At 43.6% G+C, this 144,179-nt stretch overlaps 2 protein-coding genes, 1 long non-coding RNA gene and 1 pseudogene across 5 annotated transcripts; 2 read left to right on the plus strand and 2 right to left on the minus strand.

Moving 5' to 3' along the window:
• The first annotated feature begins 561 nt into the window (after window positions 1–561).
• On the plus strand, window positions 562–78,193 carry LOC140716482 (complement C1q tumor necrosis factor-related protein 3-like). Of its 3 annotated transcripts, none has more exons than XM_073029252.1 (4): window positions 562–644; window positions 731–796; window positions 4,047–4,140; window positions 16,034–17,139. In XM_073029252.1, the coding sequence occupies exons 1-4, from the start codon at window positions 627–629 to the stop codon at window positions 16,432–16,434; spliced, it is 579 nt and encodes a 192-aa protein (XP_072885353.1). In that variant the 5' UTR covers window positions 562–626; the 3' UTR covers window positions 16,435–17,139. The 3 variants fall into 3 exon arrangements, with proteins under 3 accessions (XP_072885353.1, XP_072885372.1, XP_072885363.1); XM_073029271.1 differs by lacking the exons at window positions 731–796; window positions 4,047–4,140; window positions 16,034–17,139 and adding exons at window positions 69,131–69,196; window positions 71,895–71,988; window positions 77,081–78,193 and having other exon boundaries at window positions 586–644; XM_073029262.1 differs by lacking the exons at window positions 562–644; window positions 731–796; window positions 4,047–4,140; window positions 16,034–17,139 and adding exons at window positions 68,978–69,044; window positions 69,131–69,196; window positions 71,895–71,988; window positions 77,081–78,193.
• LOC140716502 (uncharacterized) lies at window positions 35,068–39,502 on the minus strand. The gene is made up of 3 exons (XR_012096306.1): window positions 39,449–39,502; window positions 39,297–39,362; window positions 35,068–35,115 (listed from the first exon to the last, which is right to left on the minus strand). It is a non-coding gene; the product is annotated as an uncharacterized lncRNA (long non-coding RNA).
• A 34,752-nt stretch (window positions 78,194–112,945) lies between the features above and the next one.
• On the plus strand, window positions 112,946–113,944 carry LOC140720924 (sin3 histone deacetylase corepressor complex component SDS3 pseudogene; annotated as a pseudogene).
• A 16,734-nt stretch (window positions 113,945–130,678) lies between these two features.
• On the minus strand, window positions 130,679–142,980 carry LOC140737736 (complement C1q tumor necrosis factor-related protein 3-like). Its single transcript, XM_073064330.1, has 4 exons — window positions 142,920–142,980; window positions 142,768–142,833; window positions 137,760–137,853; window positions 130,679–131,877 (listed from the first exon to the last, which is right to left on the minus strand). The coding sequence occupies exons 1-4, from the start codon at window positions 142,935–142,937 to the stop codon at window positions 131,486–131,488; spliced, it is 570 nt and encodes a 189-aa protein (XP_072920431.1). The 5' UTR covers window positions 142,938–142,980; the 3' UTR covers window positions 130,679–131,485.
• Window positions 142,981–144,179: the final 1,199 nt, after the last annotated feature.

A 144,179-nucleotide genomic window follows, 5' to 3' on the forward strand; every position in this document is an offset into this window, starting at 1 on the left:
CTCCCTCTTCCTGATCTCAGCAAAGACCACAGATGATGCACATTATCAATCCCTAGGCTCTGTATCAGCCAGGAAGGAATCCCAAAGGAATGTTTGGGTCAGCCTTTCTCCTGAGTTACCTCTCTCCTACACTCTGATTGTGAGCTGTTCAGGGTTTGGCGACAGGGATTGGAGAGTCATTGTGGGGTTGAGGTTGGGAGGCACTGGCCTAGTTCTGTGTGGAAAAGCCAGGAACGTCCTGGGGCTACCAGCAAGTAGTTAGACCATAAGATTTTGTAGCAGAATTAGGTCATTCAGCCCATTGAGACTGCTCCACCGTGATATCATGGTTGATTTTTTATCCCTTTCAACCTCATGCTCCCACTTCATCTCCATAAAATTGTTTCTGTCCAAGAGTGGGGTCCCATAGTTTCCTAGTGGCCAGCTGGGTACTGGGGGTACTTCCCTGACCTTCCAGTATTGGCTCAAATTCTTTCTATTCTCTCTGCCCAGGATGTGGTTCTGCTTTCATCATAACAGAGAGATACTTAACTGAAGGAGGGGGCAGGACTGGTGCGATCAGATGCTTATAAAGGCCTTCAGCAGTTTGGCAGCAAGTTAGACCGAAACTGGGGGCAAGAGAGAGCATGGCGTCCACAAAACTGGTACAGCTGAGCTGAGCTCACCAAAGTGATGCTTTAATCACTCGGTTCTTTCTGCCTGTCTAACATCTTGTTGATTTATTTTACAGAGATATCTGATGTGTTTAATCCTCCTTCACACATGGACATCGGAAAGTCTTGGAGAAGATTTCCAGGTGAGGACAAAACCTTCCTCTCTCCATCTTGTTCCCAGCCTTCCCTTGTGTCAACTCCTCTCCCATTTCCTCTCTCTGACTCCTGCCTCTGTTTCTCTATTTGTGGAGTTGGGTTATGATATGGGGACAAACAGAAAGCCATTCACGACGGTGGGAAAATGGAAAAAGAAACATTTTAGGCGATGATGTTAATGGGAGCTGGGAGGCTTTGGACACCAATCAGTGAAAGCTAACACACACATCCAGTGAGCAATTAGCAAGACAAGTAGCATTTCACTGCCAGAGGATCTGAGAACAAGAGGGGAGACATTTTGCTCCAATTACTTTGGACCCTTGGAGACTTACTTGGAAATTATTGATTTACTTATTGAGCTATAGCATGGACTAAGCTCTTCCGGCCCTTTGAACTGCCCCTGATTTAACCCCAGCCTAATCATAGGACAATTTACAGTGACCAATTAACCTACCAACCAGTACATCCTTGGATGGTGGGAGGAAACTGGAGCCCCCGGAGGAAACCTGTGCAGTCACAGAGAGAACGTAGAAACTCCTTACAGACAGCATGAGCTGAACCCGGGTCCCAGACACAGTAAAGCACTGTGCACTACACCTGTCTGCTCTCCTTTATTAAGGAACAAGTTTGCGGGAATACAGGGAAAGTTAACCAGTTCGATTCCTGGGGTTGAAGATTGGTTTTGTGAGGAGGAATTAAATGAATAGCTCTCAGGTGTAGAAGAACCTTTGGGGTTTGGACACAGAAGACGTGGGGAATAATTCTTACCCCAATGGCAAATCAGAATCAGAATCAAGTTTTTATTATCACCGACATATGCCATGAAATTTATTGTTTTGTGGCAGCAGGACTGTGCAAGGCATAAAACGTTACTATAAGTTACAATTAGGAATTTGTTAAACATAAATAAATATTGGAAAAAGAGAGCAAAATAGTGAGGTAGTGTCATGGGTTTATGGACCATTCAGAAATCTGATGGCAGAAGGGAAGAACTGTTTCAAAAACTTTGAGTGTGCATCTTCAGTCTCCTGTACTCCTCCACGATGGGAGTAATGAGATGAAGGAATGTCCCGAGTGTTGGGGGTTCTGATTGATGGATGTTGCCTTCCTGTCCGTATCCAGTCTACACTCCAAACAAAGTGCTGTCTATCCGGGAGAGAGGTGAAGGAACTTTCTTAACCCCAGAGGGTATGACTCTCTGGAGTTCTCTACCTCAGGGAGATACAGAGGATCAGTGACTGGGTGTATTTCCAAACAGAAATCAAGCGATTTTGAGATTGTTGGAGGCTAAATGGAGACCCAATAGAAGTTTTTAAGCTAATGAGAAGCAAAGGGTGGAATTGCCAAATATGAGAGAGCATGCATGCATGAAAGGTAATGGGGAGGGAGTTTATGGGGGATGTGCAGGGCAGGTTTTGGCACTGACGGTGATGGAGGACAGGAATGTGCTGCCAGGGTTGGTGGTGGAGCAGATACGAGAGTGACATTTAAAAAGAATCCGGACAGACACACACATTCACAACAAATGATTGGTCTGGATTACGTTCAGACTGAAGAAATTTAGCTAGCACAGATGATGGGCTGAAGGGCCTTTCCTGGGCTCTCCTACATTCTGCCAAGGTGGTGGAGGGGTATGGGGGTTGGTGCAGAAGGGTGTGATGATGTGTCTGATCAGCTGTGGTGACCCTGACTGGCTGATCATGTTGTGAGATGCTCAGGGGTACAGCCTCCCCGCTGTGGATAATCGTCTCCCCGTCTGCCCCCACTCACTCTCTTTTTGAACCTGCTGTCATGACCACTCTCCACGAGGAATGAGTCCTTGACCCCTGGCGATCCACTGGGCAGTCCCTCAACTCCATCTCTTGTCCACTGTGGAGCATCCTTCCAAACCTGTGCCTGCCTTCGATGGGAATTTGTTTAGAATCCGCCCGGCAGCTTCCTGCCCTCCAAACTCTTGTGGGACATCTCAGAGGCACAGATCAGGACCTGAGGAAAGGGTGACCACTTCTCTGTGGAGCCTGTAGCAGATGAGACCACTGTCCATCCCACACTCCCTCAGCTGGGGCGACTGCCTTCACCTGATCCTCCCCTCCCCCCACAACCACCCCCCACCCCAGCTCTCTACCTCACCCTGTAGCAGCATTGTTTCCCCTGGTGTTGTCCAGGTACCTGTTCCTGCCCTCTCCCCTGCCACACCTTCCCCCAGGCCCAGCTCAGTTGCCCATCCGTGCTCGTTGTACACACACCCCCACCCCTCTCCTGGAGCCCTGTGCTCTCTCTGAATTATCACCTGGGTCTGACATCCGGCACAGGGAGGCAGCCATTTCCACAGATCAGCTATCGTTCAGCCGCTCAACACCATTCCCTGGACATGCTTTCAGTATACAAGCTCTCTGGTCCTTCCTTCCAGTTTGTCCTGAACCATCCCCCTGACCAGGCTTTGGCCACATCCGGGCATTTCATCCTGTGTCGTTAGTTGTTCCAGACAGAGGGTATGGGCTACATGCTGGGCTACCAATTAATGCTGAAAGGTTGCCACCGGTCAGCACGAAGCGGTTGAAACGAATGGCCTGTTTCCATGTGGTACGTTTCTGTGTTCACTCAGACAACCCATGTCCACTCTGACACAGGGCTTTCCGTAGTCCATCACCATCACTCCCTTAGTTACCAGCTCATGGTTTCTGTGTCAGCCTCTCTTCCTGTCCTCTCTCCCCATCTCCCCCTTTCCCCCTCTCCCCCTCTCAGAAACCCCATCACCTGGGCCCCACCCAGTGAAACCCCACACCAGGAACCCCCACAATGTCCTTTCATCCCTGGAACCCCACTCCAGACCCATCACCACAGAATCTTCACCCCCAGAGCCCCACTCCAGGCCTGTCATCCAGATCCTTCACCTTCAGACACATCACACCCTGATCCCCCACTCTCAGACCCTTCAACCCCACCTCCAGACCCTTCACTCTGACCCTCACCATCAGACCCTCCAGGACCATCACAGCCCAGAACCCCCAAGCTCAGACCCTTTACCCCAGACCACCACCCCCAGGCACACTGTGGGAGGGGCAGTGTACATCGGGTGAATGAGGTTTGAACTCCCTCTCCATTTGACATTCTTTACTCTGCTACATCCTCAAGTGGACAATTGACAGTGATTCCCGAAGCCGACACACCATCCTGAGCAGAACGAAGATCAGAAATGCTGCTGATGTAAATTGTATGAACGTGTTTTTGTTTTAGATGTCTGACTTCGAAACACCTGGACAACAGAATGTTTTGGAGTTTCTCCAGCAGGCAGTGAACAAACTGAGACCCGGGTCCAGTCTGAGGCCAAGTAAGTTGACTCACACAATAAGGTTTAACTGTAATAAATGAAGAAAATGCCAGTTTGCAGTGTCAGTAATGGGGGGAACAGAGTTAATGTTCCAGGTTAAAGATCTTACATCACAGCTAGGAAAAGTTCAAATAAAGCAAGTTAGAATAATCCTGACAAATGATCCCGGGCTGAGATATTTGTACAATGGTTAATCACCAGTGACGTGCTAGCTGACCGGAGGATAGTGAAAGTAATGGTTTTATTTCAGAAGAGTGACAACCAAAGACCAGGGAAATATAGGCCAGTAAGTCTGACATCTGTGCAGTAGTTAGTAAGTTACTGGAGAAGATTCTGAGGGATAAGATACACAGACATTTGGAAAGGCAGGAGTTGATTAGGTGTAGTCAGCATGGCTTTGTGCATAGACAATCATGTCTTACAGACTTAATCAAGCTTTTTAACCAAGAAAGTTGATGAGGGTATGGCAGTAAATAAGACCATAATAAGACCATAAGACATAGGAGCAGAATTAGGCCATCTGGCCCATCGAGTCTGCTCTGCCATTCAATCATGGCTGATCCTTTTTTTTTCTCCTTTGCAACCCAGCTCCCGGCCTCTTCCCTGTAATCTTTGATGCCAAGTCCAGTCATGAACCTATCAATCTCTGCCTTAAATACACCCAACAACCTGGCCTCCACAGCTGCATGTGGCAACAAATTCCACAAATTCACCATCCTTTGGCTAAAGAAATTTCTCTTCATCTCTGCTTTGAAAGGGTGCCCCTCTATCGGGAAGCTGTGCCCTCTAGTCCTAGACTCTCCCACCATGCAAAACATCCTTACCACATCTACTCTGCCTATGCCTTTCAACATTCAAAAGGTTACAATGAGATACCCCCCCTCGTCCTTCTAAATTCCAGCGAGTACAGACCCGTAGCCATCAAACGTTCCTCGTATGATAACCCTTTCATTTCTGGAATCATCCTTGTGAACCTCCTCTGGACCCTCTCCATTGCCAGCATATCTTTTCTAAGATGAGGAGCACAAAACTGTTCACAATACTCAAGGTGAGGCCTCACCCGTGCCTCAGCATCACAACCTTGCTCTTGTATGAATGAATGCTAGCATGGCATTTGTCTTCTCACCACCGACTCTACCTGCAAGTTAACCTTTAGGGTGTTCTGCACAAGGACTTCCAAGTCCCTTTGCATCTCAGATTATTGGATCTTTTCCCCATTTAGAAAATAGTCTGCACAACTGAGTTTCGTTACAGTTGCACCAACCAAGAATAGTGTAGAAATATAGCAAAATAAAACCAGAAGTAATTAAATAATAATAAGTTAATCATGCCAAGTGGAAATAAATCCAGGACCAGCCTATTGGCTCAGAGTGTCTGACACTCTGAGGGAGGAGTTGTAAAGTTTGATGGCCACAGGTAGGAATGACTTCCTGTGACACTCAGTGTTACATCTCAGTGGAATGAGTCTCTGGCTGAATGTACTCCTGTGCCTAACCAGTACATTATGGAGTGGATGGGAGACATTGTCCAAGATGGCATAAAACTTGGACAGCATCCTCTTTTCAGACACCACCGTCAGAGAGTCCAGTTCCACCCCCACAACATCACTGGCCTTACGAATGAGTTTGTTAATTCTGTTGGTGTCCGCTACCCTCAGCCTGCTGCCCCAGCACACAACAGTAAACATGATAGCACTAGCCACACAGACTCGTAGAACATCCTCAGCATCATCCGGCAGATGTTAAAGGACCTCAGTCTCCTCAGGAAATAGAGACGGCTCTGACCCTTCTTGTAGACAGCCTCAGTGTTCTTTGACCAGTCCAGTTTATTATCAATTCGTATCCCTAGATACTTTTAATCCTCCACCATGTCCACACTGACCCTTTGGATGGAAACAGGGGTCACCGGTGCCGTGACCCTCCTCAGGTCCACCACTAGCTCCTTAGTCTTTTTCACATTAAGCTGCAGATGATTCTGCTCACATCATGTGACAAAGTTTCCCACCGTAGCCCTGTACTCAGCCTCATCTCCCTTGCTGATGCATCCAACTATGGCAGAGTCATCAGAAAACTTCTGAAGATGGCAAGACACTATGTTGTAGTTGAAGTCCGAGGTGTAGATGGTAAAGAGAAAGGGAGACAGGACAGTCCCCTGTGGAGCCCCAGTGCTGCTGACCACTCTGTCTGACACACAGTGTTGCAAGTGCACATACTGTGGTCTGCCAGTCAGGTAATCAATAATCCATGACACCAGGGAAGCATCCACCTGCATCACTGTCAGCTTCTCACCCAGCAGAACGGGGCAGATGGTGTTGAACGCACTGGAGAAGTCAAAAAACATGACCCTCACAGTGCTCGCCGGCTTGTCCAGGTGGGTGTATACACGGTTCAGTAGGTAGACAATGGCATCCTCAACTCCTAGTCGGGGCTGTTAGGCGAACTGGAGGGGGTCTAAGTGTGGCCTAACCATAGGCCGGAGCTGCTCTAGAACAAATCTCTTCAGGATCTTCATGATGTGGGAGGGCAATGCCACCGGTCTGTCTCTGGCACAGGGACAAGGCAGGACGTCTTCCACAGCACAGGAACCCTCTGGAGACTCAGGCTCAGGATGAATACATGAAGTACCCCACATAGCTGGGAGCATAGGCTTTGAGCACCCTGGGGCTGACACCATCCGGGCCTGCAGCCTGCAGCCTTACATTAAGCTAATCAAGTCAATATGTCAATATGTCCAATGAAGAATTAAATTAGCAAATATCTGATTAACAAAGCTAAGCAATATATCAATAATAAGAAGAAAAAATAAAGAGTTAAGAATATTTTTTGAGAGAAAAAAAAGAAAGAAAGAAAAAAGAACCCCTACTAACTAAAAAAAAACCGAAACAACCCCATTGGGAGCACAATCCCGGAGCTATATATATAGCTATATAAGCTATACAAGCTTCCACAGAGGAAAAACATCAATCCGCCAACTCAAATCCATTTAAACAAAAATCGGAAGGAAACCATATTAATTAACTCAAATCAGATGATAGTAGCGGACAAATGCACCCCACCTTTTCTCAAAATCAAATTGAGGATCAAAAGTTCGACTTCTGATTTTCTTGACACTAAGACATAACATCACCTGAGAAAACCTTTGTATCAAAGTAGGAGCAGAAGCATCTTTCCATTTCAACAGAATAGCCCTTCTGGCTAATAATTGAATGAATGCAGTTACATGTTGGTGTGGTGGAGAAATACCATGAATATATTGAGGGATTATACCAAACAAAACTGTCAATTTATTAGGTTGTAAATCAATTTTTAAATCTTTAGAAATTGTAGAGAAAATAGATTTCCAAAAATGTTTCAATACAGAACACGACCAAAACATATGTGTCAATGTAGCTGTCTCGGTTTTACATCTATCACACTGATTATCAATATTAGGAAACATTTTAGACAGTCACTCCTTTGTCAAATAGTAACGATGTACAATTTTAAATTGAATTAAAGAGTGACTGGCAAAGGCTGAAGAAGAGTTAACCAACTTCAAAATCCATAACCAAACCTCTGTTATTAAGGTCATGTTACGCTCTCTCTCCCAATCTTGCTTAATCTTAAGTGAAGGGTAATTGTGCTGTTGTAACAATAAATTATAAATTTTCCCAGTAAAACCTTTCACTAAAGGGCTCTTTTTAAAAATAATATCTAACAGGTCAGAATCTTCTATATATGGAAAATTACTTAAATATTCTTGCAAGAAGTGTCTGACCTGAAGATATTGCAGGAAATGTGAATACGAGAGAGAGTATTTAGTTACTAATTTCTCAAAAGACATCAATCGGCCATCTTGGAATGGATCCATGAAGGAATAACACAAGGAAGTCCTGACGAAGGGTCTCGGCCCGAAACGTCGACAGTGCTTCTCCCTATAGATGCTGCCTGGACTGCAGTGTTCCACCAGCATTTTGTGCATGAAGGAATAAACTCCTTTATTCCTCCAAAGAAGAAAGGTAGGATCACTTAATGAAGGTTTAAATAAATAATTTCTATAAATGAAACTAAAAAGTTTAAATTTTTTGAGATTAAACAAAACTACAAAACTGGAATCAAATTCGTAACAACTGCTTAATCACAGGATGTAAATTTAAGTTAGTAATTTTGGCCAGTTGTACAGCTAGAGAAGCTCCTAATTAACGAGGTTAAGTGAAACTGTTTCAAAGCTTTCAATTCCAAATCAGCCCAATGTGGTTGTTCATTTTTATCAGCCCAATATAACCAAAAACACATATAACGTATATTAACAGCCCAATAATACATTCTTAAATTAGGCAGAGCAAGACCTCCATCCTTTTTAAATTTTTGTAAATGATATTTACCAATTCTTGGTCTTTTATTATTCCAAACAAAATATGAAATAATAGAGTCAACCTGATCAAAAAACTTCTTAGTTAAAAAATAGGGATATTTTGAAATACATATAAAAATTTTCATAAAATCATTATTTTAACTGCATGAATTCGGCTGGCTAACGAAAGTGTAATTGAATTCCATCTACAAAATAATTGCTTCATAAAATCCACTAAAGGAACCAAATTAGCTTTATAAAGGTCTTTATGATTTTTAGTGATAATAATATCTAAATATTTAAAAGAGTCCATAACTCTAAAAGGAATGCCATGATATATAGAAGCAGGATCATTTTGGGATATAGTTCACTTTTATGAAGGTTTAGTTTATATCTCAAAAACTTTCCAAATTCGTTTAATAGTTTCAATAAACTAGGAATGGATTCTTCAGGATTCGAAATATAAACTAAGAGATTGTCAGCATAAAGGGAGATCTTATGAAAAGATTTATGAAAATTCCATGGATATCTTTAACTTCATGAAGTGTAATAGCCAAGGGTTCCAGAACCAAACTAAATAACAAGGGACTTAACGGACATCCTTGTCTCATACCGCGCGAAAGCCAAAAAAAGGAGATCTGCAATTATTGGGAATAACAGTAGCAATAGGGCTTTTATATATCATTCTGATCCACTTATTAAGATTAATACCAAAGCCGAATTTCTCTAAAACATTAAATGAGTATTTCCATTCAACTCTGTCAAATGCCTTTTCAGCATCGAGAGAGACAACGCATTGGGGAGTCTTAAAAAAGGATGAATATATAACACTTAATAGTCTCCAAACATTAGAGAAGGAATAACAGCCCTTTACAAAACCTGTCTGGTCCTGAGAAATAATTTTAGCTAGGGAGTCTCCAGCCAATTAGCTATTATTTTTGAAAGAATTTTAGCATCCACATTTAATAATGAACTAGGTCTATATGGAGCACAGTCAGTAGGGTCTTTATCTTTCTTAAGAATTAAAGAAATAGAAGCTTCATAAAATGTGGGAGGTAACACTCCTATCAAAAAAGAATCTTTAAGCATCTCCAACATATATGGAGAAAGCAATTTTTCAAATTTTTTATAAAATCCTACAGAATAATCATCCAGTCCAGGAGCTTTACCAGATTGCATTGAAAAAATAGATTTCTGAATTTCATTTCCAGTAATAGGAGAATCAAGAGTTTGTTGATTTTCAACAGAAATTCAAGGAAAATCGATCTTTTGTAAAAAGTCATTCATTTTAGAAGAATCCACTGGAAACTGAGATTTATAAAATTTAATGTAAAAGTCTTGAAAAATTTTATTAATGTCTTCATAATTACATGCTAAACTACTGTCTCTCTTATGAATTTTTAAAATTTGTCTTTTGGCTCTAGCTGCTTTTAATTGAGATGCTAATAGCTTCTTATTTTTATCTCCAAACAATAGGATAAGTTAATAATAAATTATATTATGATTGAAGTTCAATCCTTTCTTTGAATAAATCAATGTTAGGCAAGATTACATAAATATTGTCCAAGTTTTTAATTTGTTTTGAAATCTTATCTAACTCTATTTTTGTCTGTTTCTTAAGCTTAGCTAAATAGGAGATCATCTGACCACGCAAATATGCTTTAAATGTATCCCATATAATCAATTTTGACACATCTCCTGAATTATTAAAAAGAAAAAATCTTTTATTTGAGTCTCAATAAATTTGACAAGGTCCAAACTTTGTAATAAATTTTCTGGAAAACACCAAGGCAGATTTGCAATAACGACTTCCTTCAATTCAAAAGCTAAGCATAAAGGCGCATGATCCGAGAGAATGATAACATCATATTCACATTTCTGGACTTTGGACAGAAATTGGAGATCAGCTATAAAATAATTGATCTCAAATTTTTTTGTGAACATCTGAAAAAAAAGAGTAACCTCTATCATTGGGATGTAGATGTCTCCAAATTTTCACCAGGCCAGAATCAATTAAAAATGAGTTAATAAGTGATGCAGAACAACTTGGAAGCTGCTGATAGGTTGAACTCTTGTCAATCAAAGGATTTAAACAACAGTTAGTCACCACCCATTAACAACATATATTCATTTAAATCCGGCAATAAAGCAAATACATTTTTAAAAAAAGAAGGATCATCTACATTAGGTCCATATAGATTAACCAGGACAATTTTTCTATTACAAATTGTTCCTTTAACAATTAAAAATCTACCATTAAATTCTAACACAATGTTCTCTTGGATAAATAAAATATTAGATTTAATAAAAATAGATACTCCCTTTGTTTTATTTTGACAAGTAGCATGAAATTGAAGGCCCTTCCACATTTAAAAAAATTTATTTTGATCGCCCGTTTTGATATGTGTTTCTTGAGAAAAATTATATCGGGTTGGGATCTATTAATGATTTTAAAAGTCTTCTTTCACTTAATAGGATGATTCGACACACATATGTTCCAACTGGTAATGTTTATCTGTTTAGCTACCATAAACAAATTATTTTATTTAAATACCAACATGAGCTAATCAAAACTGGCAGTGATAAGTATAACCATATACAAAACACGCAAGCTCTGGAACTCCGTAATGGGAAAAGAATACATAAAGAAAACTAAAATTAATCCTACAATTGATCTTATAACTCAAAACTAACCCCAGTCCTCCCACCACCCCAAAAAGCCTGAAATTTGCATTTCCATGAGCTGCCTATTTTTTAATGGTGATTTTAAAAGCTTTCCTTAATTCCTCTCCCCAAGTTACAAAAAAAAACCCCACAGCCCTAAAATAGGAAAGCCCTGCAGAGAAAACAAAAGTTTATACTTAATCCTTAAAAATAAGCTGGGGAATGTAGAAACAATCTCCAAAAATGCCAAAACAATGAAATTAAACAAAGAGAAGAATGCCTATGTAATCTCTAATGAAGAAAAATCAGCACCATTTTCCATTTTACACGCCCAATGAAAAACTATTCTTAGAAAAAACACTAAGTATCTATCTACTAAGCACTCCCAACTATATAAGAAAAAGTCTTTATGAACTATGAAAGCTATCACTTAATTAATGGAAAAAAAGGAGGATAGAAGCAAATAATCAAACTGGTTAACAATCTGCCCGCTGTGTTAATTCACACAGTAAACCAAACAGATTTCGGAAAACTCAGTCATCAGTCACATCATAAAGTTCACATCTTCTTTAAATGGTCAATCAATCAAAGAACATCTTAAGCAAATCAGAAATCTTCAAAGCTTGTTTTCTTTCCAAAATAACAATTATTCAGCAGACTTAAAACCATTCAAACCTCGGCTGCAACCGAAATAGAGTTAACATAGTCCAATGCCGCTTTGGGGTCCAGAAAAATACGTGATGTCGACTCTTTGGGAAATAATTTTAATTGGGCTGGATAGTGAAGTGATGGGAATAATCCCTTATCATAGGCTATCTTCATGGTTGCAGCAAATTTAGACTGCAGGTCCATAACTTCCCATGGATAACCTTCATAAAAATGAACCCTTGAATTTAAAAACTCTGTGTTTCCTTGCATATTTTATAATTTGGTCTTTAACTTTGAAATGAAGAAAGCAGACCATAACTGACCTTCGTTTATTCAGATCCTGAGATTTTGAAGTGAACATTCTATACGTTCTTTCAATATTGGGAGGTTGAGGCAAAATATCTGGAAACAGAGAATGAAACAAGTTAGCAAAATAGTTCAATAAATCCCCACTCTCAGATCCTTCCTACAGTCCAGCAATTCGAATATTATTCCGACGGGATCTTGCTTCCAAATTGATAATCTTATGTTGAGATTTTTCCAAGCGGGCTGAAATATCCGCTATCAGATGCTTCCTCTCTTTAACTTCAAAATTCAAGGAAAGAATATTTTCCTGCACAAATTGAAAACTCTGTCATAATGACTTCATCCCAGAAGAGGTAGCATCAAGCTTTACCGTGTTGTTGTCTATTTTCCTGTCGGGAACCATCAGTGAATGCTCTAAACGCTCAGCCCAAACAAGCATATCCTCTGATTTTTCTTTCGAAGTTTTCCCCTTTCCATTGCTGGATTCAGGAAGCTGCTTTACACTTCTTAAAGATTGTGACACAATAACAACTATTCCCCTCTAAGATCCGATAAATAAAAGTTAAAAATTTGAAATTTAAACTGGGGAAAAGGAAAACTTAATCGCAGCCACACAAAATGTGTGTCATCCATTGGGCAGTAGGCGGAGACCTGGAATATTATATTTCATTTGTCACTTCCTTGCCCATTTTCCTAATCTTTCTAAGTCCTTCTGCATCCTACCTGTTTCCTTAACATTACCTGCCCCTCCACCATTCTCTACATCATCTGCAAACTTGGCAACAAAGCCATCTATTTCATCTTCTAAATCATCGATATATAGCATAAAAAGAAGTGGTCCCAACACCGATCCCTGCGGAACAGCACTGGTCACTGGTGAATGTAATTTCTATGGAATTAGTAAGGCTGCTTTGGAAGGTTAGGTTGCATAAATCCAGGGGGAATTGACTAAATGTGTACGTAATTGGCTTGATGGTATACAGCGGAGAGTGAGGCCAGAAGATTGATTGTTGAACTGGAGCCCCATGTCTAGTGGTGTGCCTCAGAGGTTGGGCTGTGCTCATTGTTGTTTGTCATCTATATCAACGATTGGGTAAAGTATGTTCAAGTCACGATTAGTAAGTTTGCAGATTACTCCAATGCAGGAGATTTCTGGTCAATGAAGGAAAAGATGAAAGAGGAACATGAGGGAAACTTTTTCACACAAGGGGTAGTATCCATGTGCGGTGAGCTGTCAGAGGAAGTAAATGAGGCAGGTACAATGTCAACTTTTAAAAGAGTTGGACAGATACATGGATTGGGATGTTAGAGGTTCATGCACCCATCCATTGTCATGCAGGACTAGCTTGGATGAGCACCTTGGTCAGCATAGACCAATTTCCATGGTGTTTCCGCATTGTATGACAATAATTCCAAGAGCAGGGAAGTCAAATATGGAAAAGACATACAGAGCAAGTGGTAGAGCAGAAGGGAATGTTGATAGACGTGGTGGGCAAGGGGTCCAAGACTGTGCTTCCCTCAAAGCATTAGCATAGGTAGGTAGGCTGGTGTAGAAGGTGTGTGACATGCTTGCCTTCAAAGATTGGGCATAGAATATAAACTTGGGACATTATGTTGCAACTTTACAAATCCGTGGTTAGCCTACTCAGATTATTGAGCGTAGTTCTGGTCACCCCTGTGAAAGATATGATTCTGTCAAAAATTCACAGAATCATAGAAAAGTACAACATAGAACAGACCCTTCATCCCATCTCATCTGTGTCAAAACATTTAAGCTGCCTAGTCCCATCAATTTGCTCCTGGACCATAGCCCTCAATACTGCTGCCATTCATGTACCTATCCAATCTTCTGAAACATTGTAGTTGAGCTCACATGAGCCACTTGTACTGGCAGCTCATTCCACACTTTCACCATCCTCTGAGTGAAGATGAAAACAGGAGATGAGATGTTATGTTGAAGTTATCTAAGACATTGGTGAGGCCTAATTTGGAGTATTGTGTTCTCCTGAAACATTTCACCTTCCACCCTTAAACCATGACCCACCCAACCATAGTAGAAAAGTCTGCTTGCATTTACCCTGTCTGAACCCCTCATAAAATTCTGTATACCTCTATCAAATTTCCCCTCAGTCTTCTACATTCCAAGGAATATAAGTCCTAACCTAATCTATCTTTCCTTGTAACTCGGGTCCTCCAGACCTTGCAATATCCTTGTAAATTTTCTCTGTACATTTTCAACCTTATTTATATCTTTCCTGTAAGTAAATGACCAAAATTGCACACGGAACTCCAAATTAGGCCTCGCCAATGTCTTCGACAACTTCCACATAATGTCCCATCTACCGTTCTCAATACTTTGATTTATGAAAAACTCTCTTGAAAACCCTCTCTATCTGTGTCGCAACCTTCAGTGAGTTATGGACCTGTACTTCCAGATCATTTTCTCGAACACTTCCTCAGAGCCCTACCGTTCTCTATGTGAGACCTACCCTGGTTGGTCCTACTGAAGTGCAACACCTCACACTTGGCTGCATTAAACTCTGGGGAGGTTGCAGAGGAGATTCTCCAGGTGATTGGTGATTTGTCAATTATTGTCAGAGAAACATAAGGATAGCTAAGTGCCGGATCTCACAGAAGATTAGTGTGGCCATCTATGTGTGAAGCCACAGGAGATGGGAAAGTTTTTTAATATTTACCATTAGCTTTTACTGTGCAGAATATGCTGGATACTAAATAAATGTTGGAAATGAGGGACATTGTACATCCAACCAGGGAGGAGGTATTGGCAGCCTTACAGATCGTTAAGGATAAATCCCAGGGCTTGACCAAGTACATCTTGGACCTTCTGGGAAGATGGAGAAGAATTAGCCCTTTTCAGTTCCATTGTGGAGATATATTTGTATCATCTTTAGCCACTGGTGAAGGTCTCAAAGACAGGAGGGTGGCTAATGTAACTTTATTTAAGAAGGGCAGCAAAGACAAGCCAAGAAACTATAGACCAGTAAGTCTTGTCATCAGCGTTGGATAAGTTACTGGAGGAAATTCTGAGCGACGGGATATTGTTTTGATATCCAAATGAGTTTGGATAGACAATGTGCAGTCGGCCCAGTTTTGTGTGCAGGAAATCATATCTGACAAATGTCTTGTGATTTGAAGACATAACCAGCATGCCTGATGAGAATGGGGCACTGGATGTCGTCTATATGGACCCTAGCAAGGCTTTGACATGATCTCTCATGACAAGCTGGTTGGAAAGGATAGATCATGTGGGATCCAGGAGGAGATAGCAGATTGGATTAATAATTAGCTCAGAGGAAGTAAGCAGAGGGTGATGTTTCTCAGAGTGGAGGCCTGTGGCTAGTGGTGTATCAGAGGGGTCAGTGCTTGGACCTTTCTGGCTTGGTTAGTGAGTCTGCAGATGATACTACAATAGGTGATGTCATAGTCTCTGAAACAGATTATGGAAAGTTACAGGAGGATCTTAATAGCTGAGTATGTGGGTTGAAGATTGAAAATCCAGATAGATGAGAGGTATTGCATTTTGGGGTATCAAACCAGGGTAGGACTTATATAGTGAACAGTGGGGCATTGAGAAGTGTTTTAGAGCAGAGAGACCGAGGAAATGGGCCTGGGGTAAAGTGATAGAGAAAGATATTAGAATATAGGATAGAGAAAGGTAACATGAAAGGTGATAGATTAAAGGGAAATGAGTGTGTGGGGGCATAGGAATGCCCTGAGAGCTAGCATTGACTCAAAGGGCCAAACAACCTTATAGAGGTAGACAGACCATACTTGTCCAGTACTCTCTGAGTCGCTGTCTCCACCACTGATGTCACAAGCTGATATGATCATCTGATATGGTCCCTTGCTTTCACCCACCATTGTTGGAACTGCTTCTGAGATTGTAAAGCTTCAAGGTCATCTCCATCATGCTGTCTTTCAGGTGCTGAAATTGCCTTTGATGTCCAGCTCCAAGGAAAAGGGCATATTGTGAAACCAACAAATCCCATCATCTACGACATAGTCAATGTGAACAAGGGTAATGGCTACAATCCCACAACTGGGAAGTTCATCACCCCGAGATGTGGTCTGTATTTCTTCAGCTACTCGTCACTCCCGGGCAGAGGGAAACAAACCGATGTTAAGCTCATGAGGAATAACAATGTAGTTAGTTTGATCCACAGTGTCCTGCCCAACAATAGTTCCCAGCTGTCCATGAGAAACATAATCCTTGAACTCCACAAAGGGGATGAGGTGTGGGTGCAACTGGCCACTGGTATGCTGTGGAGTGATACAGGTTCCCTCAGCTTCCAGGGCTTCCTACTAGGGCGGTTGGATGACTAAGCATGCTTTGCCTCTGTAAAACCTTCGTGCACTGCAGCTGAGAATGCTTGACCCAGGCAGGTCTGTTATTGAATAAACAAGAAAAGCTCACTGGGAATAAGATTAGCTAATGGATTAAGTGAGACAGGGAGACACACAAGCATTGGCCAGCAATAGATGAGAACTGGAAAGTTGTCTTTGTTAAAGCATCTGAAGGAACAAAACTGGAAATACGCCTCCCGGGAGTAGGAGACGATCTCTCAGACCATCCAGCTTGACCTGTGGGTTGTGCTGAGACCAACCTCAGAAAACGTGGTCCCAGACCTTCACCATTATACTCTGTAAGGATATTGTACCCTTTTGTCAGCTTTGAACACTGACAAATTACCACCTGTTAATAAAAAAGCTCTTTTGGGTTTTTGTCTCCCGAAGTGATTTCCCACATTATATTCCAACCACCAAGCTGTTACTGTTCCCAGTCTGTTTTCTTCACCCTGAAGTCTCCCTGCATCCTCCTCATAGCTCCCACTGATATCTGACGTATTCAGAACGTGACCATATCCTGTGGTGAGCATCCACACCTCTCTTCTAACACACCACCATCCATGTGTAATCCATGAATTACGTACAGATGATGATCCCGCAAAGGTTACTCTAATGACTGTAATTTCACTGGCTGATGTAGCTGACTGCTGAATTTGTGAATGCAAAATTAAATGCTTTTTTTTGGATCAAATATTCTGTTGTGTTCTTTGACTTTCATTATTTTCACAATTTACTGTTAATTTGATCACATATGTAAATCTGATCTATGACTTGCTGAAAACCTCACTTAATCTCCCAATTCAGTGTAAACACGAGGAAATCTGTAGATGCTGGAAGTTCAAGCAACACACACAAAATACTGGTGGAATGCAGCAGGCCAGGCAGCATCTATAGGAAGAAGGATAGTCGACGTTTCAGGTCAGGACTAACTGAAAGAAAAAATAGTAAGAGATTTGAAAGTGGGAGGGGGTGGGAAAATGTGAAATGATAGAAGACCAGAGTGGATGGGTTGAAGCTAAGAGCTGGAAAGGTGATTGGCAAAAGGGATACAGAGCTGGAGAAGGGAAAGGATCATGGGACGGGAGGTCTAGGGAGAAAGAAAGGGGGAGGGGAGCACCAGAGTAAGATGGAGAATAGGCAAAGAGTAATGGGCAGAGAGAGAAAAAAAGGAGGGGGGAAATAAATAAATCAAGGATGGGGTAAGAATGGGAGGAGGGGTATTAACAGAAGCTAGAGAAATCAATGTTCATGCCATCAGGTTGGAGGGTACCCAGACAGAATAGAAGGTGTTGTTCCTCCAACCTGAGTGTGCCTTCATATTGACAGTAGAGGGGGCCATGGATAGACATATCAGAATGGGAATGGGACGTGGAATTAAAATGTGTGGCCACTGGGAGATCCTGCTTTCTCTGGAGGACAGAGCGTAGGTGTTCAGCGAAACGGTCTCCTAGTCTGCGTCAGGTCTCACCAATATATAAAAGGCCACAGCGGGAGCACCGGACGCAGTATACCACACCAGCCGACTCACAGGTGAAGTGTCGCCTCACCTGGAAGGACTGGTTTAGTCCTTCCCACCCAATTCAGTGACTGAGTTATCAGACTTTGGCCTGGATCTCCCACTGGTTTGTCAGCTGCCTGAGGTTGTCACTCTCCTGTCCTTAAACAACACCACCTGTTCTGTGGCAAAATCTCCCTCTGGAAGACCATCTTACTGCAGCTACTGGGGGAGGGACCTTACAGGGTTCCATTAATATTTTTTTCCTTTCTCTTCTCCATGGAAAACCCTGCAAATATCCCCATGTTAACAGGTTTAACAGAGGAGCTAGTGTTGGATAATGGGAAGAAAGCTGTAAAATCCGAAACCATAAGGGATAAAGAGTCTGAAAAATTCACAGAGCTGAACACTAAATCACCCGAACGGAATGGTCTGCACCCTATAGGTGTGAACGGACAGGGCTGCAGAGACACTGGAGACATTGGTTGAATTCTTTCAGAACTCACTAAATTCTGCAAAGCTTCCACAAGCAGGAAAACAGCCAGTGTGACCACCTTGTTCCCTGATGTGGGAGCGCCGAGATACAGGTGTCACTGTGGAATGGTCAGGGGCCACTATGAGGAAGAGGGAAGTTATACTTTTCCTGGTGTACAGAGTGTTTCAGAACACTTTCTCTCAGAGATGGTGGGAACAGTTTCTCTCCAGAGTGAGCCTGCAACTTCAAGGTCCAGTATCTGAGCTGTAGAGTCCTGTTCTAATCTGCATCTTTATACATTAATTCTATTTAAACCATAAGACATAGGAACAGAATTAGGCCATTCAGCCTATTAAGTCCGCTCTACCATTTCATCATGGCTGATCTCGGATCCCATTCAATCCCATACAACTACCTTCTCACCATATTCCTTGATGCCCCAACCAATCAGGAATCTGTCAACTTTCTCTTTAAGTGTATCCATGGATTTGGCCTTCACCACTGTCTCTTACAGAGAATTCTACAGATTCATTTCTCTCTGACTAAAAAAAAAATCCTCCTTACTTTTGTTCAGAAGGGTTGCCCCTCAGTTTTGAAACTGTGCCCTCTAGTTATGGATACCCCTAACAGAGGAAGCATCCTCCCCACATCCACTCTATCCAGCCCTTTCAACATGTGGCAGGTTTCAATGAGGTCCCCATGCATGGTTCTAAATTCCAGTGACTACAGGCCCAAAGCAGCCAAATGTTCCCCATGTGTTAGCCCCATTCCCAAAATCATCTTCGTGAACCTCCCCTGTACTCTCTCCAATGACAATACACCTTTCCTGAGGTAAGAGGCCCAAAACTGTTGACTGTACTCCAAGTATGGCCTGACTAGCACCTTATAAAGCTTCAGCATTATCCCCTTGTTTTCGTATTCTATTCTATTCCCCTTGAAATAAACATGAACATTGTATTTGCGTTCTTTACCACAGACTCAACCTGTGAATTAATCTTCTGGGAGTCTTGCACGAGGACCGTTTGCTCCTCTGATGTTCGAATTTTATCTCCATTTAGATAAAAGTCTTCAATGTTGTTCCTTTTACCAGTGAGGCATTGTCCTGCATTTCCCAACACTGTATTCCATCTGCCAACTTTTTTGCCCATTCTTCCAACTTGTCTAAGTCCTGCTGCCATCATATTGCTTCCTCAGCACTACCTATCCCTCCACCTATCTTTATATCATCTGCAAACTTTGCCACAAAGCCATCAATTCTACTATCTAAATCATTGACAATGTGAAAAGTAGTGGGCCCATTACTGACTCCTGAGGAACACCACTAGTCACTGGCAACCAACCAGAAAAGGCCCCCTTTATTCCCACTCACTGCCTCCTGCCTGTCAGCCATTCCACTATCCACACCAGTATCTTTCCTGTAACACCGTGGGATTTTTTCTTGCTAAGTAGCCTCATGTGAGGCACCTTATCAAACACCTTCAGAAAATCCAAGTAAATGACATCCACTGTCTCTCCTTTGTCCACCCTGCTTGTCACTTCCTCAAAGAATTCTAAAATATTTGTTTAGCAAGATCTCCCTTCACAGAAACCATACTGACTTTGACTTATTTTACCATTAGTCTCCAAGTACTTCAGAACCTTGTCCTTAATAAACTTTCCCAGCTACTGAGTTTGGGTAACTGGCTGATAAGTTCCTCTCTTTTGTCTTCCTCCCTTCTTAAAGAGTGGAGTGAGACTTGCAATTAAATAATAAATTAAATTTGCAATTATTTCTCCTTCTCATCCTCCTCCACTCCCCATCTCCACCTTCCTCCCCAACACCCCCTGCACATTTCCACATCGCTTTGCACCACTGATGTCCTTTCTCTGCTCCGTGCTCCCAGTCAAAAGCACAGAGGTACCCGCAGTACACCATCCATCCTTCTGCACCTCAACTATATTTCCAGTACGTCTCAGTTCAACACACTCATTGCTCCTACATCACCACTGCATTTCCACCCCTCCCCAACCTCAGCCCCACTGTCCCACTCTAGACCACTCGCATTTCTCCTCTACACCCTACAGTACTCCACCCTCCTTCTCCATAGCATCTCCACACTCTCTCTGCACACACACTCCCTGCTGACGTCACTTCCCACTTTTCTTTTCCAATATTTTTATTAATTAATTTGCATGTAATAATGCAGAGTCGACGGAAAAAAAATATATATCAATACATTATACTAAATCGCATATAAAGACTGTTCAGCCTATATTCATACAGGTTAATTAATTTGTAGGATTGCAATGTAGTAATTTTATTATATAACAAAAATCTAACCAAGACTAAAGCTGATTAGTAAAGAAAAAAAGGAAAAAAGCATGTTAGTCATCATCTGTGCTTTAACAACAAATCAAATGTTTTGAAAATAATTCAGAAAGGGTCCCCACAATGTTTGAAAGACTTGACCAGATTCAGAGATTGAACATCGACTCTTCTCCAAATTTAAACATGATGTCACATCATGTAACCATGGGGTGTGAATAGGAGGGATCGCATCTTTCCATTTAAGCAAGAGTGTCCTTCTGGCCATAAGAGAAATAAAAGCCAAAGTGTGCAAGTCAAATCACTCCAAAATAATATCCTTTCCTCCAACAATACCAAATAAATTGGTCAAAAGATTAAACTTAAAGTTTACTTTAAAAAGTATCAAGAAAGTTTGAAATACTTCTTTCCAATATTTTCCAAGAAACGGACATGCCGAAAACATATGAATGAGTGAAGTTTCTCCATTATTACATTTATCACAATACGGAGATATATCTGAATAAAAACGAGACAACTTGTCCTTGGTCATCTGGGCCCTATGGACCACTTCAAATTGTAGGAGAGAGTGGCGGACACATAACGATGAAGTGCTAACCAATTTAAAAATGTGATTCCAAGTTCCCTTAGAAATTGCTCCTACATCACCACTGTCATTCCCCCCTCCTCAATCTCAGCCCCACTGTCCCACTCTAGACCACCCCCATTTCTCCTCTACACCCTACAGTACTGCACCCTCCTTCTCCATAGCAACTCCACACTCTCTCTGCACACACACTCCCTGATTATTGACCCGCCCGGTCTCCGACATCTCTGAGTGTGCCAGTACAACGCAGACTGAGCACACCTCTGAGATTCTGCTTCTGATTCTGCCAGATTTGCCTGACGACTGAAGGGGGCTGGTGAGGAGTAACTGTTCCAGTTAACAGATGAAAGGGTGAAGGGAGGGTCAGTGTCCCACTCGTTTAACTTCACCAGAGAGTTAAACCCATTGTGTGTGTGTGTGTGTGTGTGTGTGTGTGTGTGTGTGTGTGTGTGTGTGTGTGTGTGTGTGTGTGTGTGTGTGTGTGTGTGTGACTAACAAGGGAGAAATAGTGACTGTTGTATTTACTGTTAATGCCCACAAGAGAATGAATGTCAGGATAGTATATGCTGATGTTTATGTGCTTTGAAAATAAAATTACTATGAACTTTGAACAAGAGGCTTGATCCATCCACAGAATTGAACATAACGTGACTGGTTTTGGTCGGACAGAGTGTTACTGGTCTGGGATAACCCCCCACGAACTGGGCAGCTGAATAAACAGCAGCTGGCTGCTCCCTCAGACCAGCGGTGTCTCCCTAGAATGGCTGGACAGTAAAAAGTGGGGAGTGGGATTTGCCTGCTGGCTGCTGATGGAGTGACAGCTCTCTGCTAGGGCTCCTAACTTACTTTCTTTTCTTTCCAAACTTTTGAAATACTACTGTTAGACGGAATATTATGTTACTATGACTACCAAAGCAGGTTTGGAAGTTATTACAGGCTCAATTCAAAAGCTTAGTGAGGAGTTTCAACAGTTCAGAAAAGAAATTAGCGCTGAAATTAAACAAATAGGAACAAAACTAGAAGGTATTCAAGCAATTCTAACCGAGAGTGATAAGAAGATATAGGAACATGAAGATGTTATTACTTTACTGGATGAAAGAATGGATGATTTGCAAAAGCTGTAAGAAAAGCAATCCAAATCCAATGAAATAATGAGACAGAAGATTATTGATCTGGACACTGTAATGAACAATTTTTTAGATCAACTAAACATTCCTACTATTTCTGCCAACAGCAGAAAGTTGTTGGAGCAACCCATTTCTTTTGAGGAAATTGTTGAGGCTGTGCGTTCATTACGTTTGAGGAAAGCTCCGGGTCCAGATGGATTTTCTGGATAATTTTACAAGACCTTTTCCTCACTGCTTATACCTCATTCATGTTCAGTTTCAGATTCATTTAAGTTGGGCAGACTGCCTCAGTTTTTTTTATCAGGCTTCCATTTCGCTTAACCTTAAAAAGAATAAGGTTCCAACTGAATGCTCTTCTTATAGACCAATTCCTTTACTTAATGTTGATACTAAGATCCTAGCTAAAGTTTTGGCCCATAGGATTGAAAATATTTTACCATCTGTCATTTCTGATAATTAAACTGGATTTATCAAAAATCAATATTCTCACTTTAATATCCATCGGATATTAAATGTTATTTATTCTCCTTCTAACTTGGTATCGGAATGTGTGGTATCCCTAGATGCTGAGAAAACTTTTGACAGAGTTGAATAGAATTATTTATTTTGGACCCGTTTTGATTCAATGGGTTAAATTACTTTATTTAGCTCCTTCCGCTAGGATTATCACTAATTCTCATAATTCCAAACCATTTAAGCTCCAACATGGCACTAGACAAGGCTGTCTGTTGAGCCTTTTGCTTTTTGATTTGGCCTTAGAACCCTTAGCCACCGCCTTTCAAGAATCTAATGTTATCATCGGTAGTTTAAGGAGAGACACTTTTCATAAAGTCTCACTGTACACTGATGATCTGCTGCTATTTATTTCTAATGTTGAGCCTTCATTACCCCATGTGCTTTCTTTACTTTCCTGTTTTAGCCAGTTCTCAGGTTATAAATTAAACCTACATGAAAGTGAACTTTTCCCTTTGAACAATTTGATACCGACAAATTTTAACATTCCTTTTAAAATTGTAAGAAACCACTTTACTTACTTATGTATAACAATCACTAAAAACCATACATGTCTATTTAAAGAAAATTTTCTTACCCTAATGAATCATGTAAAATGGATACTATTAAATTGATCACCTCTTTCGTTATCGCTGATTGGTCAAATTAAATCTATCAAAATGAATATATTACCTAAATTTACCTATCTTTTTCAGGCATTGCCAGTTTTTATTCCTAAATCTTTTTTTGTTTCTCTTGACTCTATTATATCTTCTTATATATGGAAGAATAAACATTCTAGATTAAATAAAATTCATCTTCAGAAAGATGAAAAGAATGGAGGATTAGCCTTACCAAACTTTAGATATTATTATTGGGCAGTTAATATAAGAAATCTTACATTCTGATTACATTACATAAATCGTGATGATTGCCTGATGTGGTTTTTTCAGAAGCCAATTCTGTTAATAAATTTTCTATTATTTCTCTTCTTGGATCCTCACTCCTTTTGTCTTTGAGTAAGTTAACTGATAATCTGGTAGTTAAACACACTATGAGAATTTGGATACAATTTCGAATATACTTTGGCTTACTGAGATTTTCTCTTTCGAGTCCCATTTTTTGTAATTATTTTATTAAACACTCTATGATTGATTTGGCTTTTAAAGAATGGGATAGATTAGGTATTAAATGCTTTCAGGACCAGTTTGTAGAGGGAAGTCTCTTTCCGTTTGAACAACTGTCAACTAAATATAGTTTACCCAAAACTCATTTTTTCGATACCTACAAATAAGAGAGTTTTTACGGTCTCAAGTAAGTACATTTCCTAAAAGTCTTGATAAGAATCTGCTAGATGCAACTTTTAATTTGAAACCTTTCTATAAGGGATCTATATCTAATATTTATAATATGCTTCTGGAAATGAGAAGTGTTCCTTTAGATAAAGTTAAAAATCTTTGGGAACAAGATTTACAGACTTCAATTTCCAAGGAAACTTGGAATCACATTTTTAAATTGGTTAGCACTTCATCGTTATGTGTCCGCCACTCTCTCCTACAATTTGAAGTGGTCCATAGGGCCCATATGACCAAGGACAAGTTGTCTCGTTTTTATTCAGATATATCTCCGTATTGTGATAAATGTAATAATGGAGAAACTTCACTCATTCATATGTTTTCGGCATGTCCGTTTCTTGGAAAATATTGGAAAGAAGTATTTCAAACTTTCTTGATACTTTTTAAAGTAAACTTTAAGTTTAATCTTTTGACCAATTTGTTTGGTATTGTTGGAGGAAAGGATATTATTTTGGAGTGATTTGACTTGCACACTTTGGCTTTTATTTCTCTTATGGCCAGAAGGACACTCTTGCTTAAATGTAAAGATGCGATCCCTCCTATTCACACCCCATGGTTACATGATGTGACATCATGTTTAAATTTGGAGAAGAGTCGATGTTCAATCTCTGAATCTAGTCAAGACTTTCAAACATTGTGGGGACCCTTTCTGAATTATTTTCAAAACCTTTGATTTGTTGTTAAAGCACAGATGATGACTAACACGTTTTTTTCCTTTTTTTCTTTACTAATCAGCTTTAGTCTTGGTTAGATTTTTGTTATATAATAAAATTACTACATTGCAATCCTACAAATTAATTAACCTGTATGAATATAGGCTAAAGAGTCTTTATATGCGATTTAGTATAATGTATTGATATATATTTTTTTCCCGTCTACTCTGCATTATTATATTCAAATTAATTAATAAAAATATTGGAAAAGAAAAGTGGGAAGTGACGTCAGCAGGGAGTGTGTGTGCAGAGAGAGTGTGGAGTTGCTATGGAGAAGGAGGGTGGAGTACTGTAGGGTGTAGAGGAGAAATGGGGGTGGTCTAGAGTGGGAGAGTGGGGCTGAGGTTGGGGAGGGGGGAATGACAGTGGTGATGTAGGAGCAATGAGTGTGTTGAACTGAGACGTACTGGAAATATAGTTGAGGTGCAGAAGGATGGATGGTGTACTGCGGGTGCCTCTGTGCTTTTGACTGGGAGCACGGAGCAGAGAAAGGACATCAGTGGTGCAGAAGGATGTGGAAATGTGCTGGGGGCGATGGGGAGGAAGGTGGAAATGGGGAGTGGAGGAGGATGAGAAGGAGAAATAATTGCAAATTTAATTTATTATTTAATTGCAAGTGTCACTCCACTCTTTAAGAAGGGAGGAAGACAAAAGAGAGGAACTTATCAGACAGTTAGCCTAATCTCAGTAGCTGGGAAAGTTTATTAAGGACGAGGTTTTGAAGTACTTGGAGACTAATGGTAAAATAAGTCAAAGTCGGCATGGTCTCTGTGAAGGGAAATGTTGCCTTGACAAATATTTCAGAATTCTTTGAGGAAGTGACAAGCAGGGTGGACAAAGGAGAGACAGTGGATGTCATTTACTTGGATTTTCTGAAGGTGTTTGATAAGGTGCCTCACATGAGGCTGCTTAACAAAAAAAAAATCCCACGGTGTTACAGGAAAGATACTGGCCTGGATAGTGGAATGGCTGACAGGCAGGAGGCAGTGAGTGGGAATAAAGGGGGCCTTTTCTTGTTGGTTGCCAGTGACTAGTGGTGTTCCTCAGGAGTCAGTAATGGGCCCACTACTTTTCACATTGTCAATGATTTAGATAGTAGAATTGATGGCTTTGTGGCAAAGTTTGAAGATGATACAAAGCTAGGTGGAGGGATAGGTAGTGCTGAGGAAGCAATATGATGGCAGCAGGACTTAGACAAGTTGGAAGAATGGGCAAAAAAGTGGCAGAAGGAATACAGTGTTGGGAAATTCAGGATAATGCCTCACTGGTAAAAGGAACAACAGTGCAGACTTTCATCTAAATGGAGATAAAAGTCGAACATCAGAGGTGCAAAGGGTCCTCGTGGAAGACTCCCCGAAGATTAGTTCACAGGTTGAGTCTGTGGTAAAGAAGGCAAATGCAATGTTGGTATTTATTTCAAGGGAAAGAGAATAGAATATAAATACAAGAGGATATTGCTGAAGACTTATCAGGCGCTAGTCAGGCCACACTTGGAGTACAGTCAACAGTTTTGGGCCTCTTACCTCAGGAAAGGTGTATTGTCATTGGAGAGAGTACAGAGGAGGGTCACGAGGATGATTTTGGGAATGGGGTTAACATGTGGGGAGCATTTGGCTGCTTTGGGCCTGCAGTCACTGGAATTTAGAACCATGCATGGGGACCTCATTGAAACCTGCCAAATGTTGAAAGGGTTGGATAGGGTGTATGTGGAGAGGATGTTTCCTCTGGTAGGGGTATCCATAACTAGAGGGCACAGTCTCAAAACTGAGGGGCAACAATTTAGAGCAAAAGTAAGGAGGAATTTTTTTTAGACAGAGAATAATGAATCTGTGGAATTCCCTGCTACAGATGGTTGTGGAGACCAAATCTGTGGATACATTTAAACCGGAAGTTGATAGATTCCTGATTGGTTGGGGCATCAAGGAATATGGTAAGAAGGTAGTTGTATGGGATTGAATGGGATCCAAGATCAGCCATGATGAAATGGTAGAGTGGACTTGATGGGCTGAATGGCCTAATTCTGTTCCTACGTCTTATGGTCTAAATAGAATTAATGCATAAAGATGCAGATTAGAACAGGACTCTACAGCTCAGATACTGGACCTTGAAGTTGCAGGCTCACTCTGGAGAGAAACTGTTCCCACCATCTCTGAGAGAAAGTGTTCTGAAACACTCTGTACACCAGGAAAAGTATAACTTCCCTCTTCCTCATAGTGGCCCCTGACCATTCCACAGTGACACCTGTATCTCGGCGCTCCCACATGAGGGAACAAGGTGGTCACACTGGCTGTTTTCCTGCTTGTGGAAGCTTTGCAGAATTTAGTGAGTTCTGAAAGAATTCAACCAATGTCTCCAGTGTCTCTGCAGCCCTGTCCGTTCACACCTATAGGGTGCAGACCATTTGCTCGGGTGATTTAGTGTTCAGCTCTGTGAATTTTTCACACTCTTTATCCCTTATGGTTTGGGATTTTACAACTTTCTTCCCATTTTCTGAACTAGCTCCTCCATTAAACCTGTTAACATGGGGATATTTGCAGGGTTTTCCATAGAGAAGAGAAAGGAAAAAAATATTAATGGAACCCTCTAAGGTCCCTCCCCCAGTAGCTGCAGTAAGATGGTCTTCCAGAGGGAGATTTTGCCACAGAACAGGTGGTATTGTTTAAGGACAGGAGAGTGACAACCTCAGGCAGCTGACAAACCAATGGGAGATCCAGGCCAACGTCTGACAACTCAATCACTGAATTGGGAGATTGAGTAAGGTTTCCAGTCAATCATAGATCAGAGACTAATATTTACATATGTGATCAAATTAACAGCAAATTGTGAAAATAATGAAAGTCAAAGAACACAACAGAATATTTGATCCAAAAAAGCATTTAATTTTGCATTCACAAATTCAGCAGTCAGCTACATCAGCTAGTGAAATTACAGTCATTAGAGTAACCTCTGCAGGATCATCATCGAAACATAATTCAAAGACATGGATGGTGGTGTGTTAGAAGGGAGATGTGGATACTGGACGTGGATCACCACAGGATATGGTCACATTCTGAATACGTCAGATATCAGTGGGAGCCATGAGGAGGATGCAGAGAGACTTCAGGGTGAAGAAAACAGACTGGGAACAGTAACAGCATGGTGGTTGGAATATAATGTGGGAAATCACTTCAGGAGACAAAAACCCCAAAGAGCTTTTTTATTAACAGGTGGTAATTTGTCAGTGTTAACAGCGACCTTGTCACCTTACACAACGATCATGAAGATTGATGTACAGGGACAGTCTGTGCGGATATTGTGTACAGTTTGGTTGCTCAGCATAAGAAGGGATGGGCCTGGAGTACGTGAATGCAGCATAGGCTCACAACACTGATAGCTTGGATGGGGCAGGGGTTGTGTTGTGTGAGGAGACATTAGCTCATTGAGCCTGTGTTTGGGAGGAGGAAAGCTGACAAAAGGATACAATATCCTTACGGAGTGTAATGGTGAAGGTCTGGGACCATGTTTTCTGAGGTTGGGCTCAGCACAACCCACAGGTCAGGGTGGATGGCCTGAGTGATCGTCTCCTACTCCAGGGAAGCATATTTCCAGTTTTGTGCCTTCAGATGCTTTAACAAAGACAATGTTCCAGTTCTCATCTCATGCTGGCCAATGCTTGTGTGTCTCCCTGTCTCACTTCATGCATTAGCTAAACTTATTCCCAGTGAGCTTTTCTTGTTTATTCAATAACATTTCTGCCTGGGTGAAGCATTTTCAACTGCAGTGCATGAAGGCTTTACAGAGGCAAAGCATGCTGGGACATCCTACTGCCCTAGTAGGAAGTCCTGGAAGCTGAGGGAGCCTGTTTCACTCCACAGGGTGCCAGTGATCAGTTGCACCCACACCTCATCCCCTTTGTGGAGTTCAAGGATTATGTTTCTCATGGACAGCTGGGAACTATTGTTGGGCAGGACACTGTGGATCACACTAACTGCATTGTTATTCTTCATGAGCTGAATATCAGTTGTTGTCCCTCTGCCCGGGAGTGACGAGTAGCTGAAGAAATACAGACCACAACTCGGGGCGATGAACTTCCCAGTTGTGTGATTGTAGCCATTACCCTTGTTCACATTGACTATGTCGTAGATGATGGGATTTGCTGGTTTCACAATATGCCCTTTTCCTTGGAGCTGGACATCAAAGACAATTTCAGCTCTTGAAAGACAGCATGATGGAGATTACTTTGAAGGTTTGCAATCCCAGAAGCAGCTCCAACAATGGTGGATGAAAGCAAGGGACCATATCAAATGACCATATCAGTTTGTGACATCAGTGGTGGAGGCAGTGACTCTCAGAGTATTGGACAAGTAAGGTCTGTCTACCTCTATAAGGTTGTTTGGCCCATTGAGTCAATGCTAGCTCCCAGGGCATTCTTATGCCCCTACACATTAATTCCGCTTTAATCGATTACCATTCATGTTACCTTTCTCTATCCTATATTCTAATATCTTTCTCTATCACTTTGCCCCAGGCCCATTTCCTCTACCACTCACACACACTGGGGTAGTTTGCACTGGCCGGGTAATCCATCTTCTGGAATGTCGACAGAAGACCTGGTTCATGCTAAACAAAATTCCAAACCAGGCCAGTTCTAATTCATGAGGTCTGTTGCAGTTGCATTTTGTAAATGTTGAGACCACATTTGGAGTGCTGTATGCATTCTGCCCACTGCATTACAGGAAGGTGGACACTTTGAAGATGGAGAAGAGGTTTACCTGGCTGTAGTAAGGAAACTGGAGGGAATGAGACACAATGCCATGGTCACAGAGAGGATGTGCACGACACCAGATTTGGGATCGAACCTGGCACTATGCCACCGCGAGGCACTGGCATTCTCACTGCTGTGGCACTGTGCCACACTTGGCAAATGTGTCTAATGTGCCTAACTCAAGCACTCTTTCTGGCAGCTTAGTGACAATGTACAGCACTCTTGTGTGAAGAAGCTGCCCCTGAGTCCCTTATAAATGTCTCAGCTCTGATCTTAAGCCTCTGTCCTCCTGTTCAGAACACACACTCTCCCTGCGAAAACAGCTGTGTAATTCCACCCTGTCCATCCCCTTCCTGATGTCATCTACCTATGTCAGGTCACCCCTCAAACTCGTATATTTCTGGCAATTATTTCCCCGCACCCTCTCCTTGTAACTCAGCACCCACCCCCAATCCCGGCAGCACCCTGATAAAGCTTTTGTTGCACTCTTTGCAGTTTAGTTACGTATTTCCTGTAACAGGGTGACCTAAACTGTACACAGGTGCGGCTTCACCAACAGCATCATAACTGCCCAATGTCCTGCCTGATGAGTGGTAGCTGACCGAATGCCTTCTTCATCACCAAATCTACTTGTGACGCTGCTTTCAGTGAACCTGGCATTTCTATTCCTCAGACTCTCTGCTCCACAACACTTCTCAATGCCCCACTGTTCACTATGTAAGTCCTACCCTGGTTTGATGCCCCAAAATGCAATTCCTTTCATCTCTCTGGATTTTCAATCTTCAAACCACTTACTCAGCTATTAAGATCCTCCTGTAACTTTCCATAAGCTGTTTCAGAGTCTATGACATCACCTATTGTAGTATCATCTGCAAACTCACTCACCAAGCCAGAAAGGTCCAAGCACTGACCCCTGTGATACACCACTAGCCACAGGCCTCCACTCTGAGAAACATCACCCTCTGCTACTACCTCCGAGCTAATTATTAATCCAATCAACTATCTCCTCCTGGATCCCATGTGATCTATCCTTTCCAACCAGCCTGTCATGAGAGATGCTGTCTAGCCTGATGAGTTCTGCCAACATTTTGTGTTTTTATTTATTTGCAGAATCTGCAGATTCACTCATGTTACATTTGTGAGACATGATTTCCTGCACATAAAACTGGGCTGACTGCACATGATTAGACCTTGTCTATCCAAACTCATTTGGATATCAAAACAAGATCCCGTCATTCAGAATCCCCTCCAGTAACTTATCCAACGCTGATGACAAGACTTACTGGTCTATAGTTTCTTGGCTTGTCTTTGCTGCTCTTCTTAAATAAAGTTACATTAGCCACCCTCCTGTCTTTGAGATCTACACCTGTGGCTAAAGATGATACAAATATATCTCCACAAGGGAACTGCAAAGGACTAATTCTTCTCCATCTTTGCACAAGGTCCAGGATGTACTTGGTCAGGTCCTGGGATTTATTCTCCTTTACGATCTGTAAGGCTGCCAATACCTCCTCCCTAGTTGGTTGTACACGGTCCCGGACAACGTCACTCATTTCCAACATTTATTTAGTATCCAGCATTTTTTGCACAGTAAAAGCTAATGGTAAACATTGAAAACCATGGCCAGCTGCTGTGTCTCCACACATCAATGGCCACACTAATCAATTGTGGGATCTAGCACTTAGCCACCCTTACGTTTCTCTGACAATAATTAACTATTCACCAATCACCTGGAGAATCTCCTCTGCAACCTCCCCAGAGTTTAATGCAGCAAAGTGTGAGGTGTTGCACTTCAGTAGGACCAACCAGGGTAGGTCTCACATAGAGAACGGTAGGGCTCTGAGGAATGTGGTCGAGAAAGTGTTCTGGAAGTACAGTACATAACTCACTGAAGGTGGTGGCACAGGTAGAGAGGGTTGTAAAGAGAGTTCTTCATAAATCAAATTATTGAGAACAGGAGATGGGACGTTATGTTGAAGTTGTCTAAGGCATTGGTGAGGCCTAATTTGGAGTATCGTGTGCAATTTTGGTCATTTACCTGCAGGAAAGATATAAATACGGTTGAAAGAGAACAGAGAAAATTTACAAGGATATTGCAAGGTCTGGAGGACCCGAGTTACAAGGAAAGATAGATTAGGTTAGGACTTTATTCCTTGGAATGTAGAAGACTGAGGGGAAATTTGATAGAGGTATACAGAATTTTATGAGGGGTTCAGACAGGGTAAATGCAAGCAGACTTTTTCTACTAAGGTTGGGTGGGTCATGGGTTAAGGGTGGAAGGTGAAATGTTTAAAGAGAACACAATACTCCAAATTAGGCCTCACCAATGTCTTAGATAACTTCAACATAACATCTCATCTCCTGTTTTCAACCTCACTCAGAGGATGGTGGAAGTGTGGAATGAGCTGCAAGTGGCTCATGTGAGCTCAATTTCAATGTTTGAAAAGTTCGGATAGGTACTTGGATGGTAGAGATATTGAGGGCTACGGTCCAGAGGCAGGTTGATGGGATTAGCAGTGTAAATGGTTTGGCACAGATGAGATGGGACCAACTTCTGTGCTGTACTTTTTTATGACTCTATGACTCTTTGACACAATCATTATCTTTCCCGGGGTTAACCTGAACTACACTCAATAATCTGGGTAGGCTAACAACATTCCCTTCTGCCCTACCACTTGCTCTGTATTTCTTTTCCATATTTGACTTCCCTGCACTTGGAATCATTGTCATGCAATGCGGAAACACCATGGAAATTGGTCTATGCTGACCAAGGTGCCCGTCCAAGCTAGTCCCGCATGCCAGTGGATGGGTGCATGAAACTCTAACCTCCCCAATCCATGTACCTGTTCAACTCTTTTAAAATTTGTCATTGTACCTGCCTCGTCTACTTCCTCTGACAGCTCACCGCACATTGATACTATTCCTTGTGTGAAAGAGGTGTCCCTTATGTTCCTCTGTCATCTTTTCCGCTTTGCTATATCCTCTATTTCTTGATTCTCCAACTCTGGGAAAAGCTTCAATATATTCACCCTATCTATGTCTCTCTTGAAATTCTTCATCTCTACTTGATCATCTTTCAGTCTCCTAGTGTCTAAAGAATAAAGTCAGTCTGTCCTTTTAACTCAGTCCCTCAGGTCCTGGCACCATCCTAGTGGATTGTTTCTGCACTCTTTCCACCTTAATAACATCTTTCCTAGAGCAGGATGACCAAAACTGAACATGATACTCCAAGTGCAGCCTGATCTGTGTCTTGTACGACTGCTCCTTGACCTCCCTACTCCCTCCTTACTTACTGCTCTGCTTTATGAAGGTCAGCATGCTAAAACCATGTTATTCTGTGAACTATACACTTTCCTTCCAAGGTCTTTCTGTTCCATAACATCACCCAGGGCTCTGCCTTTCACCGTGAATATTCTACCTGAATTTGACTTTCCAAAATACAAATCTTGCCCTCACTGAATTAATTTCCATTTGCCAATCCTTGGTCTGCTTACTCAGCTGACAGCCCCGCCCCATAATTCTTGATAACCTTCATTGTCCATGAATCTCCTATGTTAGAGTAATCTGCAAAATTACTCATTGCGCCTTGACCATTCTCTTCCCAGTCGTGCACAGACCAACCTCTGAGGCACACCACTAGACATGGGGCTCCAGTTCCACAACTAATATTCTGGCATGACCCTGTGCTTTATACCACCAATCCAATTAGGTGTACGTTGAGTCAATTCTCCCTGGATTTATGCAACCTAACCTTCCAAATCAGCCTTACTAAGTCCATAAAAATTACATTCACCAGTGACTAGTGCTGTTCCGTAGGGGTGAGTGTTGGGGCCACTTCTTTTTATGCTGTATATAAATGATTTAGATGATGGACTAGATTTCTTGCCAAGTTTGCAGATGATACAAAGATTGGTGGTGGGGCAGGTACTTTTGAGGGAATGGTAGGATGCAGAAGGACTTGGAAAGATTAGGAAAATGGGCACGAAAGTGGTAAATGAAATACAATGTTGTAAAATGCTTGCTCCTGGATTTTAGTAGTAGAAATAAATGTGCGGACTATTTTCTAAATGGGGAGAAAATCCCGAAATCTGAGATGCAAAGGGACTTGGGAGTCCTTGAGCAGAACACCCTAAAGGTTAACTTGCAGGTTGAGTCAATAGTGACGAAGACAAATGCCAAATTAGCATTCATTTCAAGTGGTCTAGAATACAAGAGCTGAGGCTTTATAAGGCACTGGTGAGGCCTCACCTTGAGTATTGTGAACAGTTTTGGGCTCCTCATCTTAGAAAGGATGTGCAGGGATTGGCGAGGGTCCAGAGGAGGTTCAGAAAGATAATTCCAGAAATGAAAGGGTTAACATATGAGGAATCTTTGATGGCGATGATCTGTATTCGCTTGGATTTAGAAGGACGAGGGTGTTATCTCATTGAAAGCTTTTGAATGTTGAAAGACATAGATACAGTCAATGTGGTAAGAATGTTTCCCATGGAGGGAGAGTCTAGGACGAGAGGGCTGAGCTTCAGGATAGAGGGGCGCCCTTTCAAAGCAGAGAAGCGGAGAAATTTCTTTAGCCAAAGGATGGTGAATTTGTGGAATTTGCTGCCACAGGCAGCTGTGGAGGCCAGGTTGTTGGGTGTATTTAAGGCAGAGATTGATAGGTTCTTGATTGGACATTGCATCAAAGTTTATGGGGAAAGGCCGGGAAATGGGGATGAGGAGGAGAAAAAAAAGGATCAGCAATGATTGAATGGTGGAGCAGACTCGATGGGCCAGATGGGATTCTGTTCCTACGTCTTATGGTCTTATTATGGTCTTATTTACTGTCCTACCCTCATCAGCTTTCTTGGTCAAAAAGCTTGATTAAGTCTGAAAGACATGATTGTCTATGCACAAAGCCATACTGACTACACCTAATCAACTCCTGCCTTTCCAAATGTCTGTGTATCTTATCCCTCAGAATCTTCTCCAGTAACTTACTAGCTACTGCACAGATGTCAGACTTACTGGCCTATATTTCCCCGGTCTTTGGTTGTCACCATTCTGAAGTAAAATCATTACTTGCACTATCCTCCAGTCAGCTAGCATGTCACTGGTGATTAACCATTGTACAAATATCTCAGCCCGGGATCTTTTGTCAGGATTATTCTAACTTGCTTTATTTGAACTTTTCCTAGCTGTGATGTAAGATCTTTAACCTGGAACATTAACTCCGTTCCCCCCATTACTGACACCGCAAACTGGCATTTTCTTCGTTTATTACAGTTAAACCTTATTGTGTAAGTCAACTTACTTGGACTCAGACTGGACCCGGGTCTCAGAGAAACTCCAAAACATTCTGTTGTCCAGGTGTTTCGAAGTCAGACATCTAAAACAAAAACACGTTCATACAATTTACATCTGCAGCATTTCTGATCTTCGTCCTGCTCAGGATGGTGAGTCAGCTTCGGGAATCACTGTCAATTTTCCACTTGAGGTTGTAGCAGAGTAAAGAATATCAAATGTTCAAACCTCATTCACCCGATGTACACTGCCCCTCCCACAGTGTGCCTGGGGGTGGTGGTCTGGGGTAAAGGGTCTGAGCTTGGGGGTTCTGGGCTGTGATGGTCCTGGAGGGTCTGGATGGTGAGGGTCAGAGTGAAGGGTCTTCGGGTGGTGAAGGGTCTGAGAGTGGGGGATCAGGGTGTGATGTGTCTGAAGGTGAAGAATCTGGATGACAGGTCTTGAGTGAGGCTCTGGGGGTGAAGATATTTATGGTGATGGTTTGGGGTGAAGGGTCTCGAGCTGATTGGGGTTTTCTGGGGTGGGGATGCTCAGGGTGGGGCACAGGTGATGGGGTATCTGGGATGGGGGTTATCGTGGTGGGGTCTAATCCATGGACCTGTCAAAATGCCTTGTCAACACCTCGACTGTATCTGCCTCCACCACCATTCCCGGCACCCACTCGCTCTGCGTGGGAAACCTGTCCCTCCCATCTCCTTTAAACTCCCTCAACTGAAAAACATGCCCTCTGGTGTTAGACATTTCAACCCCGGGAAAAAAGAGTCTGCCTGTCTGCTGTCTATTCTCTCAGAAGTCTCTTCTGCACCCTCTCCAAATCCTCAACGTCCTTCCTGAAATACAGCACCCAGAATCAAACTGGATTTTATAAAACTGCAGTGTAATCTTTTGGCTCTTCATCTCCGCCTCGACTGGTAAAGTCAAGCACGCTGTACTCCTTCAGCACCCGAGGCAGGACCCTTCATATTCACCTTCCCTGTCAGCAGAGACCACAGTATCCCTACGACACCGTAACCCAGGAGCTGTTCACTCCCCCCGCTGTCCACGTCACATCACAGCCCGAATCCTTCACCTCCCACATCCTCAGCCAACTCCCAGGTGTACCCCTCATCCAGGATCGATTGAGGAGGGGTTGGTGAAGGAGTAGAGAGAGAGGGAGGAGGAGAGAGGCAAACAAAGACAAATACTAAGACAGAGGGAGAGAGGCAGAGAGGGGAGAGAGTGAGTGTGTGTGAGAGAGGTAGATGGAACAGAGTGGATGAGAGGGTCAGGGGTAAAGAGAGACTGGGCAACAGAGTTGTGTGTGAGTGAATGAGTATCTGTGTGTTGGGGGGAGAGAGAGAGAGAGAGAGAGAGAGAGAGAGAGAGAGAGAGAGAGAGAGAGAGAGAGAGAGAGAGAGAGAGAGAGAGAGAGAGAGAGAGAGAGAGAGAGAGAGAGAGAGAGAGAACAGGAAGAGAGACTGAGACAGAAACCATGGACTGGTAACCATATAACCATATAACAATTACAGCACGGAAACAAGCCACCTCGGTCCTTCTAGTCCGTGTCGAACGCTTGCTCTCACCTAGTCTCACCGACCGCACTCAGCCCGTAACCCTCCATTCCTTTCCTGTCCGTACATCTATCCAAATTTTTTTAAATGACAATATCGAACCTGCCTCGACCACTTCTACTGGAAGCTCGTTGCACACAGCTACCACTCTCTGAGTAAAGAAGTTCCCCCTCGTGTTACCCCTAAACTTTTGCCCCTTAACTCTCAACTCAAAACTAAGTGGTAACTAAGGGAGTGATGGTGATGGACTACGGAAAGCCCTGTGTCAGAGTGGACATGGGTTGTCTGAGTGAACACAGAAACGTACCACATGGAAACAGGCCATTCGTTTCAACCGCTTCGTGCTGACCGGTGGCAACCTTTCAGCATTAATTGGTAGCCCAGCACGTAGCCCATACCCTCTGTCTGGAACGACTGACGACACAGGATGAAATGCCCGGCTATGGCCAAAGCCCGGTCAGGGGGATGGTTCAGGACAAGCTGGAAGGAAGGACCAGAGAGCTTGTATACTGAAAGCCTGTCCAGGGAATAGTGTTGAGCGGCTGAACGATCGCGGATTCTAAACAAATTCCCATCGAAGGCAGGCACAGGTTTGGAAGGATGCTCCACAGTGAACAAGAGATGGAGTTGAGGGACTGCCCAGTGGATCATCAGGAGTCAAGGACTGGTTCCTCGAGGAGAGTGGTAATGACAGCAGGTTCAAAAAGAGAGTGAGTGGGGGCAGACGGGGAGACGATTATCCACAGTGGGGAGGCTGTACCCCTGAGCATCTCACAACATGATCAGCCAGTCAGGGTCACCACAGCTGATCAGACACCTCATCACACCCTTCTGTACCAACCCCCATACCCCTCCACCGCCTTGGCAGAATGTAGGAGAGCCTGGGTAAAGGCCCTTCAGCCCATCATCTGTGCTAGCTAAATCTCTTCAGTCTGAATATGATCCACACCCTCCATTTGTTGTGAATGTGTGTGTCTGTCCGGATTCTTTTTAAACGTTACTCTCGTATCTGCTCCACCACCAACCCTGGCAGCACATTCCTGTCCTCCACCACCGTCAGTGCCAAAACCTGCCCTGCACATCCCCCATAAACTCCCTCCCCATTACCTTTCATGCATGCATGCTCTCTCATATTTGGCAATTCCACCCTTTGCTTCCCATTAGCTTAAAAACTTCTATTGGGTCTCCATTTAGCCTCCAACAATCTCAAAATCGCTTCATTTCTGTTTGGAAATACACCCAGTGACTGATCCTCTGTATCTCCCTGAGGTAGAGAACTCCAGAGAGTCATACCCTCTGGGGTTAAGAAAGTTCCTTCACCTCTCTCCCGGATGGACAGCACTTTGTTTGGAGGGGAGACTGGATACGGACAGGAAGGCAACATCCATCAATCAGGACCCCCAACACTCGGGACATTCCTTCGTCTCATTACTCCCATCGTGGAGGAGTACAGGAGACTGAAGATGCACACTCAAAGTTTTTGAAACTGTTCTTCCCTTCTGCCATCAGATTTCTGAATGGTCCATAAACCCATGACACTACCTCACTATTTTGCTCTCTTTTTCCACTATTTATTTATGTTTAACATATTCCTAATTGTAACTTATAATTATGTTTTATGCCTTGCACAGTCCTGCTGCCTCAAAACAATAAATTTCATAGCATATGTTGATGATAATGAAAGCTTGATTCTGATTCTGATTTGTCATTGGGGTAAGAGTTATTCCCCACGTCTTCTGTGTCCAAACCCCGAAGGTCCTTCTACACCTGAGAACTATTTTTTTAATTCCTCCTCACAAAACCAATCTTCGACCCCAGGAATCAAACTGGTGAACTTTCCTTGTATTCCCCCAAACTTGTTCCTTAATAAAGGAGAGCAGACAGGTGTGGTGCACAGTGCTTTACTGTGTCAGGGACCCGGGTTCAGCTTCTGCTGTCTGTAAGGAGTTTCTACATTCTCTCTGTGACCGCACGGGTTTCCTCCGGGGGCTCCAGTTTCCTCCCACAATCCAAGGATGTACTGGTTGGTAGGTTAATTGGTCACTGTAAATTGTCCCATGATTAGGCTGAGTTAAATCAGGGGCAGTTCAAAGGGCTGGAAGAGCTTAGTCTGTGCTATATCTCATAAATAAATCAATAATTTCCATGTAAGTCTCCCAAGGGCACTAAGTAATTGGAGCAAAATGACTCCCCTCTTGTTCTCAGATCCTCTGGCAGTGAAATGCTACTTGTCTTGCTAATTGCTCACTGGACGTGTGTGTTAGCTTTCACTGATTGGTGTCCAAAGCCTCCCAGCTCCCATGAACATCATTGCCTAAAATGTTTCTTTTTCCATTTTCCCACCGTCGTGAATGGCTCTGTGTTTGTCTCATATCATAATCGAACTCCACACCCTTACACATTCAATTAAATGGTTGATATCTCTTTATATTCTCCACCTGTGTCTCTGCATTCTTGCAGCGAGTGTGAATGAGAGTGAGAGACCAGAGAGCAGGAAGTGAATGAAACAACAAGACTGCAGAGGAGTGATGTGTGAAAAATTGTTGTAGTGAGAGGGGCAGACACTCAGAATGGGCTAATCAGCAGAGTCTAAAATCTACCTAGAAACGCCAAGACATTGAGAAACAGAGGCAGGAGTCAGAGAGAGGAAATGGCAGAGTTGTCGACACAAAGGAAGGCTGGGAACAAGATGGAGAGAGGGGGATTTTGTTCTCACCTGGAAATCTTCTCCATGACTTTCCAATGTCCATGAGTGAAGGAGGATTAAACACACCAGATATCTCTGTAAAATAAATCAACAAGATGTTAGACAGGCAGAAAGAACCAAGTGATTAAAGCATCACTTTGGTGAGCTCAGCTCAGCTGTACCAGTTTTGTGGACGCCATGCTCTCTCTTGCCCCCAGTCTTGGTCTAACTTGCTGCAGAACTGCTGAAGGTATTTATAAGCATCTGATTGCACCAGTCCTGCCCCCTCCTTCAGTTAAGCAGCTCTCTGTTATCATGAAAGCAGAACCACATCCTGGGCCACAGCAGGTGTGAACATAGAGAATTTGAGTCCATACTGGAAGGTCAACACTGGGAAGCACCATCTCTTGAATGAATGGAGAAACCTGTGAATATCAGGTGAATTTTTCAATACCATATTCGAACACCTGACAGTTTCTCTGTTACCTGATGGAAACTTTGATGTTCTGCATCAACCAGGGTTCCCCCAACTTGCCTTCTCTTCCTCTGACCATGACAGGGACGGGCTGGCACTGTCCTATGGTGTAGTCAGGTGGCATGGCAAAAACACCAGGCACCCATGTGATCACAGAGCGTTGGGAGCCAAAGGGGATTTCCCACACACAAAACCATGCTGGTTATCTCTAGTCCTTGCCTTTCAAATGCACAGCAACCCTGTCTCTCAGAATCCCCAGCAATATCTTTCCAGCTCCTGGTATTCGGTTCACAGGCTGTAATACCCCAGCTTGTCATTACAGCCCTTGTTTAATAGCAGCCCAGTATGAGCCATCCTCCCACCTTCCAGCACCTCTCCAAAGGCTGAGGAAGGTAGAAATTGTCTGTCAGAGCCTCAGCATTCTCCTCCCTTGCTGCCCACAGCATCTTCAGATAGAACTAGTCAGGGCCCAGTGGCATATCCATCCAATCTAATCTGCTTCAGGACCTCCAACACTTCATACTTTGTAACGCTGGGATGTTTTAAAAATTTATCATATATTACATTGTACTGCTGCTGCAAATATAACAAATATTAAACCTGGCAACACACACAAAATGCTGGTGGAACGCAGCAGGCCAGGCAGCATCTATAAGAAGAAATACAGTTGACTGTGCTTCTTCCTATAGAGTCGACTGTACTTCTCCCTATAGATGCTGCCTGGCCTGCTGCGTTCCACCAGCATTTTGTGTGTGTTGCTTGAATTTCCAGCATCTGCAGATTTCCTCGTGTTTGCGAAATATTAAACCTAATTCTTATTCCACGATATCCTTGTACTCTCCCCTGAATCCTGAACCTTCTCTGATCCTCACTGCGATAAATACCAATGAGAAATGTCATCCAGTTTAAGATGGTTCTGCTGAAGGTGTGTGACGGCCTACTGGTGGTTTTCAAAGCATTAAATTTGACTAAATACTCTATTAATAGCACTTTTTATATGCAGAATTGTGGTAAATGATCACTGCAATGGAGAGGTGAATGAAGGGGAGGCTGATCTGAGGGTTGATACGTGTGCGTGCGGGATGGAGTCAGCAGTGATCACTGCAATGGAGAGGTGAAGGAAGGGGAGGCTGATCTGAGGGTTGATACGTGTGCGTGCGGGATGGAGTCAGCAGTGATCACTGCAATGGAGAGGTGAAGGAAGGGGAGGCTGATCTGAGGGTTGATACGTGTGCGTGCAGGATGGAGTCAGCAGTGAGGTCGAGGAATATTCCAGGAGAAGTTGGAGGGAAGTGGAGAAGTTGGAGTGAGCGGAGTGGAGAGAAGTTGAAGAGGAGTCTGTCCACCTAAACCCGGAGTGATCTTTGATCCATCTAAGGGTCACAGTGATTTGGAAATGTTGAGTAAGGGCTGGAAGTGATCCAGAGAGTATCGCTGTGGTGGGGCCCAGGTCCGAGTGCAGGGGATGAGCTGGTACTTGTACAATTTAAATGCCAGGACTTGTTGAGCCCAGTCTCTGTTCCTATCGATCCACGGGGTCTGAGAGGAGCTGCATCTGGACACACTCCCTGCAGACACAGTCACCAGAGACACTGGACTGTTCACGGATCTCCCACATCTCACCAGAGGGGTATACAACTCTGCTGACTGCCATTTCTACCTCTGCAGTTAGCACTGGGTTATGATAAAGAAAAGGAAACACCACACCTGGACAGACTGCACCTGCTCACCTCTCAGCCACCTCACCAAAGCTTCACCTGTCAAAGCGTCTGCATATCGACCTCAAAACAGCCACTCTCAAAATGAGCCCTGCACAATGGCCATTCCTCCTGGAACTTAATGTGCTTGAACCCTGCTTGGTCTGCTGGTGGAGACAAATGCACAGCAATCCCATCAAAGGCATCATCTCCCTTACTACCTCACATGTCCCCTCCTAAAGTCTCACTGGATGAAACCCCCCAACACCCCCACTCCCTGGGAGATCCTCTTGAAGTACAACTGAAATGTCCCAGATCAGAAAGAGTCCCCTCTCTGACCACCCCACCCTCATCAAGCTCGTAGAATTCTGTACCCTGGAACCTTGAGCTACCCATCTTGACTCTCACTCAGCCATCTGTCCATCCAAATATCTCATATATATTCTTCACCACATTATTGACCTGTGCTGGCACCTTCAGGAACTTGTGCACCAAGATCCCTTTGTTGCTCAATACACCCCTGGGTGACCCTGTTCCTGCTGTCTGTCCCACTCTTACTGGACCTTCCCAGTATGAAGTATCGCTTCACACTTACGAGGATTAAATCGTACCTGCCGTTACTCTGTCCAGTGCACCTGTTCATTCAGGTGGCCTTGTGGTTAGTATAACACTATTGTAGTGCAATGATCTGGTTTTGAATTCTGCTCTGTGTAAACCTTCATTGGCTCTAATCCCCTTCAAAATTCCCTGTTCTCTCCTTAAACCGACTCACTCCCTCTTGTTTTAATAGCAGACCATGGAGAAAGATTCTGACCTTTGACCCTATCTGTGGAATACATATCAAATCAAGGTGAGTATATTGTCGTGTGCACACGTGTGATGAGGAACAGTTACAATGAAATACATCCACCAATATCACAGGTATGTGGGTTCAGACAACACGTGGAACATAAACTATACATAATTACATAGATACATTTTTCCAAGAGTACCACACCTTATCGTTGGGTTTGGAGGCTTGTGTACCTCAATGACCCAGAGATCTATGTTAGCTGGAAGTAGGGCTCTATGTTTTGGCTCTCGGTAGGGTCACACATGCCAAACAGGTCAAAGGTAGAGGGCAGACTAAGAGTGGTCCACTGGTCCTCCAAGTTCGGGGGTTCAGCTCACGGCTAACAAACCTGACCAGTAAAACAATATTGTTACAGAAACAGCAATGAAGAATCATTCTACATCTGAGTGAGACGATATTCCTGAATCTCTCTCCAGCTAGGACTTGCGTGACTGACAGTAGTGTAAACTGAGAGGAAGTTGTTGAAGTGATGAAGGAAGCCCTGAACACTCCAGAGATAGAGGATCTTCATTGCTGCCCTCAATGCCAGCAGCCCAACAGGCAGTAAGTTTGGACAAAGTGGCTCCGCTAAACTATTCAAGCCAAACGGTGCTCTTGGATTTCACTGGGTATTTTCTATTGTTGCTTTTCAATGGTATCACTAGATTTTTCCAGTTCACTGAAAAGTTTAAACTACAACGGCAAATGCATTTTCACACCAAGGTGCTGGGATCGAACATAGGTTGTAAATACAGGAGAGACAGGTGAACAGGAATGAGCGCTTTGAATGCTCTCAATATTATGGAAAGAAGAATAAGTCATTGTGCTGCAATAGTAAAGTCTAGATCCGTGAACACTACCGATGGCTAGAGACAGGGATAAACAGTTACTGTTTTTACTGAGATTAAATCAAAACAGAGGTGTTTTTCCTGATAACGTGATATGTGGTCAGAAGTTTATTTTGAAATGTGACAATATTCAAACTAGTTCACCTCTGACACTTGCCAAGGAGATACTATAGATGGCGTCTATGGCCATACAATTAAATTTGAGATGGGGGCAATAGATTCAGGTTTTTATTGTCAAGTACACCAGGGTGCAATGAAATTCACCTTATACATGGTAATTACAAAAGCAATAAATAGTGACAAGCAGAGATCAACAATTGTAGTACAGAAAGAAATAGTTGTAGTTACACTGGAAGGAATCATTAAAGAAGATGTTTCTGCTTATCCATTACTGAAAACTGGATAAGCCGTTTAGGCCATGGACAGGTAAAAAGAGGAAGGTGTGATTGAGTTTTATGCTTTGAGTGCACACTCAGAAATTGATGCTGCATGTTCAATTGATGAGGAACATTAAATAAAGCATTTTATTAATGTTCAACATGGAAGAGTCGAAAAGACCACAAAGAATGTTGTTAGGACAAGAGAGTCTATGTTGTATTGGGAAGTTGGTCAGTCTAGTGTTTATTCCTTGGAATGTAAGTGAATGAGAGCTGACCTTAAAAAGTATTTAAAATGATGACAGACATACATCACTCCACTTCGCCTGCTCCACTGCTGTTCATGCTGCTGACTTACAACTGCACTGCCAGGTTTAGTTCAAACTGCATCATCATGTCCACTGATGGTACCACAGTGGTTGGACTCATCAGCAACAATGCCGAGTCAGTATGCTGAGAGATTGTACAGAGGCTTGTCAGATGGTACGAGAACAACAGCCTGAGTCTCAGTGTGGATAAGAGGAAAGAGATGATTGTGGACTTCAGGAAGGAACACATCAGCCACTCTCCATTGCACATCAATGGGTCCACCATGAAGAGAGAAAAGAGCATAAAGTTTCTTGGTGTGTACATAACAAGCAATCTAACCTGGATCACAACTACTTAAGAATGTTGTTAGGACAAGAGGGTCTATGTTGTATTGGGAACTTAGTAAGGCTAGTGTTTATTCCTTGGAATGTAAGTGAATGAGAGCTGACCTTAAAAAGTATTTAAAATGATGACGGACATACATCACTCGACTTCGCCTGCCCCGGTATTGATCACACTGCTGACTCATGACTACACTGGCAGATTCAACACAAACTGCGTCAAGTTCAGGAAGGAGGTATGGAATCACCAGGACTGGGCTGCCAGACTGGGTAACAGCTTCTTCCCTCAGTTTGGGGGTCTAATAAATACCCTGCCACCATTGTGGTCTTGTCACTAGAAGAGCGAGCTGTTTACTGTACTGTTTACTGTTTACCTGTGCTGTGCTTAATTTGGAATTGTATTTTATTAACTGACTGTATAATATTTTGATACATGTGCTGTGTGTGATTTACGTTGTGGGGATCAATTGGAATCAGAATTGCTTTATTCTTGTCACCTGTACTGAGCTCGTCTTGCACACTGTTCACACAGATCAAATCGTTACACCGTGCATTGAAGTAGAACAATGACAGAATGCAGAATAAAGTGCAACAGCTACAGAGGAAGTACAGTGTAGGTAAATAAAAGTTGCAAGATCACAATGTGATAGATAGTGAGGCAGATACAATAGCATCATTTAAGAAGAACTTGTATATGGGCCGAACACAGGATATTCAATCCAGCTGTCTGGTTACAGTGGTCGACATGGACTTTTTGGGCAGAAGGGCCTGTATCTATGCTGTACAGCTCAATAGCTCTAGGAGCATGTCAGAGTGGCTTCAATGCATGCATGATTTTGGAATTCTTAGATAGAGGGATGAGGCAGGAAAGGTACATTTTTGGATCTCAAGAACAAAATGGTGTAGGTTTAAGATCAAAGATATGAGATTTAAAATCACATGAGGTCAATTCCTTCGTGTTTAAGGTGGTGCATATTTGGAGTGAGAAGTAGTGGTAGAGGTGGGCACATCAGGAACAGTTAAAAGCCATCTGGATGAGTACATGGATAGAAGAGGTGTGGGAGACCGGGAGTCAAACAAGGACAGATGGGACTAGCTCACTAAGGAACAAAGTGGAAGGGCCTGCTTCCACGCTACAACCCAAGAATTGCACCCACTTCTGACACCAGACATCAGGAAGGACATTGGGGTCACACAGACAATTGATTACAATGTTTCTAGATCTGAAGGAATTCTGCCTTAAGGTTAAAATTGAAAAGTGTAGTGATCTTGGAGAAAGAACACTGACAGGAGGAGAGCAAGATGGTGATTTATTTCAATAAGGTGAGAAAAGTAAAGCTGTTTCCAACTACCACAGTAATGCACAAATTTAAAACTTGGACAAATAAGAGAGAAGGTGGATGTGAGGAACAAGTCTTTTTGAAGGAATGCATGATTTGAAAACATTTTCATGCAGTGCAGCTATGAAGACCAATTCTTTATATAACCAGGTATGATTTGCGGAGGGCTATTTCATGGGTGAAGAGACAATTTCAAACAAGGTTGGAGGCGACATCGGATGCATGGCAACTCTGGCAGGGTTTACAACACATTACCCCCTACAAAGCAAAACTCAATAGCATGAATGGCAGTGATGCTTCACTACCAGATCAACTCAACACCTTCTATGCCTGCTTTGAGAGGGAGAACACAACTACAGCTGTGAAGATCCCTGCTGCATCTGATGATCCTGTGATCTCTGTCTCAGAGGCTGATGTTAGGCTGTCTTTAAAGATATTGTACTGTTGAAGGGCAGAAGGTCCTGATGGAGTACCTGGTAAGTCTCTGAAAACCTGTGCTAACCAACTAGCAGGAGTATTCAAGGACATTTTCAACCTCTCACTGCTATAGATGGAAGTTCTCACTTGCTTCAAAAAGGCAACAATTATACCAGTGACTGAGAAGAATAATGTGAGTGGCCTTAATGACTGTCTTCCGGTAGCACTCACATCGACAGTGATGAAATGCTTTGAGAGGCTGGTCATGATGAGACTGAACTCCTGCCTCAGCAAGGACCTGGACAATTGCCACAATAGATCAATGGCAGACTCAGTCTCAATGGCTCTCCACATGGCTGTAGACCACCTGGACAACACAGCAATCTCAAGGACTCCGGTCAGATTGTGTTGATACAGTGTTGAGGCTGATTTCGCCAACTCAGGCCTATCGCATAACAGGTATAGGAGTTAAAACCATGGCATGAAAATTTTAATTCATAAAACTTGCACTCAGCATTGTCATTCATTAAGTGAGGGAAAGTATCTGCTCAGTGACTACATACACATTGCACAGGTACAAATGAGATCAGATCACGGCAGTCATTCATGACTTATGACAGCTTGTAATATATTTATGTTCAACTCAAATTATAACAGATATTGCCTTTCTCAAACCCAAATCAGATTGCTGTACACACAAGTCAGATCAGATAATTAAATCTGGGATAAGACCAATTATACATTTGCAGCATTGAAGCAAGCACCTGTAACAGATTCTGCTCCATTGATACATATTCTTTCCACATTTTCCTGGTGTCACACTAAATGAATTTGTTTGCAATTCTGATGTCTCTGCAGCTTAAGCTAAGTTTTGAACTCCAGATCAGTTAAATCACATTTTATAAATTGCTCTTCTTCTGTCCAGAGGGATCTCCACTACTGGAGTACCCCGAGGATCAGTGAGATCTTGGGGTTCATGTCTAGAAGACACTCAAAGCTGCTGCGCAAGCTGACAGTGCTGTTAAGGAGGTGTATGGTGTGTTGGCATTCATCAACCATGGGGTTAAGTTCAAGAGCTGTGAAGTAACATTACAGCTATGTAAGACCTCGGTCAGACCCCACATGGAGTACTGTATTCAGTTCTGGTCAACTTACTACAGGAAGGATGTGGATACTATAGAGAGAGTGCAGAGGAGAATTACAAGGATGCTGTTCGGATTGGAGAGCATACCTTATGAGAATTGGTTAGAAACATAGAAAACCTACAGTACAATACAGGCCCTTCAAAGTTGTGCTGAACATGTCCTTACCTTAGGCTTACCTATAGCCCTCTATTTTACGAAGCTCCATGTACCTATCTAAAAGCCTCTTAAAAGACCCTATCATATCTGCCTCCACCACTGTTGCCAGCAGCCCATTCCATGCACTCACCACTCTCTGAGTAAAAAACTTACCCTGACATCTCCTCTGTAGCTACTCCCCAGCACCTTAAACCTGTGTCCTCTTGTGGCAACCATTTCAGCCCGCAGAAAAAGCCTCTGACCATCCACATGATGAATGCCTCTCATCATCTTGTACACCTCTATCAGGTCACCCCTCATCCTTCGTCGTTCCAAGGAGAAAAGGCCAAGTTCACTCAACCTATTCTCATAAGGCATGCTCCCCAATCCAGGCAACATCCTTGTAAATCTCCTCTGCACCCTTTCTATGGCTTCCACATCATTCCTATAGTGAGGCAACCAGAACGGAGCACAGTGCACCCAGTGGGGTCTGACCAGGGTCCTATATAGCTGCAACGTTACGACTCAGCTCTTAAATTCAATTCTACGATTGATGAATGCCAATGCACCATATGCCCTCTTAACCACAGAGTCAACCAGCACGGCTGCTTTGAGCGTCCTATGGACTCGGACCCCATGATCACTCTGGTCCTCCACACTGCTAAGAGTCTTACCATCAATACTATATTCTGTCATCATATTTGATCTACCAAAATGAACCACTTCACACTTATCTGGGTTGAACTCCATCTACCACTTCTCACCCCAGTTTTGCAACCTATCAATGTCCTGCTGTAACCCCTGACAGCCCTCCACACTATCCACAACACCTACAACCTTTGTGTCATCAGCAAACTTACTAACCCATCCCTCCACTTCCTCATCCAGGTCATTTATAAAAATCATGAAGAGTAAGGGTCCCAGAACAGATCCCTGAGGCACTCTCTGAATGACTGACCTCAATGCAGAATATGACCCTTCTACAACCAATTTTTGCCTTCTGTGGGCAAGCCAGTTCTGGATCCACAAAGCAATGTCCCCTTGGATCCCATGCCCCCTTACTTTCTCAGTAAGCGTTGCATGGGGTACCTTATCAAATGCCTTGCTGAAATCCATATACACTACATCTACTGCTCTTCCTTCATCAATGTGTTTAGTCACATCCTCAGAAAATTCAATCAGGCTTGTAAGGCACAACTTGCCCATTACAAAGCCATGCTGACCACTCCTAATCATATCAAATGTTCATAAATCCTGCCTCTCAGGATCTTCTCCATCAACTTACCATTCACTAAGGTAAGACTCACTGGCCTATTATTTCCTGGGCTATCTCTGCTCCCTTTCTTGAATAAAGGAACAACATCTCCAACCCTCCAATCCTCTGGAACTTCTCCCATTCCCACTGATGATGCAAAGATCATTGCCAGAGGCTCTGCAGTCTCTTCCCTCACCTCCCACAGTAGCCTGGGGTACATCTCATCTGGTCCCGGCGACTTATCCAACTTGATGCTTTCCAAAAGTCCAGCACATCCTCTTTCTTAATATCTACATGCTCAAGCTTTTCAAGCTTTTGGTTGAGTGAACTTGGCCTTTTCTCCTTGGAGTGATGGAGGATGAGAGGTGACCTGATGGAGGTGTATAAGATGATGAGGGGCATGATCGTGTCGATACTCAGAGGATTTTCCCAGGGCTGAAATGGCTAACAAGAGGGGCATAGTTTTAAGGTGCTTGGAAGTAAGTGCAAGGAGGATGTCAGAGTTAAGTTTTTCTCCCAGAGAGCAATGGATGCACGGAATGCAGAGCCAGCAATGGTGGTAGAGGCAGATACAATGGGGTTTTTTAAGAGACTCTTAGATAGGTACATGGAGCTTAGAAAAATAGTAGACTGTACTATGGAAATCCTTGGCAGTTTCTAGAGTGGGGTACATGGTTGACACAACATAGTGGTCCGAAGGGCCTGTAATGTGCTGTAGATTTCTATGTTCTATGTTCTTTTGCTGCTCTGTTGTCATCACTGCCAGCATCTCCTTCTAAATTACTTTGGCCAACTCTCTCATACCACTGTAATTTCCTTTACTCCACTGAAATACCACTACATCAGACTTTACTTTCTCCCTATCAAATTTCAAGTTTGAACTCAATCATATTGTGATCACTGCTTTTTAAGGTTTTTCTTTACCTTAAGCTTCCATATCACCTCCGGTTCATTACGTAACACCCAATCCAGTATAGCCGATCCCCTCGTAGGCTCAACGACAAACTGCTCTAAAAAGCCATCTCATAGGCATTCAACAAACTCACTCTCTTGAGATCCATTACCAACCTGATTTGCCCAATCTACCAGCATGTTGAAATCTCCCATGATTATCACAACATTGCCCTTTTGACACACCTTTTCTATTTCCTGTTGAAATCTGTGGTCCACATCCCGGCTACTGTTGGGAGGCCTGTATATAACTGCCATCAGTGTTCTTTTACCCACAAGGATTCAACATCTTCCTGTCCCATGTCACATCTTTCTACTGATCTGATGCCATTTTTTCCCAACAGAGCCATGCTACCCCTTCTGCCTACCTTCCTCTCCTTCAGATACAACATATAATCTTCACCTTTCAGCTCCCAACTACAACCGTCCTTCAGCCACGATTCAGTGATGGCTACAACATCACACCTGACAATCTGTAAAAGTTCCACAACATCATTCACCTTACTTCTTATGCTCCGTGCATTGAGATATAACACTTTGAGTACTGCTTTTGCTCTCTCTTCGATTCTGCATTGCAAATGCACTGATACTCACTCTGCAAGTGGCAATATTGTCCTATCATCTGTCTGTCGTTCCTGACAGTCTGACTGCATGCTATCTTTGCTTGTTTACCATCTGTCCTATCCTGAGTCCCTTCACTCTGGTTCCCACTCCCTGCCAAATTAGTTTAAACCCTCCCCAACAGCTCTAACAAACCTGGCCATAAGAATATTGGTCCCCCTTGGGTTCAGGTGCAACCTGTCACTCCTGAACAGTTCATAACTCCCCCAGAAGAGATCCCAACGATCGAAGAACGTGAAGCCCTGGCCCCTGCACCAGCTTCTCAGTCATGCATTAACATGCCAAATTATCCTGTTTTTACCCTCACTGGCATGTGGCACAGGTAACAATCCAGAAATTACTACCCTGGGGGTCCTGCCTCTCAGCTTTCTGCCTAGCTCTCTAAATTCTCTCTTTAGGATCTCTTTGCTTTTCCTTCCTGTGTCATTGGTACCAACCTGCGAGAAGACATCTGGCTGCTCTTCCTTCCCCTCCAAAGTGCTGTGGACTGGATCTGAGATGGCCCTGACCCAGGTGTGGTCCCACTGTACACAGCAGACCGTGTGGTCTATCTGTACACAATATTCCAAGTGTGGTCCAACCATATACAGTACACCAAGTGTGGTCTAACTGTACACTGTGTCCCAAGTGTGGTCTAACTGTACACAATATTCCAAGTGTGGTCTAACTGTACACATTTGTCCCTATTGTCTAACTGCACATGTTTTTCCATGAGTGGTCTAACTGTACACAGTACTCCAAGCATGGCGTAACTATAGACAGAACACCAAGGTTTGTCTAATATTCCAAGTGTGATTTAACCGTAGACAATATTCCAAGTGTGGCCCAACTCTACACATCATTCAAAAAGTTGTCTAACCATAGACAATACTCCATGTGTAGTCAATCTGTACATGATATTCCACGTGTTGTCTGACTGTAAACAGTATTCCAAGTGTGGTCTAACTCTGTTTTGTAAAGATGCAAGATAACAAACCAACTTTTATATTCTTGAACACCATATACCTTCTTCACCACCCTATCCACCGGCGTTGCCACTTTCACGTAGATGTGACCTTAAAGTGCAAGGTCACTCTGTCCATCTGTATTCTCTAGTGCCATACCATTTATTGTACATGTCTGACACAGACACAGTAACTCTGTGACCACCTTTGCACCAAAATAGACCTTTGTGGTTTTTAGTTATTTCCTGTAAACATTCGTTATAATTTGTATTATCAATGCAGCTAGAAAGAAGGCAAGACAGCACCTGTATTTCAGTGGGAGTTTTAAAAGATTTGGTTTGTCTCCTGAAACACTGAAAGCCTTCTATAGATGTGCCATGGAGAGAATTCTGATAGGCTGCATCATTGTCTGACTGGGGGGACTACTGCATAGGACTGAAAGAAGCTACAGAAAGTTGTAAGCAAATCACAAACAAGAGAAAATCTTCAGATGCTGGAAATCCAAAACAACACACACAAAATGCTGGAGGAACTCAGCAGGCCAGGCAGCATCTATGGAAAAAGGTACAGAAAACATTTCGGGCCTAAATCCTCCAGCAGGACTTGTAAAATTAGGAAGTTGTAAAATTATTCAGCTTCATCTTGGGTTCTAGCCTCCATAGTATCGAAGACATCTTCAAGGAGCAAGGCAGCGTCCATTATTAATGACTCCCATCATCCAGGACATGCCCTCTTCACATTGTGAATTGAACTGAATTGACTTTATTTCTTACACCCTTCACATACATAAGGAGTAAACATTTTGAAATTACATCTCCGTCTAAATGTGCAATTTGCAATCATAGTAATTTATAATAAGTAATTCAGTCAATCTAACATAGAGCACACTCAAATCAGCGTGAGTTAATCAGTCCAGTGGCCTGTCTCCATTCTTCCTCTAATCCACAACCAGCTCCTTTGTTTTGTGACATTGAGGGAGAGGTTGTTTTCTTTACACCACTGTGTCAGAGAGATGACTTCTTCCCTGTAGGACATCTCGTTATTTTTTGAGATAGGTCAATGAATGTAGTGTTGTCGGCAGATTTAATTAGTAGGTTAGAGCTGTGGATGGTGACACAGTCATGGGTATACAGGGAGTAAAGGAGGGGACTCAGTACACAGCCCTGAGGGGCTCCTGTATTGAGAGTCAGAGGGTTGGAGGTGAGGGAGCCCACTCTTACAACCTGCTGGCGATCTACAGAAAGTCCAGGATCCAACTGCACAAGGCAGGGTCAAGACCAAGGTCTCTGAGCTTCTTGTCAAGCCTGGATGGAACTATGGTGTTGAATGCTGAACTGTAGTCCAAGAACAGCATTCTCACATAAGCATCTTTCTTCTCCAGATGTGTAAGGACAGTATGTAGAGCAGTGGCTATTGTGTTACCGCCAGGTAGGAGGTACAGAAGACTGAAAGCAAACACTCTGCGATTCAGGGACAGCTTTTTCCCCTCTGCCGTAAATGGACATTGAACCATGAAGACAATCTCACTGTTTTTTATATTATTTATTTTTTATAATCTAACCATTCAATTGATATATATATTTGTACTGTAATTGATTTAATTATTTTTATTTCTATACTTATCATTTATTGCATTGTACTGCTGCTGCTAAGTTAACCAATTTCACAATATTTGCTGGTGATAATAAAACTGATTATGATTCTAAATTAAGCTTAACATATTGTCTTTTCTCGTGAATGCTTCTTATCTGATGCCACCATCCCAGGCGACATGCTAGTGAATCTACAAAGCACTCTCTCCACGCTAACCACTTCCTTCCTGTAGTATGGTAACCAGAACTGCACACAGTACTCCAAGCGTGCTCTAATGCTATAAAATATCATATCAACTTTTATATTCTTGCTCTAACCTATGGCTGGAATGCCGTATGCTTTCTCCACCACCCTAATGACCTGCATTGCAAGCTTTCATGGAGCAATGTCCATAAACCCCAAGGACTCTCTGTTCATCAACGTACTTTAGTGCCTGACCATTTACTGTACCTGTCTCACATGTACACAGCAGCACCGTGACCACCTTTGCTCCAAATTGGACTTATTTTGTTTTTAGTTTGTCATTTCTTGTAAAAAAGTCATTATAATTTATGCCTAATTTAAGGTCCTGTCTCGTGGACGCAGCTTATCTGATGCTACGTATGTGCCCATGATACTGCTGCAAGAAAGCTTTTCATTGTACCTGTGCAGTACTGTGCAAAAGTTTGAGGTACATATATACAGGCAGGGCCCAGGTCTTCTGCACAGTACTGGAGTAATTTTATGTACCGCACTGTATGCAGTTCAAAAAAATACAGATCTAATGACATACTGTATGTGAGTGATGATAAACCTCATTCTGATGTGGGTCTCGAGTGTGGATTGAGTGGTAACAGGGCAGGGAGAGAGGAATCGTAACACCATAAAATATAGGAGCAGATTTGGCTGCTCCAGTTTTTCTTTCAGCCCTAAACTCCTGCCTTCTCCCTGTATCCCTTCATGCCCTGACCAATCAAAACTCTATCAACCTCTGCCTTAAGTATATATAAAGACTTGGCCTTCACAGCTGACTATGGCAAAGAATTGCACAGATTCTCCATCATCTGGCTAAAGAAATTCCTCCTCATCTCCGTTCTAAAAGGACGCCTCTCTGTTTTAAGACTGTGTCCACTGGTTTTAGATTCTCCCACGAGGGCCATTACCATTCAATTGGTTTCAATGAGATCACCCTCATTCTTCTGAATTCCAGTGAATACAGGCCCAGAGTCATCAAACGCTCTTCATATGACAAGCCGTTCAATCCTGAAATCACTTTTGTGAATCTCTTTCGAACCTTCTCCTGTTTCAGCACAGCCTTTCTAAAATAAGGGGCCCAAAACTGCTCACAATGCTCCAAAGAGGCCTCTACAGTGCTTTACAAAGTCTCAACATTACATTCTTGCTTTAATATTTTAGTCCTCTTGAAATGAATGATAACCTTCTTCACCACAGGCTCAACCTACAAATTAACCTTTAGGGAATCCTGCACAATGACTCCCAAGTCCCTTTGCACCTCAGTTTTTTGTATTTTCTCTCTATTTAGAGATTAATCAATCCTTTAATTTCTTCTACCGAAGTGCATGATCATACACTTCAGAAACTGTATTCCAACTGCCATTTCTTTGCCCATTCTCCTAATCTGTCTAAGTCCTTCTGTAACTTCTCTATTTCCTCATAACTACCTGTCCCTCCACCTATCTTCATATTATCTGCAAACTTTGCAACAAAGCCATCAATTCGATCATCCAAATCATTGACATATCACATAAAAAGAATCGGTCCCAACATAGTCCCCTGTGGAACACCAGTAGTCACCAGCAGCCAACCAGAAAAGGCACCCTTGTTCCCACTCTTTGCCTCCTACCAATCAGCTACTGTTTTATCCATGTTAGTATCTATCCTGTAATACCATGGGCTTGTAGCTTGTTAAACAGCCTCGTGTATGACACCTTGTCAATGGCCTTCTGAAAATCCAAGTACACAAAATCAACGGATTCTCCTTTGTTTATCCTGCTTGTTATTTCTTCAAAGAATTCCAACAAATTTGTCAGGCAAGATTTTCCCTTGAGGAAACCATGCTGACTACAGCCTATTTTATCATGTGCCTCCAAGTACCCTAAAACTTGATCCTTAATAATCAAATACAACATCTTCCCAACTACTGAGGTCAGACTAACTGGCCTATAGTTTCCTTTCTTTTTCTTTCTTTTTCAATCTTTTTATTAGTATTAATAATATTATGAACAAAATACAATTAATATATTAATAAAGGGATTACAAACATACAAATTCCCATTACACATGAAGGAATACATAAGCAATGAATACAGTATAAGCAAGTTTTCCCAAAACATGAACCATATAGTATATATATGAACAAGGTAAATCTAGATATTTCATAATATATAATATAAAAAAAGAAAAAAAATATATGCAAAGTTGACTAACCTACTAATCTAATATCTAAGGGAAAAAAAAGGAAGCAAAAAAAGAAAAAAAAACTAAAAAAAAAGAGAAAAAAAAGGGCTGTTTATAGTATCTCACAAGAATACATAAACATCAACGTCGTCAACTCCGATCCTCTCAACATACATACGATTAAAGCTGAAAAAACCAATAAGCTTGGCACAGGGCCATATTACATCATATGAAAATATTGAATAAATGGTCTCCATATCTTTTCAAATTTAATAGAAGTATCAAATACAGCACTTCTAATTTTTTCTAAATTTAGACATAACATAGTTTGAGAAAGCCAATGAAATACCGTGGGAGGATTAATTTCCTTCCAATTCAACAAAATAGATCTTCTAGCCATCAAAGTGAGAAAAGCAATCATTCAACAGGCGGAAGGAGATAAATGGAGTGAGTCCATCATCGGTAAACCAAAAATTGCGGTAATAGGATGGGGTTGTAAATCGATGTTCAATACCTCAGAGATAATATCAAAAATATCTTTCCAATATTTTTTCAAAAGCGGACATGACCAAAACATATGAGTTAAAGACACGATTTCTAATTGACATCTGTCACAAATAGGGTTTATATAAGAATAAAAATGAGCTAATTTATCTTTGGACATATGGGCCCTATGTACAACTTTGAATTGTATTAATGAATGTTTGGCACATATAGATGATGTATTAACTAATTGAAGAATTCTATCCCAATTCTCAATAGGAATAATAAGATTGAGCTCTCTTTCCCAATCATTTTTGGTCTTATCAAAGGGCACCGAACATATCTTCATAATTATATTATAAAGTTTTGATATAATCCCTTTTTGAGAAGGGTTTAATTCAAACAAACTCTCCAAAATATCTGAAGACACAAAATTTGGAAACGTAGGAAGTACCATACTTAAAAAATGCCTAACCTGTAAGTATCTAAAAAAATGAAATCTAGGCAAATTATATTTATTAGATAATTGCTCAAAAGACATAAAACAGTTGTCCGAAAATAAATCAGAAAATCTTAATAAACCCTTAGTTTTCCAAGCCAAAAAAGCTTGATCTATAATTGAGGGGTGGAAAAAACAATTAGATACAATAGGACTATTTAAAACGAATTGAGTCAACCCGAAAAATTTCCGAAATTGAAACCATATACATAAGGTATATTTAACTATCGGGTTGTCAATTCGTTTCGGCAATTTAGAAAGAGCAAAAGGGAGAGATGTCCCTAAAATAGACCCCAGAGCATAACCTGGTATCGATTTAGTTTCCAAACTCACCCAATGAGGGCAAAAAGGACCATCCCATTCTTTCAACCAACATAACAAATATCTAATATTAACTACCCAATAATAAAATCTGAAATTGGGTAATGCCAACCCACCTTCCTTCTTTGTCTTCTGTAAGTATGTTTTACCTAATCTGGGATTTTTATTCTGCCATATATATGAGGAAATTTTTGAATCAACATTAGTAAAAAAAGATTTCAGAATAAAAATTGGTACCGCTTGAAAAATATATAGAAATTTAGGTAAAATAACCATCTTAATAGCATTAATCCTACCTATCAGAGATAAAGATAATGGTGACCACTTAGTAAACAAGCATTTAATCTGATCAATTAAGGGTAGAAAATTAAACCCAAATAATTCTTTATGGTTTTTTGTGATTTTAATCCCTAAGTAAGTAAAAGAGTCATTAACTAATTTAAAAGGTAAAATACCATAGCTTGGGACCTGTCTATTCAAAGGAAACAATTCACTCTTATTAAGATTTAACTTATACCCAGAAAACTCACTAAATTGAGCCAACAATGATAAGACTGCTGGAATAGATTTCTCAGGGTTAGAGATGAATAATAATAAATCATCTGCACACAAAGATACCTTATGAATATCTGTTCCACGATTAATACCCAAAATATCCTGTGATTCTCTGATGGCAATTGCCAAAGGTTCTAAAGCAATGTTAAATAGTAATGGACTAAGAGGACAACCTTGTCTAGTGCCCCGAAATAAATGAAAAAATGGAGATCTTTGATTATTAGTAAACACCGAGGCTACTGGAGTTTGATAAATCAGTTTAATCCAAGAAATAAAGGTCGGACTGAAATTAAACTTCTCCAGCACATAAAATAAGTAAGGCCATTCAACTCTATCAAATGCTTTCTCCGCATCTAATGAAATAACACATTCTGAAGTGGTTTTTTTAAGGCAGGTAGATTTAGAACTGAAACCATTGTTGATTGCAGAACACTTTATGTTTCATTAGCAGAATCAAATGGAAGGGAATTCCATTTCAGCTTCCCTGGCTGAATTGAAAAAATCTGTCTGAGCATTGTCAGTTCAGCAATGGGCTTAACGATGCACTAAGGGACCATGTAGATTGTGGGATCTTACAAGAATATAGAATATAGAATAGTACAGCACATTACAGGCCCTTCAGCCCACAATGCTGTGCTGACCTTCAAACCCTGCGTCACATATAACCCCCTACCTTAAATTCCTCCATAAACCTGTCTAGTAGTCTCTTAAACTTCTCTAGTGTATCTGCCTCCACCACTGACTCAGGCAGTGCATTCCATGCACCAACCACTCCACCCTTTGAGTGAAAAACCTTCCTCTAATATCCCCCTTGAACTTCCCTCCCCTTACCTTAAAGCCATGTTCTCTTGTACTGAGCAGTGGTGTCCTGGGGAAGAGGCACTGGCTATCCATTCTGTCTATTCCTCTTAATATCTTGTACACCTCTATCACTTCTCCTCTCATCCTCCTTTTCTCCAAAGAGTAAAGCCCTAGCTCCCTTAATCTCTGATCATAATCCATACTCTCTAAACCAGGCAGCATCCTGGTAAATCTCCTTTGTACCCTTTCCAATGCTTCCACATCCTTCCTATAGTGAGGTGACCAGAACTGGACACAGTACTCCAAGTGTGGCCTAACTGGAGTTTTATAGAGCTACATCATTACATCGCGTCTCTTAAACTCTATCCTTCGACTTATGAAAGCTAACACCTCATAAGCTTTCTTAACTACCCTATCTACCTGTGAGGCAACTTTCAGGGATCTGTGGACATGTACCCCCAGATCCCTCTGCTCCTCCACACTACTAAGTATCCTGCCATTTACTTTGTACTCTGCCTTGGAGTTTGTCCTTCCAAAGTGTACCACCTCACACTTCTCCAGGTTGAACTCCATCTGCCACTGCTCAGCCCACTTCTACATCCTATCAATGTCTCTCTGCAGTCTTCGACAATCCTCTACACTATCTACAACACCACCAACCTTTGTGTCATCTGAAAACTTGCCAACCCACCCTTTCACTCCCACGTCCAGGTCGTTAATAAAAATCATGAAAAGTAGAGGTCCCAGAACAGATCCTTGTGGGACACCACTAGTCACAACCCTCCAAACTGAATGTACTCCCTCCACCACAACCCTCTGCCTTCTGCAGGCAAGCCGATTCTGAATCCACCTGGCCAAACTTCCCTGGATCCCATGCTTTCTGACTTTCTGAATAAGCCTACCATGTTGAACCTTGTCAAATGCCTTACTAAAATCCATGTAGATCACATCCACTGCACTACCCTCCTCTATATACCTGGTCACCTTCTCAAAGAACTCTATCAGGCTTGTTAGGCATGATCTGCCCTTCACAAAGCTATTCACAAGAAAAAATTTGAAAATGTCTCCTAACTAACGAAGCAGTTGAAATTGCTGTATCAATGGAAACATCAGTCAGAGATGTGATTGAGTTACAGTCAGGGGTGAAAATGAACATCAGGCAGACAAAATCAATGGACTGCACAGGGAAGAGAAAAAGATAGAAAGTCAAGTTGCAGTTTCATAAAAAAGCTCTAATCTGCATGCTGTTGAAGAAAAATCTGATAATGATGAGAGTGACACAGGACTGAGTAGCTTTGAGATTTGCAAAGCTAACAAGAGACAAGCAATCTAGCTTACACCAGATGTGAACAGCAAATTAATTAACATGCAATTGGACACTGACTCAGCTGTTTCAATCATTTCACAAAATAAATTTGAACAGCATTTCAAAGACACAGAACTGAAGCCTGCAGATATCCTACTTAGAAATTACACTGGAGAAAAGATAACTCCTGTGGGAATGACATGCCCCGGTTTAAGATGGCGTCAGTAAAACACAGTGATAACTTGCTGGCAACAAACAAAACTAATACTAACTACTCTATTAATAGCACTTCTGTTAAATCATCACCGCAATCAATAGCCTGCAACTTCCCTTTTGGAGCTGTGCTTTTGAACTGCCTGTATGACAGTGGAGTCTATGGACAACACCAGTGGCCCCAGTACCCAAGAAGGATGGGTCTGTCAGGATGTGTGGTGATTTAAAAGTTACCATCAACCTAATACAGAAAATAGATCAATGCTCTCTGCCCAGGATAGAGGATTGTAATGCATGGTAAGGTTTCACTGCTAATGTAATGGTTTTTTTGCAATGTTCACTGCTGCAGTAATGGTTTCTCTGTAGCAGCAATGTTTGGGTTATGGCTGGAGATAACAGGACTGTGGCTTCATGTTAGCCAATCAGGATATTGTTGCTCTGTCTTGTGATTCTGGAAACAGTTGGTTTTGCGGGCTTTTGCCAGAGGGAGAGAAAGAGATAAAGAGAGAAGACGCGAATGGAGAGATTTGGTAGACCGCTGGACAGGGTGGACTTGGAGCGGGGTCTGATGGTCAGCGATGCTCGGAGGAGACTGATAGTGGAAGAAGGACGACTGAGTGAGCTCCAACTTTGTGCACAGAATGGTTATTATTAAATCCCCTTTTCTTTATAGTTTGTTTCTCTACTAGCCATATAGTCAAAGTAAGAGTTATAAAGCTTAATCATTTAATTACATATTGTGTACTGTTTGTTATTTCGAGGTACTGATTTGTAACAGGGGACACATCACGCAGCATCCACCCAAACGAGATGTCTTAGGTTTGGTCGAGCAGGGGGTTATCACCCCCTATATTAAGCCGCTAGGCAAAGCGAGTGACCCAGGATGTTTTTGCAAACCCTTCTGGAGGAAAACACTTTGACAAAGTGGATTTAGCGGAGGCCTACTTACTGATGGAAATGGAAGACAACTCCAAAGTGTTTCTCACCATGAGCACTCAAAAAGGACTTTATCACTTTAATCTGATTTTTTGGAATAGCATCTGCACCTGCACTCTGGCAGAAAGCCATGGACCAGGTGCTGCAAGGTTGTCCAGGTTCTCAGTGTCACCTGGATGACATCATTGTTACCTGTGAGGACGACAAGGAACAGCTCCAAAATCTCAAGGCAGTGCTAAAAAGATTCAAAGATTATGGGCTCGGAGCACACCAAGACAAGGGTGAATTCTTGAAACCAACCATCCCATTATTGACACACAAAACTCAAGCTGTAGTGGGTGCCCCAAGGCTAAAGGATATGTCACAGTTGTGCTTTTTAAAGGAATTTTCAATTACTTTAACAAGTTCCTTCCAGTCCCTTTCTACCTTCATCCATGACACTTCAAATGCTCCTGATCTTTTCAATAAATTCAAGTTCTTTGGCTCAGTTCACCTTACTTTCACCATACAAAAATTCAACTCCAGATGCTGTGGATCAAAGAATATGTACACAATGCTGGAAGAACTCAGCAGGTCAGGCAGCATCTGTGAGAAAAGAGTAGCCAATGTTTCGGGCCGAGACCCTTCATCAGGAATGGGGGGGAAGAGAGGGCCGAAGCCCAGTAATAGAGATAGGGGAGGGGGAAGGGCTAGAGGTGCCAGGTGGAGAACCAATCAGAGGAAGGATAAAGAGGGGAGGGTATAAGCATGAAAGAACTGTAGAGATAAAGGAGCAGAAAGTTGAAAGGGGAGAGAGGCAGAGAGGGACCTGGGATAGGGGAAGGGGGAGGGGAGGGAATTACCGGAAATTAGAGAATTCAATGTTCATACCACCAGGCTGGAGGCTACCCAGACGGTAGATGAGGTGTTGCTCCTCCAACCTGAGTTTGTTGGAGTAGAGGAGGCCATGTATGGACATATCTAGATGGGAATGAGAGGCAGAGTTGAAGTGGGTGGCAACGGGAGGTCCTGTCTATTGTGACGGACGGAGCGGAGGTGCTCGACGAAGCGGTCCCCCAATCTGCGTCGGGTCTCGCTGATGTAGAGGAGGCCGCACTGGGAGCACTGGATGCAATAGACAACTCCAGCAGACTCGCAGGTGAAGTGTTGCCTCACCTGGAAGGACTGTCTGGGGCCCGGAATGGTGGTAAGGGGGGAGGTGTGGGGACAGGTGTAGCATTTGCGCTTGCAGGGATAAGTGCTGGGTGGGAGTTCTGTGGGGAGGGACGTGTGGACCAGGTAGTCACGTAGGGAACGATCCCTGAGAAAAGCTGAGAGGGGTAGGGAGGGAAAGATGTGCTTAGGGGTGGGATCCTGTTGAAGGTGGTGGAAGTAAGGGTACTCAGGTTGGAGGAGCAACACCTCATCTACCGTCTGGTTAGCCTCCAGCCTGGTGGTATGAACATTGAATTCTCCAATTTCCGGTAATTCCCTCCCCCTCCCCCTTCCCCTATCCCAGGTCCCTCTCTGCCTCTCTCCCCTTTCAACTTTCTGCTTCTTTATCTCGACAGTTCTTTCATGCTTATCCCCTCCCCCTCCCCCCTTTATCTTTCCTCGGATTGGTTCTCCACCTGGCACCTCTAGGCCCTACCCTCTCCCCTATCTCTATTACTGGGCTTCGGCCCTCTCTTCCCCCTCCATTCCTGATGAAGGGTCTCGGCCCGAAACATTGGCTACTCTTTTCTCACGGATCCTGCCTGACCTGCTGAGTTCTTCCAGCGTTGTGTATGTATTACTTTCATCATGGATGTCCAGTCTCCAGACACCATCAGGAAAGTCTCAGAGCTCTCTGCTTCTTTCTGGATCCCAGACTCAACCAGTTCCCTCCACCACCACTCTCCTCCATCTAACAGAAATTGTCCTCACTCTCAGTAGTGTCACCTTTGGTTCCTCCCACTTCCTTCAAACAAGAGGTGCAGTCATGGGTATTCACATTGGTCCCAGTTGTGCCCACTTTTTTCTCAGCGATGTGGAGCAGTCTATGTTCCAAGCCGACAGTCGTGTCCAATTCCCACTTTTCCTTTGCTTCATCAATGACTGCGTTGGTGCTGCTTCCTGCACCCATGCCGAGCTCGTTGACTTCATTAATTTTGCCTCCAACTTCCACCCTGCCCTCAAATTTACCCAGTCCATTTCTGACACCTCCCTCCCCTTTCTTGATCTCTCTGTCTCTGTCTCTGGAGACAGCTTATCCACTGACGTATATTATAAACCTACTGATTCTCACAGCTACCTGGACTATACCTCTTCCTACCCTGTTACTTGTAAAAATGCCATCTCCATCTCTCAATACCTCCGTCTGCACTGCATCTGCTCTCTCCACTGCATCTATTCATACCAGAATGAAGGAGATGTCCTCTTTTCTCACGGATGCTGCCTGACCTGCTGAGTTCTTCCAGCGTTGTGTATGTATTACTTTCATCATGGATGTCCAGTCTCCAGACACCATCAGGAAAGTCTCAAAGCTCTCTGCTTCTTTCTGGATCCCAGACTCAACCAGTTCCCCTGCACCACCACTCTCCTCCGTCTAGCAGACATTGGGGAGAAAGAGAAGTGAGGAGGAAAGTCAGGTAGAAGAAATCGATGGAAGATGGGAACAAGAGTGAGAGACTGAAAGATGGAAAAGAATGAGAGAGAGAGAACTGAGAGAGAGAGAGTGGCGGAGGAGAAGAGGAATGGTGCGAGGATATAGCTGAAGGGGGAGTAAGAAGCGTGAGAGAGATAGCGCAAGCGAGGGAGAGAAAAAAGTTGGACAGAGAAGGAAAGGGACAGAGGGACAGTCTAACAAAACTTCCATTAATGCCCCCCACTTCTCTGTTCCCCATCCCCTTTTTCCTCTCTCATCTTATCACCTTCCCTGCCCATTGACTCCCTCTGGTGCTCCTCCCCCTTTTTCTTTCTTCAATGGCTTTCTGTTCTCTGTTATTAGATTTCCTCTTTAGCCATCCCTGTATCTCTTTCACCAATTTCCCAATTCTTCACCCCTCTCCCCCCTGACCACATTCCCCCCTCCCGGTTTCATCTCTCACCTTGTGTTTCTCCCTCCCTCCCCAACCCTCTAATTCTGACTCCTCACCTTTTGTTCTCCAGTCCTGCTGAAGGGTCTCGGCCCGAAACATCGACTGTGCTCTACTCCATAGATGCTGCCTGGTCTGCTGAGTTCCTCCAGCATTTGTGTGTGTTTCGTGCCAAACCTGGCTACTGTACTTTGCCGCTTGAACTTATTACTACAGATTGGGAAGAAACGGCAATGGGCAAAGCAGTGTGAGGTGTCTTTCCACCGTACCCTCAGACACTGTACTCACACATTATGATCCACAGTGAAGGTTGCCTGAGACGCCTCATGTTTTAGTATATGGTGCAGTCATATCACACGTCATGAGTGATGGAAATGAGTGCCCATAGTCTTTGCAACATGTTCCCTTACCAACACAGGTAAATATTACACACAGATTGACAGAGAGGAGTAAATACCTGAAAAATCTACAAAAGAGAACACTATCACAGCAGCGTTCAGTCAGGACAGACTGGAGAACTCATCTGCTGAGGTGTTATGGGTGTAAGTGAGTAATAAGAAAGGTCTGACCATGTTATTGGGGCTTTATTACAGACCACCGAACAGTGCGAGAGATTTAGAGGAAATTGGATTAGACAATTTCTTTGTGGAAGAGGCTAGAGAGTGATAGGAGATGTTTGCCTCTCTGACTGCAGGCCTGTGACTAGCAGAGTGCCTCAGGGATCTGTACTGGGTCTGCTGTTGTTTGTCATCAATATCAATATCTTGATAATAATGTGGTTAACTGCATCTCTAAGTGTGTGAATGACACCAAGATTGGGGGTGTAGTGGACAGATATTTGAATCAGATATCTGAATGGTTGACAAACCCATGAGCAGAACCTTGCTATCCTTCTTTTCTGATACTATCTACTTCTGTAACTTACAGTAATTCTTAATGTTGTGCACTGGACTGCAAACTTCATGACTTGTGTCAGTGATAATAAGTTTGATTCTGATTTCAATTTTGTCATAAAGACTGGTATAGAAGGATCTACAGATCCTCAGTATGGCTGTGTGTGAGGACGCTACTAAACCTGCTCCCCCACCCCTCACCACCACGCTCTGACCCCACCCAGCACAACTGCACGGACAGTCGTCTGTGGCTTTCACACCTCACTCTGTGAGCCTACAGCAGAAAGTGCGAAAATTCACAGCTTCTTCACTAACACACTGATGCACGCACTCCTCCCACTGAAGCATTAAAATAGATCAGGGCCTTCTGTTAGTGATATAGGGTCACTGAGCAATACAGCACAGCACAGACCCTTCAGCCCATCCAGTCCATGCTGTCTATGGTGCTCAATCAGTTAGTCCCAAGTTCCTGCATCCGGCCCATACCTAATGTACCTGCACCTTAAGTGCATACGCTCATTCTTTTTTTTAAACTTTTTTTTATTGTTTTCAAATAGTTACAGAATAAATGTGTATGAGAAAAAAAAATGTTACCCAGCCCCCCTCCCCTTAACCCCTCCCCCCTAACATCCCTATTAAAAAAAAAGAAAGAGAAAAAAAAAGGAATGCCTGGATATTGGAGGGTCCCCACACGCTCCACGGAGTTCGTAATAACTTTAGTGTATGCATTTATTTCTTTCCCCAAGTAACCAATTATTTCATCTTCGGAGCACCTATATATTTAATCCTGTCTTTTGTAAATAAGGGCGCCAAATTTTCAAAAATGTTTCATATTTATCTCTTAAATTGTAAGTGATTTTTTCAAGTGGAATACAGCCATAAATTTCGTTCTTCCAACGATCTATACTTAGATATGTATCCGATTTCCAAGTCACTGCAATAGCTTTTTTGGCTACTGCCAATGCAATTTTTATAAATTCTTTCTGATATTTATTCAATCTGGATATCGGTTTTATCCCTTCAATATTACCTAGTAAAAGTAATATTGGGTTGTGTGGAAGTTGTATTCCAATGATTTGTTCCAGTAAAACTCTTAAATTTGTCCAAAAAGGTTGAATTTTAGAGCAAGACCAAGTAGAATGTAAAAAAGTACCAATTTCTTGGTTACATCGAAAACACTGATCAGATAGATTTGGGTTTAATTTGTTTATTTTTTGTGGTGTAATATATAGTTGATGTAAAAAATTGTATTGCACTAATCTTAATCGAACGTTTATTGTATTTGTCATACTCTCAAGACATAGTCTTGACCAGTTTTTTTCTTCAATTTTGATATTCAAATCACTTTCCCATTTTTGTCTTGACTTATGGACTCCTTGTTTAATTCATACGCTCATTCTTGATCTATAAGCTAATCTTATGTAAACACGTCCTCAGTCAGTCAGTTAGTTATTTCAATATTGTGTTTTATAGGGTTGCATTTCTTAATTTTTTTGGTCTCTTTATTGTGTTTAAAGTTCAAAGTAAATTTATTGTAAAATACATGTGCAACTCTGTCACTGTATACAACACTGAGCTTCATTTTCTTGTGTCAATACTCAATAAATCCAATAACCACAGAGATTCATTGAAAACCCCACCAAAGGGGTGGACAACCAGTGTGCTAAAGACAACAAGTAATAATAATAATAATAATAATAATAATAATAAAAATAAATAAATATCATGAAAGAACATGAGATGAAGAGTCTATGAAGTGAATCTTTGGGTTATGGGAACAGTTCAGTGATGGGGTGAGTGAATTTATCACCTTTGGTTCAAGAGCCTGGTGGGTGAGGGGCAGTAACTATTCCTGAATCTGAGTCCCGAGGCTCATGGACCTTCTTCCTGCTGGCAACAGTGAGAAGAAAGCATAAGCTGGGTGGTGGGTGTCGTCGATGATGGATGCTGCTTTCCTGTAACAATGCTCCATGTAGATGTGCACAACAGTGGGGAGGCTTTACCCGTGATGGACTGGGTCGTTATCACTACTTTTTGTCGGATTTTCCATTCAAGAGCATCGATGCTTCCTACAGGCATGAAGCTGCACACATCTCCGCCAGACATTTTATCGATTTGTAGCTGTCGTGCGGAACCTTCACACATTTCCATGGAAGTAGAGGTGCTGCCATGCTTTCTTTGTCATTGTACTTGCGTGCCGGGCCCAGGACAGCTCCTCCAGAATGATAACACAGATGAACCTCTCCACGTCGGATGCCCCAATGAGGACTGGCTCATGGACCTCTGGTTTCCTCTTCCTGAAGTCTATTTTCAGTTCTTTGGTCTTGTTGACATTGATTAAGATGTTGTTGTTGTGATTCAGCCAAATTTTCATTCTCCCTCCTATATGCTGATTTGTCATCACCTTTGATTTGGCCTATGACAGTGGTGTCATCAGCAAACTTGAATATGGCATTGGAGCTGTGCTTAGCCTCACAGTCATAAGTATAAAGTGAGTAGAGCAGGGAGATAAGCACACATCCCCATGGTGTACCTGTACTGATGCAGATTGTGGAGGAGATGTTGTTGCCAATCCACACTAACTGGGGTCTGCAAGTGAGAAAATCGTTGATCCAATTGCTGTGCTGCATCTGATGAGAGTAACAAGCAAGACCACGAAGTTGAATTGTGACTTCAGGAGGCAGAAGTCAGGAGAACACACACCTGTCCTCATTGAGGGCTCGGTGGTGAAAAGGTAAGCAGTTTCACGTTCCAGGGTGTCCAATGATCTCTCTTGGGCTCAATACAGATAAGACACAGGAAGCTCTACTTCATTGAACGTTAGAGGAGATTTGATGAAGACTCTTGCAAATTTTCTACCGATGTTCGGTAATGAGGATTCTGACTAGTTTACAGAGGCTCCACTGTGCATGATTGATAAAGGCTGCATAGTGTTATAGAGTCAGTCAGCTCCATCACAGCTACAACCGTTCAAACCATCAAGGACACCATCAAGACATGGCACCTCAAGAAAGTGGCATCCGTCATTAAGGGCCCTCACCTTCCAGGACATGACCTCCTCTGTTAATCTCCATTTACTAGAGCTCCACTCAGCTCTGTCTTATTTTTTAATGTAACTTATGTTTATACTTTCTTATTTCTCTTCTATTATATGTATATCTGCGCACCAGTAATGCTACTGTGACACTGTAATTTCCTTTGGGACCAACATTTTTTCATTAGTGCATCAGGGAGGAATACATGAACCTGAAGACTCACATTCAACACTTTAAACAGCTTCTTCCCATCCGCCATCAGATTTCTGAACGATCGATGAAGCCGTGAACACAACTGTGTTATTGCTCTTTCCACTGTTTATCTATCTCTCTATCCACTCAGTAACAGTAACTTTGTTTATGTCTTCACCTGTACCACTGCCACAAAACAACAAACTTCACGACATTTCTCTGTGATAGTAAACCTGATTTCATTCTGAATATTTTACCCTCTTTACCCACTTCGTTCATCAGCCCATTCCATATTCTCACTACCGTCTGTGTGAAAATTTGCCTCTCAGATCTCTTTTAAATCTTTCCCTTCTCTCCTTAAACCTATCCCCCCCTAGCTCTGGACTCTAGCCTGGGGAGATGACTTTTACCATCTCTGCTCTGTATGCCTGTCAGATTTTTAAGCTAGTTTATCAGATTGCCCCTTATCTCCCAACATTCAAAGTTGTAAAGACCTGGCCTGGCCAATTTGTGTAGAGATAAGTGCAGGCCCATATCAAATTATTGTCAGATCGTGAATACAACTTGGATAGGAACTATTCAGCAATTTCCTGCTTGTTTGACTTTAAAAAATGCATCACTTCACTCTTATTTACATTGAAGTTCATTTGCTGCTCTTTGCCCCATTTCAGTTTCTAACCAATATTCCTCTGTAACCTACAATAATCTTCACTATCAAAAACAGTTCCTAATTTGTATTGCCTGCCGCTAGATGGTTGTATGTTTGAAGCAGCTGTTCATGAACATAATGGTGTGACACTTCAGGCTTCTGCATTAACTGCAGATGGGAGCTGTGAGAAGAAGGCTTGGTCCATATGCTGGGGATCTCTGATAATAGAATCAGAATCAGCATCAGGTTTATTTTCATGGTCAAGAGGTTCAGTTGTTGCTCAGACCAAACATCAAAGTGGGGATGAAATGTGATCTAAATGGCTTTGAGCATGGAATACTCATTGGTGCCAGACAGGGTGGATTGAGTATCTCAGAAACTGCTGATCTCCTGGGATTTTCAGTCTTTAGAGTGCACAAAGAATTGTGTAATAAACACAATAATCCTGTGAAAGGCAGTTCTGTGGACAAAAACACCTTGCTAATATGAGAGGCTGGTGGAGAACAGCCAGACTGAGTGAAGCTGACAAGAGGTTTAATTAATCTTTGGAGAAATAATGCTTGTGGAGAATCAAAACAGACCAAAACTAACCAATGTTTTTAACAAAGGACCCTGCTGGGGTAGGGCCGTTCAAACAGACCGTGAGGCGGAAGGACATCTTAATAAACCAGTGATGGAAACATAATTGTTTCTCAGTCACTCCACAATGCAGCAAAGGCACAACAGCACTGACAGCAGGGTGTGACGATGCGTTCAATCCCGTCCCCTGGAAAGAGCAGCCAGCAGAATGTTGTCTTTCACTGGACTGATAAAATCAAACCTTATCACCCTCGCAAACCCTTGGGCTAATGATTGGATACAAAGAGGGAAGATGGTGCTGGAAGTGGGAGGAACACAGAATCCAAGGACAACCGATGGAGCAAACAACATTTTGCCTCCCATAGTTTCCTGGTGGCCACCCTGTGGACTGGGGGTACTTCCCTGACATTCTCTCTGTTCTCTCTGCCCAGGATGTGGTTCTGCTTTCATCATAACAGAGAGCTGCTTAACTGAAGGAGGGGGCAGGACTGGTGCGATCAGATGCTTATAAAGGCCTTCAGCAGTTCTGCAGCAAGGTAGACCAAGACTCAAGGCAAGAGAGAGCATGGCGTCCACCAAACTGGTACAGCTGAGCTGAGCTCACCAAAGTGATGCTTTAATCACTTGGTTCTTTCTGCCTGTCTAACATCTTGTTGATTTATTTTACAGAGATATCTGGTGTGTTTAATCCTCCTTCACACATGGACATCGGAAAGTCTTGGAGAAGATTTCCAGGTGAGAACAAAATCCCCCTCTCTCCATCTTGTTCCCAGCCTTCCTTTGTATCCACTCCTCTCTCATTTCCTCTCTCTGATTCCTGCCTCTGTTTCTCTATTTGTGGGGTTGGATTATGATATGGGGACAAACACAAAGCCATTCATGACAGTGGGAAAATAGAAAAAGAAATGTTTTAAGTGATGATGTTCATGGGGAGCTGGGAGGCTTTGGACACCAATCAGTGAAAGCTAACACACACGTCCAGTGAGCAATTAGCAAGACAAGTAGCATTTCACTGCCAGAGGATCTGAGAACAAGAGGAGAGACATTTTGCTCCAATTACTTAATGCCCTTGGGAGACTGACATGGAAACTATTGATTTATTTATGAGATATAGCACAGACTAAGCTCTTCCGGCTCTTCGAACTGCCCCTGATTTAACCCCAGCCTAATCATGGGACAATTTACAGTTACCAATTAACCTACCAACCAGTACATCCTTGGATTGTGGGAGGAAACTGGAGCCCCCGGAGGAAACCCGTGCGGTCACAGAGAGAACGTAGAAACTCCTTACAGACAGCAGGAGCTGAACCCGGGTCCCTGACACAGTAAAGCACTGTGCACCACACCTGTCTGCTCTCCTTTATTAAGGAGCAAGTTTGCAGGAATACAGGGAAAGTTCACTAGTTCGACTCCTGGGGTCGAAAGTCGGTTTTGTGAGGAGGAATTAAACGAATAGCTCTCAGCTGTAGAAGATCCTTCGGAGTTTGGACACAGAAGACGTGGGGAATAGTTCTTACCCCAGTGGCACATCAGAATCAGAATCAAGTTTTTATTATCACCAGCATATGCCATGAAATTTATTGTTTTGTGGCAGCAGGACTGTGCAAGGCATAAAACGTTACCATAAGTTACAATTAGGAATATGTTAAACATAAATAAATAGTGGAAAAAGAGAGCAAAATAGTGAGGTAGTGTCATGGGTTTATGGACCATTCAGAAATCTGATGGCAGAAGGGAAGAACAGTTTCAAAAACTTTGAGTGTGCATCTTCAGGCTCCTGTACTCCTCCACGATGGGAGTAATGAGATGAAGGAATGTCCTGGAGGCAGATACGAAAGTGACATTTAAAAAGAATCCGGACAGATACACATTCACAACAAATGGAGGGTGTGGATCATATTCAGACTGAAGAGATTTAGCTAGCACAGATGATGGGCTGAAGGGCCTTTCCCTGGGCTCTCCTACATTCTGCCAAGGCGGTGGAGGGGTATGGGGGTTGGTGCAGAAGGGTGCGATGATGTATCTGATCAGCTGTGGTGACCCTGACTGGCTGATCGTGTTGTGAGACGCTCAGGGTTACAGCCTCCCCACTGTGGATAATCGTCTCCCCGTCTGCCCCCACTCACTCTCTTTTTGAACCTGTTGTCATGGCCACTCTCCTCGAGGAACCAGTCCTTGACCCCTGACGATCCACTGGGCAGTCCCTCAACTCCATCTCTTGTCCACTGTGGAGCATCCTTCCAAACCTGTGCCTGCCTTCGATGGGAATTTGTTTAGAATCCGCCCGGCAGCTTCCTGCCCTCCAAAACCTTGTGGGACATCTCAGAGGCCCAGATCAGGACCTGAGGAAAGGGTGACCACTTCTCTGTGGAGTCTGTAGCAGATGAGACCACTGTCCATTCCACACACCCTCAGCTGGGGCAACTGCCTTCACCTGATCCCTCCCTCCCCCCACAACGACCCCCCACCCCAGCTCTCTACCTCACCCTGTAGCAGCATTGTTTCCTCTGGTGTTCTCCAGGTACCTGTTCCTACCCTCTCCCCTGCCACACCTTCCCCCAGGCCCAGCTCAGGTACCCATCCGTGCTCACTGTACACACACCCCCACCCCTCTCCTGGAGCCCTGTGCTCTCTCTGAATTAACACCTGGGTCTGACACCCGGCACAGGGAGGCAGCCATTTCCACAGATCAGCTATCGTTCAGCTGCTCAACACCATTCCCTGGACATGCTTTCAGTATACAAGCTCTCTGGTCCTTCCTTCCAGTTTGTCCTGAACCATCCCCCTGACCGGGCTTTGGCCACAGCCGGGCATTTCAACCTGTGTCGTCAGTCGTTCCAGACAGAGGGTATGGGCTATGTGCTGGGCTACCAATTAATGCTGAAAGGTTGCCACTGGTCAGCACGAAGCGGTTGAAACGAATGGCCTGTTTCCATGTGGTACGTTTCTGTGTTCACTCAGACAACCCATGTCCACTCTGACACAGGGCTTTCCGTAGTCCATCACCATCACTCCCTTAGTTAGCAGCTCATGGTTTCTGCTCTGCCTCTCTTCCTGTCCTCTCTCTCTCTCTCTCTCTCTCTCTCTTTCAGAAACCCCATCACCTGGGCCCCACCCTGAGACACCCCACCCCAGGTACCCCAAGAAGACTTTTCATCTCCAGACACCAACCTTCAGGTCCTTCACGCCAGACTCTTCACCCCCAGACCCCCACTGCAAACCCTTCACCCCCAGACCCATCACCCCAGAAGCTTCACCTCCAGACCCCTCACTCCAAGACACTTCACCCTCAGACTCCCACTCCAGACCTGTCATCCAGATTCTTCACTTTCAGACACACCCTGAAGATTCCCGAAGCCGACACATCATCCTGAGCAGGACGAAGATCAGAAATGCTGCTGATGTAAACTGTATGAACGTGTTTTTGTTTTAGATGTCTGACTTTGAAACACCTGGACAACAGAATGTTTTGGAGTTTCTCCAGCAGGCAGTGAACAAACTGAGACCCGGGTCCAGTCTGTGTCCAAGTAAGTTGACTTACACAATAAGGTTTAACTGTAATAAAAGCAGAAAATGTCAGTTTGCAGTGTCAGTAATGAGGGGAACAGAGTTAATGTCCCAGGTTAAAGATCTTACATCACAGCTAGGAAAAGTTCAAATAAAGCAAGACTGAGATATTTGTACAATGGTTAATCACCAGTGACGTGCTAGCTGACCGGAGGATAGTGAAAGTAATGATTTTATTTCAGAATGGTGACAACCAAAGACCGGGGAAATATAGGCCAGTAAGTCTGACATCTGTGCAGTAGCTAGTAAGTTACTGGAGAAGATTCTGAGGGATAAGATACACAGACATTTGGAAAGGCAGGAGTTGATTAGGTGTAGTCAGCATGGCTTTGTGCATAGACAATCATGTCTTACAGACTTAATTGAGCTTTTTCACCAAGAAAGTTGATGAGGGTAGGGCAGTAAATAAGACCATAATAAGACCATAAGACATAGGAGCAGTATTAGGCCATCGGTCCCATCGAGTCTGCTCCACCATTCAATCATGGCTGATCCTTTTTTCTCTCTTGTGCAACCCCATTTCCCGGTCTTCTCCCGGTAACCTTTGATGCCATCTTCAGTCATGAACCTATCAATCTCTGCCTTAAATACACCCAACAACCTGACCTCCACAGCTGCCTCAGGCAACAAATTCTACAAATTCACCGCCATTAGGCTAAAGAAATTTCTCCGCATCTCTGCTTTGAAAGGGCACCCCTCTATTCTGAGGCTGTGCCCTCTAGTCCTAGACACTGCCACCATCTACTCTGTCTATGCCTTTCAACATTCAAAAGCTTTCAATGAGATACCCCCCTCGTCCTTCTAAATTCCAGTGAGTACAGACCCATCGGCATCAAACATTCCCCATTTGATAACACTTTCATTTCTGGAATCATCCTTGTGATCCTTCTCTGGACCCTCTCTGATGCCAGTACAACTTTTCTAAGATGACGAGCCCAAATCTGTTCACAATACTCAAGGTGAGGCCTCATCAGAGTCTTATAAAGCCTCCGCATCACAACCTTGCTCTTGTATTCTAGACCTCTTGAAATGAATGGTAGCATGGCATTTGTTCTTCCTCACCACTGACTCTACCTGCAAGTTAACCTTTAGGGTGTTCTGCTCAAGGACTCCCAAGTCCCTTTGCATCTCAGATTTTTGGATTTTCTCCCCATTTAGAAAATAGTCTGCATATTTATTTCTACTACTAAAATCCATGACCATGCATTTTCCAACATTGTATTTCATTTGCCACTTTCCTGCCCATTCTCCTAATCTTTCTAAGTCCTTCAGCATCCTACCTGTTTCCTCAACACTACCGTCCCCTTCACCATTCTTTGCATCATCTGCAAACTTGGAAACAAAGCCATCTATTCCATCATTGATATATAGCATTAAAAGAAGTGGTCCCAACACCAGCCCCTGCGGAACAACGCTAGTCACTGGCGAATGTAATTTCTATTGACTTAGTAAGGCTGATTTGGAAAGTTAGGTTGGATAAATCCAGGGAGAATTGACTAAATGTGTATGTAATTGGCTTGATGGTATAAAGCAGGGAGTGATCCCAGAAGATTTATTGTTGAACTGGAGCCCCATGTCTAGTGGTGTGCTTCAGGGGTTGGGCTGTGCTCATTGTTGTTTGTCATCTGTATCCAACGATTGGGAAAAGAATGGTCAACACGCGATGAGTAAGTTTGCAGATTACTCTAACAAAGGAGATTCATGGACAATGAAGGTTGTCAAAAATTGCAGGGTTGGGGATCAGCTGAGTAAGTACACCAAGGAATGGCAAATTGAGATTAATTCAGTGAGGGCAATATTTGTATTTTGGAAAGTCAAATTCAGGTAGAAAATTCACAGTGAAAGGTAGAGCCCTGGGTGATGTTATGGAACAGGAGGACCATGGAAGGAATGTGTATAGTTCAGAGAATAATATGGTTTTAGCATGCTGACCTTCATAACGCAGAGCAGTAAGTAAGGAGGGAGTAGGGAGGTCAAGGTGCAGTTGTGAAGACACAGATCAGGCCACACTTGGAGTATTATGTTCTGTTTTGGTCATCCTGCTCTAGGAAAGATGTTATTAAGGTGGAAAGAGTGCAGAAACAATCCACTAGGATGGTGCCAGGACCTGAGGGACTGAGTTAAAAGGAAAGACTAAGACTTTATTCTTTAGACGCTAGGAGACTGAAAGATGGTCTAATAGACCGTGAAGAATTTCAAGAGAGGCATAGATAGGGTGAATATATTGAAGCTTTTCCAGGAGTTGGAGAATGAAGAACTAGCAATAAGGTAAAAGAGAAAAGGTGAAAGAGGAACATGAGGGACAACTTTTTCACACAAGGGGTAGTATCCATGTGCGGTGAGCTGTCAGAGGCAGTAAATGTGGCAGTATGATGTCAACTTTTAAAAGAGTTGGACCGGTACATGGATTGGGATGTTAGAGGTTCATGTACCCATCCACTGTCATGCAGGACTAGCTTGGACGGGCACCTTGGTCAGCATAGACCAATTTCCATAGTGTTCCCGCATTGCATGACAATGATTCCAAGTGCAGGGAAGTCAAATATGGAAAAGAAATACAGAGCAAGTGGTAGAGCAGAAGGGAATGTTGATAGACGTGGTGGGCAAGGGGTCAAAGACTGTGGTTCCTTCAAAGCATTAGCATAGGTAGGTAGGCTGGTGTAGAAGGTGTGTGACATGCTTGCCTTCAAAGATTGGGCATAGAATATAAACTTGGGACATTATGTTGCAACTTTACAAAGCCGTGGTTAGCCTACTCAGATTATTGAATGCAGTCTGATCACCTGCGGGGAAGATATGATTCTGTCAAAAAGTCATAGAATCATAGAAAAGTACAACATAGAACAGACCCTTTGGCCCATCTCATCTGTGCCAAACCATTTAAGCTGCCTAGTCACATCAATTTGCTCCTGGACCATAGCCCTCAATACCGCTGCCATTCATATACCTATCCAATCTTCGGAAACATTGAAATTGAGCTCACATAAGCCACTTGTACTGGCAGCTCATTCCACACTTTTACCATCCGTTGAGTGAAAATGAAAACAGGAGATGAGATGTTATGTTGAAGTTATCTAAGACATTGGTGAGGCCTAATTTGGAGTATTGTGTTCTCCTGAAACATTTCACCTTCCACCCTTAACCCATGATCCACCCAACCATAGTAGAAAAAGTCTGCTTGCATTTACCCTGTCTGAACCCCTCATAAAATTCTGTATACCTCTATCAAATTTCCCCTCAGTCTTCTACATTCCAAGGAATAAAGTCCTAACCTAATCTATCTTTCCTTGTAACTCGGGTCCTCCAGACCTTGCAATATCCTTGTAAATTTTCTCTGTACATTTTCAACCGTATTTATATCTTTCCTGCAGGTAAATGACCAAAATTGCACACGATACTCCAAATTAGGCCTCACCAATGTCTTCGACAACTTCCACATAATGTCCCATCTACCGTTCTCAATACTTTGATTTATGAAAAACTCTCTTGAAAACCCTCTCTATCTGTGTCACAACCTTCAGTGAGTTATGGACGTGTACTTCCAGATCATTTTCTCGAACACTTCCTCAGAGCCCTACCGTCCTCTATGTGAGACCTACCCTGGTTGGTCCTACTGAAGTGCAACACCTCACACTTGGCTGCATTAAACTCTGGGGAGGTTGCAGAGGAGATTCTCCAGGTGATTGGTGAATAGTTAATTATTGTCAGAGAAACATAAGGATAGCTAAGTGCCGGATCTCACAGAAGATTAGTGTGGCCATCTATGCGTGAAGCCACAGGAGATGGGAAAGTTTTTTAATATTTACCATTAGCTTTTACTGTGCAGAATATGCTGGATACTAAATAAATGTTGGAAATGAGGGACATTGTACATCCAACCAGGGAGGAGGTATTGGCAGCCTTACAGATCATTAAGGATAAATCCCAGGGCTTGACCAAGTACATCTTGGACCTTGTGGGAAGATGGAGAAGAATTAGCCCTTTTCAGTTCCCTTGTGGAGATATATTTGTATCATCTTTAGCCACTGGTGAAGGTCTCAAAGACGGGAGGGTGGCTAATGTAACTTTATTTAAGAAGGGCAGCAAAGACAAGCCAAGAAACTATAGACCAGTAAGTCTTGTCATCAGCATTGGATAAGTTACTGGAGGGGATTCTGAGCGACGGGATATTGTTTTGATATCCAAATGAGTTTGGATAGACAATGTGCAGTCGGCCCAGTTTTGTGTGCAGGAAATCATGTCTGAAAAATGTCTTGTGATTTGAAGACATAACCAAGATGACTGATGAGAATGGGGCACTGGATGTTGTCTATATGGACCCTAGCAAGGCTTTGACATGATCTCTCATGACAAGCTGGTTGGAAAGGTTAGATCATGTGGGATCCAGGAGGAGATAGCAGATTGGATTAATAATTAGCTCGGAGGTAGTAGCAGAGGGTGATGTTTCTCAGAGTGGAGGCCTGTGGCTAGTGGTGTATCAGAGGGGTCAGTGCTTGGACCTTTCTGGCTTGATTAGTGAGTCTGCAGATGATACTACAATAGGTGATGTCATAGTCTCTGAAACAGATTATGGAAAGTTACAAGAGGATCTTAATAGCTGGATAGGTGGGTTGAAGATTGAAAATCCAGTTAGATGAGAGGTATTGCATTTTGGGGTATCAAACCAGGGTAGGACTTATATAGTGAACAGTGGGGCATTGAGAAGTGTTGTAGAGCAGGGAGACCGAGGAAATGGGCCTGGGGTAAAGTGATAGAGAAAGATATTAGAATATAGGATAGAGAAAGGTAACATGAAAGGTGATAGATTAAAGGGAAATGAGTGTGTAGGGGCATAAGAATGCCCTGGGAGCTAGCATTGACTCAATGGGCCAAACAACCTTATAGAGGTAGACAGACCTTACTTGTCCAATACTCTGAGAGTCGCTGTCTCCACCACTGATGTCACAAGCTGATATGATCATCTGATATGGTCCCTTGCTTTCACCCACCATTGTTGGAACTGCTTCTGAGATTGTAAAGCTTCAAGGTCATCTCCATCATGCTGTCTTTCAGGTGCTGAAATTGTCTTTGATGTCCAGCTCCAAGGAAAAGGGCATACTGTGAATCCAACAAATCCCATCATCTACGACATAGTCAATGTGAACAAGGGTAATGGCTACAATCGCACAACTGGGAAGTTCATCACCCCGAGATGTGGTCTGTTTTTCTTCAGCTACTCGTCACTCCCGGGCAGAGGGAAACAAACCGATGTTAAGCTCATGAAGAATAACAATGTAGTTAGTTTGATCCACAGTGTCCTGCCCAACAATAGTTCCCAGCTGTCCATGAGAAACATAATCCTTGAACTCCACAAAGGGGATGAGGTGTGGGTGCAACTGGCCACTGGGACCCTGTGGAGTAATACAGGTTCCCTCAGCTTCCAGGGCTTCCTACTAGGGCGGTTGGATGACTAAGCATGCTTTGCCTCTGTAAAACCTTCGTGCACTGCAGCTGAGAATGCTTGACCCAGGCAGGTCTGTTATTGAATAAACAAGAAATGCTCACTGGGAATAAGATTAGCTAATGCATGAAGTGAGACAGGAAGACACACAAGCATTGGCCAGCAATAGATGAGAACTGGAACATTGTCTTTGTTAAAGCGTCTGAAGGCACAAAACTGGAAATACACCTCCCGGGAGTAGGAGACGATCACTCAGGCCATCCAGCCTGACCTGTGGGTTGTGCTGAGCCCAACCTCAGAAAACATGGTCCCAGACCTTCACCATTATACTCTGTAAGGATATTGTATCCTTTTGTCATCTTTGAACACCGACAAATTACCACCTGTTAATAAAAAGCTCTTTTGGGTTTTTGTCTCCTGAACTGACTTCCCACATTATATTCCAACCACCATGCTGTTACTGTTCCCAGTCTGTTTTCTTCACCCTGAAGTCTCTCTGCATCCTCCTCATAGCTCCCACTGATATCTGACGTATTCAGAACGTGACCATATCCTGTGGTGAGCATCCACACCTCTCTTCTAACATGCCACCATCCATGTGTAATCCATGAATTACGTACGGATGATGATCCCGCAAAGGTTACTCTAATGACTGTAATTTCACTGGCTGATGTAGCTGACTGCTGAATCTGTGAATGCAAAATTAAATGCTTTTTTGGATCAAATATTCTGTTGTGTTCTTTGACTTTCATTATTTTCACAATTTACTGTTAATTTGATCACATATGTAAATCTGATCTATGACTTGCTGAAAACCTCACTTAATCTCCCAATTCAGTGTAAACATGAGGAAATCTGTAGATGCTGGAAATTCAAGCAACACACACAAAATACTGGTGGAATGCAGCAGGCCAGGCAGCATCTATAGGAAGAAGGATAGTCGACGTTTCAGGTCAGGACTAACTGAAAGAAAAAATAGTAAGAGGTTTGAAAGTGGGAGGGGGAGGGAAAATGTGAAATGATAGAAGACCGGAGGGGATGGGTTGAAGCTAAGAGCAGGAAAGGTGATTGGCAAAAGGGATACAGAGCTGGAGAAGGGAAAGGATCATGGGACGGGAGGTCTAGGGAGAAAGAAAGGGGGAGGGGAGCACCAGAGTAAGATGGAGAATAGGCAAAGAGTAATGGGCAGAGAGAGAAAAAAAGGGAGGGGGGAAATAAATAAATCAGGGATGGGGTAAGAATGGGAGGAGGGGTATTAACGGAAGCTAGAGAAATCAATGTTCATGCCATCAGGTTGGAGGCTACCCAGACAGAATATAAGGTATTGTTCCTCCAACCTGAGTGTGCCTTCATATTGACAGTCGAGGAGGCCATGGATAGACATATCAGAATGGGAATGGGACATGGAATTAAAATGTGTGGCCACTGGGAGATCCTGCTTTCTCTGGAGGACAGAGCGTAGGTGTTCAGCGAAACGGTCTCCTAGTCTGCGTCAGGTCTCACCAATATATAAAAGGCCACAGCGGGAGCACCGGATGCAGTATACCACACCAGCTGACTCACAGGTGAAGTGTCGCCTCACCTGGAAGGACTGGTTCAGTCCTTCCCACCCAATTCAGTGACTGAGTTGAGAGAGATTGGCCTGGATCTCCCATTGGTTTGTCAGCTGCCCGAGGTTGTCACTCTCCTGTCCTTAAACAGCACCACCTGTTCTGTGGCAAAATCTCCCTCTGGAAGACCACCTTACTGCAGATACTGGGGGAGGGACCTTACAGGGTTCCATTAATATTTTTTTCCTTTCTCTTCTCCATGGAAAACACTGAAAATATCCCCATGTTAACAGGTTTAACAGAGGAGCTAGTTTCGGAAAATGGGAAGAAAACTGTAAAATCCCAAACCATAAGGGATAAAGAGTCTGAAAAATTCTCAGAGCTGAACACTAAATCACCCAAACCGAATGGTCTGCACCCTATAGGTGTGAACGGACAGGGCTGCAGAGACACTGGAGACATTGGTTGAATTCTTTCAGAACTCACTAAATTCTGCAAAGCTTCCACAAGCAGGAAAACAGCCAGTGTGACCACCTTGTTCCCTCATGTGGGAGCGCCGAGATACAGGTGTCACTGTGGAATGGTCAGGGGCCACTATGAGGAAGAGGGAAGTTATACTTTTCCTGGTGTACAGAGTGTTTCAGAACACTTTCTCTCAGAGATGGTGGGAACAGTTTCTCTCCAGAGTGAGCCTGCAACTTCAAGGTCCAGTATCTGAGCCGTAGAGTCCTGTTCTAATTTGCATCTTTATACATTAATTCTATTTAAACCATAAGACATAGGAACAGAATTAGGCCATTCAGCCCATCAAGTCCACTCTACCATTTCATCATGGCTGATCTTGGATCCCATTCAATCCCATACAACTACCTTCTCACCATATTCCTTGATGCCCCAACCAATCAGGAATCTATCAACTACCCTGGTTGGTCCTACTGAAGTAGAACACCTCACACTTGGCTGCATTAAACTCTGGGGAGGTTGCAGAGGACATTCACGAACTGATTGACGAATAGTTAATTATTGTCAGAGAAACATAAGGGTGGCTAAGTACAGTATCTCACAAAAGATTACTGTGGCCATCTATGTGTAGACCCACAGGAGATGGGAAAATGTTTTAATATTTACCATTAGCTTTTACTGTGCAGAATATGCTGGATACTAAATAAATGTTGGAAATGAGGGACATTGTACATCCAACCAGGGAGGAGGTATTGGCAGCCTTACAGATCATTAAGGAGAATAAATCCCAGAGCCTGACCAAGTACATCCTGGACCTTGTGGGAAGATGGAGAAGAGTTAGTCCTTTGCAGTTCCATTGTGGAGATATATTTGTATCATCTTTAGCCACAGGTGAAGTTCTCAAAGACAGGAGGGTGGCTAATGTAACTTGATTTAAGAAGGGCAGCAAAGACAAGCCAAGAAACTATAGACCAGTAAGTCTTGTCATCAGCGTTGGATAAGTTACTGGAGGGGATTCTGAATGACAGGATCTTGTTTTGATATCCAAATGAGTTTGGATAGACAAGGTCTAATCATGTGTGGTCGGCCCAGTTTTGTGCGCAGGAAATCATGTCTCACAAATGTAACACGAGTGAATCTGCAGATGCTGCAAATAAATAAAAACACAAAATGTTGGCAGAACTCATCAGGCTAGACAGCATCTGTCATGACAGGTTGGTTGGGAGGGATAGATCACGTGGGATCCAGGAGGAGATAGCAGATTGGATTAATAATTAGCTCGGAGGTAGTAGCAGAGGGTGATGTTTCTCAGAGTGGAGGCCTGTGGCTAGTGGTGTATCACAGGGGTCAGTGCTTGGACTTTTCTGGCTTGGTGAGTGAGTTTGCAGATGATACTACAATAGGTGATGTCATAGACTCTGAAACAGATTATGGAAAGTTACAGGAGGATCTTAATAGCTGAGTAAGTGGTTTGAAGATTGAAAATCCAGATAGGTGATAAGTATTGCATTTTGGGGCATCAAACCCGGATAGGACTTATACAGTGAACAGTGGGGCATTGAGAAGTGTTGTAGAGCAGAGAGACCTAGGGGTGGAAATGCCAGGTTCACTGAAAGCAGCGTCACAAGTAGATTTGGTGATGAAGAAGGCATTCGGTAAGCTGCCACTCATCAGGCAGGACATTGGGCAGTTATGATGCTGTTGGTGAAGCCGCACCTGTGTACAGTTTAGGTCACCCTGTTACAGGAAATACGTAACTAAACTGCAAAGAGTGCAACAAGAGCTTTACCAGGGTGCTGCCGGGATTGGGGGTGGGTGCTGATTTGCAAGGAGAGGGTGTGGAGACTAGGACTTTATTGCCAGAAATGTACAAGATTGAGGGGTGACCTGACAGAGGTAGATGACATCAGGAAGGGTATGGACAGGGTGGAATTGCGGTAATAGAATGGCAACAGATGTCACGAATTAAGACTGGCCTGGAAGGGAATTTTGTTTAGCATGGACCAGGTCCTCCTGTCGACATTCCAGGAGATGGATTACCCGGCCAGTGCAAACTACCCCAGTGTGTGTGAGTGGGAGAGGAAATGGACCTGGGGCAAAGTGATGGAGACATGAGAAGTAATAGATTAAAGGGGAATGAACGTGTGGGGGCATAAGAATGCCCTGAGAGCTAGCATTGACTCAAAGGGCCAAACAACCTTATAGAGGTAGACAGAACTTACTTGTCCAGTACTCTCTGAGTCGCTGTCTCCACCACTGATGTCACAAGCTTATATGATCATTTGATATGGTCCATTGCTTTCATCCACCATTGTTGGAGCTGCTTCTGGGATTGCAAACCTTCAAGGTCATCTCCATCATGCTGCCTTTCAGGTGCTGAAATTGTCTTTGATGTCTGGCTCCAAGGAAATGGGCATATTGTGAATCCAATGAATCCATCATATACGACGACGTCAAAGTGAACAAGGGTAATGGCTACAATAATAAAACTGGGAAGTTCACCACCCCCAGGAAGGGTCTGTATTTCTTCAGCTACTCATCACTTCCGGCCAGAGGGTCAAAAACTAATGTTCAGCTCCTGAAAAATGGCACGAGAGTTAGTATGATCCACAGTGTCCTGCCCAAGGATAGTTCCCAGCTGTCCGTGAGTAATGAGATCCTCAAAATCAAACAAAATAAATCGCTGTGGGTGCAACTGATCACTGGCAGCCTGTGGAGTGACAAAGGATCCCTCAAATTCCAGGGCTTCCTACTAGAAAGTAGGATATCCCAGCATGCTTTGCCTCTGCAAAATCTTCATGCTCTGCAGTTGAAAATGCTTCACCCAGGCAGAAATGTTATTAAATAAACAAGAAATGCTCACTGGAAATAAGTTCAGCTAATGCATGAAGTGAGACAGGGAGACACACAAGCATTGACCAGCAATAGATGAGAACTGGAACGTTGTCTTTGTTAAAGCGTCTGGAGGCACAAAACTGGAAATACGCCTCCTGGGAGTAGGAGACGATCACTCAGGCCATCCAGCCTGACCTGTGGGTTGTGCTGAGCCCAACCTCAGAAAACATGGTCCCAGACCTTCACCATTACACTCTGTAAGGATATTGTATCCTTTTGTCAGCTTTCCTCCTCCCAAACACAGTCTCAATGAGCTAATGTCTCCTCACACAACACAACCCCCACCCCATCCAAGATATCAGTGTTGTGAGCCTTTGCTGCATTCACGTACTCCAGGCCCATCCCTTCTTATGCTGAGCAACCAAACTGTACACAATATCTCCACAGACTGTCCCTGTACATCAATCTTCATGATCGTTGTGTAAGGTGACAAAGTCGCTGTGAACACCGACAAATTACCACCTGTTAATAGAAAAGCTCTTTTGGGTTTTTGTGTCCTGAAGTGACTTCCCACATTATATTCCATCCACCATGCTGTTACTGTTCCCAGTCTGTTTTCTTCACCCTGAAGTCTCTCTGCATCCTCCTCATGGCTCCCACTGATATCTGACGTATTCAGAACGTGACCATATCCTGTGGCGAGCATCCACACCTCTCTTCTAACACGCCACCATCCATGTGTAATCCATGAATTACGTACAGATGATGATCCCGCAAAGGTTACTCTAATGACTGTAATTTCACTGGCTGATGTAGCTGACTGCTGAATTTGTGAATGCAAAATTAAATGCTTTTTTTGGATCAAATATTCTGTCGTGTTCTCTGACTTCCATTATTTTCACAATTTGCTGTTAATTTGATCACATATGTAAATATTAGTCTCTGATCTGTGACTCGCTGAAAACCTCACTCAATCTCCCAATTTCTTACTTCAGTGATTGGTAAGTTGATGTAGAAGATCCTGAGAGGCAGGATTTATGAACATTTGAAGAGGTATAATATGATTAGGAGTAGTCAGCATGGCCTTGTCAAGGGCGGTCGTGCTTTATGAGCCTGACAGAATTTTTTGAGGATGTGACTAAACACATTGATGAAGGAAGAGCAGCAGATGTAGTGTGTACGGATTTCAGGAAGGCATTTGATAAGGAACCCCATGCTAGGCTTATTGAGAAAGTAAGGAGGTATGGGATCCAAGGGGACATTGCTTTGTGGATCCAAAACTGGCTTGTCCACAGAGGCAAAGAGTGGTTGTAGACGGATCATATTCTGCATGGAGGTCGGTCACCAGTGGAGTGCCTCAGGTATCTGTTCTGGGACCCCTACTCTTCATGATCTTTATAGATGACCTGGATCAAGAAGTGGAGAAATGGCTTAGTAAGTCTGTTGATGACATAAAGGTTGGAGGTGTTGTGGATAGTTTGTAGGGCTGTCAGAGGTTACAGCGGGACATTGATAGGATGCAAAACTGGGCTGAGAAGTGGCAGATGGAATTGAACCCAGATAAGTGTGAAGTGGTTCATTTTGGTAGGTCAAATAAGATGGCAGAAGATAGTATTAATGGTAAGACTCTTGGCAGTGTGGAGGATCAGAGGGATGTTGGGGTCCGAGTCCACAGGATGCTCAAAGCAGCTGTGCAGATTGACTCTGTGGTTAAGAAGGCATAGAGTGTATTGGCTTTCATCAATCGTGGAATTGAATTTAGGAACTGAGAGGTAATGTTGCCACTATATAGGACCCTGGTCAGACCCCACTTGGAGTACTGCGCTCCGTTCTGTTTGCCTCACTATAGGAAGGATGTGGAAGCAATAGAAAGGGTGCAGAGGAGATTTACAAGGATGTTGCCTGGATTGGAGAGCATGCCTTATGGAAACAAGTTGAGTGAACTTGGCCTTTACTCCTTGGAGCGACGGAGGATGAGAGGTGACCTGATAGAGGTGTATAAGATTATCAGAGGCATTGTTCATGTGGATAGTCAGAGGCTTTTTCCCAGGGCTGAAATGGTTGCCACAGGAGAACACAGGTTTAAGGTGGTGGGGAGTAGGTACAGAGGAGATGTCAGGGGTAAGTTTTTTACTCAGAGAGTGGTGAGTGCATGGAATGGGCTGCCGGCAATGGTGGTGGAGGTGGATATGATAGGGTCTTTTAAGAGACTTTTGGATAGGTACATGGAGCTTAAAAAAATAGAGGGCTATAGGTAAGCCTAGTAATTTCTAAGGTAGGGATATGTTCGGTACAACTTTGTGGGCTGAAGGTCCTGTATTGTGCTGTAGGTTTTCTATGTTTCTATGCTGATTCAGTGATTGAGTTGTCAGACTTTGGCCTGGATGTCCCATTGATTTGTCAGCTGCCTGAGGTTGTCACTCTCCTGTCCTTAGAAAACACCACCTGTTCTGTGGCAAAATCTCCCTCTGGAAGACCATCTTACTGCGGCTACTGGGGGAGGGACCTTAGAGGGTTCCATGAATTTTTTTTTCCTTTCTCTTCTCCATGGAAAACCCTGCAAATCATATATGTCAAACTCAAGGCCCGCGGGCCAAATTCGGCCCGCGGTGGAATTATCTTTGGCCCGCGAGATAATATCTAATTACTATTAAAGCTGGCCCCAGTAATTGAAGCGCCTATGGCGTATGATATGGCTAATGCTGAGTTTATTCAGGTACCAGGTTTTCAGGGTTTTTAGTGTTTATTCAGCAGTCTTGCTCGGCAGTCTTCTTCATAAGAAACGGAATTTGTAAAGAGAAACACTTTGTAGTTATAGCAGAGACTGAAACACATGAGAGCAGGCTGAAAAAACGGAGGCAACGAAAGCTGCGTTCGCACGTGTCCGACTGATCTGGCCCGCATGAAGCTGCATTTTGCTCAATCCGGCCCGTGACCTAAAATGAGTTTGACACCCCTGCTGCAAATATCCCCATGTTACCAGGTTTAACAGTGGAGCTGGTTTCGTAAAATGGGAAGAAAGCTGTAAAATCCCAAACCATAAGGGATAAAGAGTCTGAAAAATTCTCAGAGCTGAACACTAAATCACCCGAATCGAATGGTCTGCATCCTATAGGTGTGAACGGACAGGGCTGCAGAGACAATGGAGACATTGGTTGAATTCTTTCAGAACTCACTAAATTCTGCAAAGCTTCCACAAGCAGGACAACAGCCAGTGTGACCACCTTGTTCCCTCATGTGGGAGCGCCGAGATACAGGTGTCACTGTGGAATGGTCAGGGGCCACTATGAGGAAGAGGGAAGTTATACTTTTCCTGGTGTACAGAGTGTTTCAGAACACTTTCTCTCAGAGATGGTGGGAACAGTTTCTCTGCAGTATGAAGCTGCAACTTCAAGGTCCGATATCTGAGCTGTTGAGTCCTGCTCTAATTTGCGTCTTGATACATTAACTCTATTGCTCCTTCTCATCCTCCTCCACTTTCCATCTCCACCCTCCTGCCCCAACACCCCTCTCGATCCACATCCCCACACCCATCTGCAGTGCCGATTTCCCTTCTCTGCTCAGTGCTGCCAGTCAAAAGTACAGTACTTACAGTAAACCACCCACCCTTCTGCACCTCAGTAATATTTCCAGAGCCCCTCAATTCAACACACTCATTGCTCCTACATCACCACTGCCACTCTGCCCCTCCCATCCTCATAAAACCAGAAGTGAAATTAGAATGTTCAGCCCATCGAGTCCGTTCTGCCATTCCAGCATAGCTGATCCAGGATCCCACTCAACCTCATACACCTGCCACCTCACCATATCCTTTGATACCCTGACCAATCAGCAAACTGTCAACTTCTGCCTTAAATATACCCACGGACTTGGCCTCCACCACAGTCTGTGGTTGAGCATTTGACAGATTCACTACTCTCTGACTAAAAATATTTCTTCTTACCTCTGTTGAAAAGGGTCGCCCCTCAATTTTGAGGCTGTGCCCTTTAATTCTGGGTAGCCCCACCATAGGAAGCATCCTCTCCACATCCACCTTATCTATTCCTTTCAACATTCGATAGGTTTCAATAAGATCCACCCTCATTCTTCCAAATTCCAGTGAGTACAGGCCCAAAGCTGCCAAACGCTCCTCATATGTTAACCCCTTCATTCCAGAAACATCCTCGTGAACCTCCTCTGGACTCTCTCCAATGACAACACATCCTTTCTGAGAAATGAGGCCCAAAACTGTACTTGACTATACTCCAAGTGCAGCCTGACCAGTGTTTTATAAGGGTTCAGCATTATCTCGTTGCTTTTATATTCAATTCCCCTTGAAATAAATGTCAACATTGGATTTCCATTCTTTACCACAGACGCAACCTGTAAATTAACCTTCTGGGAGTCTTGCACGAGGACTCCTAAATACCTCCGCACCTCTGATGTATGAACCTTCACCCCATTTAAATAATAGTCCACACAATTGTTCCTTTTACCAAAATGCAAATTCATTCATTTTCAAACACTGTATTCCATCCACCAGTTTTTGCCCATTCTTCCAATTTGTCTAAGTCCTGCTGCAATTGCATTGCTTCCTCAGCACTACCTACCCCTCCACCTATCTTTGTATCATTTGCAAACTTTGCCACAAAGTCATCAATTCTATTATCCAAAACATTGACAAACAATGTGAAAAATAGCATTCCTAATACTGACCCCTGAGAAACACCGCTAGTCACTGGCAACCAACCAGAAAAGTCCCCCTTTATTCCCACTCACTGCCTCCTACCTGTCAGGCACTCCTCTATCTGTTCCAGTATCTCTCCTGTAATGCCATAGGATTTTATCTTGTTAAGCAGCCCCATGTGTGGCACCTTATGAAATGTATTCTGAAAATCCAAGTAAATGACATCCACTGCCTCTCCTTTGTCCACCCTGCTTGTTATTTCCTTAAACACCTCTAACAGATTTGTCAGGCAAGATGTCCCTTCAGAGGAACCATGCTGACTTTGACTTATTTTATTGTTATTCTCCAAGTACCTTGAAACCTCATCCTTAATAATAGACTCCAACATTTTCCCAACCACTGAGGTTAGGCTAACTGGCCTGTAATTTCCTTTCTTTTGCTTTCCTCCCTTCTTAAAGAGTGGAGTGACATCTGCAATTTTCCAGTCCTCCAGGACCATGCCAGAATCAAGTGATTCTTCAAAGATCATGACCAATGCATCCATTATCTCTTTAGCTACCTCCCTCAGGGCTCTGGGATGCCGTCCATCTGGCCCAGGTGACTTATCTACCTTAAACCTTTGAGTCTGCCGAGCTCTCTTCTCTTTGTAATAGCAATGGCACACACTCCTGCTCCCTGGCACTCACAGACCTCTGGCACATTGTTAGTGTCTTCCATAGTGAAGACAGATGCAAAGTACCCATTAAATTCATCTACCATTTCTCACCAGCATCATTTTCCAGTGGTTCAAAATCAACTCTCACCTCCTTTTTACCCTTTATATAACTGAAAAAACTTTTGGCAGCCTGCTTTATATTATTGGCTAATTTGCCTTCATTTTTCATCTTTTCCATTCTTATAACTTTTTTAGTTGCCTTTTGTTGGATTTTGAAAGCTTCCCAATCATCCAACTTCCCACTCACTTTTGCTACTTTATATGCCCTTTTCTAGTCCTTTATGCAGTCCTTAACTTCACCGTTGACGACCCCTGCCATGTGAGAACTTCTTCCTCTGTGGGACATATCAATCCTGTGCCTTGTGATTATTCCCAGAAACTTCAGCCATGTCTGCTCTGCCATCATTCCTGCCAGTATCCTCCTCCAATCCAGCTGGGTAAGCTCCTCTCTCATGCCCCTGGAATTCCCTTTATTCCATTGTGATACTGATACATGTGAGTTATGCTTCTCCCTCTCAAATTGCAGTATGGATTCAAGCATATTATGATCACTGCCTTCTAAGGGTTCCTTCACATTAAGCTCCCTGATATGATCTGGGTTATTACACAACACCCAATCTAAGATATCCTTTCCCTGAGTAGGCTCAAACACAAGCTGCTCTAAACAGCCATCTCGCGGGCATTCAACAAATTCCCTCTCTTGCAATCTGACACCAACCTGATTTTCCCATTCCCCTTGCATATTGAAGTCCCCCATTACAATTGTGTCATTACCCTTATTACATGCCTTTTCCAGTCCCTTTGTAATCTCAACCCCACATCTTAGCTACTATTTGGAGGCTACTATTTAATAATTCCCATGTATTATTCTACCCTCGCAGTTTCTCAACTCCACCCACAAAGATTCAACATTCTCTGTCCCTATGTCATTTCTTTCTAACGATGTAATTCCATCCCTTACCAACAGAGCCACACCACTGCCTATGACTTTCTGCCTGTCCTTTTGATACAAAGAATATTCTTTGACATTAAGCTCCAAACTTTGGCCATCTTTCAGCCACGACTCAGTGATGCCCACAACGTCATATGCCCAATCTGTAATTACGCCACGAGTTCATCCGCCTTATTCCGAATGCTACGCACATTTAAATACAGCACCTTCAGTCCTGCATTCTTTGCCCTTTTGAATTTTGCTTCTGTGGTACTATCTAACTCTTTGTTCAGACTTCATTTGAACCCAGTCACTGGCTTATCCTTCCTTACATTCATGTTACACCCATCATCTACTTGTAAACCTGTTGGCTCATTCTCAGCTCTGTCATACTGGTTCCTATTCCCCTGCCATATTAGTTTAAACCACTCCCAACACCTACCAGCAAGAATCCCCCTCTGATTCAAGTGCAGCCTCTCCCTTTTGTGAAGGTCCCACCTGCCTCCTGCTCCAATTCTTCAGACATGCATTTATCTGCCAGCTCATTCTATTCCCATCCTCACTGTCGCGTGGCACAGGCAGCAATCTCAAGATTACTACCCTTGAGGTTCTGTTTCTCAGTTTCCATCCTAACTCCCTGTATTCTCTTTTCAGGACCTCCACCCTTTTTCTACTAATGTCGTTGGTATCAATATGTACCATGGCTTCTGGATGCTCACCCTTCCTTTTCAGGATATTTTGGAGGCATTCGGGAACATCATGGACCCTGGCACTTGGGAAACAAACTACCATCTGTGTTTCCACAGAATCGCTTATCTGTCCCCCTGACTATAGAGTCCCCTGTTACTGCTGCCATCTTCTTCAGTTCCCCACCCGACTGAGCCACAGGGCCAGACTCAGTGCCAAGGGCACTGCCACTGTTACTTCCTCCACGCAAGTCATATTCCCCAACAGTACTCAAAGTAGAGTACTTATTGTAGAGGGGGACAGCCACAGGGGTGCTCTTCACCACCTGATGTTCTCCCTTCCCTCTTCTGACAGTCTCCTGTAGCCCTGGGTGACTACCTCCCTGTAGCTCCTGTAGATCGCTGCTTCACTTTATCTCACAAGTCCCCCTCTCCCACTCTAGACAACTCCCATTTCTCCTCTACACCCTACAGTACTCCACCCTCCTCCTCTATAGCATCTCCACACTCTCTCCGCACACACACTCCCTGTTGACGTCACTTCCCACTTTATACTGTCCAGCCATTCTAGGGAGACACCGCTGGTCTGAGGGAGCAGCCAGCTGCGGTTTTTCCATCGGCCCGGTTCATGGAGGTGTATCCCTGACTGTAACCCGGGGTCCAAAATCTGAGGGTGCCGGTACAACGCAGACTGAGCACACCTCTGATATTCTGCTTCTGATTCTGCCAGATTTGCCTGACGACTGAAGGGGGCTGGTGAGGAGTAACTGTTCTAGATAACAGACGAAAGGGTGAAGGGAGGGTCAGTGTCCTACTCGTTTAACTTCACCAGAGAGTTAAACCCATTTCCGGTCAGCCTGACCCCACAGGACAAGTGTGTGTGTGTGTGTGTGTGTGTGTGTGTGTGTGTGTGTGTGTGTGTGTGTGTGTGTGTGTGTGTGTGTGTGTGTGTGTGTGTGTGTGTGTGTGTGTGTGTGTGTGTGTGACTAACAAGGGAGAAATAGTGACTGATAGTCCTGTTTTGTTCAATTCTGTGGATGGTTCAAGCCTCTTGTTCAAAGTTCAAAGTAATTTCATTTTCAAAGCACATAAACATTAGCATATACTATCCTGACATTCATTCTCTTGTGGGCATTAACAGTAAATACAGAAATACACAACAGAATCAATGAAAAACTGCACACACCAAAGACAGACAAACAACCAATGTGCAAACAACACCACATTGTGCAAATACAAAAATGAAAGAAACATAATAATGATAAGACCATAAGATATAGGAGTAGAATTAGGCCATTTGGCCCATCAAATCTGCTCCACCTTTCAGTCATGGCTGATTTATTATCCCTCTCAACCCCATTTCCCTGTTTTCTCCCCATAAACTTTGACACTCTGACTAACGAAGAAACTATCAACATCTTCTTTAAGTATACTCAATGACATGGTTTCCACAGTCAAGTCAAGTCACTTTTATTGTCATTTCAACCATAACTGCTGGTACAGTGGCACATCCCCCACATGATTCATCTGTTGTCAGCCCCCAACCAACTCCACTCTCTACTCTCCCCTCCTACCCCTCCTCACAGCCCTCCACCCTGCTCTCAAGACTACACCCCTCCCCCACCTGAAACCACCACTGTGGGCTTCACAGCTGAACAGGTGAGAAGACAGCTGAAATGTCTCCACCCAAGCAAGGCTGCAGGCCCGGATGGTGTCAGCCCCAGGCTGCTCAAAGGCTGTGCCCCCAGCTATGTGGGGTACTTCACCATGTCTTCAACCTGAGCCTGAGTCTCCATAGAAACATAGAAAATAGGTGCAGAAGTAGGCCATTCGGCCCTTTGAGCCTGCACCACCATTCAGTATGATCATGGCTGATCATCCAACTCAGAACCCTGTACCCGCCTTCTCTCCATACCCTCTGATCCCTTTAGCCACAAGGGCCATATCTAACTTCCTCTTAAATATAGCCAATGAACCAGCCTCAACTGTTTCCTGTGGCAGAGAATTCCACAGATTCACCACTCTCTGTGTGAAGAAGTTTTTCCTCATCTCGGTCCTAAAAGGCTTCCCCTTTATCCTTAAACTGTGACCCCTCATTCTGGACTTCCCCAACATCGGAAACAATCTTCCTGCATCTTGCCTGTCCTCAATCTTCTAAATTCCAGTGAGTATAAGCCTAGTCGATCCAGCCTTTCTTCATATGAAAGTCCTGCCATCCCAGGAATCAATCTGGTGAACCTTCTCTGTACTCCCTCTATGGCAAGACTGTCTTTCCTCAGATGAGGGGACCAAAACTGCACACAATATTCTAGGTGCGGTCTCACCAAGGCCTTGTACAACTGCAGTAGAACCTCCCTGCTCCTGTACTCAAATCCTTTTGCTATGAATGCCAACATACCATTTGCCCTTTTCACCGCCTGCTGTACCTGCATGCCCACCTTCAATGACTGGTGTACAATGACACCCAGGTCTCATTGCATCTCCCCTTTTCCTAATCGGCCACTGTTCAGATAATAATCTGTTTTCCTGTTCTTGCAACCAAAGTGGATAACCTCACATTTATCCACATTAAATTGCATCTGCCATGAATTTGCCCACTCACCTAACCTATCCAAGTCACCCTGCATCCTCTTAGTATCCTCCTCACAGCTAACACTGCCGCCCAGCTTCATGTCATCCGCAAACTTGGAGATGCTGCATTTAATTCCCTCGTCTAAATCATTAATATATATTGTAAACAACTGGGGTCCCAGCACTGAGCCTTGTGGTACCCCACTAGTCACTGCCTGCCATTCTGAAAAGGTCCCGTTTACTCCCACTCTTTGCTTCCTGTCTGCCAACCAATTCTCTATCCACATCAATACCATACCCCCAATACCGTGTGCTTTAAGTTTGCACACTAATCTCCTGTGCAGGACCTTGTCAAAAGCCTTTTGAAAATCTAAATATACCACATCCACTGGCTCTCCCCTATCCACTCTATTAGTTACATCTTCAAAAAATTCTATAAGATTCGTCAGACATGATTTTCCTTTCACAAATCCATGCTGACTTTGTCCGATGATTTCACCTCTTTCCAAATGTGCTGTTATCACATCTTTGATAACCGACTCTAGCATTTTCCCCACCACCGATGTCAGACTAACCGGTCTATAATTCCCCGGTTTCTCTCTCCCTCCTTTTTAAAAAAGGGTTCCTGTTCCTGTGCTATGGAAGACGTCCTGCCTCGTCCCTGTACCGAAGATGCCGCGCCCCAGTGGCTCCAATGACTACATTGACCTCCCACATCATGAAGACCCTGGAGAGATTTGTTCTAGAGCAGCTCCAGCCTATGGTTAGACCACACTTAGACCCCCTCCAGTTCGCCTACCAGCCCTGACTAGGAGTTGAGGATGCCATCATCTACCTGCTGATCCGTGTCTACGCCCACCTGGACAAGCCGGCGAACACTGTGAGGGTCATGTTTTTTGACTTCTCCAGTGCGTTCAACACCATCTACCCTGCTCTGCTGGGTGAGAAGCTGACAGTGATGCAGGTGGATGCTTCCCTGGTGTCATGGATTATTGATTACCTGACTGGCAGACCACAGTACGTGAGCTTGCAACACTGTGTGTCAGACAGAGTGGTCAACAGCACTGGGACTCCACAGGGGACTGTCCTGTCTCCCTTTCTCTTCACCATCTACACCTCGGACTTCAACTACAACATAGCGTCTTGCCATCTTCAGAAGTTTTCTGATGACTCTGCCATAGTTGGATGCATCAGCAAGGGAGATGAGGCTGAGTACAGGGCTACAGTGGGAAACTTTGTCACATGGTGCGAGTAGAATCATCTGCAGCTTAATGTGAAAAAGACTAAGGAGCTGGTGGTGGACCTGAGGAGGGCTAAGGCACCGGTGACCCCTGTTTCCATCCAAGGGGTCAGTGTGGACATGGTGGAGAATTACAAATACCTGGGGATACGAATGGACAATAAACTGGACTGGTCAAAGAACACTGAGGCTGTCTACAAGAAAGGTCAGAGCCGTCTCTATTTCCTGAGGAGGCTGAGGTCCTTTAACATCTGCTGGATGATACTGAGGATGTTCTACGGGTCTGTGGTGGCCAGTGCTATCATGTTTGCTGTTGTGTGTTGGGGCAGCAGGCTGAGGGAGGCAGACACCAACAGAATTAACAAACTCATTCGTAAAGCCAGTGATATTGTGGGGGTAGAACTGGACTCTCTGAAAAGAGGATGCTGTCCAAGTTGCATGCCATCTTGGACCAAGTCTCCCATCCACTCCATAATGTACTGGTTAGGCACAGGAGTACATTCAGCCAGAGACTCATTCCACCGAGATGCAACACTGAGCATCATAGGAAGTCATTCCTGACTGTGGCCATCAAACTTTACAACTCCTCCCTCAGAGTGTCGGACACCCTGAGCCAATAGGCTGGTCCTGGACTTATATCCACTTGGCATAATTTACTTATTATTATATAATTATTTATGGTTTTATATTGCTATTTCTCTACACTATTCTTGGTTGGTGCGACTGTAACGAAACCCAATTTCCCTTGGGATCAATAAAGTATGTCTGTCTGTCTGTTAGTACGTAGTAAAAATGAGACAACGTTTTTCAGGACCATGGTGTTACATGACACAGTACAAAAACTAGACTGAACTACGTAAAAAAACAACACAGAGAAAGCTACACTAGACTACAGGCCTACACAGGACTGCGTAAAGTGCACAAAAACAGTGCAGGCATTATAATAAATAATAAACAGGACAGTAGGGCAAGGTGTCAGTCCAGGCTCTGGTTATTGAGGAGTCTGATAGCTTGGTGGAAGTAACTGTTACATAGTCTGGTCGTGAGAGACCGAATGCTTCGGTGTCTTTTCCCAGATGGCAGGAGGGAGAAGAGATTGTATGAGGGGTGCGTGGGGTCCCTCACAATGCTGTTTCCTTTGCGGATGCAGCGTGTAGTGTAAATGTCCGTGATGGTGGGAAGAGAGACCCCGATGATCTTCTCAGCTGACCTCACTATCCGCTACAGGGTCTTGCGATCCGAGATGGTGCAATTTCTGAACCAGGCAGTGATGCATTTGCTCAGGACGCTCTCAATACAACCCCTGTAGAATGTGATGAGGATGGGGGGTGGGAGATGGACTTTCCTCAGCCTTCGCAGAAAGCAGAGACGCTGCTGGACTTTCTTTGCTATGAAGCTGGTGTTGAGGGACCAGGTGAGATTTTCCGTCAGGTGAACACCAAGAAATTTGGTGCTCTTAACGATCTCTACAGAGGAGCCATCGATGTTCAGCGGGGAGCCTTCCATGGCAATGAATTCCACAGATTCACCACCATCTGGCTAAAGTAATTCCTTTTTATCTCTGATCTAACTGGATATCTTTCTGTTATGAGCTTGTGTCTGCTGGTCCAAGACTTGCCCTCTATAGGAAACATCTTCTTCACATATATCTATCTTGACCTATCAATATTCAATAGGTTTCAATGAGATCCCCCCCTCATTCTTCTAAACTCCAGCAACTACAGACCCAGAGCCATCAAACACTCCTCATATGTTAATCCCTTCATTCCCAGAATCATTCTCCCGAACTTCCACTGGACTCTCTCCAATGTCAACACACCTTTTCTTAGATAAGGAGACCAAAGTTGTTCAAGATACTCCAATTGTGGTCTGACCAAAGCCTTGTAAAGCCTCAGTGTCACATCTTTGCTCTCACGTTCTAGTTCACTCGAAATGAATGATAACGTTGCATTTGCCTTCCTCACCACCAACTCAATCTTTAAGTTAACCTTTGAGCAATCCTGCACAAGGACTCCAAAGTCCCTTTGCATCTCTGATTTTTGAATTTACTCCCTGTTTAGAAAATAGACTACACCATTATTCCTTCTCTCAACGTGCATACCATACACTTCCCTACACTATATTTCATCTCTCACTTCTTTTCTCGTTCTCCCAATCTGACCAAGTTCTTCTGCAGACTCCCTGCTTCCTCAACACCACCTGCCCTCCACCTACCTTTATATTGTCTTCAAACTTTGCCACAAGAGCCATCATTTCCATCATCCAAATTGTTGATGTGTAACATGAAAAGAAGCGGTTCCAATACCAACCCCTGTGGAACACCACTTGTCACTGGCAGCCAAACAGAATAGGCCTCCTTTGTTCAAACTCTTTGTCTCCTGCCAATCAGTCTATTTCTATCCAGTGTATCTTTCATGTAATACTATGGGCTTTTATCTTGTTAATTGAATTGACTTTATTTCTTACGCCTTTCCCATACATGCGGAGTAATAATCTCTATGTTATGTCTCCATCTAAATGTGTAATGTGCAGTCATAGTAATTTATAATAAATAGAACATGCAATGTAATATAAAGTACACTCAAATCAGTGTGAGTTCATCAGTCTGATGGCCTGGTGGAAGAAGCTGTCCCAGAGCCTGTTGGTCCTGGATTTTACTCTGTGGTACTGTTTCCCGGATGGTAGCAGCTGGAATAGATTGTGTTTGGGATGGCTTGGGTCCCCAATGATCCTACGGGCCCTTTTTACACAACTGTCCTTGTAAATGTCTTGAATCATGGGAAGTTTCATAACTACAGATGCTCTGGGCTGTCTGCACCACTCTCTGCAGAGTCCTGCGATTAAGGGAGGTACAGTTCCCATACCAGGCAGTGATGCAGCCAGTCAGGATGCTCACAGTTGTGCTCCTGTAGAAGTTTTTTAGGATTTGGGGGCCCATACCAAACTTCCTCACCATCTGAGGTGAAAGAGGCGCTGTTGTGCCTTTTTCACCACACATCTGGTGTGTACATCTTGGTGATGTGGATGCCGAGCAACTTGAAGCTGTTTACCCTCTCACCCCAGATCCATTGATGTTAATAGGGGTTAGCCCGTCTCCATTCTTTCTGTAATCTACAACCCGCTCCTTTGTTTTTGCAACATTAAGGGAGAGGTTGTTTGCTTTACACCACTATGGCAGAGAGATGACTTCTTCTTCCCTTTAGGCCACCTCGTTATTGTTTGAGATTAGGTGAATCAATATAGTGGCGTCCACAAATTTAATTAGCAGATTGGAGCTGTGTGTGGCGATATACGTGGGTATTCAGGGAATAAAGAAGCCTCATATGAGGCACCTTGTCAAAGGTCTTCTGAAAACCCATGTACACAACATCCATTGACTCTCCTTTGTCTATCCTAACCTGTTATTTCCTCAAAGAGTTTCAAAAGATTTGTCAGGCAAGAGATCTCCTTAAGAAAATCATGTTAACTTTGGATTATTTTATCGCATGACTCCAAGTACTCCAAAATCTCATCCTTAATTATAGACTCCAAAATCTTCTCAACCACAGAAGTCCGGTTAACGGGCCTGTAATTTCCATTCATCTGCTTCCCTCCCTGTGGTGTGGAGTAACATTTGCAATATTCCAGTCCTCAGGAACTCAGGAAAAATCTAGTGATTTTTGAAAGATCATTACTCCTGCCTCTACAATCTCTTCAGCTACCTCTGGGATGTAGTCCATCAGGTTCAGATGACGTATCTACCTTCAGACCTTTCTGCTTCCCAAGCACCTTCCTTTAGTTTTAGCAACTACATCGATTTCTGTACGCTGGCACTCCTGAATTTCTGCTACTGTCTTCCACAATGAAGACTGACACTAAGTGTTTATTACATTTGTCGGGTATTTCTATGTCACCCAACCCCCCACCCCCCATGACTACCTCTCCAGCATCATTCTCCAGTGATCTGATATCCATTCTCACCTCTCTTTTACCCCTCATATATCTGGAAAAAATCATTTGCCAGTTTACCTTCATATTTCATGTTTTCTGTCCTTATGTTATTAGATACCTTCTGTTGGTTTTTTTAAAGCTTCCAATCCTCAAAATTACCAATTATCTTTGCTATATTATATGCCTTCTCCTTTGCTTTAGTGCAGACTTTGAATTCTCTTGTCAGTCACGGTTGCCTCATCCTCCCTTTAAAATATTTTTTCATCTTTGGGATGCATCTATCCTGTGCCTTCCAACTTGCCCCAGAAACTCTAGCTATTGCTGTCCGCCATCTTCCCTGCTAATGTCCCCTTCCAATCAACTTTGCCCAGTTGTCCTCTCATGCCTCTGTAATTCTCTTTATTCCAGCATAAAGCTGTTAAATCTGACATTATCTTCTCCCTCTCCAACTGCAGAGTGCATTCTATTATGTTATGATCACCATCTGCTAAGGGTTCCTTTACCTTAAGCTCTTTAAACAAATCTGGTTCATTACACAACACCCAATCCAGAATTGCCTTCCTCCTAGTGGGCTCAACCACAAGCTATTCTAAAAAGCAAACTCGTAGGCATTCTACAAATTCCCTCTCTGCGTATCCAGTAGGTAGCACGGCACGCGGCAGCAGCAACAGTGTCCTTTCAGATCTGGTGCTACTTTAATTTAATTTTTAAAATTTAATTTTAATTAGGGTTTAGGGCAATGGATAACAGAGCGACTATCTACCATCGCCTGTCATTGCTACAACACAGAGATCGCCCAAAAACGAACCTTCATGAAGATCTGCTGGTCAGATTGTGTGACCTTGGCTTGCTGAGGGAATCGGGCCTGCAGTCCTCGGAGTCGCCTGATGCCGGTGGCCAGAGGTGGGGACAGCGTAAGCGGTGTGCGAGGAAGCGGAAGGGAGGCGAGAGGGCAGGAGCTCGTGCCAGGACAAAAGCAAACCCTAGCCGGCCGGCTCTCCATTCCATTCTGCTCTCCAATGGACAGTAAATTGGACTGCATCTGTGGCAACGAAATACTCAGTGGGAGTACAGAAATGGACGGAATCCCGGGCACCACCATTCAGCTGATTATTTATGTAACAGATCTTCCCCCAAGCCATCGGACTACCAACCTACTGACCTTTGCTGTGCCTATTGTCTTTTTATTATTGTACAATGTCCTGTGTATGTTACTAAAAAGGGCTTCTTTGGTTCGTTACGAGTAGGAATGTTTCTTTGTCTGTTAAATGTTTCTCTCACCGTTGTTTCGCTTTAGAATGGCTGATATGGCAATTGTATTCATTTGTTAATCAATGGGGAATGTTATTGTGTTTTGTGAGGCTGGGAACTTGGGGGAGGGGTTGCGCGGGCTTGGGGGTGAAGGAAGTCGGGAGGGAGACGCCGAGGAAGGAGGACGTACGCTCAGAAGACCACCGGGGAGTCCGAGGTGGAAGACGTGGAAGTCGGGGTCAAGCGACGAGGAGTCGAATGGTTCGCTGGTTGAGCTCCAACGAGTGCACTAAACTGACTGAACTTTGATAAGTTGGCGCCTTTTGTTTTTTTCTTGTATATATATATTGTATTGCCTAATACTCTTTTAATTTTAGTAAACTCTTTAAAGTGTATTTCATACCGGTATTTGTTGTGGGTTTGATACTGTTGGCGGGCACGAGGCATAAACTCGATTCTCACAGCACCTGCGTGTACGGGAGTTGGGGTTGGATAGTGGCTGGATCTCCTTTTCCCCTAGACATATACCAGCCTGTTGGGTAAGTGTTACATTTGTGGGGTGCTCGTCCCAGATTGAATTGTCAGGGGGCTGTGGAATCGCACAGGCAGCAGAGCGGAGATGGACAGAGATAAGATTGTTAGCTGGTGCGAATTTGAAGGTGTACCGGTGCAGTACGCATGCGTAGTGAGCGGAGTGGATTTTCGAGTTTCGGGAGACGCGGTAGTGCGGGGGTTAAGTTTGGTGAAGGGTATGGGGCAGGTAGAATTGGTAGCTAGACGGTGTGGAGGAGTCTATCTGGGTGTTGGTTAGTACGAGTGCTGACGTCAGGACGTTGGAACTGCCAGCGACGGTCAGTGTACCGGGGGAGGAGGGGTTGTGGGGGCTCCACCCCTTCTCCAAGGATGAGGCTGAGGAGACATCGGAGGAGGAGCTAGAGCTAGAGGAAAACCCCAGAGAGGTGGCAGGAACTAGTAAAGGGAGGAGGGAGGAAGGAGTCGTGACTAGGCCCCGCCCCCCAGGTAGGGGGGAAGCCTCGGAGCTGGCAGCCGCACTCAACTCCCTAGTGGGAGTGGCCGAGAGGCCACGGCTGAAGCTGGGGGTGTTCTCTGGAGCCAAGCCTACTCCGGACGGGGAGGTGGACTATGAGACCTGGATCGAGCATACGTCCTTGATGTTAGAGGAATGGCCAGGCTCGGAGGAGGAGAAGCGGCAGCGATTGGTGGGAAGTTTGAGGGGTTTAGCAGCCAAAACAGTTCGGGAATGGAAAGCTGAAAAGTCTGGGGCCTCAGTGGAGGAATGTATAGAAGTTTTGGAGGGAGCGTTTGGGTTGTCAGGGGAACCCTGGCTGCTTTTAGCAGAGTTCCAACGCCTGGAACAATGGAGAGGGGAAAAGCTCTCCGAGTACATATTTCGGATGGAGGGGATGCTTACGGGGTTGCGGCACCGGGGGGTAGTGTAGGCGCCTGACGTGGCTAGCGTGAGGATGAGTCAGATATTCAGTGGCTCTCTGGAGGAGGACAAGGTGGCGTGGACTATCCGGCAGGCTTATAGGAAAGGCCCCCCTCCATCGTTCGGGCAACTGATTAGAGAGGTGCGGGAGGAGGAGAGAGCGTTGGGGCGGAAAAGGGGCGCGGGCCTACGGGAGCGATCCTCAGCGATACAGGAAGTGGTGGCTGGGTGGAGGAATGACAACCCACCGGGGAGTAGAGAACCCCCTCTGGAGGGGAGGGACAGGGGAGGTACCCACTCTCAGGGGCGACCAGTGCAGTGGGTTGGGAGCGGGAGCTGTCCTGGGAGAGGAGGGGCGGCAGGCAGCGTGTGCTTTAACTGTGGGAAAGAGGGGCATTTCAGGCGGGACTGTGGGCGGCCGAGGGTGTGCTATAGCTGTGGAGAGGAGGGACACTTTAGGTGGGATTGTGAGAGACAAGGAGTTCCGCGGAGGACAAGCCCCCCTGCGACTAAGAAGGGGGAGGTGTCGGGAAACTTAGGAGAGGCTCAGTGAGGGAACGGACTGGAGCCTCTGGAGGAACACGTTCCCAGAGATCAGCCAGGGGACCACCGGGTGCCCACGCCTCTATTCCAGATGGGCTGGTAGGACCCCGTGCCAGTGTGGGTCTACGGATAGAGGGAGTTTACGCAAAAGCCGTTCTGGATACGGGATCGCAGGTGACCTTATTGTACCGGTCTTTCTACCACCAATATCTAAAGCATTTGCCCGTAACCCCATTTGACGCCCTGCAGATTTGGGGTGTGAGCGAGGGTGACTACCCGTACGATGGGTACCTATCGGTGAGATTGGAGTTCTCGGAGGGCGATGTGGAAGTGTCCGAAGCTATTGAGACGTTGGTGTTGGTGTGTCCTGACCCGGTGGAAACCGGTGGTGCTGCCCTCCTGGTGGGGATTAATTCCCCCCGTTGTGTGACGGCTCCTGGGAGCTTGTAAGGAGAAAGCGGGGGAAGACTTTCTGGAGACCCTCTCGGTGCATCCAGTGTTTCGAGCAGTGTTCGAAGAAGGGGTTGCCTCACTAGGACTGGAACCGGAGTGTAAATGCGGGACGGTGTGGTGTACGCAGGCGCGAGGCGGGGAGGTAGCACTAGTGATGGGGACCCCCAGATTCTCAGGAGTGCCGACGGGCGAAGCCCTGTTAGTAGATGCCCCGGACGATCTTGAAGGGGAGACACGATTTCCGGCGGGGGCGCTGGTGAGGCCCGAAGTGCAGAGACCAGGGGTGGTACATGCGAGGCGTATAGCTATAAGTGTCAGGAACACCACGGCAAGAGAAATCACCTTTAAGAGGGGAATGCCACTGGCACATCTGTTCCCGGTGACGGTAATGTCTAGCGCACCGGTGAGGACCCCTAACGGGGAGGGATCGAAGCATCGAAGGAAGCTGACCGCTGAAGTCTTTAACTTCGGGGATTCCCCTGTGTCGCCGGAGTGGAAACACAGACTAGTGGAGAAGATGCTGAAGATGGAAGCTGTTTTTTCTCGGGGCAGGTTTGATGTGGGCTGCTCCAAAAGCACTCGCCTCACCATCCGGGTGACGGAGGACACCCTGTTCTGAGAGAGATCCCGACGGCTGGCTCCGGCAGATGTTGAGGACGTGCGGCAGCACTTGTGCAAGTTGAAGGAGGCCGGAATCACAGCTGAGTCCCGAAGTCCCTATGCGTCCCCAATAGTGGTGGCACAGAAGAAGAATGGGCGAGTGCGCATGTGTGTTGACTACAGGACGTTGAATCGGCGAACTGTCCCTGATCAATATACTGTCCCAAGAGTCGAGGATGCGTTGGCCTGCCTGAGTGGTGCGAAGTGGTTCAGTGTGCTGGATTTAAGAAGTGGGTATTACCAGATCCCAATGAGTGCGGCCGATAAAGAGAAGACCGCTTTTATCTGCCCGCTGGGGTTCTTTCAGTTCGAACGAATGCCCCAAGGCATATCGGGAGCCCCAGCCACCTTCCAGAGGCTCATGGAGAGAACTGTGGGGGATATGAATCTGTTAGAGGTGCTGGTGTACCTGGACGATTTGATAGTGTTTGGATCGACTTTGGAGGAACATGAGGAGAGGCTGTTGAAGGTGTTGGGCCGGCTTAATGAAGAAGGGTTGAAGCTTTCCCTGGACAAATGCCAGTTCTGCAAGTCGTCGGTTAGCTACGTTGGTCATATCATTTCGCGAGAGGGAGTGGCTACTGATCCAACCAAGATAGAGGCCGTGACCACCTGGCCGAGACCCCAGAAAGTGGGTGCTCTGCGCTCATTTTTGGGGTTTTGTGGGTATTACCGGTGATTTGTGAAAGGATACGCCAAAGTGTGTCATCCGTTGACTCAGCTGTTGTGTGGCTATCCCCCGGTGGGAAAGAAAAGGACGGGGGACCAGAGGCAGGACGCTGGAGGATACTGGAACCCGGCGGAAACTTTTGGCTCGAGATGGGATGATCGATGTGAAGAGGCGTTCCGATCTTTGAAAAGGGCACTGACCCAGGCCCCGGTGTTGGCTTTTGCCGATCCCCAGAAGCCATATGTGCTGCACACGGATGCCAGTCGAGAGGGTGTAGGGGCTGTTCTGTACCAGGAGCATGGCAAGGCATTGAGGCCGGTAGCCTTTGTCAGCCGAAGCTTGTCGCCATCGGAGAGAAACTATCCCACTCACAAGTTGGAGTTCCTGGTGCTGAAGTGGGCGGTGGTGGACAAGTTGGGCGATTACCTGTACGGAGCCAAGTTTGAGGTGCGAACGGATAACAATCCGCTCACTTATATTTTGACTTCGGCAAAGCTGGATGCCACAGGACATCGGTGGCTGGCGGCCTTGTCGGTATATGATTTCAGCCTGAGGTACCGCCCCGGAAGCAAGAATGTCGATGCGGATGCTTTGTCTCGTCGGGAGCCGGGGGAACAGGAGAGGAACGAGGAGTGGGAGAGTGTCCCTGCCCCTGGAGTGAAGGCGATGTGTCAGTTTGCTATCACCGTGAAGGCCGAGGGAAGAGGGAGGCTGGAACGAGCCGTGGACCATTTGGGCGGTTTTGACGACGCCATACCCCTAGCTTACTGTGACCTGACCGCACTACGGACTAAACAGTTGCCGGAACTGAGTCCGGGGGAAATGGCAGCTGCTCAGCAAAATGACCCGGGCATTGGCACAGTGTGGAGAGCGGTCGTGAGGGGGGATGGGGCGTTGGCTGAGAAGGCGAAACACCCATTCGTGCCCCTGTTGTTGAAGGAGCGGTCTCGGTTGAAGTTAAAGAACCAAATCTTGTACCGGGTAACGGCGCCTCCGGACCAACCCCACTGTTGGCAACTGGTCCTGCCGGAGGAGTATCGGCAGGCTGTACTCCAGGCTCTACATGATGATTCTGGACACTTGGGGGTGGAAAAGACCTATGGATTACTCAAAGACCAGTTCTACTGGCCCCGGATGAGGGGGGAAGTCGAAGAATACTGTAGGGGCTGCAGTCGTTGCATCCGGAGGAAGACCTTGCCCGCGTTGGTGGCTCCACTGTCGCACTTGCAGAGTGCGGGACCTCTCGACCTGGTATGTATGGATTTTCTGTCGATTGAACCTGACACCAGCAACACCGCGAATGTCTTAGTCATTACGGATCATTACACTCGCTATGCTCAGGCATTTCCCACTAAGGATCAGAAGGCGACGACAGTGGCGAAGGTGTTATGGGAGAAGTACTTTGTTCATTACGGCCTTCCCAGGCGAATCCATAGCGATCAGGGGCGGGACTTTGAGAGCCGCCTTATCCATGAATTACTGACTATGCTTGGGGTTGAGAAATCCAGGACTACCCCTTATCACCCACAGGGAGATCCGCAGCCAGAGAGGTTCAACCGGACCCTGTTGGATATGCTCGGGACGCTGGAGATTGGGCAGAAAAGCAGGTGGAGTCGTTATATTGGACAATTGGTTCACTGTTACAATTGTACTCGCAATGATGCTACAGGATATTCGCCCTATTATCTGATGTTCGGGCGGGAAGCGAGGTTGCCCATTGACTTGTGTTTTGGGGGTGAAGTGGGTGAATTACCCGGGAAGCCCTATCTAAAGTATGTGTTCGACATGAAGAGGGAGTTACAGCGGGCGTACGAGTTGGCCGAGGTGGCGGCTACCAAACAAAATCAGAGGAATAAGATGCGGTATGATCGAAAGGTGAAGTTTGTTCAATTATTGCCGGGCGACCGGGTCCTTTTACGGAATTTGGGACTCCCTGGTAAGCACAAGTTGGCAGATCGATGGGCGGCCAGCCCCTATGTAATAGAGAGCCAGATGCCGAACCTGCCAGTTTACCGGGTGAAACCTAAGGATGGGAAAGGGCCTATCAAGGTACTCCATCGGAATCACCTGCTGCCGCTGGGTCAAGCGGTGCAGGTGGATAAGGAGCCAGAGTGGGAGGTTACGCCCAGTACAAGGACTCTGCGAGGGCACAGAGAAAGGGAAGAGACAACTGCTGAAGAGCGGGGACAGGTCCCTCGCCCGGAAATGGCTACTGATTCGGAAGAGGACGACTCTGATGAGTGGCCCCTGTTCCCATTCGCTGGTGCTCCAGTACCAGGAGAGGAGGCTTCTGGCCCTTCCCATACTGAATTGGGTGAGAGGAGGGAAGGTCTTGAGGGCCAGATGGAGAGGCAGCCAACAGTGGTGGGAGAGAGGGTGGAGCCTGAGCGTGAGCCGGAGAGATCTCAGGTGAGGGAGGACCCCCGTGAGGAACGGGGTGAGGGTCTGTCAGGAAGACCTGGGGTGTCCGAGACAGTGGGTTCGCAGGTGGAGAGGGAGCCCAGGGGGGCAGAAGGGGTATGGAGTGGTACCAGGAGAACCGAGTGTGATTTCTACTGCTCTGGGTAGTTATGTCGCTGCTTTCTGCACCTGGGTTGGGTTTTGTGTGTTGCAAGAAGCTTTGGGGAACTCTAGTAATGCCATGAGGGCATGACATTTGCTGGTGGGGAGAGAATGTACAATGTCCTGTGTATGTTACTCAAAAGGGCTTCTTTGGTTTGTTACGAGTAGGAATGCTTCTTTGTCTGTTAAAAGTTTCTCTTGCCGTTGTTTCGCTTTAGAATGGCTGATATGGTAATTGTATTCATTTGTTAATCAATGGGGAATGTTATTGTGTTTTTTGAGGCTGGGAACTTGGGGGAGGGGTTGCGCGGGCTTGGGGAGTCCGGAGGGAGACGCCGAGGAAGGAGGACGTGCGCTCGGGAGACCACCGGGGAGTCCGAAGTGGGAGTTTCGGGAGGACGACCACCTAGGAGTCGAATGGTTCGCTGGATGAGCTCCACCGATGTGCACTAAACTGACTGAACTTTGATAAGTTGGTGCCTTTTGTTTTTTTCTTGTATATATATATATTGTACTGCCTAATACTCTTTTAATTTTAGTAAACTCTTTAAAGTGTATTTCATAACAGTATTTGTTGTGAGTTTGATACTGCCGGCGGGGGCGCGAGGCATAAACTCGATTCTCACAGCACCTGCGTGTACGGGAGGCGGGGTTGGTGTGTGGCTGGATTTCTTTTTCCCCTAGACATATACCAGCCTGTTGGGTAAGTGTTACACTCCATTTGACGCCCTGCAGATTTGGGGTGTGAGCGAGGGTGACTACCCGTACGATGGGTACCTATCGGTGAGATTGGAGTTCTCGAAGGGCGATGTGGGAGTGTCCGAAGCTATTGAGACGTTGGTGTTGGTGTGTCCTGACCCGGTGGAAACCGATGGTGCTGCCCTCCTGGTGGGGACTAATTCCCCTGTTGTACGACGGCTCCTGGGAGCTTGTAAGGAGAAAGCGGGGGAAGACTTTCTGGAGACCCTCTCGGTGCATCCAGTGTTTCGAGCAGTGTTCGAAGAAGGGGTTGCCTCACTAGGACTGGACCCGGAGTGTAAACGCGGGACGGTGTGGTGTACGCAGGCGCGAGGCGGGGAGGTAGCACTAGTGATGGGGACCCCCAGATTCTCAGGAGTGCCGACGGGCGAAGCCCTGTTAGTAGACGCCCCGGACGATCTTGAAGGGGAGACACGATTTCCGGCGGGGGCGCTGGTGAGGCCCGAAGTGCAGAGACCAGGGGTGGTACATGCGAGGCATATAGCCGTAAGTGTCAGGAGCACCACGGCAAGAGAAATCACCTTTAAGAGGGGAATGCCACTGGCACATCTGTTCCCGGTGACGGTAATGTCTAGCGCACCAGTGAGGACCCCTAACGGGGAGGGTTGGAGCATCGAAGGAAGCTGACCGCTGAAGTCTTTAACTTCGGGGATTCTCCTGTGTCGCCGGAGTGGAAACGCAGGCTGGTGGAGAAGATGCTGAAGATGGAAGCTGTTTTTTCTCGGGGCGAGTTTGATGTGGGCTTCTCCAAAAGCACTCGCCACACCATCCGGGTGACGGAGGACACCCCGTTCCGAGAGAGATCCCGGCAGCTGGCTCCGGCAGATGTTGAGGACGTGCGGCAGCACTTGTGCAAGTTGAAGGAGGCCGGAATCACAGCTGAGTCCCGAAGTCCTTATGCGTCCCCAATAGTGGTGGCACGGAAGAAGAATGGGAGAGTGCGCATGTGTGTTGACTACAGGACGTTGAATCGGCGAACTGTCCCTGATCAATACACTGTCCCATGAGTCGAGGATGCGTTGGCCTGCCTGAGCGGTGCGAAGTGGTTCATTGTGCTGGATTTAAGAAGTGGGTATTACCAGATCCTGATGAGTGCGGGCGATAAAGAGAAGACCGCTTTTATCTGCCCGCTGGGGTTCTTTCAGTTCGAACAAATGGCCAAAGGCACATCGGGAGCCCCAGCCACCTTCCAGAGGCACATGGAGAGAACTGTGGGGGATATGAATCTGTTAGAGGTGCTAGTGTACCTGGACAATTTGATAGTGTTTGGATCAACTTTGGAGGAACATGAGGAGAGGCTGTTGAAGGTGTTGGGCCGGCTTAATGAAGAAGGGTTGAAGCTTTCCCTGGACAAATGCCAGTTCTGCAAGTCGTCGGTTAGCTACGTTGGTCATATCATTTCGCGAGAGGGAGTGGCTACTGATCCAACCAAGATAGAGGCCGTGACCACCTGGCCGAGACCCCAGTAAGTGGGCGCTCTGCGCTCATTTTTGGGATTCTGTGGGTATTACTAGCGATTTGTGAAAGGATACACCAAAGTGTGTCACCCGTTGACTCAGCTGTTGTGTGGCTATCCCCCGGTGGGAAAGAAAAGGACGGGGGACCAGAGGCAGGACGCTGGAGGATACTGGAACCCGGCGGAACCTTTTGGCTCGAGATGGGATGATCGATGTGAAGAGGCATTCCGATCTTTGAAAAGGCACTGACCCAGGCCCCGGTGTTGGCTTTTGCCGATCCCCAGAAGCCATATGTGCTGCACACAGATGCCAGTCGAGAGGGTGTAGGGGCTGTTCTGTACCAGGAGCATGGCAAGGCATTGAGGCCGGTAGCCTTTGTCAGCCGAAGCTTGTCGCCATCGGAGAGAAACTATCCCACTCACAAGTTGGAGTTCCTGGCGCTGAAGTGGGCGGCGGTGGACAAGTTGGTCGATTACCTGTACGGAGCCAAGTTTGAGGTGCGAACGGATAACAATCCTCTCACTTATATTTTGACTTCGGCGAAGCTGGATGCCACAGGACATCGGTGGCTGGCGGCCTTGTCGGTATATGATTTCAGCCTGAGGTACCACCCCGGAAGCAAGAATGACGATGCGGATGCTTTGTCTCTTCGGGAGCCGGGGGAACAGGAGAGGGACGAGGAGTGGGAGAGTGTCCCTGCCCCTGGAGTGAAGGCGATGTGTCAGTTTGCTATCACCGTGAAGGCCGAGGGAAGAGGGAGGCTGGAACGAGCCGTGGACCATTTGGGGGGGTTTTGACGACACCATACCCCTAGCTTACTGTGACCTGACCGCACTGCGGACTAAACAGTTGCCGGAACTGAGTCCGGGGGAAGTGGCAGCTGCTCAGCAAAATGACCCGGGCATTGGCACAGTGTGGAGAGCAGTTGAGAGGGGGGGATGGGGCTTTGGCTGAGAAGGCAAAACACCCATTCGTGCCCCTGTTGTTGAAGGAGTGGTCTCGGTTGAAGTTAAAGAACCAAATCTTGTACCGGGTAACGGCGCCTCCGGACCAACCCCACTGTTGGCAACTGGTCCTGCCGGAGGAGTATCGGCAGGCTGTACTCCAGGCCCTACATGATGATTCTGGACACTTGGGGGTGGAAAAGACCTATGGATTACTCAAAGACCAGTTCTACTGGCCCCGGATGAGGGGGGAGGTTGAAGAATACTGTAGGAAATGCAGTCGTTGCATCCGGAGGAAGACCCTGCCCGTGTTGGCGGCTCCACTGTCGCACTTGCAGAGTGCGGGACCTCTGGACCTGGTATGTATGGATTTTCTGTCGATTGAGCCTGACACCAGCAACACCGCGAATGTCTTAGTCATCACCGATCATTACACTCGCTATGCTCAGGCATTTCCCACTAAGGATCAGAAGGCGATGACAGTGGCGAAGGTGTTATGGGAGTAGTATTTTGTTCATTACGGCCTTCCTAGGCGAATCCATAGCGATCAGGGGCGGGACTTTGAGAGCCGCCTTATCCATGAATTACTGACAATGCCTGGGGTTGAGAAATCCAGGACTACCCCTTATCACCCACAGGGAGATCCGCAGCCAGAGAGGTTCAACCGGACCCTGTTGGATATGCTCGGGACGCTGGAGATTGGGCAGAAAAGCAGGTGGAGTCGTCATATTGGACAATTAGTTCACTGTTACAATTGTACTCGCAATGATGCTACAGGATATTCGCCCTATTATCTGATGTTCGGGCGGGAAGCGAGGTTGCCCATTGACTTGTGTTTTGGGGGTGAAGTGGGTGAATTACCCGGGAAGTCCCATCTAAAGTATGTGTCCGACATGAAGAGGGAGTTACAGCGGGCGTACGAGTTGGCCGAGGCGGCGGCTACCAAACAAAATCAGAGGAATAAGATGCGGTATGATCGAAAGGTAAAGTTTGTTCAATTATTGCCGGGCGACCGGGTCCTTTTACGGAATTTGGGACTCCCTGGTAAGCACAAGTTGGCAGATCGATGGGCGGCCAGCCCCTATGTAATAGAGAGCCAGATGCCGAACCTGCCAGTTTACCGGGTGAAACCTGAGGATGGGAAAGGGCCTATCAAGGTACTCCATCGGAATCACCTGCTGCCGCTGGGTCAAGCGGTGCAGGTGGATAAGGAGCCAGAGTGGGAGGTTACGCCTAGTACAAGGACTCTGCGAGGGCGCAGAGAAAGGGAAGAGCCCGCTGCTGAAGAGCAGGGACGGGTCCCTCGCCCGGAAATGGCTACTGATTCGGAAGAGGACGACTCAGATGAGTGGCCCCTGTTCCCATTCGCTGGTGCTCCAGTACCAGGAGAGGAGGCTCCTGGCCCGTCCCATACTGAATTGGGTGAGAGGAGGGAAGGTCTTGAGGGTCAGATGGAGAGGCAGCCAACAGTGGTGGGAGAGAGGGTGGAGCCTGAGCGTGAGCCGGAGAGATCTCAGGGGAGGGAGGACCCCCGTGGGGAAGGGGGTGAGGGTCTGTCAGGAAGACCTGGGGTGTCCGAGACAGTGGGTTCGCAGGTGGAGAGGGAGCCCAGTGGGGCAGAAGGGGTATGGAGATCTCAGAGGATTAGGCGCCCCCCGGAGCGGTTGACATATGTGGTACCAGGAGAACCGAGTGTGATTTCTACTGCTCAGGGTGGTTATGTCACTGCTTTCTGCACCTGGGTTGGGTTTTGTGTGTTGCAAGAAGCTTTGGGGAACTCTAGTAATGCCATGAGGGCATGACATTTGCTGGTGGGGAGAGAATGTACAATGTCCTGTGTATGTTACTCAAAATGGCTTCTTTGGTTTGTTACGAGTAGGAATGTTTCTTTGTCTGTTAAATGTTTCTCTCACCGTTGTTTCGCTTTAGAATGGCTGATATGGTAATTGTATTCATTTGTTAATCAATGGGGAATGTTATTGTGTTTTGTGAGGCTGGGAACTTGGGGGAGGGGTTGCGCGGGCTTGGGGGGGAAGGGAGTCGGGAGGGAGACGCCGAGGAAGGAGGACGTGCGCTCGGAAGACCACCGGGGAGTCCGAGGTGGAAGACGTGGAAGTCAGGGGACAAGCAACGAGGAGTCGAATGGTTCACTGGTTGAGCTCCAACGATGTGCACTAAACTGACTGAACTTTGATAAGTTGGTGCCTTTTGTTTTTTTCTTGTATATATATATATTGTATTGCCTAATACTCTTTTAATTTTAGTAAACTCTTTAAAGTGTATTTCATACCGGTATTTGTTGTGGGTTTGATACTGTTGGCGGGCGCGAGGCATAAACGCGATTCTCACAGCACCTGCGTGTACGGGAGGTGGGGTTGGTGAGTGGCTGGATCTCCTTTCCCCCTAGACATATACCAGCCTGTTGGGTAAGTGTTACATTATTTATTGTAACGCCTGCACTGTTCTGTGCACTTTATGCAGTCCTGGGTAGGTCTGTAGTCTAGCGTAGTTTTTGTGTTGGTTTATGTAGTTCAGTGTAGTTTTTGTATTACTCATGTAGCACCATGGTCCTGAAAAATGTTGTCTTGTTTTGACTGTGTACTGTACCAGCAGTTATGGTCAAAATGACAATAAAAAGCAACTTGACTTGACAGTACCAACTGATTTTCCCAACCTACCTGCATATTGACCTTCACTATGATTATCGTAGCATTGCCCTAATTACATGCTTTTGAAATTAATATCCCACATCCTGGATACTGTTAGTGAACATCATGTCATTAGATTCAAAGTAATTATGCAAAAGGATATGTCCTGTCCTTGGGTTGAGTTTGTAAATAGGAGAAAGGTCAACTTTGATCTGGCAAATGAGGATTTTGACAGGTTGTTTTCTGGTAAAGGTGTACTTGGTAAGTGGGAAACCTGCAAATGTGAAATTTTGATTGTACGGAGTTTGTATGTTGCTGTCAGAATGAAAGACAAGGTTAATAGGTTTATGGAATCTTGGGTTTTGAGATATATTGAGAGACATTAAGAAAAAGAAGTTGATGCATAGCAGGTCGAGGCAGGCAGTAACAAATGAGGTACTTGAGGAGTATAAAAAATGCAAGAGGACACTTAAGAAGGGAATCAGAAGGGCTAAAAGAAGGCATGGGATTGCCCTCACAGGCAAAGTGAAGGATAATGCTGAGGGCTTCTGCAGGTACATTAAGAGCAAAAGGGCTGCAGGAGACAAAACTGGTCTCAGGAAAATTAGAGTGGTCATCCACACATGGAGCCAAAAGAGATGAGGAGATTGTAAATGCATTTTAACTCAGAATATGAACACTGTGTGTATAGATGGGAGGTGTACTGCATAGCCTACAGTGGTAAGGGACTAGACTATGTTGTAGTAACACGTCGTTGCATGTGCTATTAGGCGTGTATTGATTTGTACGTGTGTGCTGAGTTCTGTTTCTGCCAGTGAAGAAACATGAACCTTAGCTCCCGTCTCCAGCTTTTTTATTAATAGTATTGATGCATAACCAGGTGACATACACAACAAATTGGCGACGAAGTTAATGAACCTACATCATATCGGAACGCCATGCTTTAATTGATAATGACACTCAGAAGAAGAGTGCAAGGAATGAGCCAAGGAGCAGGAGAAGGAGGCAGAGTGAGGCTGCGATTCTGAAAGGAAGCAGGAACACAGGCAGGGTCGGGAACGTCGGGAGACCAAGAGACACAGTCAGATCCACAGCACGTCCAGTCGACACCATAGCCGACGCTAACCCCAGGCATTGAAGGACTGCCTGCCCCAGAACGGAGGTTAAAAAGGAGCGACACACACTCACCTAGACAGAGTGCACTCGTGGTGCTAGACAAAAGGATACGTGAGTCAAAAAGGAAAATAAGGGAAGACTGGGGCTTAATTAACATTAAAAAGATGGTGATGATTGGAAACATTACAACATTTGATAGTTGTATTGAAGACTGGGCAACTTATATTGAAAGAGTGGAGTTATATTGTGAGGCTAACTGTGTTAAGGATGAAAAGAAAGCCAGCATCTTACTCAGTATTATGGGAGCAAAAACATATGGGCTATTACGGAGCTTGTTAACCCCTGAAAAGCCAGCTGACAAAGCGTTCAGTCAAATATTAGACACTCTCCAACAGCAATTAAAGCCCAAACCATTGGTCATTACTGAAAGATTTAATTTTCACAATTGGAATCAGAGCAAAAATGAAAGCATTTCTGAATATTGTGCTGAATTGCACAAATTATCAGAACATTGTCAATTTGGAGCTGGTCTATCAGGGACAGGTTAGTGTGTGGCATGCACTGTGAAACCACACAGAAGTTGCTGCAGTGTCAGAAAAGACCTTACATTAGAGAAAGCGCTTAAAATTGCAATATCATTGGAAACAGTAGATACAACACAGAGCTCTGGAATATGCTTCAAATAAAATGTCACTGAACAGAAATGAAGGAAAGAAATGTTACCATTGTGGCAGCATGTCACATGATCCTGATGACTGTTGGCTTAAAGACAGAATGCAGAAACTGTGGCAAACAGGGCCACATTGGCAGAGTAAGCAAAGCTAGTAAACAATGTTACCATTGTGAGAACATGTCACATGACACTGATGTCTGTTAGCTTAAAGACAAAGAATGCAGAATACTGTGGCAAATAGGGCCACACTGGCAGAGTATGCAAAGCTAGTAAAAAGCAGAAAAAGGACAAAATACAGAGAAACAAGAAACCCCAGAAAGGAAAACACAACAATGTTCACAAAATGGAAGAAAGTAGTTCTGATGAAAATGACTCAGACAAAATTGAATTGTCTTGTCTGCAACTTGACAGGATGAAAGAGACAGATGATCGAAGAGTAATAAGGATCACTCCACAAGTGGCAGGAGTGAGACTGAAAATGGAGTTGGACACAGGCTCAGCTTTAAAAGAGATCTCTGTACACAACTGCAAATGACAGTTTTCTCACATATCTCTGAAACTAACTAAACTACAGCTAAAGACTTACACAGGACAGAAAGTGCATCCCAAAGGTAAAATTAAAGTGACAGTGACCTACGGAGACAAAACACAGCAGCTGAACCTCAATGTTCTGAAAAATGGAGGACCACCGTTGCTGGGACATGAATGCCTCAGGAAAATCCAGTTGGATTGGCACATCATCAAGGCACTGGATGTGTCGACAAAGGAGGGCAGCTCGGCGGGGAAAATGTATGCAGCTCTCCTCTCACCCATCAGGAGAAGCTAGACAGTGTTGACGATGAGGATGAACACAGTATCCATGGCCATGACTCGGATGAAGATTCAGAAGATACAAGGGCGACAGATATTGCCAGTAAGCAGGATGATGAAGACTACCTGGAAGTAAATGAGCAGATGTACCAGGAGAAATTGACATCTCTCAAAAGACAGCTACAGCAGTTACAGGAAGCCACTTTGCAGGAGTATCAGGAAAGGATGAAGAAACTAGATCAGCAAAACAAGGAAAGAATACAAAATTCAGAGCTTTTTCTGCAACTGGAGACAGAACAAGTGAAAAGGAATTATATTAAAGAGAAGAAACTAGCAGTGGAGGAATTTGAAGATAAAAAGATTAAGCTAGAAGAAAAGAAAAAGTTGATTGAGAATGAGAAGCTAACAATGGAACTCACAGGAGATTCTATGGAGATAAAGCCAATAGTGACTAGGAAACTAAGGAGGAGACCTAATGACCCTGATCCAATTATAGACAAAAGACGAAAACTTGCACCTGTGCAGTTAAGTTACTTGTTAACAGATGAACAGGTGATGGAAGATCTACGAACTTTCAATAAGCTTAAATCTCCGAAAAGACCAGCACCTCCATCTTCTCCTGAGCATCATCCCAGCACTCCTGCTGAATCACCAGCACAATGATATGAAGCACAAATAGAAGATGGAAAGTTATATTACGTTAAGAGATGGTATCATAAAGGTCAGGCTATCTATTTGGAATCTAAGGAGAGTATGAAGATAGGCTGTGTAATTCGCTCAGTTGGAACAAATGAGATACAGGTAAGGAAGACAAGTGATAGCACAGAGATGCGTATATATCTAGGACAGCTGCACAGAGGAGTCTTCATTATACGGAAGTGATCTGCTGCCTAGAACTCTTAGCAAGTTGGAGCTGCTCATGTTCTTAACTCCTTATGCTCAGAGGTCAACTTCTCACGACTTTTATATGGAAATCTGTATTAAAAAAAAACAAGTTTATTGAAAGATGTTACCCGAAGAGGCAGAGAAGATTTCCCCCAGAGACTTGAGTTATAAATGGGTCTTAGACCAACAGTAAAACAAAAGGCTTTTTATAATTTGATATTATAGCATTACTTTGTTGTAATTTGATATTATTTAGAACTAAGTAAACAAATGGTAGGTGTTTGTATGTTAAGGTTAAACATATTTGTTTAGCATAGTGTCCCAGTAAAAAAACAGTTGATACACTATTCAAATAAAAGGGGAGAAGTGTACCGTATAGCCTACAGCATACTATGGGAATACTTTATGTTGTAGTAACACATCGTTGCATGTGCTATTAGGCGTATATTGAGCATGCGCTATTAGGTGCGCATTGACTTCAGTGGTTGAGAAGATTTTGGAGTCTGTTATTAAGGACAAGGATTTGGGGTATTTGGAGCCGTATGATAAAGTAGGCCAAAGTCAACATTGTTTTCTTGAGGAGATCTCTTGCCTGACAAATCAGTTGAAATTCTTTGAGGAAATAACAGGCAGGATCAACAAAGGAGAGTCAGTGAATGTTGTGTACTTGGGTTTTCAGAAGAACTTTAACAAAGTGCCTGAGATGAGGCTTCTTAACAAGATAAAAGCCCATAGTATTACATGAAAGATACTACTGGATAGAAAATAGACTGATTGGCAGGAGACAAAGAGTTTGAATAAAGGAGGCCTATTCTGTTTGGCTGCCAGTGAGAAGTGGTGTTCCACAGGGGTTGATATTGGGACTGCTTCTTTTCATGTTACACATCAACAATTTGGATGATGGAAATTGTGACTTTTGTGGCAAAGTTTGAAGACAATATAAAGGTAGGTGGAGGGCAGGTGGTGTTGAGGAAGCAGGGAGTCTGCAGAAGAACTAACAGATTGGGAGAATGAGAAAAGAAGTGAGAGATGAAATATAGTGTAGGGAAGTGTATGGCATGCACATTGAGAGAAGGAATAGAGGTGTAAACTATTTTAAACAGGGAGTAAATTCAAAAATCAGAGGTGAAAAGGGACGGGTGTCCTCGTGCAGAATTCTTTAAGGGTTAACTTGCAGTTTGAGTTGGTGGTGAGGAAGGCAAATGCAATGTTATCATTCATTTCGAGTGAACTAGAATGTGAGAGCAAAGATGTGACACTAAGGGTTTACAAGGCTTTGGTCAGACCACAATTAAAGTACTTTGAGCAGGTTTGGTCTCCTTATCTAAGAAAAGGTGTGTTGGCATTGGAGAGAGTCCAGTGGAAGTTCAGGAGAATGATTCTGGGAATGAAGGGATTAACATATGAGGAGTGTTTGATGGCTCTGTGACTGTAGTTGCTGGAGTTTAGAAGAATGGGGTGGGGGTCTAATTGAAACCTATTGAATATTGAAAGGCCTAGATAGATGTATGTTGAGAGAATGTTTCTTATAGAGGGTGATTCTAGGACCAGTGGGCACAACTTCAGAATAGAAGGATATCCAGTTAAATCAGATATAAAAAAAGGAATTTCTTTTGCCAGATGGTGGTGAATCTGAGGAATTAATTGCCATAGATGGCTGTGGAAACCAATTTATTGAATGTATTTAAAGAAGATGTTGATAGTTTCTTGGTTAGACAGAGTGTCAAAGTTTATGGGCAGAAAACAGAGAAAAGGGGTTGAGAGGGATAATAAATCACTATGATTGAAAAGTTGAGCAGCTGTGATGGGCCAAATGGCCTAACTCTACTCCTATATCTTATGGTCTTATCGTTATTATGTTTCTTTCATTTTTGTATTTGCAAAAGGTGGTGTTGTTTACACGTTGGTTGTTTGTCTGTCTTTGGTGTGTGCCGTTTTTCATCGATTCTGTTGTGTATTTTTGTATTTACTGTTAATGCCCACAAGAGAATGAATGTCAGGATAGTATATGCTGATGTTTATGTGCTTTGATAATGAAATAACTGTGAACTTTGAACAAGAGGCTTGATCTGTCCACAGAATTGAACAAAATGTGACTATCAGTCACTATTTCTCCCTTGTTACAGTTGCACACGTGCACGCGCGTGCATATACACACACACACACACACACACACACACACACACACACACACACACACACACACACACACACACACACACACACACACACACACACACACACACACACACACACACACACATCCTGTGGGGTCAGGCTGACCGGAAATGGGTTTAACTCTCTGGTGAAGTTAAACGAGTGGGACACTGACCCTTCCTGCACCCTTTCGTCTGTTAGCTGGGACAGTTACTCCTCACCAGCCCCCTTCAGTCGTCAGGCAAATCTGGCAGAATCAGAAGCAGAATCTCAGAGGTGTGCTCAGTCTGCGTTGTACCGGCACCCTCAGAGATATTGGACCCCAGGTTACAGTCAGGGATACACCTCCATGTACCGGGCAGATGGACAAACCGCAGCTGGCTGCTCCCTCAGACCAGCGGTGTCTCCCTAGAATGGCTGGACAGTATAAAGTGGGGAGTGGGATTTGCCTGCTGGCCACTGATGGAGTAACAGCTCTCTGCTAGAGCTCCTAACTTACTTTCCTTTCCAAACTTTTGAAATACTACTGTTAGACAGATTATTGTGTTACCTATGACTACCAAAGCAGCTTTGGAAGCTAATATGGGCTCTATTCAAAAACTTACTGAGGAGTTTCAACAGTTCAGAAAAGAAATCAGTGCTGAAATTAAACAAATAGGCACAAAACTAGAAGGTATTCAAGCAATTCTAACTGAGCATGATAAGAAGATAAAGGAGCATGAAGATGTTATTACTTTACTGGATGAGAGAATAGATGATTTGCAAAAGCTGTATGAAAAGCAATCCAAATCCAATGAAATAATGAGACAGAAGATTATTGATCTGTAAAACAAAAGTAGGAGGAACAACTTATGAAGTTTGGGACTTAAAGAACAAATGGAAGGAGATAATCCTAAAGAATTCTTTGCAATCCTTTTGATGGAATTATTCCCTGGTATTATAAAGTATCTGCCTTTGATTGATCGTGCCCACAGGTCACCTATCTACAAATTGACTTCAAAATCCAAACCAAGAACATTATATGCTTCCGTGAATTTGAAATAAAGGATCGTCTGATTCATGCTGCCAGTGGAAAAGGTATGATTGATTACCATTATCAAAAGATTTGCAATGTTGAAGATTTTTCATCAGAAGTTATGACAGAACATGTTAATTTTAAAAAAGTTATGGCGGAGCTATACAGCCAAAATTTTAAACCCTCTCTTCGTTCTCCAGCTTGACTGAGAATTACAATGGGGAGTCAGCGGGAGACGCTCATGGAGTGAGTACTGTTTTAGATTCGCTCCATAACCTTTACTTTTTTTAACCTTTGATCACCCTTATCCAACTTATTTTTACCTATACCAAAAGATTCTTGCTATTTTTTTGGACTTATCGTTAAGAGTTTATTGTGAATTGTTGAAGATATGCAAACAGAAATGGCTCTTAGATCTAAAGGACGAGAACCTGGGCGGAACCCGAACGGTAATGGAAAGAAGCAAGCTCATCCGAAACGCACTGAATTAACTTATGAACTGTTTATGGAGGTTTTGGATAAAAAATTTGATGAACTACAACAAATTTTTAAACAAGATATAAAGGCTTTTCAAGATTATATGGTTAAGACAGATTTAGTAATTAACCAGCAGCAAGTTCTTATTGCGTCTCTGCAAGAAGACGCTCGGAAACAAGATTTGACAATTGAAAAATTGCAACAGGATTTAATGTCGACCACTAAATTGGTGGAAACACTTAAAGCCAAGAGTGTCGACTTTGAGAATCGGTCCAGAAGACAGAACCTACGTATACTTGGTCTCCCAGACGGCATAGAAAAAGACGTCCCTTCAAAATATTTTGCTCAACTTTTAAAGGATGCGTTCCCGTCGGTTTTCCCAGATAACCCGCCGTTACTTGACCGAGCACATAGAATTTGGCATCGATCATCGAGTGCTCCAGCTAAATCCCCGGTGGTAATTGTCCGATTTCACTATGTACACGACAAAGAACAACTTATTCGTGAGGCTCGGAGGGCTGGGATGAGTAAATTTCAAAATTACTATTTCCGTTTGGTTGAAGATTTTAGTCCTGAAGTTATGAAGAAAAGGCTTCTTTTTAAACCTCTGATGTCTGAATGTTATGAGAAAAATCTAAAACCTGTGCTCTTATACCCTGCGAAGCTTAGAATCTCTCCACGAATGCTCCACGCCAGGTTTTCCTTTCTACATCTGAAGCGAGAAGTTATCTGGAGGAGAACTTCCCTACTGCCATAGACACTACTCTCTAATAAATGAGTGATTCTGATCGTGTAAGATGGTTTTCAATTCCTCAAATCAGATTTAGTCTCTGGTTATTGGTGTAGGTTTATCCTATACTTTATATTTAAGTTAAAGTGTGTTTTCGTTATATTAATCGCTCTGTTTTATACACTTTAACCATTATACTATATTTTTGACCATTATTTTTGTTCCTTCGAAGGTGTATTTTTAACCCTTCGAAGGTGAATTCTTTTTTGTTAAGATGGTGGTTTTTTGGAAAAATATTCCTGGTTTTGTTTAAGATGGCGTTATTTTTTCTTCTCTCGTCTTCTTCCTATAATGCATCGCTTATCATAGTTTAAATATTTCTTGATTTGTTTGGCTTATAACCCGATTTATAAGCTTTTAGTGATTATATTCTTTTTTTTTACAATTAAGTATATTAAAAAGTGTGGTTTTAGTATAGTGATTATAATTTTTAAAGTCGGGGTGGTTTTTTAAAATATATATCCTTTATATACGGAATGGTCTTCCGCTGATATGGGGGTAGAATTAGTCTAATTTTTTCCTTTTTCTAGCCATATTTTGGCTTTTTTTCTTTTTCTTGTGGGGGTGGGGGATGGTCTGTTTTCTAATTTTATTTTTCTTTTACCAGTTTGTTTTAGTTTTTTCATTTGGGCTGTTTTTGAACTTCAAATATGTCTACGATGTCGTCACTTCCGGGTCCGCTCTTTATTTTTGTTCCTCTTCCAGGTGCATGAGTTTATAATTTGGTTAACCCTTTTTATACCAAAGGGTTGATTTTAGAAGCATGGCTCAAACCATTAACTTTGTGTCTTGGAATACTAATGGTTTAAACCATACGATTAAACGAAAGAAGATTTTCAAAGTATTCCAAAGACTTAATGCTCATATCATTTTTGTACAAGATACTCATGTGAGGAAGGAGGACAAATATCGCTGTTTTAGGTCTTGGCGGGGTCAACAGTATCATTCGAATTCGAATGCCAAAGTAAAGGGAGTTTCAATTTTTATTGACTCCTCTATTGCATTTGTTCAACACGATATCCCTTCGGATCCGAATGGTAGATTTTTGTTAATTACGGGTTTACTTTGTAATAAAAAGGTTGCTATGGTTAATGTTTATGCTCCAAATGTGGATTGTCCTGATTTTTTTAAGTCCTTATTTACTTCTTTACCTAATCTAAATGAATATAAGTTAATAATGGGTCGTGACTTTAATTGTTGTTTAAATCCTTTGATGGACAAATCTATATCTATTCAGACTTTACCCAATAAGTCGGCCACTTGTATTAACTCCTTTTTGACTGATAATGGAGTTTTTGATATTTGGAGATTTCGGCATTCAAACGACAAAGAGTTTTCTTTTTTTTCACATGTTTATCATTCTTATTCGAGAATTGATTATTTTTTTATTGACTCTTGTTTTATTCCATCGGCAATTGGTTGTAATTATGATATTATAGCTATTTCTGACCATGCTCCATTAAAACTTTCTATTAAATTTACGGATACAGCTTCTAATGTTAGACAATGGCGATTTGACTCTACCTTATTGCAAGATCCGGACTTTATTAAATTTATGAAGGAACAGATCAATTTCTTCTTTTCAACTAATTCCACGGATGATATTTCTTGCGGAACACTTTGGGACACATTTAAAGCATATATACGTGGACAGATTATCTCTTACTCTGTTGGTCTGAGAAAACGCATTAAGAAGGAAACTCTTTTATTGGTTGATAAAATTAAAGAGATTGACAAGAAATATTCGATCACTTCTAGTAAGGAGCTTTACAAACAAATGGTTGAACTTCAAACGGAACATAGTTTATTACTTACATCTCCGATTGAAAATCAATTAATGAAAACCAGATCTGATTTTTATATACATAGTGATAAATCGGGTAAACTGTTAGCTAGTCAGTTGAAGAATGTTTTGGTTAAACGTCAAATCACTAAGATTCGTCAGCAGAACGGGGATTTGACAGTTAACCATGATGAGATAAATAAGTAATTTCAAGACTTTTCTACCTCCCTATATCAATCTGAATTCCCTCAGGATCATAATACCATGTGTGATTTTCTTGGGAAATTGAATTTTCCAAAATTATCATCCGATGATCTTTCAATATTAGATACTCCTATTACGGATGCAGAAATTAAAGGGGTTATTTCCTCAATGAATTCTGGGAAAGCACCAGGTTCAGATGCGTATACAGTAGAATTTTTAAAATGTTTTTCTGCTACTCTTTCTCCTTGGTTATGCAGGGTTTTTGAAGAAGCAATTAGATTGGGGAATTTGCCACAATCTTTTTATAGAGCTTCCATTTCTTTAATACTGAAGAAAGATAAAGACCCTGCTGACTGTGCATCCTATAGGCCAATATCTTTATTGAATGTAGACTCCAAGATCTTTTCCAAGTTACTGGCATCCAGGCTGGAGAAGGTATTACCCCAAATTATTTCGGAAGATCAAACCGGTTTTATTAAAAATCGCTATTCTTTTTTCAATGTTAGGAGATTACTGAATATTGTTTATACTCCTTCACATAGCACTTCAGAATGTGTTATTTCATTAGATGCGGAGAAAGCAGTTGAATGGCCTTACTTATTTTATGTGTTGGAGAAGTTTAATTTTAGTCCGACATTCATTTCCTGGATTAAACTGATTTATCACACTCCAGTAGCCTCGGTGTTTACTAATAATCAAAGATCTCCCTTTTTTCATTTATTTTGGGGCACTAGACAAGGCTGTCCTCTTAGCCCATTACTATTTAACATTGCTTTAGAACCTTTGGCAATTGCCATCAGAGAATCACAGGATATTTCGGGTATTAATCATGGGACAGATATTCATAAGTTATCTTTGTATGCAGATGATTTATTATTATTCATTTCTAACCCTGAGAAATCTATTCCAGCAGTTCTATCATTGTTGGCTCAATTTAGTGAGTTTTCTGGGTATAAGTTAAATCTTAATAAGAGTGAATTGTTTCCTTTGAATAGACAGGTCCCAATTTATGGAAACTTACCTCTTAAATTAGTTAATGATTCTTTTATTTACTTAGGGATTAAAATCACAAAAAACCATAAAGAATTATTTAGGTTTAATTTTTTACCCTTAATTGATCAGATTAAATGCTTGTTTACTAAGTGGTCACCATTATCTTTATCTCTGATAGGTAGGATTAATGTTATTAAGATGGTTATTTTACCTAAGTTTTTATATATTTTTCAAGCGGTACCAACTTTTATTCTGAAATCTTTTTTTACTAATGTTGATTCAAAAATTTCCTCATATATATGGCAGAATAAAAATCCCAGGTTAGGTAAAACATACTTACAGAAGACTAAGAAGGAAGGTGGGTTGGCATTACCTAATTTCAGATTTTATTATTGGGCAGTTAATATTAGATATTTGTTATGTTGGTTGAAAGACTGGGATGGATCTTTTGGCCCTCATTGGGTGAGTTTGGAAATTAAATCGGTACCAGGTTATGCTCTGGGTTCTATTTTAGGGACTTCTCTCCCTTTTGCTCTTTCTAAATTGCCGAAACAAATTGACAACCCGATAGTTAAACATACTTATATGGTTTCAATTTCGGAAATTTTTCGGGTTGACTCAATTCGTTTTAAATATTCCTATTGTATCTAATTGCTTTTTCCACCCTTCAATTATAGATCAAGCTTCTTCGGCTTGGAAAACTAAGGAATTACTAAGATTTTCTGATTTATTTTTGGACAATTGTTTTATGTCTTTTGAGCAATTATCTAAAAAATATAATTTGCCTAGATTTCATTTTTTTAGATATTTACAGATTAGGCATTTTTTAAGTACGGTACTTCCTACGTTTCCAAATTTTGTGTCTTCAGATATTTTGGAGAGTTTGTTTGAACTAAACCCTTTTCAAAAAGGGCTTATATCAAAACTTTATAGTATAATTATGAAGATACGTTCAGAGCCCCTTTATAAGACAAAAAATGATTGGAAAAGAGAGCTTAATCTTATTATTTCTATTGAGAATTGGGATAGAATTCTTCAATTAGTTAATACATCATCTATATGTGCCAAACATTCATTAATACAATTTAAGGTCGTACATAGGGCCCATATGTCCAAGGATAAATTAGCTCATTTTTATTCTTATATAAATCCTATTTGTGATAGATGTCAGTTTGAAACCGTGTCTTTAACTCATATGTTTTGGTCATGTCCGCTTTTGAAAAAATATTGGAAAGATATTTTTGATATTATTTCTGCGGTATTGAACATCGATTTACAACCCCATCCTATTACCGCAATTTTTGGTTTACCGATGATGGACTCACTTCATTTATCTTCTTCCGCCTGTCGAATGATTGCATTTCTCACTCTGATGGCTAGAAGATCTATTTTGTTGAATTGGAAGGAAATTAATCCTCCCACTGTATTTCATTGGTTTTCTCAAACTATGTTATGTTTAAATTTAGAAAAAATTAGAAGTGGTGTATTCGATACTTCTATTAAATTTGAAAAGATATGGAGACCATTTATTCAATATTTTCATATGATGTAATATGACCCTGTTCCAAGCTTATTTGATTTTCCAGCTTTAATCTTATTTATGTTGAGAGGATCGGAGTTGACAACACTGATGATTATGTATTCTTGTGAGATATTATAAACAGCCCTTTTTTTTCTTTTTCTAGTTTTTCTTTCTTTTTTCTTTTTTTGCTTCTTTTTTCTTCTTTATCAGCTATTAGATTAGTAGTTTAGCTAATTTTGCAAACTTTTTTTTCTCTTTTTTCTGTTTTTTTTATATCATATATTATGAAATACCTAGATTTACCTTGTTCATACATATACTGTATGGTTCATGTTTTGGGAAGACTCATTTATACTGTAATCATTGCTTATGTATTCTTTCATGTGCAATGGGAATTTGTATGTTTGTAATCCCTTTATTAATATATCAATTGTATTTTGTTCATATTATTAATATTAATAAAAAGATTGAGAGAGAGAGAGAGAGAGAGAGAGAGGAGAATTACAATGGAAGATGGATCATTTAACTGGTTTTACACGAAGGAACAGGTGCAAGAATATTTAAAGTTAAAAAAACTGTATACATATATTGAATAGATTTAGAATCTTGCAAAAAACAAAATACTACATATTAAAATAATGACTGCTTAGTAGTTTTCAGTGTGAATAATTGCTATTTCCTTTCGATAAACCTGTCTAAGCTTGTTTTTTACTGTACATTATTTAGTCTTGTTTGGAACTGAAAATAATCTTGAATTCTTTGGAGGGGTTACAACAGGCTTTCCAAGGGAATGTATTTAGGGGAGGTAAATAGCGGTTGTTCTTTGACTGACTTTCTCTCTTTGGGAGGAGGGAGGGGTATGGGATGTTCTTTTTTCTTGAAGCTGATTTGGGGATCTAGTCAATTCTGTTGCTTAGCTAATATATCTCAAGTTTTATTATTTGGGTTTAATATACATTTTTCTGATTGCTACTTTAACCTTTCTTATAAATAGTTTTAAAATGTATCAAAGTATTAATTTACTTAGTTTTAAAGTGAAAGGGCTAAATAACCCCATGAAAAGAAATAAGATTTTTCCTATATTAAAAAACTTAAGGTATCAATTTTCTCCCCCCAAGAAACCCAAGTACGTAAGTGTGACAATTCACGCCTTTTTAATCGATGGAGAGGAACACATTTCCATTCCTTGTTTCAGGCCAAAGCTAGAGGGGCTTCGATCCTTATAGATAATAAAGTTCCCTTTGTTCAACATAAAGTAATTTCTGACACTAATGGGCGTTTTGTTATAATATCAGGGAAACTAAATAACAAATTAATGGTATTTGCCAATGTATATGCTCCAAATTTCGATGACCCAGATTTCTTTGAGCGTTTAAAAAAATATTTTTGCCAAATCTAAGCCTGTACTTATTGGTGATGTATGGGGACTCTAATTGTTGCTTAGATCCAGTTTTAGATTGCTCATCTTCTAAACCAATGATACCAAATAAATCAGCTTGGTGTTTATTAACTCTTTTTAAATGAAATGTGGTATTGTTGATATTTGGCGTTTTTTTTCATCCAGTAGACAAGGAATATTTGTTTTTCTCTCATGTCCACCATACATATTCCAGGATTGATTTTTTTTTATTGATAGCCAAATGATTCCATTAGTTCGATCCTGTGAATATAAAGAGATTGCACTTTCAGATCACGCTCTTGTGTTTCTATCTTTAAATCTCCCTGGTCTTCTTCAAACAAATAGATTTTGGCGATTTTATCTAACTTTGTTCTCTGATAAAGATTTTCTAAAGTTTATGGAGAGACAAATTACTTTTTTTTGAAGAGTATATGTTAGAGGAGACTTCTAGTCTTATCAGATGGGATGTCTTTAAGGCATATATTAGAGGACAAATTATTTCTTATATTGCAAGTATTAAGAAAAAAGCTAATAAAGAGAGAAGTGATTTAGCTAATCAGCTGAAACAGTTAGACCAAGGGTATGCCTTGGCCCCAGAACCTGCCTTATATAAAAGACGTGTTGAAACTAAAACTAAATATGATCTCCCTTTAACCTATCCAATTGAAACCCAACTCCTAAAAGATAAAAGTCAATTTAATATTCATGGAGATAAAATGGGTAAATTATTGGCTGATTAAATTAAAACCTTTATAGTTAAACAGCAGATTAAAGAAATATGCAAAGCTAATGGTGATAGGATAACAGATCATTTAGAAATAAATGATACTTTTAGAGAATTTTACTCTAAACTCTATAGTTCTGAATCTCCTAAGGATAACACTGTAATGAACAATTTTTTAGATCAACTAAATATTCCCACAATTTCTGCTGACAACAGAAAGTTGTTGGAACAACTATTTTCTTTTGAGGAAATTGTTGAGGCTGTGCATTCATTACGTTTGAGGAAAGCTCCGGGTCCAGATGGATTTTCTGGAGAAATTTACAAGACCTTTTCCTCACTGCTTATAACTCATTTACGTTCATTTTTTTTCAGATGCATATAAATCGGGCAGACTCCCTCAATCTTTTTATCAGACTTCCATTTTGCTTATTTTTAAAAAGAATAAGGATCCAACTGAATGCTCTTCTTATAGACCAATTTATTTACTTAATGTTGCTACTAAGATCCTATCTAAAGTTTTGGCCCACAGGATTGAAAACATTTTACCATCTGTCATTTCTGATAATCAAGCTGTATTTATCAAAAATTGATATTTTCACTTCAATATCCGTCGGTTATTAAATGTTATTTATTCTCCTTCTAACATGGTATCGGAATGTGTGGTATCTCCAGGTACTGAGAAAGCTTTTGACAGAGTTGAATGGAATTATTTTTTTTAAACTTTAGAAAAATTCAATTTTGGACCCGTTTTGTTTCAATGGGTTAAATTACTTTATTTAGCTCCTTCCGCTAGGGTTATCACTAATTCTCATAATTCCAAACCATTTAAGCTCCAACATGGCACTAGACAAGGCTGTCTGTTGAGCCTTTTGCTTTTTGATTTGGCCTTAGAACCCTTAGCCACCGCCTTTTGAGAACCTAATGTTATCATCAGTATTTTAAGGAGAGACACTATGCATAAAGTCTTGCTGTATGCTGATGATCTGCTGTTATTTATTTCTAATGTTGAGACTTCATTACCCCATGTGTTTTCTTTACTCTCCTGTTTTAGCCAGTTCTCAGGTTATAAATTAAACCTACACAAATGTGACCTTTTCCCTTTGAACAATTTGATACTAACAAATTTTAACATTCCTTTTAAAATTTTAAGAAACCAGTTTACTTACTTAGATATAACAATCACTAAAAACCATAAATGTCTATTTAAAGCAAATTTTCTTATCCTAATGAATCACGTAAAATGGATACTATTAAATTGGTCACCTCTTTCGTTATCGATGATTGGTCAAATTAAATCTATCAAAATGAATACATTACCTAAATTTATATATCTTTTTCAGGCATTGCCGGTTTTTATTCCTAAATCTTTTTTTGTTTCTCTTGACTCTATTATATCTTCTTTTAAATGGAATAATAAGCATTCTAGATTAAATAAAACTCATCTTCAGAAAGATAAAAAGAATGGAATATTAGCCTTACCAAACTTCAGATATTATCATTAGGCAGTTAATATAAGAAATTTTACATTTTGGTTATATTACATCAATCCGGAGGATTGCCTGATGTGGGTTTTTTTTAGAAGCCAATTCTGTTAATAAATTTTCTATTATTTCTCTTCTTGGATCCTCACTCCCTTTGTCTTTGAGTAAATTAACTGATACCCTGGTAGTTGAACACACAATTTCGAAAATACATTGGCTTACTGAGATTTTCTCTTTCAAGTCCCATTTTTTGTAATTTTTTTAAAACACTCTATGATTGATGTGTCTTTTAAAGAATGGGATAGATTAGGTATTAAATGCTTTCAGGACCTATTTGTAAAGGGAAGTCTCTTTTCGTTTGAACAACTGTCAACTTAATATAGTTTACCCTAAACTCATTTTTTTCGATACCTACAAATAAGAGACTTTTTACAGTCTCAAATAATTACATTTCATAAAAGTCCTGATAAGAATCTACTGGCTGTAATTTTTAATTAGAAACCTTTTTATAATGGATCTATATCTAATATTTATAATATGCTGCTGGGAATGAGAAGTGTTCCTTTAGATAAAGTTAAAAATCTTTGGGAACAAGATTTACAGGCTTCAACTTCTGAGGAAACTTGGAATCAAATTTTTAAATTGGTTAAAACTTCATCGTTATGTGCCCGCCACTCTCTCCTATAATTTAAAGTGGTCCATAGGGCCCATATGAGCAAGGACAAGTTGGCTCGTTTTTATTCAGATATATCTCTGTATTGTGATAAATGTAAAAATAGAGAAGCTTCACTCATTCATATGTTTTGGACAGATATTGGAAAATATAACTTTCTCAATACTTTTTAAACTAAACTAAACTAAACTTTAAGCCTAATCCTTTGACTGCTTTATTTGGTATTGTTGGAGTAATGGATATTATTTTGGAGTCATTTGACTTGCACGCTTTGGCTTTTATTTCTCTTATGGCCAGAAGGACACTCTTGCATAAATGGAAAGATGAGGTCCCTCCTATTCACACCCAGTGGTTACGTGATGTGGTGTCATGTTTAAATTTGGAGAAGATTCGATGTTCAATCTCTGAATCTAGTCAAGACTTTCAAACATAGTGGGGACCTTTTCTGAATTATTTTCAAAACCTTTGATTTGCTGTTAAAGCACAGATGATGACAAATAATTTTTTTTCATTTTTTTCTTTACTAATCAGCTTTGGTCTTGGTTAGATTTTATTTTATATACGTTTGTAATAAAATTACTACATTTCAATCCTACGAATTAATTAACCCTGTATGAATATAGGCTAAAGAGTCTTTATATGTGATTTAGTATATATATATATAAATATCAATATATATATATCTTTATATATATATAGATATATATATTTCCCCTGTACTCTGTATTATTATATTTAAATTAATTAATAAAAATATTGCAAAAGAAAATTGGGAAGTGACGTCAACGGCGAGAGTGTGTAGATGCTATAGAGAAAGAGGGTGGAGTACTGTAGGGTGTAGAGGAGAAATGGGAGTGGTCTAGAGTGGGAGAGTGGGGCTGAGGTTGGGGAGGGGGGTATGACAGTGGTGATGAAAGAGCAATGAGTGTTTTGAACTGAGACATACTGGAAATATAGTTGAGGTGCAGAAGGATGGATGGTGTACTGCGGGTACCTCTGTGCTTTTGACTGGGAGCACGGAGCAGAGAAAGGACATCAGTGGTGCAGAGGGATGTGGAAATGTGCAGGGGGTGTTGGGGAGGAAGGTGGAAATGGGGAGTGGAGGAGGATGAAAAGGAGAAATAATTGCAAATTTAATTTATTATTTAATTGCAAGTGTCACTCCACTCTTTAAGAAGGGAGGAAGAAAAAAGAGAGGAACTTATCAGCCAGTTAGCCTAACCTCAGTAGCTGGGAAAGTTTATTAAGGACAAGGTTTTCAAGTACTTGGAGATTAATGGTAAAATAAATCAAAGTCAGCATTATTTCTGTGAAGGGAAATGTTGCCTGACAAATCTTTTAGAATTCTTTGTGGAAGTGACAAGCAGGGTGGACAAATGAGAGGCTGTGGATGTCATTTACTTGGATTTTCTGAAGGTGTTTGATAAGGTGCCTCACATGAGGCTGCTTAACAAGAAAAAAATCCCACGGTGTTGCAGGAAAGATACTGGTGTGGATAGTGGGATGGCTGACAGGCAGAAGGCAGTGAGTGGGAATAAAGGGGGCCTTTTCTGGTTGGTTGCCAGTGACTAGTGGTGTTCCTCAGGAGTCAGTAATGGGCCCACTACTTTTCACATTGTCAATGATTTAGATAGTAGAATTGATGGCTTTGTGGCAAAGTTTGCAGATGATACGAAGCTAGGTGGAGGGGTAAGTAGTGCTAAGGAAGCAATATGATTGCAGCAGAACGTAGACAAGTTGAAAGAATGGGCAAAAAGTTGGCAGATGGAATACAGTGTTGGGAAATGCAGGATAATGCCTTAGTGGTAAAAGGAACAACATTGCAGACTTTCATCTAAATGGAGATAAAATTCCAACATCAGAGGTGCAAAGGGTCCTCATGCAAGACTCCCAGAAGACTAGTTCACAGGTTGAGTCTGTGGTAAAGAAGGCAAATGCAATGTTGGTATTTATTTCAAGGGAAAGAGAATAGAAAATGAAAACAAGGGGATAATGCTGAAGCTTTATAAGGCGCTAGACAGGCCACACTTGGAGTATAGTCAACAGTTTTGGGCCTCTTACCTCAGGAAAGGTGTATTGTCATTGGGGAGAGTACAGAGGAGGGTCACGAGGATGATTTTGGGAATGGGGTTAACATATGGGGAGCATCTGGCAGTTTTAGGCCTGTAGTTACTGGAATTTAGAACCATGCATGGGGACCTCATTGAAACCTCCCAAATGTTGAAAGGGCTGGATACGGTGTATGTGGAGAGGATGTTTCCTCTGGTTTGGGTATCCATAACTAGAGGGCACAGTCTCAAAACTGATGAGCACCGAATTAGAGCAAAAGTAAGGAGGAATTTTTTTTTAGACAGAGAATGATGAATCTGTGGAATTCCCTGCTACAGACGGTTGTGGAGGCCAAATCCGTGGATACATTTAAAGTGGAAGTTGATAGATTCCTGATTGTTTGGGGCATCAAGGAATATGGTGAGAAGGTAGTTGTATGGGATTGAATGGGATCCGAGATCAGCCATGATGAAATGGTAGAGCAGACTTGATTGGCTGAATGGCCTAATTCTGTTCCTATGTCTTATGGTTTAAATAGAATTAATGTATAAAGATGCAGATTAGAACAGGACTCTACAGCTCAGATATCTTGAAGTTGCAGGCTCACTCTGGAGAGAAACTGTTCCCACCATCTCTGAGAGAAAGTGTTCTGAAACTCTCTGTACACCAGGAAAAGTATAACTTCCCTCTTCCTCATAGTGGCCCCTGACCATTCCACAGTGACACCTGTATCTCGGCGCTCCCACATGAGGGAACAAGGTGGTCACACTGGCTGTTTTCCTGCTTGTGGAAGCTTTGCAGAATTTAGTGAGTTCTGAAAGAATTCAACCAATGTCTCCAGTGTCTCTGCAGCCCTGTCCGTTCACACCTATAGGGTGCAGACCATTCGGCTCGGGTGATTTAGTGTTCAGCTCTGTGAATTTTTCAGACTCTTTATCCCTTATGGTTCGGGATTTTACAGCTTTCTTCCCATTTTCTGAAACCAGCTCCTCTGTTAAATCTGTTAACATGGGGATATTTGCAGGGTTTTCCATGGAGAAGAGAAAGGAAAAAAAAAATTATGGAACCCTGTAAGGTCCCTCTCCCAGTAGCTGCAGTAAGATGGTCTTCCAGAGGGAGATTTTGCCACAGAACAGGTGGTGTTGTTTAAGGACAGGAGAGGGACAACCTCAGGCAGCTGACAAACCAATGGGAGATCCAGGCCAAAGTCTGACAACTCAATCACTGAATTGGGAGATCAAGTGAGGTTTTCATCAGTCATAGATCAGAGACTAATATTTACAAATGTGAGCAACTTAACAGCAAATTGTGAAAATAATGAGAGTCAATGAACATGACAGAATATTTGATCCAAAAAAAGCATTTAATTTTGCATTCACAAATTCAGCAGTCAGCTACATCAGCCAGTGAAATTACAGTCATTAGAGTAACCTTTGCGGGATCATCATCTGTACGATATCATGTGGATTACACATGGATGGTGGTGTGTTAGAAGAGAGGTGTGGATGCTCGCCACAGGATATGGTCACGTTCTGAATACGTCAGATATCAGTGGGAGCCATGAGGAGGATGCAGAGAGACTTCAGGTTGAAGAAAACAGACTGGGAACAGTAACAGCATGGTGGTTGGAATATAATGTGGGAAGTCACTTTGGGAGACAAAAACCCAAAAGAGCTTTTTTATTAACAGGTGGTAATTTGTCAGTGTTAACAGCGACCTTGTCACCTTACACAACGATCATGAAGATTGATGTACAGGGACAGTCTGTGGGGATATTGTGTACAGTTTGGTTGCTCAGCATAAGAAGGGATGGGCCTGGAGTACGTGAATGCAGCAAAGGCTCACAACACTGATATCTTGGATGGGGCGGGGATTGTGCTGTGTGAGGAGACATTAGCTCATTGAGCCTGTGTTTGGGAGGAGGAAAGCTGACAAAAGGATACAATATCCTTACAGAGTGTAATGGTGAAGGTCTGGGACCATGTTTTCTGAGGTTGGGCTCAGCACAACCCACAGGTCAGGCTGGATGGCCTGAGTGATTGTCTCCTACTCCCGGGAGGTGTATTTCCAGTTTTGTGCTTTCAGATGCTTTAACAAAGACAACGTTCCAGTTCTCATCTATTACTGGCCAATGTTTGTGTGTCTCCCTGTCTCACTTAATCCATTAGCTAATCTTATTCCCAGTGAGCTTTTCTTGTTTATTCAATAACAGACCTGCCTGGGTGAAGCATTTTCAACTGTAGTGCACAAAGGTTTTACAGAGGCAAAGCATGCTGGGACATCCTACTGCCCTAGTAGGAAGCCCTGGAAGCTGAGGGAGCCTGTTTGACTCCACAGGGTGCCAGTGATCAGTTGCACCCACACCTCATCCCCTTTGTGGAGTTGAAGGATTTTGTTTCTCATGGACAGCTGGGAACTATTGTTGGGCAGGACACTGTGGATCAAACTAACTGCATTGTTATTCTTCATGAGCTGAATGTCAGTTGTTGTCCCTCTGCCCGGGAGTGACGAGTAGCTGAAGAAATACAGACCACACCTTGGGGTGATGAACTTCCCAGTTGTGCGATTGTAGCCATTACCCTTGTTCACATTGACTATGTCGTAGATGATGGGATTTGTTGGTTTCACAATACGCCCATTTCCTTGGAGCTGGACATCAAAGACAATTTCAGCACCTGAAAGACAGCATGATGGAGATGACCTTGAAGCTTTACAATCCCAGAAGCAGTTCCAACAATGGTGGGTGAAAGCAAGGACCATATCAGATGATCATATCAGTTTGTGACATCAGTGGTGGAGACAGCGACTCTCAGAGTATTGGACAAGTTAGGTCTGTCTACCTCTATAAGGTTGTTTGGCCCATTGAGTCAATGCTATCTCTCAGAGCATTCTTATGCCCCTACACATTCATTCCCCTTTAATTAATTACCATTCATGTAACCTTTCTCTATCCTATATTCTAATACCTTTCTCTATCACTTTGCCCCAGGCCCATTTCCTCTAACACTCACACACACTGGGGTAGTTTGCACTGGCTGGGTAATCCATCTTCTGGAATGTCGACAGAAGACCTGGTCCATGCTAACCAACATTCCAAACCAGGCCAGTTCTAATTCGTGACGTCTGATGCAGTTGCATTTTGTAAATGTTGAGACCACATTTGGAGTGTTGTATCCATTCTGCCCACTGCATTACAGGAAGGTGGACGCTTTGAAGATGGAGAAGAGGTTTACCTGGCTGTTGTAAGGAAACTGGAGGGAATGAGACACAATGCCATGGTCACAGAGAGGATGTGCACGACACCAGAGTTGGGATCAAACCTGGCACAATGCCGCCGCGAGGCACTGGCATTCTCACTGCTGTGGCGCTGTGCCACACTTGGCAAATGTGTCTAATGTGCCTAACTCAAGCACTCTTTCTGGCAGCTTAGTGACAATGCACAGCACTCTTGTGTGAAGAAGCTGCCCCTGATGTCCCTTATAAATGTCTCAGCTCTGATCTTAAACCTCTGCCCTCCTGTTCAGAACACACACTCTCCCTGGGAAAACAACTGTGTAATTCCACCCTGTCCATACCCTTCCTGATGTCATCTACCTCTGTCAGGTCACCCCTCAATCTCGTACATTTCTGGCAATAAAGTCCTATTCTCCGCACCCCCTCCTTGTAACTCAGCACCCATCCCCAATCCAGGCAGCACCCTGATAAAGCTTTTGTTGCACTCTTTGCAGTTTAGTTACGTATTTCCTGTAACAGGGTGACCTAAACTGTACACAGGTGCGGCTTCACCAACAGCATCATAACTGCCCAATGTCCTGCCTGATGAGTGGCAGCTTACCGAATGCCTTCTTCATCACCAAATCTACTTGTGACGCTGCTTTCAGTGAACCTGGCATTTCCACCCCTAGGTCTCTCTGCTCCACAACACTTCTCAATGCCCCACTGTTCACTGTATAAGTCCTATCCGGGTTTGATGTCCCAAAATGCAATTCCTTTCATCTGTCTGGATTTTCAATCTTCAAACCACCTACCCAGCTATTAAGATCCTCCTGTAACTTTCCATAATCTGTTTCAGAGTCTATGACATCACCTATTGTAGTATCATCGGCAAACTCACTAATCAAGCCAGAAGGGTCCAAACACTGACCCCTGTGATACACCACTAGCCACAGGCCTCCACTCTGAGAAACATCACCCTCTGCTACTACCTCCAAGCTAATTATTAATCCAATCTGCTATCTCCTCCTGGATCCCACGTGATCTATCCTTCCCAACCAGCTTGTCATGAGAGATTATGTCAATGGCCTTGCTAAGGTCCATATACACAACATCCAGTGCCCCATTCTCATCAGTCATCTTGGATATGTCTTCAAACCGCAAGACATTTGTGAGACATGATTTCCCGCACATAAAACTGGGCTGACTGCACATGATTAGACCTTGTCTATCCAAACTCATTTGGATATCAAAACAAGATTCTCTCGCTCAGTATCTCCTTCAGTAACTTATCCAACGCTGATGACAAGACTTACTGGCCTATAGTTTCTTGGCTTGTCTTTGCTGCTCTTCTTAAATAAAGTTACATTAGCCACCCTCCTGTCTTTGAGATCTACACCTGTGGCTAAAGATGGTACAAATATATCTCCACAAGGGAACTGCAAAGGACTAATTCTTCTCCATCTTTGCACAAGGTCCAAGATGTACTTGGTCAGGTCCTGGGATTTATTCTCCTTAATGATCTGTAAGGCTGCCAATACCTCCTCCCTGGTTGGTTGTACACGGTCCCGGACAACGTCACTCATTTCCAACATTTATTTAGTATCCATCATTTTCTGCACAGTAAAAGCTAATGGCAAATATTGAAAACCATGGTCAGCTGCTGTAGCTCCACACATCAATGGCCACACTAATCAATTGTGGGATCTAGCACTTAGCCACCCTTACATTTCTCTGAAAATAATTGACAAATCACCAATCACCTGGAGAATCTCCTCTGCAACCTCCCCAGAGTTTAATGCAGCGAAGTGTGAGGTGTTGCACTTCAGTCGGACCAACCAGGGTAGGTCTCACAAAGAGAACGGTAGGGCTCTGAGGAATATGGTCAAGAAAGTGTTCTGGAAGTACAGTACACAATTCACTGAAGGTGGCGGCAGAGGTAGAGTGGGTTGTAAAGAGAGTTCTTCATAAATCAAATTATTGAGAACAGGAGATGGGACGTTATGTTGAAGTTGTCTAAGGCATTGGTGAGGCCTAATTTGGAGTATCGTGTGCAATTTTGGTCATTTACCTACAAGAAAGATATAAATACGGTTGAAAGAGAACAGAGAAAATTTACAAGGATATTGCAAGGTCTGGAGGACTCGAGTTACAAGGAAAGATAGATTAGGTTCGGACTTTATTCCTTGGAATGTAGAAGACTGAGGGGAAATTTGATAGAGGTATACAGAATTTTATGAGGGGTTCAGACAGGGTAAATGCAAGCAGACTTTTTCTACTAAGGTTGGGTGGGTCATGGGTTAAGGGTGGAAGGTGAAATGTTTCAGGAGAACACAATACTCCAAATTAGGCCTCACCAATGTCTTAGATAACTTCAACATAACATATCATCTCCTGTTTTCATCTCCTCCCAGAGGATGGTGAAAGTGTGGAATGAGCTGCAAGTGGCTCATGTGAGCTCAATTTCAATGTTTGAAAAGTTCGTATAGGTACATGGATGGTAGAGATATTGAGGGCTATGGTCCAGAGGCAGGTTGATGGGACTAGGCAGTGTAAATGGTTTGGCACAGATGAGATGGGATGAATGGCCTGTTCTGTGCTGTACTTTTTTATGACTCTATGACTCTTTGACACAATCATTATCTTTCCCGGGGTTGACCAGAACTACACTCAATAATCTGAGTAGGCTAACAACATTCCCTTCTGCCCTACCACTTGCTCTGTATGTCTTTTCCATATTTGACTTCCCTGCACTTGGAATCATTGTCATGCAATGCGGACACACCATGGAAATTGGTCTATGCCAACCAAAGTGCCCGTCCAAGCTAGTCCCGCATGCCAGCGGATGGGTGCATGAACCTCTAACCTCCCCAATCCATGTACCTGTCCAACTCTTAAAAGTTGACACCGTACCTGCTTCATTTTCTTCTTCTGACAGCTCACTGCACATTGATACTACCCTTTGTGTGAAAGAGGTGTCCCTTATGTTCCTCTGTCATCTTTTCTGCTTTGCTAAATCCTCTATTTCTTGCTTCTCCAACTCTGGGAAAGGATTCAATATATTCACTCTGTCTATGCCTCTCTTGAAATCACCTCTTTTAGATAATCTTTCAGTCTCCTAGTGTCTAAAGAATAAAATCCTGGTCTTTCCTTTTAACTCAGTCCCTCAGGTCCTGGCACCATCCTAGTGGACTGCTTCTGCGCTCTTTCCACTTTAATAACATCTTTCTTATAGCAGGATGCCCAAAACTGAACATGATACTCCAAGTGTGGCCTGATCTGTGTCTTCACAACTGCACCTTGACCTCCCTACTCCCTCCTTACTTACTGCTCTGCTTTATGAAGGTCAGCATGCTAAAACCATGTTATTCTGTGAACTATTCACATTCCTTCCATGGTCCTCCTGTTCCATAACATCACCCAGGGCTCTGCCTTTCACCGTGAATATTCTACCTGAATCTGACTTTCCAAAATACAAATATTGCTGTCACTGAATTAATCTCCATTTGCTTTTCCTTGGTCTACTTACTCAGCTGACTGACACGCCCCATAATTCTTGATAACCTTCATTGTCCATGAATCTCCTATTTTAGAGTAATCTGCAAAATTACTCATTGCGCCTTCACCATACTTTTCCCAGTCGTTGATACAGATGACAAACAACAATGAGCACAGACTGACCTCTGAATCACACCACTAGACATGGGGCTCCAGTTCCACAACCAATCTTCTGGCATGACCCTGTGCTTTACACCACCAATCCAATTAGGTATACGTTGAGTCAATTCTCCCTGGATTTATGCAACCTAACCTTCCAAATCAGCTTTAGGAAGTCCATAGAAATTACATTCACCAGTGACTAGTGCTGTTCCACAGGAGTGAGTGTTAGGGCCACTTGTTTTTATGCTGTATATAAATGATTTAGATGATGGAATAGATTTCTTGCCAAGTTTGCAGATGATACAAAGATAGGTGGTGGGGCAGGTAATGTTGAGGGAATGGTAGGATGCAGAAGGACTTGGAAAGATTAGGAAAATGGGCAAGAAAGTGGCAAATGAAATACAATGTTGTAAAATGCATGGTCATGGATTTTGGCAGTAGAAATAAATGTGCGGACTATTTTCTAAATGGGGAGAAAGTCCAAAAATCTGAGATGCAAAGGGACTTGGGAGTCCTTGAGCAGAACACCTTAAAGGTTAACTTGAAGGTTGAGTCAATGGTGATGAAGACAAATGCCAAATTAGCATTCATTTCAAGTGGTCTAGAATACAAGAGCTGAGGCTTTATAAGGCACTGGTGAGGCCTCACCTTGAGTATTGTGAACAGTTTTGGGCTCCTCATCTTAGAAAGGATGTGCAGGTATTGGCGAGGGTCCAGAGGAGGTTCAGAAGGATAATTCCAGAAATGAAAGGGTTAGCATACGAGGAACGTTTGATGGCTATGGGTCTGCAGTCGCTTGGATTCAGAAGGACGAGGGGGGTATCTCATTGAAATCTTTTGAATGTTGAAAGGCATAGACAGAGTAGATGTGGTAAGGATGTTTCCCATGGTGGGAGAGTCTAGGACTAGAGGGCAGAGCTTCAGGATCGAGGGGCGCCCTTTCAAAGCAGAGATGCAGAGAAATTTCTTTAGCCAAAGGGTGGTTAATTTGTGGAATTTGGTGCCACAGGCAGCTGTGGAGGTCAGGTTGTTGGGTGTATTTAAGGCAGAGATTGATAGGTTCTTGATTGGACATGGCATCAAAGATTACGGGGAAAAGGCCCGGAAACGTGGTTGCGGAGGAGGAGAAAAAGGATCAGCCATGATTGAATGGTGGAGCAGACTCGATTGGCCAGATGGCCTAATTCTGCTCCTATGTCTTATGGTCTTATTTACTGCCCTACCCTCATCAGCTTTCTTGGTCAAAAAACTCAATTAAGTCTGTAAAACATGATTGTCTATGCACAAAGCCATGCTGACTACACCTAATCAACTCCTGCCTTTCCAAATGTCTGTGTATCTTATCCCTCAGAATCTTCTCCAGTAACTTACTAGCTACTGCACAGATGTCAGACTTACTGGCCTATATTTCCCCGGTCTTTGGTTGTCACCCTTCTGAAATAAAATCATTACTTTCACTATCCTCCGGTCAGTTAGCAGGTCACTGTTGATTAACCATTGTACAAATATCTCAGCCCGGGATCATTTGTCAGGATTATTCTAACTTGCTTTATTTGAACTTTTCCTAGCTGTGATGTAAGATCTTTAACCTGGAACATTAACTCTGTTCCCCTCATTACTGACACTGCAAACTGGCATTTTCTGCTTTTATTACAGTTAAACCTTATTGTGTAAGTCAACTTACTTGGACACAGGCTGGTCTCAGGTCTCAGTTTTTTCTCTGCCTGCTGGAGAAACTCCAAAACATTCTGCTCTCCAGGTGTTTCGAAGTCAGACATCTAAAACAAAAACACGTTCATACAATTTACATCAGCAGCATTTCTGATCTTCGTCCTGCTCAGGATGGTGAGTCGGCTTCGGGAATCACTGTCAATTTTCCACTTGAGGATGTAGCAGAGTAAAGAATGTCAAATGGAGAGGGCGTTCAAACCTCATTCACCCGATGTACACTGCCCCTCCCACGGTGTGCCTGGGGGTGGTGTCTGGGGTAAAGGGTCTGAGCTTGGGGGTTCTGGGCTGTGATGGTCCTGGAGGGTCTGGAAGGTGAGGGTCAGAGTGAAGGGTATGGAGGGGGTTGAAGGGTCTGAGAGTGGGGGATCAGGGTGTGATGTGTCTGAAGGTGAAGAATCTGGATGACAGGTCTGGAGTGGGGCTCTGGGGGTGAAGATTCTGAGGTTATGGGTCTGAGGTGAAGGGTCTGGAGTGGGGGTCTGGGGTTTTCTGGGGTGAGGTTGCTCATGGTGGGGTCCAGGTGAGGGGGTTTCTGGGATGGGGGTTGTCGTGGTGGGGTCTGGAATCAGGATTTCTAGGGATGGGTATCTGGGGGTGATTTGTCCTGGTTGGGGGTCTGGGGTGACCATCACCTTGGTAACGCCCGGCTGAAGTGACTGTTCACACAGAGACACTGAACCCTCCCCCACCCTCACCCCTTCCCTCCCCTCCCCGTCTACACAGAACATAGAAAATGGACAGTACGGGAACAGACTCTTCACCCAGCAGGATGTACGAGTCTAATCCATGGACCTGTCAAAACGTCTCGTCAACACCTCGACTGTATCTGCCTCCACCACCATTCCCGGCACCCACTCGCTCTGCGTGGGAAACCTGTCCCTCCCATCTCCTTTAAACCCCCTCAACAGAAAAACATGCCCTCTGGTGTTAGACATTTCAACCCCGGGAAAAAAGAGTCTGCCTGTCTGCTGTCTATTCTCTCAGAAGTCTCTTCTGCACCCTCTCCAAATCCTCAACGTCCTTCCTGAAATACAGCATCCAGAATTGAATGCAACACTCCAGCTGCAATCGAACTAGATTTTATAAAACTGCAGTGTAATCTTTTGGCTCTTCATCTCTGCCTCGACTGGTAAAGTCAAACATGCTGTACTCCTTCAGCACCCGAGGCAGGAACCTTCATATTCACCTTCCCTGTCAGCAGAGACCACAGTATCCCTACGACACCGTAACCCAGGAGCTGTTCACTCCCTCCCCTGTCCACGTCACATCACAGCCCGAATCCTTCACCTCCCACATCCTCAGCCAACTCCCAGGTGTACCCCTCACCCAGGATCGATTGAGGGAGGGGTTGGTGAAGGAGTAGAGGGAGAGGGAGGAGGAGAGAGACAAACAGAGACAAATACTGAGACAGAGGGAGAGAGGCAGAGAGGGGAGAGAGTGAGTGTGTGTGAGAGAGGGAGATGGAACAGAGTGGATGAGAGGGTCAGGGGTAAAGAGAGACTGGGCAACAGAACTGTGTGTGAGTGAATGTGTATCTGTGTGTTAGGGAGAGAGAGAGAGAGAGAGAGACACAGAGAGAGAGAGGACAGGAAGAGAGGCTGAGTCAGAAACCATGAGCTGGTAACCATATAACCATATAACAATTACAGCACGGAAACAAGCCATCTCGGCCCTTCTAGTCCGTGTCGAACGCTTGCTCTCATCTAGTCCCACCTACCTGCACTCAGCCCGTAACCCTCTATTCCTTTCCTCTCCATACATCTATCCAAAAATTTTAAATGACAAAATCGAACCTGCCTCTACCACTTCTACTGGAAGCTTTTTCCACACAGCTACCACTCTCTGAGTAAAGAAGTTCCCCCTCGTGTTACCCCTAAACTTTTGCCCCTTAACTCTCAACTCAAAACTAAATGGTAACTAAGGGAGTGATGGTGATGGACTACGGAAAGCCCTGTGTCAGAGTGGACATGGGTTGTCTGAGTGAACACAGAAATGTACCACATGGAAACAGGCCATTCGTTTCAACTGCTTCATGCTGACTGGTGGCAACCTTTCAGCATTAATTGGTAGCCCAGCACGTAGCCCATACCCTCTGTCTGGAACGACTGACGACACAGGATGAAATGCCCGGATGTGGCCAAAGCCCGGTCAGGGGGATGGTTCAGGACAAACTGGAAGGAAGGACCAGAGAGCTTGTATACTGAAAGCATGTCCAGGGAATGGTGTTGAGCGACTGAACGATAGCTGATCTGTGGAAATGGCTGCCTCCCTGTGCCGGATGTCAGACCCAGGTGATAATTCAGAGAGAGCACAGGTTTCCAGGAGAGGGGTGGGGGTGTGTGTACAGCGAGCAGGGATGGGTACCTGAGCTGGGCCTGGGGGAAGGTGTGGCAGGGGAGAGGGCAGGAACAGGTACCTGGACAACACCAGAGGAAACAATGCTGCTACAGGGTGAGGTAGAGAGCTGGGGGTGGGGGTGTGTGTACAGTGAGCACGGATGGGCAACTGAGCTGGGCCTGGGGGAAGGTGTGGCAGGGGAGAGGGCAGGAACAGGTACCTGGACAACACCAGAGGAAACAATGCTGCTACAGAGTGAGGTAGAGAGCTGGGGTGGTGGGTGGTTGTGGGGGGAGGGGGGATCAGGTGAAGGCAGTCGCCCCAGCTGAGGGGGTGTGGGATGGACAGTGGTCTCATCTGCTACAGACTCCACGGAGAAGTGGTCACCCTTTCCTCAGGTCCTGATCTGTGCCTCTGAGATGTCCCACAAGGTTTTGGAGGGCAGGAAGCTGCCGGGCGGATTCTAAACAAATTCCCATCGAAGGCAGGCACAGGTTTGGAAGGATGCTCCACAGTGGACAAGAGATGGAGTTGAGGGACTGCCCAGTGGATCGTCAGAGGTCAAGGACTGGTTCCTCGAGGAGAGTGGTCATGACAACAGGTTCAAAAAGAGAGTGAGTGGGGGCAGACGGGGAGACGATTATCCACAGTGGGGAGGCTGTACCCCTGAGCGTCTCACAACACGATCAGCCAGTCAGGGTCACCACAGCCGATCAGACACCTCATCACACCCTTCTGTACCAACCCCCATACCCCTTGGCGGAACGTAGGAGAGCCCGGGGAAAGGCCCTTCAGCCCATCATCTGTGCTAGCTAAATCTCTTCAGTCTGAATATGATCCACACCCTCCATTTGTTGTGAATGTGTGTGTCTGTCCGGATTCTTTTTAAATGTCACTCTCGTATCTGCTCCACCACCAACCCTGGCAGCACATTCCTGTCCTCCACCTCCGTCAGTGCCAAAACCTGCCCTGCTCATCCCCCATAAACTCCCTCCCCATTACCTTTCATGCATGCATGCTCTCTCATATTTGGCAATTCCACCCTTTGCTTCTCATTAGCTTAAAAACTTCTATTGGGTCTTCATTTATCCTCCAACAATCTCAAAATCGCTTGATTTCTGTTTGGAAATACACCCAGTCACTGATCCTCTGTATCTCCCTGAGGTAGAGAACTCCAGAGAGTCATACCCTCTGGGGTTAAGAAAGTTCCTTCACCTCTCTCCCGGATGGACAACACTTTGTTTGGAGTGGAGACTGGAATCGGACAGGAAGGCAACGTCCATCTATCAGGACCCCCAACACTCGGGACATTTCTTCATCTCATTACTCCCATTGTGGAGGAGTACAGGAGCCTGAAGATGCATACTCAAAGTTTTTGAAATACTTCTTCCCTTCTAGCATCAGATTTCTGAATGGTCCATAAACCCATGACACGACCTCACTATTTTGCTCTCTTATTCCACTATTTATTTATGGTTAACATATTCCTTATTGTAACTTATAGTTATGTTTTATGCCTTGCACAGTCCTGCTGCCACAAAATAATAAATTTCATGGCTTATGTTGATGATAATAAAAACTTGATTCTGATTCTGATGTGCCATTGGGGTAAGAATTATTCCTTATGTCCTCTGTGTCCAAACCCTGAAGGTTCTTCTACACCTGAGAACTATTTTCTTAATACCTCCTCACAAAATCAATCTTCGACCCCAGGAGTCGAACTGGTGAACTTTCCCTGTATTCCCCCAATCTTGTTCCTTAATAAAGGAGAGCAGACAGGTGTGGTGCACAGTGCTTTACTGTGCCAGGGACCCGGGTTCAGCTCCTGCTGCTGTCTGTAAGGAGTTTCTACATCCTCTCTGTGACCGCACGGGTTTCCTCCGGGAGCTCCAGTTTCCTCCCACAATCCAAGGATGTACTGGTTGGTAGATTAATTGGTCACTGTAAATTGTCCCATGATTAGGCTGGGGTTAAATCAGGAGCAGTTCGAAGGGCCGGAAGAGCTTAGTCTGTGCTATATCTCATAAATAAATCAATCATTTCCATGTAAGTCTCCCAAGGGCACTAAGTAATTGGAGCAAAATGTCTCCCCTCTTGTTCTCAGATCCTCTGGCAGTGAAATGCTACTTGTCTTGCTAATTGCTCACTGGACGTGTGTGTTAGCTTTCACTGATTGGTGTCCAAAGCCTCCCAGCTCCCCATGAACATCATCGACTAAAATGTTTTTTCCCATTTTCCATGTATCATGAATGGCTTTCTGTTTGTCCCATATTATAATCCAACTCCGCACCCTTACACATTCAATTAAATGGTTGATATCTCTTTATGTTCTTCACCTGTGTCTCTGCATTCTTGCAGCGAGTGTGAATGAGAGTGAGAGACCAGAGAGCAGGAAATGAATGAAACAGCAAGACTGCAGAGGAGTGATGTGTGAAAAATTGTTGTAGTGAGAGGGGCAGACACTCAGAATGGGCTAATCAGCAGAGACAAAAATCTACCTAGAAACGCCAAGACATTGAGAGAAATTGAGAAACAGAGGCAGGAGTCAGAGAGAGGAAATGGGAGAGGAGTTGACACAAAGGAAGGCTGGGAACAAGATGGAGAGAGGGGAGTTTTGTCCTCACCTGGAAATCTTCTCCAAGACTTTCTGATGTCCATGTGTGAAGGAGGATTAAACACACCAGATATCTCTGTAAAATAAATCAACAAGATGTTAGACAGGCAGAAAGAACCAAGTGATTAAAGCATCACTTTGGTGAGCTCAGCTCAGCTGTACCAGTTTTGTGGACGCCATGCTCTCTCTTGCCCCCAGTCTCGGTCTAACCTGCTGCCGAACTGCTGAAGGTCTTTATAAGCATCTGATCGCACCAGTCCTGCCCCCTCCTTCAGTTAAGCAGCTCTCTGTTATCATGAAAGCAGAACCACATCCTGGGCCACAGCAGGTGTGAACATAGAGAATTTGAGTCCATACTGGAAGGTCAACACTGGGAAGCACCATCTCTTGAATGAATGGAGAAACCTGTGAATATCAGGTGAATTTTTCAATAACATATTCGAACACCTGACAGTTTCTCTCTTACCTGATGGAAACTTTGATGTTCTGCATCAACCAGGGCTCCCCCAACTTGCCTTCTCTTCCTCTGACCATGACAGGGACGGGCTGGCACTGTCCTATGGTGCAGTCAGGTGGCATGGCAAAAACACCAGGCACCCATGTGATCACAGAGCGTTGGGAGCCAAAGGGGATTTCCCACACACAAAACCATGCTGGTTATCTCTAGTCCTTGCCTTTCAAATGCACAGCAACCCTGTCTCTCAGAATCCCCAGCAATATCTTTCCAGCTCCTGGTATTCGGTTCACAGGCTGTAATACCCCAGCTTGTCATTACAGCCCTTGTTTAATAGCAGCCCAGTATGAGCCATCCTCCCACCTTCCAGCACCTCTCCAAAGGCTGAGGAAGGTAGAAATTGTCTGTCAGAGCCTCAGCATTCTCCTCCCTTGCTGCCCACAACATCTTCAGATAGAACTGTTCAGGGCCCAGTGGCATATCCATCCAATCTAATCTGCTTCAGGATCTCCAACACTTCATACTTTGTAACGCTGGGATGTGTTTTATTTATCATATATTGCATTGTACTGCTGCTGCAAATTTAACAAATATTAAACCTGGCAACACACACAAAATGCTGGTAGAACGCAGCAGCCCAGGCAGCATCTATGTATTTCCTATAGAGTCGACTGTACTTCTCCCTATAGATGCTGCCTGGCCTGCTGTGTTCCACCAGCATTTTGTGTGTGTTGCTTGAATTTCCAGCATCTGCAGATTTCCTCGTGTTTGCGAAATATTAAACCTAATTCTTATTCCACGATATCCTTGTTCTCTCCCCTGAATCCTGAACCTTCTCTGATCCTCACTGCGATAAATACCAATGAGAAATGTCATCCAGTTTAAGATGGCGCTGCTGAAGGTGTGTGACGGCCTACTGGTGGTTTTCAAGGCACGAAATTTGACTAAATACTCTATTAATAGCACTT

The sequence above is a fragment of the Hemitrygon akajei genome, chromosome 2, assembly GCF_048418815.1.
Source record: "Hemitrygon akajei chromosome 2, sHemAka1.3, whole genome shotgun sequence".
NCBI classification, from domain to species: domain Eukaryota; kingdom Metazoa; phylum Chordata; class Chondrichthyes; order Myliobatiformes; family Dasyatidae; genus Hemitrygon; species Hemitrygon akajei.

Coding starts and splice junctions, on each gene's coding strand:
- LOC140737736 (XM_073064330.1), bottom strand. Junction 137,854..142,767: donor GTCTTGGAGAAGATTTCCAG/GTGAGGACAAAA, acceptor TTTTTGTTTTAG/ATGTCTGACTTCGAAACACC. Junction 131,878..137,759: donor TGAGACCAGCCTGTGTCCAA/GTAAGTTGACTT, acceptor GCTGTCTTTCAG/GTGCTGAAATTGTCTTTGAT.
- LOC140716482 (XM_073029252.1), top strand. Junction 797..4,046: donor GTCTTGGAGAAGATTTCCAG/GTGAGGACAAAA, acceptor TTTTTGTTTTAG/ATGTCTGACTTCGAAACACC. Junction 4,141..16,033: donor CGGGTCCAGTCTGAGGCCAA/GTAAGTTGACTC, acceptor GCTGTCTTTCAG/GTGCTGAAATTGCCTTTGAT.